The 117,864-nt window shown below is 33.0% G+C and overlaps 5 protein-coding genes and 1 non-coding gene across 7 annotated transcripts in view; 4 read left to right on the top strand and 2 right to left on the bottom strand.

Moving 5' to 3' along the window:
• Positions 1–256: 256 nt before the first annotated feature.
• On the top strand, positions 257–330 carry Trnat-agu (transfer RNA threonine (anticodon AGU)). The gene has a single exon. It is a non-coding gene; the product is annotated as a tRNA-Thr (tRNA).
• Positions 331–1,179: 849 nt separating this feature from the next.
• Positions 1,180–42,127, top strand: LOC134249772 (neurofilament medium polypeptide-like). Its single transcript, XM_062732117.1, is given in 29 exon segments — positions 1,180–1,544; positions 1,728–1,778; positions 1,980–2,036; positions 2,133–2,216; positions 2,376–2,396; positions 2,921–2,947; positions 3,094–3,137; positions 3,276–3,406; positions 4,124–4,150; positions 6,706–6,831; positions 7,278–7,350; positions 7,465–7,495; positions 11,025–11,129; positions 11,249–11,371; positions 11,882–11,983; positions 12,378–12,434; positions 13,437–13,567; positions 13,734–13,794; positions 13,939–14,127; positions 14,456–14,683; positions 14,962–15,051; positions 15,234–15,389; positions 16,260–16,331; positions 18,110–18,210; positions 18,857–18,932; positions 34,162–34,266; positions 34,586–34,781; positions 35,338–35,546; positions 41,830–42,127. Coding segments are annotated over 29 exon segments (3,012 nt in total). The 5' UTR covers positions 1,180–1,334; the 3' UTR covers positions 41,959–42,127.
• Positions 36,888–46,801, bottom strand: LOC134249771 (serine/threonine-protein phosphatase 6 regulatory ankyrin repeat subunit B-like). 2 transcript variants are annotated; one of them, XM_062732115.1, is made up of 2 exons: positions 46,780–46,801; positions 36,888–39,039 (listed from the first exon to the last, which is right to left on the bottom strand). In XM_062732115.1, exon 2 carries the CDS (start codon positions 39,037–39,039, stop codon positions 37,840–37,842), a length of 1,200 nt encoding a protein of 399 aa, XP_062588099.1. In that variant the 5' UTR covers positions 46,780–46,801; the 3' UTR covers positions 36,888–37,839. The 2 variants fall into 2 exon arrangements, with proteins under 2 accessions (XP_062588099.1, XP_062588100.1); XM_062732116.1 differs by having other exon boundaries at positions 46,771–46,799.
• Positions 46,802–46,869: 68 nt separating this feature from the next.
• On the top strand, positions 46,870–56,566 carry LOC134249770 (elongation factor G, mitochondrial-like). The gene is made up of 18 exons (XM_062732114.1): positions 46,870–46,997; positions 47,190–47,243; positions 47,521–47,981; positions 48,115–48,231; positions 48,558–48,631; positions 50,677–50,753; positions 51,033–51,187; positions 51,288–51,378; positions 51,555–51,692; positions 51,917–52,018; positions 52,353–52,547; positions 52,888–52,970; positions 53,264–53,333; positions 54,651–54,743; positions 54,834–54,909; positions 55,534–55,602; positions 55,794–55,951; positions 56,194–56,566. Exons 1-18 carry the CDS (start codon positions 46,929–46,931, stop codon positions 56,380–56,382), a joined length of 2,271 nt encoding a protein of 756 aa, XP_062588098.1. The 5' UTR covers positions 46,870–46,928; the 3' UTR covers positions 56,383–56,566.
• A 2,555-nt stretch (positions 56,567–59,121) lies between these two features.
• On the bottom strand, positions 59,122–60,262 carry LOC134249825 (tRNA (cytidine(32)/guanosine(34)-2'-O)-methyltransferase-like). Its single transcript, XM_062732196.1, has one exon. The coding sequence runs from the start codon at positions 60,193–60,195 to the stop codon at positions 59,155–59,157; it is 1,041 nt and encodes a 346-aa protein (XP_062588180.1). The 5' UTR covers positions 60,196–60,262; the 3' UTR covers positions 59,122–59,154.
• An 18,679-nt stretch (positions 60,263–78,941) lies between these two features.
• Positions 78,942–117,864, top strand: part of LOC134249846 (uncharacterized) — a 59,678-nt gene continuing 20,755 nt past the window's right edge. Inside the window, exons 1-18 of the mRNA XM_062732215.1 lie at positions 78,942–79,675; positions 82,647–82,836; positions 82,963–82,989; positions 83,434–83,537; positions 84,304–84,374; positions 84,541–86,669; positions 86,785–87,144; positions 87,898–88,218; positions 88,406–88,735; positions 88,996–89,409; positions 89,582–89,779; positions 89,951–89,992; positions 90,194–90,532; positions 91,821–92,147; positions 92,348–92,674; positions 92,783–93,154; positions 93,399–93,596; positions 93,810–93,857. Coding sequence (XP_062588199.1) covers positions 79,286–79,675; positions 82,647–82,836; positions 82,963–82,989; positions 83,434–83,537; positions 84,304–84,374; positions 84,541–86,669; positions 86,785–87,144; positions 87,898–88,218; positions 88,406–88,735; positions 88,996–89,409; positions 89,582–89,779; positions 89,951–89,992; positions 90,194–90,532; positions 91,821–92,147; positions 92,348–92,674; positions 92,783–93,154; positions 93,399–93,596; positions 93,810–93,857 — 6,187 coding nt within the window. The 5' untranslated portion in view covers positions 78,942–79,285. The remainder of the gene's footprint in view (positions 79,676–82,646; positions 82,837–82,962; positions 82,990–83,433; positions 83,538–84,303; positions 84,375–84,540; positions 86,670–86,784; positions 87,145–87,897; positions 88,219–88,405; positions 88,736–88,995; positions 89,410–89,581; positions 89,780–89,950; positions 89,993–90,193; positions 90,533–91,820; positions 92,148–92,347; positions 92,675–92,782; positions 93,155–93,398; positions 93,597–93,809; positions 93,858–117,864) is intronic.

Here is a 117,864-nt window from a genome sequence, read left to right as displayed (position 1 = left end):
ATTTTTGGACTCAAAAGGGGGGCCCGGGCCCCCTGGGCCCCCCTCTAAATCCGCCAGTGATTTTATCTGTGTGTGCATGTTGACATTATATGTTAAATATATGGGGGCATATCGAGAGAGCGAGAGAGAGAGAGAGAGAGAGAAAGAAAGAAAGAGAGAGAAAGAAAGAAAGAGAGAGAGAGAAATGGAGAGAGAATTGACCACCTGTTGCAAGCGGGAGATAACTCTTTAATATTGTTTTCGATGCAGTCCTAACGGCTCCATAGCTCAGTTGGTTAGAGCGCCAGTCTAGTAAACTGGAGGTCGAGGGTTCGACTCCCCCTGGAGCCTAGTTTTGGATGCTTATTATACATCACTCAGAGATTTTTTTCCTCATATTGACACCTGAGTGTTTCAATTTTAGACCCCTACCTGACACTAAGGTCTTGACGTTTGAACAGTGAGGGCCCTCGGTCTGAAGACGGTCTAATCCGTTGACTCGAGTAAGAACGAAGCATTTACACCTCATGTACCCCCACCCCACCCCAAATATGCATAACAAGTTCCAAGAGGAATATTTCATCGATATGGTGTAGGTAAGTTGTAATCACTTGTTTAAAGTCAAACTCTAATGTTAATTTACACGAAAAAGGTCACATTTGAAAAAAAAGGTATTAACCTAAATACATTATTTAAATAAAGTGTATCGGGTGTATAATTCTTTTTAAAACTTTAAAATAAAGTTTTTAAATCTGTCAACTTAAATGAAAAATAAAGAAAATCAACTTTATGGGGCCATAAAATTTAGACGAGCTAACATTTGATCTCAGTCTCACTTTTCAACTACACTGTATAATTATTTCTTTTGAAAAAGTGGGACTGGTATCAAAAATGAGTCTAAGTTTTATGACCTCAGAGGCAGATTGCCTTTAATCTCACTAATTCAGTAAATGCGACAATTTTATTATGCTAATTCTTAACTTCTTTATTGAATAGATTGAATATGGCCATTATCGGTATCCAGAATGCTTTTCATATGATTGCAAAGTGAACGCCGTGAAAGTTATATATTTTCTTCATAATATTTTTAAAAAGCCAAAAAAATCACAGAAATGATTGAATTGTGACGTCATAATAGATCTTATGCTGTTACTTCATTGACGTCACAATGCTGTCCTGTCATTGCTGACATCACAAAGGCCTTTATCACTTGTGCTTATCGTGGCTCCGGCAACTGAGCAATATGTAACATTTTTCCTAATTCAATTTTCAAATGGGATCTAATATTGGGTGGGAATAACATTAATTTATTGGGATTGGGTATTATTTTGTTTTAAAATTATTCGTGTAAGAAAATGATTAAAAAACCTGAAATCGCAAGCAAGAAAGGATCTTCCGACGTGAAAATGCAACCAGGTATTGTTTCATCGAGTAAAGAAAATCCATCATATCAGGAGACCTTCGATACGAGTCTACTGGTCGGACCGGTCTATGTAAGCAGTACCAATAGAAAGAAAGCGGTCATCAAACAGGAGTTATCGGACATCACCAAACGTCTTCATCAGGTATAAGAAAAAATATATACAGATAAATTATGTATAAGCAGGGGGTATGGAAGATCCCCTTCGACAATTTACAAGGAAAAAACCCAAAAAGCAAAATATTTTAAGGTGAATATTTATCTCTCTAAAATTCGTAAAGGAGAAATTGAAGATGTTTCTATACTAATCATCTCTATGTTTTTTCAGACTCTGTACACATACGACACATTAGATGAATATTCAGCGGAAGCTACCTCCGTGAGTCAGATGAATAATTTTCGAGTATCGTGACATGTATTTATAATTTTATATTGTACTTTAATACAATATTTACCAAGTTCAAGCAAAATACTAGTATATAACGACGTAAGAAATTCAAGAATTTCATGATAGTCAAAAATTTTTAAAATATATTTACTTCCTCAGTTAACAAATATGTATATATTCTGCTTGTAATAGAAAGATTCATACGTGTCCCAAGTACGAGAAAGGATTAACAGCCTTGAATCAGAAGAGGTTTGTTCAAGAATCATTAATTACGCTATACATTGTGTGACTCCCCCCCCTTCCTTAATTTTGAATTTTACACGAGTATTTAAATTTATTTTCCAGATGCGAGATCAACTTAATGTTTTCATTGGACGATACGAAGAAATGTCAACATCGGTTGCAACAGCGAACAAAGAACGAGACGATGTAGGTTTTTATAAAACTATCCTTTCATGATTTTGAACAGCATAAAGGTTTCAACTTTCAAGTTCAAAACTTTAACAATTATTATTTTTTTTTAGATCAGATTAAAAGTCGAATGTTAATGTTGCATTGTACTTAAAAAATTAAATTGACATTTTCCAGCTTCTTCTAGAGTTGGCAGATGTAAGTATAATGATGTAAAAGATTTTTTTTCAATTTGAATTACAAATATTCTTTGCATCTACGTGAAATGTCGGGAAAGGGTGGGAGTTAACTTAATAATATAAATTTTAAAATGAATTTAATAAATGCAGATTGATATATGTAACAAGACTCATTAGAATGTAGCTTCATCCCCCCATATATACATATATATGCGTATACATAAATACACTCGATCTCACTTGATTTGAATAATCACTATCAATAGATCCACAAGAAAATCAATATTAATTTAATTAAAGGGGCTGGGGGTGGCAGCCATTTTCAGACTATTTTGATCTCCTTTAAAAGAAGAGCTCCATATAAAGATATACAAAAATGATAAAATTTTAGAACTAAAATGTATGATTTTTTTCATTGCCAAATGATAGTTGACAGCTTAAGATACCGTATCTAGAAAAATAAGTTAAATCTGGTGGTTAATTTGTGGTTTATTTCTTGACCCCCCAGCCTCCTTAAGTACCATCTTTTTCTTTCCGTTTTAGTGGTTCACTACAGATCATTCTAGCATGGTAAGTGTGAAATAAAATAAGTTAAAGCTGAAAAAATTAGGCTAATACACAAATCAGAATATGTACAAATCATGTAAACTGAAATTATAACTCTTCAGAAATCGGTAAAATTTCGTATTTTTGAGAATATTTTCTTTTCTCTACAGGGAGACAGTTCTACAATAAGCGAGAAAGAGGAAATGGAACTCTCGTAATTATACTTGTTTTATTTCATTATATACGTTTAATGATCAATAGTGTAAACTGTAAAGTGTATGAAATAAATTGAAATTCACCATAATGTCAATTTCTTGTAATTTTTCTTTATCAAAACATTGCAACATTTCAGGAAAAGTTATGCAGAGACTGTGGCCACATTTGAAAAGCTGAAAAGAATCCAAGAACAAATGACTGCTGATCCCAGCAAGAAAAACAAAATATTAGCAGCGTAAGATTTTATTCCGGAAACTCATGTGTTTAGTAGTAGTTTGCGAATTGAATTTCCGGTGTAAATATGAAGCATGGCGGGAATGCACAGTACAGGAAGAGTTGTTTTACAAGAGAACATTTGTGTAATGTTTACTACTAAGGTCCCTAATTCTGTGCATTGTTCTTTTTAATACTGATAAGGAAAAAGCCAATTAGAATTCCAAAGAGTTGAAAAAAATATTTTGAATGATACTTCGATCGAGATCACAGGCACCTGAAGTATGGATATTAAATAACCCCCCCTTTTTTTTTAATGAAAAAATAAATATGAGTGTATAATACCTCGAAAATATAAAATTTCCCAGTCAAACACATCTATATGTCGTTATATGCAAGCAGATTGTACTTTTTCTTACGTTTAAAGAATGGCCCTATTCGGTATAATAAAAATACACAAGGTAAGAAACAAAAGTTGTAAACAAACAGGGGACCCCTACTTCGAGGCAGATTACCAAGGTAATAATTAGTGTTACCTATCATAATTTTGCAAGCACTCTGTCTGGGAGATGTCCTTTTACTAGTCTCTTTAACCTAAACCTCGCTATTAGCGTTTGATATGCCGTAATCGGACGATTTACTAATCGGATACATAAAATTTTCTCCATTGGCAGCATTGGAGGAGGTTTTGGAGCTGCTTTTCTGTTTCGCCTTAACTGATTGGTTAATTGTAAACTGTTTACAATTAACCAATCAGATAAGGCGAAACAGAAAAGCAGCTCCAAAACCTCCTCCAACGCTGCCAATGGAGAAAATTTTATGTATCCGATTAAAATCGTCCGATTACTGCATATCAAACGCTAATAGCGGGGTTTAGGTTAAAGAGACTAGTAAAAGAACATCTCCCAGACAGAGTGCTTGCAAAATTATGATAGGTAACACTAATTATTATCTTGGTAATCTGTCTCAAAGCAGAGGTCCCCCGTTTGTTTACAACTTTTGTTTCTTACCTTGTGTATTTTTATTATACCGAATAGGGCCATTCTTTAAACGTGAGAAAAAGTACATTCTGCTTGCATATAACGACATATAGATGTGTTTGACGGGTAAATTTTATATTTTCGAGGTATTATACACTCTTACATTTTTTTTTTATTAAAAGGGGGGGGGGGGGTATTATCCATACTTCAGGTGCCTATGATTTTAATGGATGGGAAGAAAAATATAATGGGCCAGACTGGAATTTAAATTTGAGCTCTCTGATTGTACCCACTGAGCTATCTGGCCATCAGCAAATTAACCTGTCTGACTGCCACATCCTCCCTCCTTAAAGGTCTTTGCTTTGGCTTTCATGAGATTTTAACCAAGGCTCTTCCCTGGCAGATCTTTCAACTGTCACTTTTTAAGGCATGACGCAGCATCCAATGAATGGGAGAGGAGAAAAATGTGATGGACCAGACCAAGTTTGATTTATGATCCAGCTACATATTTTCTCCTTTCTTGTTACATAATTTGGTGCTGTTGACCACCCCTGGACATATATGGCAAGAAATTGGACTTGCTGGTGAAAGTACTACAAGAGGCAATAATAACGTGATTTGTGTCCTAGTTGGCAAAGACAATTCAAGGAGGAAGGAATGTAATGTAAGAGCACCCAACTAGTGATGCAGGCCCTGGGATACAAGGATTTTTCTGATTCCTGGTCTCCAATCCTGTTACTGTACATTAGAAAATTTCCTTTTTATAATGAATTATTATAAATAAAATTTTCCAAAAATATACTAATTTACACTTTCAATCTGAATGTGATCAACAGTGATTTCCCAATTAAAACCCCCCCCCCCCCCCGGGCACACACACACACACACACACACATGTTATTACACAAAATTTGTCATACCGAAGATTTAAATCAATTCATTACATTTTGTTTGTGTCAACTGCTTAATAAATTACTCCACTTTACTTAAAATATCTCTCATCTGAAGTACAACACTGGAGGAATTTCGAACTAGATTGATGCAAAATACATCTAGTCTTTAAAATAATTCTTCTGCTGGAAAATATTTATTAAAACATATATTTATGTAACACCACAACACATTGTCTTTTAATCTTCACTGTTGCACAACATATTTTGTGGACCACACGTTTTTCCGTGAAAACGGACTTTTTTTGCTAGCGGTTGACCTTCCTTCTCCGAATCTTCTTTTTAGACCTGTGTAAAAGTAGTCATCTCACAAACCAGTGTGTTCTATTCTATTCATGAATTTCAATGTATTATCACCATTTTTCATGATAACATTATAATGTCATTTTAAAAAGCCAACATATTTATTATCAATGCTTTAAAATACATTTTCAGAAGTTTTTTGCTAAAAATAATCAAGATACAAAGAAAATGTATGCAATGTCATTTTTTAATAATTTATGCTATATGTTCAATATAATTGTGATATATCTTAAAATGAATATTTGTTGATTTTCAATCTCTATATAATTATTTTTTCATTAAAATTTTCATTTTAAAAACATTAAAAGTGTTTTAAATGAAATTAAAATAAGGACTAATTTTACACTATTTTTCTTAAAAAAAGATAATTTGTACGTTAACTTATTCTACTTGTTAAAATAGTAAATTAGAAAGATTTTAACAAAAGAATTAAGGCAAGGGAACAAGTTTCAATTATTAAAACTTCAATTTTAAAACACATACACGACTTATCAAGATGTATAACAAAATCAACAAAAATCGAATGAAGAGTTCTCATGAAGAAGGGAAAGAAGTGGATAAGCGAGTCAACACCACAAGAAATAATGGATCGGTTTGAGTGGAGTGACACAGATATTTTTAAAAAATTGAACTTTCAGACAGGAATAGCTATTATGAACATGACATGTATATACTTGTGTAATATGAAAGCCCCATCTTTTCTCTTTCAAAAGTTATGACCAATGGTAATTAATGTTAAAATTTTTGAAAAGTAGGTCAGACATCAAGTTCAAGGTCACAGTGGAAAGATCTTGTCATAAGTAATGTACATGTGAACTATGAAAGCTCCATCTGTTCTCATTCAAAAGTTATGACCAAGGATTAAGTTTTTGTGACAGACTGACAGATTGACAGAAGAATGAGATTTAATGTAGCTAGTAAGAAAGATGATGAAGATTGAAGGGCCATGGTCACTCAGGTGAGCTTTGTGGCCTATGGGACTCTTGTTCTTGGATCCCCAGCTATATAAATTATATGAATTTCTTATACGAATATAACAAATTACGGATATAGTGAAGTAATTTCATAGGTCCCAGTACTTTGTTATAACTGAGTTTTACTGTGTATGCTACAAATAAAGTTTTTTTTCCAGTCAGCATACAAACCATGAAGATTCCTGGAGACACCACTGATTTTTCTCCCTGGAAGGATGCCGCTGATGAAATCGTGGGAATGATGAAGAAAGTCCGAGAAGAGAGCTCGGAAGGTAGGCCTGCAGATATAACTTCATCCTGGATTAACAGCATAAACACAATGATTTTTCACCCTACTTATGCATCTGCCTAACAAATGACGTCGTTGTTCAAGTTACATTTGAAAACAAAGCCTGAACAGTGTAAGTGAGTAAATAAAGTACGTTTGCAGCATTACTATTTATCTTCAATATTTCTCAATTAAAATTCAGGGCAGTGTTATGTATAATTTTGCTGTATCAGAATTGCCATGTGTGTTTTAGTGTGACAATACAGTTACATTTAATTTTCTCATCAGAACGTGACCATAGGTTTTGAAGAGCTAATATCAAAGGAAAACTGTTTCAGATGTAAAAAATGACAGTTTTTATTACAGATACATGTATATGTGTACCGGTATGTATAATAGATGATAATATTGATGAAGGATGAGGATTGTGCTGTTAATTTTTTTTTACAGAAGCAAAAGCTCTCTCTGCCAAAGTATATCAGCTGCTGAGTGAATTAGAAAAGCAACAACAGATCGTTAAGAGGTAGTTATACTCGGATGTATATTTATTGTGATAAATTTATTTTTTGTGCCAAAATGTTATAATTTTCAAGCATAATCTTTGTTGTTGAATGACCCTCTTTTCATTAATGTTTAGACTGAATAAAGAAATAAAGAGGGAGAAAATTGTAAGTATTTCTTATTATTATGTATACCACATAAATAAACTATGAAAAAAAATTGTTCTAGGATTTGGCAACCTCTGAAAAAACTCACCAAAATTAATATGATGGATTTTAATGATTATGATTATGTGGAAAAAAGGTATTATAATTTTGAAAAATGTAGAAAATCCTAGCAGAATAAAAATCACAAGATTTTTCTTTAGTTATTTATCAGGTAATTCATGTATTGCTGGCTTAAATTAGTGGATTTTTCTTCTGTATATATATATAACTTTCTTTAAAGTCACTAAAACTGATATGTTGCATGGTATGTTTAAATATATACACATATTAACTAAATTGCAATTTTTGTAGGGCTGAAACGATACAACCCCTCCACGATACGATACGTATTGCAATACTTGTGTCACAATTCAATTATGTCATTTTGAAATTTTTCACAGAAAGATAATTTTTGCATAAGTATTCAAAAGGATGTTTTGACTTCTGTATTTTATATGTCACAAATATGGTGATATCAAGAGATTTTTCTAGGGATATGACAGCTTGTAATTCAAGTACTGCCCTCCCGCTATTGATTCAACAAAAGACCCAGTTAAAATGTTATAGCATATGTAAGGACATCAAAATTAAAATGAAACGTATCAAAAATTGAAAATAGTCTTACTAATCGTCATTCTTTTAAAAATCATTTTTTTTATTATCACTATTAAAATTAAATCATATGAAGAATCATTATGAAAGAAAATTTAAATTATCAAGAATTTTTTGCAGATTTTTAGCTAAAAATTTCTGGAGCAATTTTGCACAGAGGGCAACTTTTTGTGTGCAAAAATATACAGTTTTTTCTTTGGGTGACATTAAATCATTAAACACACTAGAAATATATTTTTCAGACCAGCAAAACACTGATCTTTCAGTTGATTAAGTAAACCAGATAATTTAATGAGATACATGTATCTTTTGTAGTCAAGAGTTTTAGCTTTGCAGCACAGTCTTGTGGTATATATTGAAAAAACGATCGTTTTTGGAAGTAAATAAGGTAAGTCTAAAAATAGAAATAACTTTTATTTGCAGATTTATTTTTCAGTACATTCTGTCATTGTGCAAAATATCCTCAATTTGAAAAAAAATCATATAAATTATTGTGTTTTTCAGTATTACATTCGTAGTTATAATTTCACTAGCTCCCTTTAAAATGCCAGTTATATATCTATCTCATGAAATTCAGGTGTCATTGATTAAAATTTATTTGTATAAATAATAGCAATGACAGTCTGCTCCTGAGAGGGAACTGAAACATTTTCCCTAGTGTGTCAAACTATGTTACAAAATCTTAACTCTAAGTACTTCATTTTTTTGAAATAGTTAAAAACCCGATTTAAAAAACGATGGAACCGAAAATCGAGATGGTAGAATTGTCTTTGTGCCTGCTGCACATATCGAAGGCAATATCGATATTTCGGCTGCTACCTTTGCATGCCCTAAATTTTTGATCTTTAAAATAAATCTTCATTAATCTTTCTCTTAATAGAAGACTTCTTTGAATTTATATTTCATGTTTTTTTTTTGAGTTTTTGTTTAACCCTTACCCACAAATTAACATCCTCATTGAATGTGTTTTACTTCAAGATGTTCTACTATGAAACATGACACAAATCTGAAAATTTTCAGTAATCCCAAATCATTTGAATAATGGCTCCACATAGATGAAAATAATTTTAAAATATTTATTTTTCTTCTGTTGTATTCTCCTTGGTTATGGTCTTTAAAAAATTAATTAGCCTTTAGAATTGCATCTTTAGAAAAGCTTTATCAAATCTATGCAGTGTTTGTTTTTATATTCTTTTGAATGTGACTGGTAAGAAGAGAAATTACAAATGTTGTGAATATTATTATACCCCCCGCAAACGAAGTTTGGGGGGGGGTATATAGGAATCACCTTGTCCGTCTGTCCGTCTATCCGCCCGTCCGTCTGTCTGTCCGTCTGTCCGTGCAAACGTGTCCGGTCCATATCAATCTTATGGAAGGACATTAGAATCTACTACTCCACACATAGATTGCCCATGACCTAAGGGTGTGCCATGACCTTGACTCAAGGTCATTTGGGGAAGTTCAAGGTCACTGGAAGAAAAAGTTCATAATTCGTGTCCGGTCCATATCTTTCTTATTGATAAACTTGGTAGGTTCTCATTTCACACAAAGATTGTCCATGACCCAAGGGTGTGACATGACCTTGACCCAGGGTCATTTGGGGAAGTTCAAGGTCACTGGAAGAAAAAGTTCATAATCATGTCCGGTCCATATTTTTCTTATGTATAAGCCTGGTAGGTTCTAATTTCATGCAAAGATTGCACATGACCTAAGGGTGTGTCATGACCTTGACCCAAGGTCATTTGGGGAAGTTCAAGGTCACTGGAAGAAAAAGTTCATAATTCGAGTCCGGTTTATATCTTTCTTATGGATAAACTTGGTAGGTTCTCATTTCAACCAAAGATTGCCCATGACCCAAGGGTGTGTCATGACCTTGACCCAAGGTCATTTGGGGAAGTTCAAGGTCACTGGAAGAAAAATTTCATATTTTGTGCCCGGTCCATATCTTTCTTATGGATTAACTTGGTAGGTTCTCATTTCACTCAAAGATTGTCCTTGACCCAAGGATGTGTCATGACCTTGAACCAAGGTCATTTGGGGAAGTTCAAGGTCACTGGAAGAAAAAGTTCATAATTCGTGTCCTGTCCATATCTTTCTTATGGATAAACATGCTAGGTTCTCATTTCACACAAAGATTGCCCATGACCCAAGGGTGTGTCATGACCTTGACCCAAGGTCATTCGGGGAAGTTTAAGGTCACTGGAAGAAAAAGTTCATAATTTGTGTCCGGTCCATATCTTTCTTATGGATAAACTTGGTAGGTTCTCATTTCACTCAAAGATTGCCCATGACCCAAGGGTGTGTCATGACCTTGACCCAAGGTCATTCGTGAAGTTCAAGAGCGCTGGAAGAAAAAGTTCATAATTCGTGTCCAGTCCACATCTTTCTTATGGATAATCTTGGTAGGTTCTCATTTCACGCAAAGATTGCCCATGACCCAAGGGTGTGTCATGACCTTGACCCAAGGTCCTTTGGGAAAGTTCAAGGTCACTGGAAGAAAAGTTCATAATACTTTCCGGTCCATATCTTTTTTATGGATAAACTTGGTAGGTTCTCATTTCACACAAAGATTGCCCATGACCCAAGGGTGTGTCATGACCTTGACCCAAGGTCATTCGGGAAGTTCAAGGTCACTGGAAGAAAAATTTCATAATTCATGTGTGATACATATCTTTATTATGGAAAAACTTACTTCTGAAAAAACCCAGCGGGGGGTATTTTGTCACGTTTGGACAGTTCTAGTTAGATTTGATGTAAATTGATTTAGAAAAATAATTTCTGTGAAAATCGCCATTATTTGTTATTGTCATGCATTAATTATTATGTCTTCTAACAATGTAACCATGATAATGATCCTAAATAATAATCTCCAATTCAGGTGAAAGGTCAGCTAGCTGATGACTGCACTGATCTTAAAGTCCAATTAGTAGAAGCCACAGAAACTGTTAAAAGATACAAAGAGGACTTAAAGAAAGCCAAAAAGGTAATATAAATTAAATTTTCTGACTTTCAGATAAACTATTTACTTAAAATGTTATATATACATACTCACCTTAGTTACCTATCAAAGCCATGTATTTTTAAAAATCACTTTGTTGATAGTTCATAGAGAAGCAGCTGAAAGAACTAGAGAGAAGAAAGAGGAAGGAGGAGAGCAATGAGGAGGAGGAAGAGAGTGAAGAAGAGGAGGAGACCAAACAGAAACTATCCAGTATAGTGGCACAGGTACATACTGTATACAGGGAAATTTTCGCCCCCATTTTATTTTCGCCCCTTTCGCCCTCTTCCTGATTGGGCGAATTTAAAACTGCGAATTCAAATTACACAGCATAATTTCTTAAACTAAACTATGACTGGGCGAATTTAAAACGGGGCAAAATAGTTCGCAACTGCAAAAGGGCGAAAATAAAACGGGGCGAAAATAACCCTGTATACAGTATATAGACAGGTAGACATAGTGACACAGGTAGACATAATTAGGCGTAATTACGTGGCTAGACGTAATGACAGGTAGATATAATAATACAGGTAGACATAATTTCTGAGTGTGTACTCCTATATTAATGAAAGAAAAATCTGATTTAATAGACACAATATAGAATTGTATTTTAATTGTCTGAAAATTGCAGAATATGTGACCTTTTGGTTAGTAATATTATAATACATTAACTATATATTTATGTAATTAATTACCGTCAGGTATTATAATTCATTTGAACATTAACTCAAACACAGCTGTCAGGGCGTGATGATGGTCCAAAAGAGATGCCCAGTGACCCCTTCATTCTGAGGACTCGAATAAGGCAGCAGGAAGACACCATTGAAGCTCTGAAAAAGGTAAAATGAACACGTACTAAAAGACGAACAGAGCAGTGTAGTGTAGTGTAGGTTTTGTCTGAATTATAGTATTTCTGAGAAAGTCAAACTTATCCTGGTATTAAGTTAAAGAAAAGTAAAGTCCTAAACCTGTCTCTCCATTTTTTCACCAGGAGAATTTGGATAAATGAATAAAAGAAAACATTTTAAAACATATGTGTAATTGTTTTCACTCTGGAATTATTTAAAGCAAATTATTACTAGTGAAAGTTATTTACCCCCAGTAATAACAGTATTTACATTTACTGGACTCGGTCACATTTATTTATAGATGCATTCAATTCATTGACAAGCACTTTTCAGTTTCATGCATATTTAACAGACTTTTTAAAAAAAATTTCTACGTGAACTTTAGGAACTCAAGGAAACAGATCTGAAAGTGAGGGAATTTGAACCTAGACTTGAAGCAAAGGTACAGTGACTGTGCATAAAATTCTATCTATTCAGATACTTTAATCGCATGCATTATATTTCAGTACATTGTATATAGTGAAGAGATTTGTTATGCTCCAAAGGGGAAACGATAATCAGTAATATAGGTCGAATTATAGATTAAAACTTCAACACCTTTTAACATGTCTGAGATAAAGACTAAAAGTAGGCTGTCAGTAAGTACCTCATTAACCCAGTTGTCATTGGAAGGTCAGATTACTGAATACTCAGTTACTAGGGACAAAAACAGAAATCTGTTTGGTTTGATACTGTTAATTTTCAATAATATTATGCATTTTAAAGGTAACAACCACATGAAGTGTTAAGTAGATATCATCAATTACAATACAGTTTTAGAATTTAGGCAATAGAAATTTTGTTTGTGCCCTGCAAGAATCTGCAAATTTATTATGCATTGTGCATCATTTTATTGATGTGCTCACATTTATAAACAAAAAAAAATTATAGATGACCTAGCTCCTGTACTGTTAGTCAAGGCAAGATATTTTTTCATTAAACATTTTATGCTGTCATGAATAGATTGGTGTCAGCCATTCAACTTCATGAACATTTTTTCCTTGAACCTTCCTTTGACCTTGACCACAATTTTCTTGTCTCCATTTTTATGCCCCCTTTAGAAGAAGGGAGTGCATATTGCTTTGCTGCTGTCTGTTTGCCCATCTGTCTGTTAGTCCACCAACAATTTCCCTTCCATTTCTTCGCAGAGGTTGCACATACTGAAATGAAATTTGGTATACAGATTTATCATAAGGATATCTAGGTCAGATTCTGTTCTGGGTACAAATGAGCAATTTTTGACAGAGTGTTGCAGTTTCAAAGCAGGATTATGAAAGATTCAATACTAGTGCAGTAGTATGTGTAATGATAGATTCTAAAAGAGTGTCTTTTAGCCACCATAAAAATCATACTTATTCATTGTGCACTTTAGATATGTTGATAATTTTAATGACTTTTACTTTAGGATGCAACTTTGACAGAGTTGGAAAATGAGAACAAAAGCTTGAGCACAAAAGTGGATGAATTAAATGCTGATTTACTGGCCAAGGAAAATGAGATAAAGAAATTAGCAGCTGCTGTCAAGAAGGCATCAAGGTGAGATCTTCCTTGAATTTTGGTGTTTCATTGGAAGAGTAACTTCTTTTTATGTGTATGTTTTAACATTAAAATAGAGTGCAAAGATATATGTCAAAATTAGGTTTTGGATAAGGAAGAGCATTGTATCAAAATAATGAACTAAATATTTGGATGTGTATTTCAGCAGGCCACCTCCTCCTTGTAAGAAATGCAGTAGAGCTAAACCTGCTGTAACTCCTGAAAAGGTTTCGTATTAATTGCTGCTCAATCAATAGTACCAGCACTACTAATTTTTAAAATATAATCAAAATTTCAATTCTTTTTCACTTTGTGAAAAAGCCCACCTCTGCTTTTCTTATATTTTTCTACTTTGAATTTACTGGCAGAAGGTCCCTGGTGATGAAATAAAGGACACAACTGACCAGTTAAAGGCTAAAGATGCTGAGATAGAGCAGCTTACCCATGTTGTCCAGCAATACAAGAAACTGTTGGCCGAGACAGAAATGAAATTAAGTGAGGCATTCCGAGAAATTTCGGACCTGAGATTGCTGCAGTCTGACCACATCTTTCCTGACCAGGTAACAAGAAAAAGAAAATATGGTATTAAACACATATAAAATGTATTGTTGTGGAAAATAAGGTACAGAGTGTAAATTCACCATTGCAGTATCATGTAGTGGGTTGAAGTGTTTGCAGAAATTTAAATATGAATTAAGTGATAAAAAACAATGTACATGTAATCCATTATCTTTTAACCTAAGTATATGTTTGAATTAAGAATTAAAATTATCATAATTATTGTCACCAGGACTTATTTCAAATTTTTAAAAATATTCTCCAATGAATACCCCAATTTAAAATGGTTGGAAGATTATTAAGGATTGAGTTACAATTATATTTTGACAGAAACTTCCTGAATTCGAGCCAAAACTGCCACCCTTTCAACAATCGGTAGTGCCTGAACCTAGAAAGGAAGTTGAAATGGAGGAAGGAGAAAGTGTTCAGGAAGTTCCCCCTGTACAGGAAGCTCCAATAGAACCAACAGAAATCCCAGCAGAGGAGGAAGAAACACCTGTAGAGCAGGAAGAGGAAAATACAGAGGTGGAAGATGTGGAGGAGGAGACTCAGGTGGAGGTTAGGGAAGAAGCATTATATACCCGCAAATAAAATGTGACATGGATTAAAATCTTATTATTGGGTATATTCTGCAAAGTTACAGATTCTTTCATGGATTCTGATATGATGGGGAAAATTGTCATCAATGAATATATATAAAAGAATCCATTTTTTTTTTTATCTAATTGTAAAATATATGTTTTGGTAATTATGATTTACAGGACATCTTTATGTGATATTAAAGTAATATGGTTTTTTCCTTGCTTTTTAAAAATAACTAACTTTTTTAAATACAGATAAAACGAGAAACTGTGAAAGCAGAAAAACCAATCAAACCTAAAACAGCTGTTTTGCCTGTAGAAAAACAAAAGACTCAGCCGAAACGGGTATTAAAATGTTAAAAATCTTACTCTTAGAAATAAAATAACTTATTATAATGTGAATTAGTAAATAGTTACTCTTCACTTAAATCCTGCTGGATGACAAGGAAAGATAATTCTTGTAGACAAATTATGAAATTATTTCTCAAAGGAGTTGTCTCTCTTTACGTACCTGCATCTCCTTCCAGCTCAGCAGAAAAGAGAAAACAAAACTGCCGTCTTTAGTTAGAGCCCCTACCAGGTTCTCCAGACAGGATCCCATCTCCACTGAGCAACCTGTGGATCACGAGGCAGCATCCCAGAGGGAGAAAGTCCTCGCCCAAGTCGGAGATTTACAGAGCAGGGTATGCATTACAAATTTACAAACATCAAGTTTTTGCAAAGAACCTGAAAAATAATTAAGAAGAAAAGAAAAGATTTCCAAGTCCAATACGCAAGTTTCGAGATTATCTCCCTTGGTGCGCTCTTTCGTTGAGGAGGGGAGTTTCGTTGCCGCGTAAACAGACAGGTGGGACAGATATTTATATATTGGATACATTGCATTATCGATATACTGGTTTATCATAACTAAATGATTGTCAGGGTGCACTCTACAACTCAAGAATAACTGAATTAATGTATAGAATCATTTTTAAAGCAAAAAATCGTAAAAAAAAAAGAAAATATCAGTTGATGTGAGACTTTTCAGACGAGGGAAGAGAATATGGACCTCTAATAAATATGTTACACATGCATCTGATCATTGCATGTCGGCAATCTAAATGACATTTTGATTCTTTCCCTTATTATAAGTTTGAAAAAAAAACACTAACTTTTTAGCAAATGTTTGTACAATTAAGAAAATAGGTTACTTTTTAAAAAGACCTCGACGTTTATTTCATATTCAAGTACCCTATAATTGAAAGTAGATTTGTAAATATGCAAAGTTTAGCTTGATAAAATCATCAAATGCATCACTGCTTAACATTATAATCTTTCTATAACATTTAATAAATTTAAAAGCCATAAATATTGTTCATTTATTTATGCATGTTTGTATACAGAAACAACCTGTCCCACCTCCATGCTGAGATGGATACTTTTTGCGCCTTTATCATAGGAGAGTTACAATCTTGAAACTCGCGTATTGTGTCCATGCTAATCATGTTTATAGGTATTTTATTGTGACTCTCAGGATGTATTGTTCAGAGTTGATTGCAATTTTTCCATTCCAGATGAATGTGATATTAAACATGGTTGCAGATTTTGTGTCTTCTGTGAGTGGCATGATATACAAAGAACCCAAGGTAATATCTACCTAGAAATTCTATGTTTCTGAAGGTAACATGAAGGTACATGCACATGTTCTTAAGTTAACTTGTAACTTTGTTACTAAAAATACTGTGTTGTTAGAAATGGTACTAACAAGTTTAAAAGTTGCATTGAATCTTCAGGTAAGTCATTATGCTGCAATGTGACTTAATTGAGGGCCTGCATATTTTCCTTTTACCACAATGTATTCTTGTGGTATGTGCCATTACTTTAAGAAATACAATATTTACATGTAGGTGCCCATTTCTTACACTGAAACAGAGAATGGGTTCTTGATACATGTAATTTAATGAGTAGAATCATTTAAAGATACTTCTATATATTGAAAAGTGCATTTGTTAGAAGTGATCAAATCAAGATGTTTAGAAATATAGTACACGTCTGTATGCAGTTTTTAATCCTTTAAGAAGACAATTATAATTAGAGTAACATGAAGTGTCTGACTGAATAGTTTCCACAATCTTCCTGATTTTCTATATATCTTCTGTTACATAACAGAGCATACATATACCAGCTAGTGTAAAGGCCTTAAAGGGTACTTTGTGGTTTTATAAGGCCATTAATGGCGTCTTATACCTTTTGAAAAACCCATGGTACAGCTGACAACAAATATAATACATGCTTTTCTGAGGAAAGAAATAAAACGGGCTTTGACTGACCACGTGTTGCTGGTGACTACAAAAACCGTACTGGTAAACAACCCTTCAGTGTGATTGGCCAGTATTATAAGGGTATTGTTGTATTCCTAGTTTCGTATGCAAATTAGTATTGATTTCATTGTCCACAACATTAAATCTAACCAGCACACAACATAGGTCATGCAAACTGTCACACTTGTAAAATGACAATAACAGCCAAGATTCATTGTTACAGGTCTGATGTTGGCTTAGGGAGTAGTTTTGGTGATTTCTTCATTGCTTAAAATTCAGAAATTGTTACAGGTGGCTGATTTTTTCCATAAAACTTCTTTGCTGTGCAAGAATTTTTTAAATGCTCTACCATAAATAAGCCCAGGCCCCATGACCATAAACTGATAATTGACTTAAGTCTTGATTTTTAATATCTTGAGTTTTATTTTTATTTACCATATTTGCTTAAAAATTTTCAATTTTGTATACATGTACCAGTAAAATTTAAACCTATGATGAAAATTTTATTTCATTATCAAAATTATTTTAAAGGTTAAATTGGTTTGAAATTTTGACTTAAGTCTGTCCTTAGTTTATAGTCTTGGGGCCTGGGCATTATATCTAGTGTCTGTATTATCTTTCTTCTATTTTTGTATGTTTCAGCTGACCTATTGCTATCTTTTTTGTCTGTAGACATGTGCTGTCCTTCACTCACTTGCTGTAAACTTTTAAACAATTTCAGCTTTCTCTCATGCACCACTGTACTATTTCAACTAAATTTGTTACAGAGCAAATATATGGCAAAGAATGAAAACAATTGTGATTGGGCACTGCCCCTTAGGGAATGTGGAATATAGGACCAAAAATCATAAAAACAACACTTAGACTATATTTGACCTCAAAATAAATGGCTCATTGACAATATAACCTTTGATGAGTGTGATTTATGTTAGGATCATCTAAGTTCAGATGAAATTGAAAGAAGTAACAGATAGAACAATAAGAATTTTGAAGCAATTGACTTTAGTCATGTTTTATTGTCACCTAAAATCATTATAGACGTAAAATGTAAGTATATACCGTAGGTACATGTAATTTATGTAGATATATTTGTACACCTACAGCACAATGACTTTGAGATGATCTACAGATCCTTCAAAAAGCACCAGAAGAAGAGGGCGATGGAACAAGCCATTATGTCTGGAAGTCTGCAGAAATACTATGGGTAAGGTTGATTGAATTACTTCCCTTTCATCCTGTATGTATCTACACCACCATTTGACCAGTTACTTTTCAACTTGCAATCCAGAAATTACTCACTCTGCCAGGACATAATATCCAATAGGAAAAAAAAATATTTATTACCACACTTAACGGAAAATCATGGAAATTTCTAAAAATCTGGTGAATGAGTATGATTTAATTATGCTTACTTGATATATCTTTTATGAAATGTATGGTAGTTTTAAACATATCACTAATATTCAAACCCCCTCTAAATGTGTTCAGAATAAGTATCATTTTGATATGAGTGATCTAAGTTGTAAAAAAAAAATATGGAGCCTCTGTACATAATTTTTTAATGTTGAAAAAACATAGTTTCTGGGTTAAAAATATCATTTGCTTGCAATATTGTCGATTGAAATGTTATTTAGATTCAAGATATTGTTTAAATCATCGATATTAAGACTGGGTAGGCCTCACAAGAGTTTCACATATTAATTTGATAAAAATGTCTTTAAAAAAAGACCAGAACTATTAACTCTCCAAACAAATACTGCATCTTATCCAGGTTACTGTAAAGGTCTCTGGAACTTCATAGTAGAAACCTGCAAAGAACTGAATTAAAAATATTCTGCTTTTTTTCACAGGTCTGGTGGCAGAAATACATCATATGATTACCACAGAATTCAGAGGGCAGGGTCCTCATTGAGTGGAGAAGATTTGGTAAGTAGCATACAAAGACACATGTCAATTTCAATAGTCCCCACTCACTGATGTCAGATATAAAGACAGCCGCATGAGATTTACATGTATATTAGGCCTCCTTAGCATTGACCTTTTGTTTGGCAAAATTTACATTCCGGTTGAATTTAAAAAAAAATCAAATCAATTGACTTTCAAAGAGTTATCATAGAGAAAACAGATAGAAATGGAAAAAATATTTGCATATCATTTATTGATGAATTTTATATGAAAGTTATCAACAGTTTTGAGTTTTGGTGATGGCAAACAATAACTTTTTTTCCAGTTTGCAAATTTTATAAAGTTGATACTTGTAAATAAAAAATTAGGAAATACATGTATTCTTTAAGAATCTGAAACTGTTTGGTGTATTCTCTGTATTTCTGTATAAGCCAACCCTTCCAGATGTCTTTCATTAAAATGTGAATCGGGCAGTTCTTTCCCAGCCCAGTTTGCTTTTTCAGTGGCCTGGGTGCTTAAATAGGCAAATGTTGTAACATGATTGTATATTTAAAATTTTGATTCTTTTTGGTTAATTGCACCAAAGTTAAAAGGCTATGACATATGCAAGTCTGATCAAATCAGAGATTTCTAAAGGAGATGACTTGCTAAATGAGAAATAAATTTGGTCCTTATCATTGAAAACAAAGCGTGCCAAGGATCTTTTGTGGAATCTGACAAAATGATGATTTTATGTGGCCCATAATTAATCACCACGCAAATTTCAGTATTGATATTTTGTTTAAATACAGTTCTCTGCAAACAATAGGGGATGTCAACTGTGTGATTTTAAATTTAGCCCGAGTGATGAGTTATTTAAATCTTGTCATTGGGAGCATTTCAATGTTAGTATTTTATTAAGAGTCAGAGACCACCACCATCATAATGGTGATTATATAGAATAGTGTGCTTTTGTCTTTGTGACAATATGGGAGGGAGAAGACCAAGCTATTGTCTCGGTTTATGTGTGCCATCTTCATTCTATTCCATTGCATATAGGGTCAAATTTTCATGGTTTGAGTAAATATTCATTGTTCTTGGGGATTTGAATTCGTGGATGAAGAGTTGTTGAGTAGTGATGAATGTAACTTTTTAGGTCACCTGAGTAAACTCAGGTGACCTATTGCTATCTGTTTTTGTCCGTCGTCGTCCGTCGTGCGTTAACATTTAAACATTTTCAGCTTCTTCTCTGAAACCACTGAACCAATTTCAACCTATTTTGGCATATAGCATCTATGGGTAAAGGGAAACAAAAATTGTGAATTTCATGGTCCCTGCCCCCCTGGGGCCTGGGGGGTGGGGCAAAAACCACTAAAATTAGTGCAACTTTAAAAATCTTCTTCTTTGCTCCTGGACATCAAGCAGTCAAACTGTTGGTATGATTGTAATCAGCATTGAGTCCTCTACAAAAATTGTGAAATTCATGGCCCCAGGGTCAGGGGTTCTGGTGTTAGGGCGGGGCTCTATTGATTACATAGTGAAAATGCATTAATTCTTTGAAAATTCTGGCTCCTGGGTATTATTTTAAAATGATGATCAAGAGTTCTACCAAAATTGTGAATTTTATGGCCACTGGTGTGGGGGGGGGGGGGGGGCCATTGAATATAGTGAAAATGCATTAAATGTAAAAACATTTCTCTGCTCCTAGGTATTAAATAAACTAACTAAGCACATAGTTATGATGAGCAAGAGTGCCTTTACCAAAATTGTAAATTTTATGGCACCAGGATCAGGGGTTCTGGTGTTAAGGCGGGGCTCTATTGATTATATAGTGAAAATGTATTTATTCTTTGAAAATCTTCTTCTCTGCTTGGGTATTAAATAAACTAATATATATGATGAAAATTCTTTAAAAATTTATGATTTTGTGAATTTATGATGTGAATTTTATGCCCCAGGGTAATGGTGTTAAGGTGTGGCTCTATAATGATTATATAGTGAAAATACATTAAATCTATAAAAAAAAATTTTCTCTACTCCTGGGTAATAAGTAGACAAACTGTTTATATGGTTATGATGTGCAAGGGCTTTTCTTCCAGATTGTGAATTTCAAGGCCCCTGGGTCAGGGATGCCAAGAATGATATACAAAAATGCCATTGTTTGAATCTGCTCCTATATATACATTTTTGATAAGCAAGTGTGTCTTTTCAAAAATTGTGCAATGTGTAGACCTAGGGTCAGGGGTTCATTTGTTGTAGGAGCACTCCTGCTTATTGCTGAATATTACTGATTAGTTGACATGCGTTTTTGTTCCCTTACCCTGTTTATGGGTATTAAGTAAACAAACTAAACATTTGCTAAGTGTATAGTTATGATTAGCAATGGTGCCTCTTTCAAAATTGTTACAGCATTTAGAAATATATACCAAATTTCATTTAAAAGTTGTTGCATGATGCTCAGGTGACCTATAACCCATGGGCCTCTTGTTAAGCCATAACTCAAAGCTCATATATATATTTTGTCCGAAGCATCCGTCTCAGGTAGAGTAAACTTTTCACATTTTGTTCTTCTCAAGAACCGCTGGGCCAATTTCAACCAAACTTGCCACAAAGTATCCTTGGGTGAAGGGGATTCAAGTTTGTTCAAATGAAGGGCCACGCCAAAGTTTTAATAAATGAAAATTTGGTGGCATATTTTAAAAATCTTCTTCTCAAGAACCACTGTGCCAGGGAAGATGAAACTTATGGAAAAACATTCTCAGGTAGTGTAGATTCAAATTTTTTCAAATCATGACCCCCGGGGGTAGGGCGGGGCCAAAATGGCCGACAAAGTTTTACATAGAAATATATAGGAAAATTCTTTAAAAATCATTTTCTAAAGAATAGCAAATCCATGATTGGTCATGGGACTACTTTTGGATTTAAACTTTACAATAAAAAACCAATTTCTTCTTTTTCCTACCCTTAGTGCTCAGGTGAGTGATGTGGCCCATGGGCCTCTTGTTACATTTCATGGTGGACATAAATTCGTGGGTCTCTTCATACCTCGAAAACATCAAAAATTAAACCCCCAAGAAAATTTGTGATTTCACACTATGTATAGGTTTAATTCAGTACATTTATACATAATATTTAAACAAACATGTAATTATGTAAATTTCAAAAATTAAAATGATATGAAAATGGTCAGTGCTAAACAGAGCATTAGAAAGATCATGAAAATGAAATTTTTAATTAGAATAATTTTTGTAATTCTTGTATGAATAGGAATAATTAAAATGATAATGCTGCAGTATAATGAGACTGAAAAATAAAGGCTGGTGAACATGGTATTGAAAAGCCTTTTTACAGGTATTAAAAAAGGAATAGTTCAATACATACATATTAAAAACAATTTAATTTTTAGCTTTTTGTACTGTTGAATAAGGAGAAAAAAGATTTTATCTTAAATGTAAACATTGTACACATTCTGGTAAAACAGTTATGTTAAACATGCAACAAATGTTAACTTCAAATCCAAAAAAAAATTCTGCCACAACACTTTAAATACCACTGTTTAATACTTTATTTGGACAACTTTGGCAACAAGTCTAACAACGCATTAATTTCTGATAACAGATCTGTCGTCCGCCACGATACTTGATACACGTATCCATTACACCTGTTGAATGCGTGTATCAGCAGTCAATTCAAATTTATGAAAATGCACTCGAACAAAACTAAAGATTTTTGTCTTGTCAGACCTTTGAAGAATTTTAAAGCATGATCTCTGATTGCACTGGAATTTATCATTTGGATGTTGATCACGAATGGATTAAAGTGTTATTAACGCAAAGCTGGTTGATTTTTTTGACTGCATTATGCATAAAGAATTGGGTTTCTAATGATATAGATAGTAAATGACCTTTAATAAAATATTCTGAATCAGATATCAAATGAATTTAAATACATGTTCTGGAATAGCATTAAATCTTTAAGTCTCTAAATGCTCTGTACAGATCATACTGTTCTGTTGTAATTTAACTATACCGATCATATATGTGTAATTGAACTATCTGTAGACAATATCCATATGCCTGATAATTTAAAATATTATATAAGAAGATTATTTTCGTAGTTTTCATTGGTTGAAAGAACGTCTCGTGATATTCCTCCTTTTGTGATGTCGACGCGGAAAATGATATCGCACGACACGCTGTTCGTTTGCACCAAAGTTACGTAGAATGTGACGTGGTATATCTCGTAAGAAGTGTGAATTTAACCATTAATTATGACGTAATGACAGCTGAGTCTGTTCAGTTAGGACTGTGTCAGCGCATTCACTTTGAGTGATTATATAATATAACTATTATGGACTTCAGTGAATGGTCAATATGTGGTTATAAGGACTCATGGCAATATTGATATTGACCTCAGACACAGAAAATGATAGCGACCTCACAGGCTCTGTCTCTATCACTTTCCTTGTCTTCGGTCAATATCAATTGCCATGAGTCCTTATAACTACATATCGACCTACACTGAAGTCCATAATTGTATAGTATAGAATGGGTTCTTAATATATTACCTTTCTTTAAAATTAGTTTATTAAAATTCTTCATTAGAAATTAGGGATGTCAACGAATATTCGAATATTCGAATATTCATTCGATGAGTTCATATTCGAATATAAATTCATGATTCGAATATTCGGATTTTAAGTATACAAGCATCAAAAAGAAAAAAAAATCTGGCAAAAACTGAAGTTTTATCAGAAATTGAATCAAATTCTCATCGTTGACCAATAATAAGATTTTATTTAAAACAAAATTAAAATACACCCCTCTTGGATTACCATAAAGGTGTGAAGAATGTGTCTATTAAAATGATATAATTATTCATTTGATCATTTAATTAGAGATATAACAGTGTCCAGTACTTATAATTAGTTTGTATTGTTGAAAGGACACATTTTTGTTTATGCATACATCATTTAAAATCATTTTCAGGAAATTAACTAGCTAAAAGTAATTGCTTTTAATGTTTCTCCATTAGATAATTGTGCTGTATGGTATAAATCTGTAGGGTTATCAGTGTACACTTTGGTAAGATGATTAATTAATCTGTAACTTATTAAAAGAATCTTTTGAATTTTCAGGGGAAAATTTTTTTTATTACATTTTGGATATAAACTCTTCATATATTCTGAAAAATATTTTAAGAATATAATTAAAGTGCATTTACAAAACTCTACATGAAATTTTATTCCAAAATAATGACATAAAACGTATATATTGCTTTACAAAAGAGTGAAGATATATACATATTATAATGAAAGATATATAAAATTTATTTTATCGAATATTCGAATATATTCGAATACTACTACCGAATATTCGAATATCAATTATTGACAATTTTGACATCCCTATTAGAAATATAAAAATTTTATGGAATAAAAAATTCAAAATTTATTTATAGCAAAAGTGAGTGATATGATAAAATTAACGTACGGGGAATGGGGTTACGAAAACAGGCCAACATTCATTCACAGCTAAGTGATTTTCATTCCCAGTGGTTTTAAAAGGTATTGTGGACTTCATAGATATAAAGGTTCAAATTACATTTAAAACATACGCGTAGCAGATTTTTTTGTCTGTAAAATTTTCCTATATTTGTGTTTTACTGTAGTTGGTGTTTGAGAATCCATGTTTTAGGAGAAGAGGTTTTTTAAAGAGCTGAATATGCAGTGGTTCCTTTATATTATTATGCTTATAAATTTATGATAAAAATCCATTGGAATGTTTTGGTTTTTTTTTTTCCATTAATTAACATCGTTTGAATTTGGTCAGTATTTCAGTTCATGACAATATATTAAAATTAACATTAAAAATAGATTTTTTTCTGTGATATCCAAGATCAAATATGATTTTACATGATTGGCTTTTTGGTCACCATTGGAGTCAAGCTTTTATTCACATATTTCTGTCAGAGGGTTAACTTTAGGTGCACCCTATAACCTAGATCAAGTAAAATGAAATCTAGATATAGAACTATAATTAATCCTATAGAGTGGAAAGTTCAGTCAGTAGCATCCATTTCCTCTCTATTTTACCTATATACAAAAAGTACAAAGAACCCAGTGGTTGTACTGACCAACTTTGTCCAAATCATGGTAAGCTTTTTTAGTGCTGTGTTCTACATTATTCATGTTCTTCATTGCAGTGTAATCTCTGTGGCTGATGTGTAATGACCAAACATTTAATTATGTGGAAGGTTCATTGGGTTCAAAAAAAGAATGATAACATAATCTGTATATGTGTTCGAATTTTTTTTTAGTTGGACTGAAACATTTGGACATGAAGTTTTTGGTCTGATGTTTGTCTGAGAAAAAATTCTAATTTTGAAGGGATGCAATGTAAAAATGGCAAATATGGAAAGATTCCATTTAGTTTATTTTGTCTCCCTTCATCAAAAGAAATTCCCCAAATCATTTCCACTATTACTCATTTGGTTATTACAAAGGTTGAAAAATAGAGGTCACATATTCACTTGTGGTATTGATTGATAGTTTATTTTTACAGTTTAAAAAAAAATTTTGGCCAAAATTTTTCTCCAGGATAAAAAATTTTTAGTGTTAATTACGGCTTAATATGATACTTCTAGCAAGAGGGTGCTCCCATTTCCAACTATAGGACCTTGATCTTTGCATTAATTTGAAATGTGCATTGATCATACTAATTTGTGTTGTAAAAATGCAAATATTAAGGTATAATTTGTGCAATAATTTTAATCAAAAAATTAAAATGAATAATTATAAATTTATGATTTTAACTTGAAATTCTTGATGTGAGATGATTGGCTTGAGTAATATTGAATATCGTTCAGCGTGAATTTTGAAATTGAGCTGACAGAAAGATTCCCCATGGTATTGAGCATATATCAATGGAAAAATTATAGATAAAAGAATTCACTACGATAAAATCTTTTAGGGTGACCCAACTAGCTCAGAAAAGTTCCTTTTGCATTTTTCTTTTATGAACTATATAATATAGACCCAATCTGCACAGAAGTAACTTGATATGGCATATTCCAATTAGAACTGTGTGCCCTAGAGATTATGAGATAAGTAAATAAACTCTACCTAATTAATAACTTAAAAAACTAAAGGGATTTATTTGAAGTTTTAAGTGCCTTATAATTATGTGCATTTAAACATTTATTTTAATCAATGAAATAATGGACGAGAATTCGGAATAAAATTGAAATTAATCTTCATGACGTAGTTGGAAAAAGTTCAGCACGGAGTCTCTCACACTTGCTTATAATCAGTGTTGGTCTTGGTGGCTTTGTAAGATTCAAAGATGTCTAGAAAAAAGAAAATGTAATTTCATTATACTTATTGACAAAATATTACAGCCCACAGAGTGGGCTATTCTCCAACTGATTTCAAGAGAGGATTAAAAACCACTGAGTATTCCCTCTGCATTGTGTGTATGTATGTGTTCCGTGGTACTGCATGAACTAACTGAGTCTTTATGGAGGGATTCTCTTTCCAGAATTGACAATGCTTGTTTTGAATCCAGGAACACATAATTAGGGATATATAAGATGTGTGGATTGTGTTTTTATTCAATTACTTGTATAGACTTTAAACATCCTATGCTGATTCCTTTAATAGCTGCTTTTATTGTGAGCATTAAAGTGTAAGCTCAGAATTGATCTTGAAGAGTGTATAGGGTTTCGGACTGCGTATTAACGGATGAGGAAAAAATTTTTAAAAATTAAATGGATAATTTTAGTTTGTTAAACTAATTATCACAAGGTAAGTAAAGTTTTAAAATCTCAACTTCTGTCTTCATGCAGACAAGTGTTCTAGTAAATATATATATATATATATATATATATATATATATATATATATATATATATATATATATATATATATATATATATATATATATATAATTTCTAAAATGTTAATAAAGGGATTAAATAAATTTGTCAATAAAGATATTGAGTTATTCAATACGTCATTACATTTTTTCAAAAATCAGTTATTTATGAAGATAAGGATATGATTATTGGTATTTATTTAAATCTCATGCATTATATCACAGGTCAACTTCAGAAAGAGCTTAAATGCCATAAACTAACTAGGATTTTAAACTTTCTTAGACAACTAGGGATTATCACAGCAAGTCATTGTTGAAATTGTCAACAATTTGTTTACTGTCTAAGGAGGTGTTATTTTAAAGAGGCATTATCTAAAGATTAATTCCACGCTTGGCATTGGCAGGATTATAAGACTAGAAAGAAAACGACAGCATGCTCCACATGCCAATTCTGCACAAGGGGTGCTGCACCCAAGTGCTGTCGCTAAGATAGAAACAAAACAATTCCCCCCTCTCTCCTTGAATCTTGGTCCTATATGACTTTGACAGTTGAAGCAATTGATGGCCAAGTAAATAGTTTTTATGGCCAAAATCAATACTGAGAACAAACTGCTTTACAAATAGAGAAAAATATGTTAAGAGGTCTATTGCAGTAAACCTCTGATATTTTATTGCTTGTGTGGTATTAAAGTATCAATTTATGGAAACAATCGGAAGTTATTGGCCCAAAAGAAAACGGTAATTGAGGTAAATGAGGAAAGATTATATGCTGGCAATTATCATAATTAGTCAAATGAACAGGATAAAATCTGTTATTTTTCTCATGGTGCAGTACCTTTGTAGATTGGAAACTAAGCAATGATGAAATAAAGAAAAAAAATGTTAGAGAGAATTAAACAATAATAATATTTGAAATTTATAGGTGAGAGAAGTAACATTTAAAGGAGTAGGACTAAAAAAAGTTCTGAAAAAACCATGCAAATTGGTTGAATAAACTTATACCTGAACTTATGCAATATTGATGAACTCTAGTTTTCTGAACTGGATTGCAAAAGGTATATTGTGATATTGATCAGGCAAACGGTACCTCATTAAACTTTGATAAGTCGAATCAGAAGGTATTATTCTGTGTTCTAGAAAGGGGCTTTAGTGACATCAAAGGCAAGGGAAACTCAGGTGCAAGGGAATTCTCATAAAAAGTATATGTGATATGCAAAAACTGTGAATCTTTATTGGTGTTTTTTTCCCTTGATGTTACTGATCTGAGATAGAAGTTAATGTATGCATTATCATTGTAGGACTGCAAATGGATTGAGAATATTTAAAAGTGCCAATTTGATTCTTCAATGAAAAGGATATGTCATAATAATGTGTTTTTGGATAGTATTTGATTTTCATCCAACAATTTATGAATTCCAGTGAAAATTACCAACATTGAAAAATTATTCTAATACTGATTTCCTAATTTGTGGATTAATTTTTGGTGAAAACTGTACAGCAGCATTGTATTTTTGTGAAATATGGAGGAGTCCAGAGCACCTACCAGAATTGAACTTCATGTAATTCCCATAAGTATACAGGGCATTTCAGAAGTTGAGGATTCGATCGACAGTTGCATGGAAACTAAAAGGAAGGCAATGGTGTCTCGAAACAAGAGTGCCGTGAGTGCTATAAGTTCAGCATGTCCAAATCGCAAAACTTTTGCCACTAGGCGTTGTTTTACGGCAGTTGAGAGACCAAAACGATCTCGGAAATTCTGTCAAGCATGTGCTTACCAAGATGTGAAACAAGTTGAACAAGACATTGAGGTAGCTATTTCTTGAAACTTTTAATTTTTTGGGGCAGTGGAACGAGAAAGTTACTAGAAAGAAAATACATGTAATTATAATTTCCTGCAGTTAATTTTATAATTACCATAAAATCTCTATTAACCACCCTTGCCCCTATAAATACCGCCTTTTCAATTGTTGGGAAATAAGATCCCCCCTTCTCCATACTGTGATAACAAATATTAAGAATTGTATTGAAAGGCCACCATCATTTGAAAAAAGTGAAAATGAAAGTCACTTATAGGGAAACTCTTTTGTAAAGTATTCCTAAAAGTAAAAAGATTCTTAGAACGACCTAATCTTTATGTATTTCTGACAGTGACAGTTACTGATGAAATTTGTTCCCCTTGTGTGGTTGTGAAGGTTCTGAGTTCGAATCTTAACAGCGACTGACTGCAGTCGATAAAAACAGGTAGCAATTGTTCCTTCCCCATGCTTTTGGCACCTTCAAGTGAAAGGCCCTGTGTCATGTTGGACGCTGGCACAATAGAAATTCTTCACTGCGCAGTGACGTTAAGTGCCAAGTAAGGTAAAAATTTGAAGCCCTCCACTTATATGGTGACATCTCTATATGAGTGAAATATTCTCAAATGGGATATAAAATATCACAATCAATCAATCTAAAAAAGATGTTAAGAAGGTGAACCAGCTGGGTTATTGGTGTCCTGATGAACTAGGCTCCACTGTTTATATATAGTGTATGGGTATTGACATTTTGAACTAACTTTACTTTTACATTTTGATTTAGACAGTAGAGTTGTACAAATATTAATACATCTTTTTTAAAGCATTAAAATTTTATGTCAGACTTTGTTTGCTTACTGCTTGAATTTAAACAAGTCATACAGAGCATATAAATTGAAATTTTAAATTTTGTTTAAAGAAATGAATATGTAATGACATTTCAGGATCTATTGTATTTTGAACAGGCTGATAGCATGCATTTAAATAGGGCCCCAAACAATCGGCAGTAAAAGGGACAACTCCCTCATCAACACCCTGGTCTGATTCAGTTTAATTTATTGACGTCACCATGTTAGTATAAAGTCCAAATAACAATTCAAATGATGGAGAACAGTATAAGGAAAAAATATTTTAACAAAGTACATGTAGCTACAGCATGCAGGACAATTTTACATTGTTCTTTATAGTCCATGGATTTGCTTTCTTGACCTGCACGAAGCATCTATTGAAATAGTTACATAAATGTTTTGTAGTATAAGCACATATGGTAAATATTTCCATTTCTAATTTTTTTCTAATGCGTCCGGCGTCCGTCCGTCTGTCTGTCTGTCTGTCCGTCTGTCTGTAAACAATTTTTCCAAACGCTACTTCTCCTACAGTTTTGGTCTGATTTCAATATAACTTGGCACACAAGTAGACTACACTAAGATACATAGAATAGTGCATCAGTTTTTAAATTCGATGAACGGTGTTGCCATGGTTACTAAAAATAGAATTTTCTGTGAAATTCCTTTAAAACGCTACTCATTCTACAGTTTTGGTCTGATTTCAATATAACTTGGCACACAAGTAGACTACACAAAGATACATATAATAGAGCATCGGTGTTAAACAGTGTTGCCATGGTTAATAAAAATAGAATTTTCTGTGAAATTCCTTTAAAACACTACTCCTTCTACAGTTTTGGTCTGATTTCAATATAACTTGGCACTCAAGTAGACTACACTAAGATACATAGAATAGTGCATTGGTTTTTGATTTCGATGAACGGTGTTGCCTTGGTTACTAAAAATAGAATTTTCTGTGAAATTCCTTTAAAACGCTACTCCTTCTACAGTTTTGGTCTGATTTCAATATTATAACTTGGCACACAAGTAGACTACACTAAGATACATAGAATAGTGCATCGGTTTTTGATTTCGATGAACGGTGTTGCCATGGATACTTAAAATAGAATTTTCTGTGAAATTCCTTTAAAACGCTACTCCTACAGTTTTGGTCTAATTTCAATATAACTTGGCACACAAGTAGACTACACTTGTGTTTTTGATTTAAATGTTGCCATGGTTACTAAATTTTTCTCTGAAATTCCTTTAAAACGCTACAGTTTTTTTGATTTCAAAATAAGTTGGCACACAAGTAGACTACACAAAGATACATAAAATAGTGCAATGGTTTTTGATAAGTACAAAGCAGTAGAGCTACAGTCTCGACAGAGACTTCTGGTTTTCTCTAAGATAAGTCTTTGAAAGTTAGCGGAGTTGATTTCTCGATAATTCAGACTACCGGAATGTAACTTAGGCAGGTCGATAGGTCAGGAGCTAAGGAGGCCTAATATGCATGCAAATCTCGTGCGCATCTGTCTCTGTGTCTGATGCTGAGGAGGCCAAATATGCATGTAAATTTCGTGCGACTGCCTTTGTGTTTGACGTCAGTGGGTGAGGACTATTGGAATTGGCATGAGAGTCCTTGTGTTATTTAAATCTATGTCTACATTTTTAGCTCACCTGAGCCGAAGGCTCAAGTGAGCTTTTCTGATCACATTTTGTCCGTCGTCCGTCCGTCTGTCCGTCCGTCTGTCTGTCTGTCCGTCTGTAAACTTTTCACATTTTTCTTCCCACTGGGCCAATTTTGACCAAACTTGGTACAAAGCATCCTTGGGTAAAGGGGAATTTAAATTGTTAAAATGAAGGGACATATCCCCTCGCAAGGGGAGATAATCAAGAAAAGACAAAAATAGGGTGGGGTCATTAAAAAATCTTCTTCTCAAGAACCACTGGGCCAGTAAAGCTGAAACTTATGTGGAAGCATCCTGGGGTAGTGTAGATTCTAAATTGTTCAAATCGTGACCCCCGGGGATGGGCGGGGCCACAATGGGGAATCAAAGTTTTATATAGAAATATATAGGAAAAATCTTTGAAAATCTTCTTCTCAAGAACCACTGGGCCAGAAAAGCTGAAACTTATGTGGAAGCATCCTGGTATAGTGTAGATTCTAAATTGTTCAAATCATGACCCCCGGGGGAAGGGCGGGGCCACAATGGGGAATCAAAGTTTTACATAGAAATATATAGGAAAAATCTTTGAAAATCTTCTTCTCAAGAACCACTGGACCAGAAAAGCTGAAACTTATGTGGAAGCATCCTGGTATACATGTAATGTAGATTCTAAATTGTTCAAATAATGACCCCCTGGGGATGGGTGGGGCAACAATGGGGAATCGAATTTTAATATAGAAATATATAGGAAAAATCTTTGAAAATCTTCTTCTCAAGAATCACTGGGCCAGTGTAAACTTATGTGGAAGCACCTTTGGCGGTAGTGTAGATTATAAAGTACAACGCATAAATGTCTTGCACATGCATATACTCAAAGTTTTACAAGAAATATATAGGAAAAATCTTTGAAAATCTTCTTCTCAATGGGCCAAGCTGAAACTTATGTGGAAGCATTCTGGTATAAATATGACCCCCAAATATAAAGTTTTACATAGAAATTGTAGGAAAAATCTTTGAATATCTTCTTCTCAAGAACCACTGGGCCAGAAAAGCTGAAACTTATGTGGAAGCATCCTTGGGTAGTGTAGATTCTAAATTGTTTTTTACGTTTTACATAGAAATATATAGGAAAAATCTTTGAAAATCTTCTTCTCAAGAACCACTGGGCCAATTTTTCATTCTGGTATTGTGTAGATTCTAAATTGTTCATGCCACCCACAATTATCAAAGTTTTACATAGAAATATATGTCTTTGAAAATCTTCTTCTCAAGAATCACTGGGCCAAATGAAACTTATGTGGAAGCATCTTGAGGTAGTGTAGATTCTAAATTGTTCAAATCGTATTGGGGCCACAATGGGGAATCAAAGTTTTATATAGAAATATATAGGAAAAATCTTTGAAAATCTTCTTCTCAAGAACCACTTGAAACTTATGTGGAAGCATCCTGGTAAGTGTAGATTCTTGTTCAAATGTGACCCCCAGGGGAAGGGCATCTTTTACATAGAAATATATAGGAAAAATCTTTGAAAATCTTCTTCTTTGGAACCACTGGGCCAGAAAAGCTTGGTTTATATGTGTAATTCTAAATTGTTCAAATAATGACCCCAGGGGGAAGGGCGGGGCCACAATCTTTTATATAGAAATATATAGGAAAAATCCTTCTCAAGAACATCTCACAGAAATGGGATCTTGAAAATCCTGCAATGTAAGGATGGAAGGCTCTTTGTACAAAATGTCTATGATCAGTGGGGTAGGGTGGGGATGCATTATGTATAACAAGGGTAAAATCTGGTAAAGAACAGAATGGTCAAAGCTTCTCAGGTGAGCGATGTGGCCCATGGGCCTCTTGTTAAAGTCTAAACCTACAATTTTATTTCACAATGAAATGGAAATATAAGGAATCACTGCCTAATAAGTATTGTATTTATGCATAATGGTCTTCACCCATTATGCAAATTATCCCATGTTTCCCACTATCGTTGATGCCCTGGCATACTATACTAACTAGACAGTGATTAAACAATAACTTTAATAGATATACAATGTTACTGTAAACGTATTACATTTGGCTGTGTATTCTTTTTAGCACCTTTGGCGGATAGAAACTTCTGCTTATTAAAGTACAACGCTAAATGTCTTGCACATGCATATACTCGTAAATAAGAACATTAAAGAATGTTCTAAATCAAATCTCTGCTAACTTGTTCAAAATCAATTTTCGCCAAATATTGTACACGCCAAATATAATACATTTACAGTATCTAGATATAGAAATGTTTATTTGTTTGTTTTTTAACGTCCCTCTTGAGAATTTTTCACTTATATGGAGATGCCACCACTTGCTGGTCAAGAGCTGCAAATTTGGACCTATATTACATTCAGGGCCATTGAGCAGTGAAGGATCTTTTTGTGCCAGCATCTTTTGCAACATGGGACCTTGGTTTATATGGTAATGTCTCCTCCACATCTCACAGTGGGATTTGAACCTGCAATGTAAGGATAGGCTCTTTACTTCATGACTCTAAAGCAGACATTTATGTACATGTTTATAAGAGTACATGTATATGCAGATAAAGCAGAAAGCTATGGATGCAAGCATTGAAAAACCTTCAAATTAGACCACCATTTTTTGGTCCCTCACTTCAAGTATTTTTTCTTTATGCATTCCTCTCTTTAAGACAGTTTGGAAGAGTGGAAATTCTGCATCCTGTTGAATGTTGAAATATTATTGGTACACTACAGACCAGTCCCCCTGCCTCTTTTATATTGTATTTTCTTTTGATTTTGAAGTTTAGAAACTATTAAAATCATGCATATTATCTCTTCAGTGAATTAGATTGCACAACCATTCACAGGACAACTCCATGCTGTGATGTTTGATTTTGGGATTAAATTCTGTTTGATATATTTATTCAAATTTACTGTTACAGCATATTTAGAAGTGATCTTGTTTATAATTTGTCATGCTATGGATAACTGCATTACTGTAAAATCTTGTTTCCAGGTTTGGATAAAACAAATGGGAATTTTATGTATAGTCTTCTTATATTTATATTTACATGCACATTGCAATAATTTAATTCAATATAATCATATTTTTTTCAGGGTCAGCAGAATGTTTTATTGTATGGTTTCCACAGGTCAAAGTCAGACTTAGATGTCCACAGCAATTTTTCATCAGAATCTTTAACTACACAATTTCTCAGGGAGGTATGCATATTTATAAAAAAAAATTCTCAATTTAATTAATATCCATAGATTTTTACAAATAAAGAATTTTTGTCTTAACTTTCTTAATGATAGCAAACACTATTTTCGTTCAATTTTAAGTGGTTTCCCATCGATGATGATGTATGAAATGATTATATAGTGATGTCATTTCATTGACAGAAATTCTAAAAAAAAACTGAGAAGGAACTAATTTAAAAAAATAGTTGTACATGCTACATATGAATCATGAAAATTAATGTAAATGTTGCATGATTAAAAAAAAAAAGAGATCTTATATTTTTATCCTTGTTCATCATAGAGATCTCAAGTGTTCCTTACCCACACCCCATCAGAGACACCCCAGGGGCGAAAAACTGCCCTGGGTCATCATCCGGTCAGTAGAGAGGAGGTCTCCATAGCCAAGACCACCGTGCCAAAGAAGGGGCTCATCAAACTGACCGCTCTGGATAATGAACGACAGAATCCCCTCCTCTTTGAGAAAAAAGAAAAGGAGGGTAGGTTAAATTAGTGTAATGTTTGAAGGCTGGGGTTTTGAATGTCAATTCTGTAGCTGCATATAGAAACTCAATTAAGGGGAAAAAAAAATCTTTGAACATCCAGTTGAGAATACCGGTAAGCATCAACGGATATGGTAAAGGTATGTCCACGAAAAAGGAACTGATCTGCCACAAATAGCTTAATATTTAGTTAGACGTCTATCTTGTCTATTATTGCTAAATTGGATATTTACAAACACATTAGAAATACTTTTCAACCTGATGAAAGAAGTATGTGTCATGTAGATTTTTAACATGTTTCATGAAGTTAGTGATGGTTTTTGGCTAACAAAAGCTGTCAAATATATATGAATGAATGCAACTATATGTATGTATGATACACTTTATGAAATAGAAAAATAATTGACCAATACAGTTTTCTAAAGACTTCAGATGTAAGTGGTACAAATACAATGCGATGCAATGAATTGTGCTAAAAAATATTAAAATATTTTTGTAGTATTACTGTTTGATTTATAGACAGTGTTTACAAATTGATGCTTTATATTTACAGTTTTACCGATGGAAGCTGTTCGAGAACAACAAAGGAAACAACAGAAGTATGAGAAGCAGAGAAAAATGTTGATCCGACGCAAAGACATAATGAACCAGGTCAACATAGGCAGTCTTCACTTGGCGGAGGAGAAAGAAAAACATGATCTGGAAATGCAGATAGAAAACTACACATTGGGAGATCTCCATCGTAACATTAATGAACTCACTGTATGTATAAACTACATAGGATCTCCATCGTAACATTAATGAACTCACTGTACGTATAAACTACATAGGATCTCCACCTCAATATTAATGAACTCACTGTACATATGAACTACATAAGATCTCCACCTCAATATTAATGAACTCACTGTACATATAAACTACATAGGATCTCCACCTCAATATTAATGAACTCACTGTACATATAAACTACATAGGATCTCCACCTCAATATTAATGAACTCACTGTACATATAAACTACATAGGATCTCCACCTCAATATTAATGAACTTAATGAACTCACTGTACTCACTGTACATATGAACTACATAGGATCTCCACCTCAATATTAATGAACTCACTATACATATAAACTACATAGGATCTCCACCTCAGAATTAATGAACTCACTGTACATATGAACTACATAGGGATCTCCACCTCAATATTAATGAACTCACTGTACGTATAAACTACATAGGATCTCCACCTCAATATTAATGAACTCACTGTACATATGAACTACATAGGGATCTCCACCTCAATATTAATGAACTCACTGTACATATAAACTACATAGGATCTCCACCTCAATATTAATGAACTCACTGTACATATAAACTACATAGGGATCTCCACCTCAATATTAATGAACTCACTGTACATATAAACTACATAGGGATCTCCACCTCAATATTAATGAACTCACTGTACATATAAACTACATAGGATCTCCACCTCAATATTAATGAACTCACTGTACATATGAACTACATAGGATCTCCACCTCAACATTAATGAACTCACTGTACGTATAAACTACATAGGGATCTCCACCTCAATATTAATGAACTCACTGTACATATAAACTACATAGGGATCTCCACCTCAATATTAATGAACTCACTGTACATATAAACTACATAGGAAATCCCAGAATTTTAAAGGTTCTCAACCCCCACCCACCCACCCCAAAAATTAGCCATTAAACTAAGCAACCTGATGGTCCTGGAGTATGAAACCCTTAGCTATGTGGGCCAGGTTAAATTTTACTGTTTTTGTGTCATGTACAGACTGACAAATTCATATCCTGAGACTTTGATGAATTGTAAAAAAAAAATTGCAGCCTTCAATATGCTTTATCTTCATACAGCTATAAAATAAAATCATTAGGGCCATATTTCTCCTCAAACCATTAATGTTTGATGTACAGTAAAGAAAAAGTTGAGTCTTAATTCAAGATGGTGGGGTGGGGGGTTAGAAATTACAATGTACACATACATATTTGAAATTCTCATTTTGTCTTCAAACGTATATAAGTCTGGAAGAGTAAAAACATTAGCTAGAATTGAAAACTTTATTTTAAAATATTGAAGATCAATTAACAACTGGACAACAAAATACAACATTCACAAACAATCGCCAGACTCAAGGGGAGTAACTCCCATAATTATTATTGCAAGCACTGAGTTGTACGTTCTATATATCCAACATTTAAAGCTGGTACAATGAGAAGGAAAACATCCTCTAAATTTACAACTTGTACAGCATCAATATACAATATTGAAGATAATATCTGTATATTAGTATTACAAATATTCAAATTAACACAATAAAATCTCCAGCATAGATTTCAACAAAGCCCCTGAACTGATAGGTATAGGAGTTAAGCTGATTTCTGTTCTAACAACTGCTTTGTTTTACACATGGAAATGGAGGAAAATAGGAAAGTGCATAGCACAGACACTATGAATTAAATGGTTATTTATTCACTTATTATTTTTTTTTATATAATCCTAGTTGCTAACTCTTATTTATTCATTTTTATATTAAATATTTTTTTTACACAGCTGTGACTGTCATTCTATTTACTTCCATTCACCTTTTCAACTCATAGCAGTAAACATCAAGCTCAGGGACTAATCAGCAGTAGAAAACTTATTTTTAATAAGTGACAGAATATTGTGTTGAAGACTCAAATGGATTTATTGCCTACATGATTTCAAGACAGAATTTCCCGACTTTATGCATGATTATAAACGGAATTAAAATCTTGTTGTATTAATTTTAATATTATTAATTATTACTACAGAATAACTTTGAATTTTAACATTGTGGCATTCTGTCCATTTATTACCAAGTTAGAGCCTGAATATAAATTCACTTTATATATGTGGATGAGCATTGCAAAGGGAGGTAATAATGATGTAAATTCTGAAGATTTTGGGTGAAAAAAGTTCATCCTGTTGTTTTGAGAAGGGTTTAAATTAGCTTTAATTTTTCATTGATTTTTTTTTATGTACCAGAAGCCAGTGTGAGCATGTCATTTGTATACTGGGGAAGTTGTAATCTATTGCACATATACAGAACATTTGTGTTTCCCTTTAACCAAAGTTCACGGCATCTATGAACACACACTGCCTGAAGGGACTCGGGAGAATTGATTTGTCTTTTTTCTTGGGTCACTTTTTCAACATACGAGATCAGCTGGCACAAGTCCGACAAAAGACTCATCAGCTCTTTGGAGTTGGAGTTTCCCTGGCCAAGAAAGTTAGATTCCAATCGCCTGAGTTTCTCTAGCACTGTGGGTTTTAATCTGAATCCGAATGCTCTCACTACCATCCTCATGCAAGTCAGACTGTTACTGGCTTGTTGGAGAATTTGTTCATTCAATGTAATAGATCGTATTCCTGTACTCCACACAATCTTTAGGCAGTAGTCCACATAGGAGGTGGAAAACGCCTCATTTTCCACAGATTTTCCACACATGATGAGTCTTTCTGTGGCCTTGACATTAAACTTGCATATGGCGACATGTAGGGGTGTGATGCCGTATTTGTCCATTGTGTTGATTTCGCAATTTTTCTTCAAGAGAAAATCAATGATTTCGGTATGATTTCCCACTATGGCATAATGAAGTGCTGATTTTCCAGAGGAGTTTGTTTGATTGATACTGGCACCATTTTGGACTAGTAATTCAAGCAGTTCTAAGTTTCCGTAGCTGCAGCAAATGATGACTGGGGAAAGTCCATTGGAGTCGCAAATGTTTACATCGGCATTTTGAGCAATGAGGACTTTTGCTAACTTATACCTGAAAGCTACAAGAGCTCCAATAAGGGGCGTTCTCCCCCAAACATTTTTCACATTGATATCAATTTTGTTTGCGAGTAGCACCTTGCAGCAGTCAATTGTATTGTTTGTAGTCTTAGAATTTGAACACAAATGTAACAAAGAGTCCCGGCTTCCATTTTCTTTGATATGTACGTTACAATTTTCCTCCTCGAGTAGAAACTTTAAAAATTTCACCCGCCCATACTGTATAATAAGCGAGATGAGACTGACTAACATTTCATTGTCCACATTTCGACTGTTGCGGTTATAAATGGCCTTGAACCAGTAAAAGTCGCCATTACGTATGGATTCCACTGCCTCATATTGTTCATTGCTCTCAGCTGGGTTTGCACTCGAGTTCATTGCCGAAAAAATGGCTCCCATCTAAAATGACAAGATTTTTATTTGAAGTTCATTTTGTAAAAAAAAAATTTTTGAGGCCTATACATATTTATGAAAATCATCTTGTTATTTTTGCATCCTAAATATTTACTTATTTAGGAGTACTGGTACATGTAGCTACTGACTGAAAGGTAAAATTTGCAAAATTTTTTAAGAAAAAGTAATAAATTTTGATCATGATAATACTCTGAAGATTGCTAGAAACCAGAAGATATGGTACAAGGTGGGGAAAAAAATTATATTAAACATAAAAAAAATAAAAAATAAAGACTTGATGAAGTGATATGTAAATTTGATATACCGGTACGGTAATTTACTGTTTCATTTCTTGCCTCACAACAATCAGATATATAATGCATTAATACATTCCATTTTTGATCCCTTTTTTGTCACAAACTACTTACATAATTAGAAATATCTGTTAACACTGTTACATTTTCTCCAGAGTTTTTGATGTCTTTAATTCCACAAAAATACTATACTGTGCATAAGAAAAAAAATTACTCCTCCTCAAAATTTATAGATATACCCAAACAACATCAGTAATTACCAATATCCTGTAAAGAACATAAAAGTTATGAGTTATTCATTCCAGTTGTATGAACTGTAGTGATTTCTCAGTTCTTGCATCTTATATAATTAATATCTGTCTCATTTAGAGATCATTGACATTGAAGAGGCGATTCTTTGTTTTCTAAAAACTTTTAAGTTCACTGGCCCCATAGGCCACAATGCTCATCTACATTTTTTTTTCAGAAAAAGAAATGTTTTCATTACCTGGTATTCATATGAAAAAGTTAGACAGACATGTTGGTCTCAACTTAGCCCCAAGGCAATTTAAATCAAACCGACTTCAATCCACCTGACTCCTACATGGCCTTATTGTTCAAGACAAGACTTCCAAGAACTTTTTTTCATATTCATGTTTTTGAGGTACGAAGAGAGCCACAAATTTTTGTCCACCACAAATATAATTTATCTACCATTAATACTCAACCATTTTTCATCCAAGGAATCAAACCCCCAGTCCTATGAACCAATATAATGTATTTTCCTCAATTAAACCAAAAAAATTTGACCCCTGGTAAATATGTACTATCATAGAAATTGAATCTTTCACATGGATTTCATCTTTTGTGGCCTAATTTTGTTTCAAAATTGTTTCTTGATTATCTCCTCTTCAAAAGGCAGTTATTCTTTTTGCCAATTTAAGATCAGTTAAAAATTGGTTCACTGATTCTGGAGAAAAAAAGGAGTAAAAATTGAAAATTAACAGATAGATGGATGGATGAGAAACTTTAATCAGAAACCAGAAGTCTCTGTCGAGACTGTAGCTCTACTGGTTTGTACTTATAACAAAGGAAGAGAAAAGTAACAGTTGAGACTTGAAACTTTACATCAGCAATAAATAGAATAATGATCCTTGATTAAGTATCTTTTTGTGGCAAGATTGCAATAAGACTACAACTATACGAGTAGCTTTTAATTAAAATGATGGTATCTCATTGTAGTCTATGTGCATGCCACATTAAATTATAATCAAATCAAAACTGTATTTGGAGAAATTTTATTTTAGTATTTCAAAGATATTTCTATTTTTTGTAACCAGGGCAACAACTTTCATCGAAATCAAAAACCGATATACAGAATTATGTATCTTAGTGTAGTCTACTTGTGTGCAAAGTTATATTAAAATCAGAACAAAACTGTAGGAGGAGTAGCATTTTGAAAGTATTTCACGGAAATTTATATCTTTAGTAACCATGGCAACACCGTTCATTGAAATTAAAAACCAATAAATATAATTATGTACCTTAGTATAGTCTACCTGTATGCCAAGTTATATTCAAATAAAAATAAAACTGTAGGAAGAGTAGCATTTTGAAATATTGTTTACAGACAGACAGACGGACGCATTACTATCATATAAGTTCTTCTGGTCTCTGACCAGTGGAGCTAAAAAATCACTTGGGCCTTTAATTGGCTCAGATGAGCTAAATATTATCAGTACATTATTGAAAAAACCAAGACAGCTAACCATGATCAAAGTGTTAATTACCTGATCATGATTATTATGTAAAAAAAAACTTGTGTGTTTGAAAGTACATGCATTGTTATATATATATATATATATATATATATATATATATATATATTTTTAAATTAAATTCTTGAATGCCAAATTCATGTACATGTAACACAAATTCATTGCAAGTCTAATGTACTTGAGGAATGTATTGGAAAGTTCAATCCTTGAATGCCAAATTAATGTAACACAAATTCACTGCAAGTCTAATGTTGAGGAATGGATTTGAAAGTTTAAATATATATCCTTAAATAATTGTTTTGAGAAAATCCTCAGCTGAATCCATGCAAACACTCGCTTCATAGCCATCAGAAAAGGGGGGGGGGGTGTTAGACTTTTTTTTGGCAAAGATAGACATTATATAAGCATCGAAAATTGGGGTTAACCTTTTTTTTTATGGTCTAGCCCTCCCACTTTCAATTAACACCCCCTCCCCCCCACTTTCAATTTGCTTCTGACACCTATGTGCTTAACACTACTCCTGGGCTACTTGAGCAGGATTTGAAAATTGAATATTCTGTTAAAATAAATTGTACTTGCATGAATGTGATGATTTACATGTACTTCTGATTGAAATATTATGTTGACAATGTGTTTCCTCTGCTTCTGTTTCAGAGACAGTGCCTTAGAGTTTAAATTTATATGTTTATCACGTATATAATCTCTTCATTTGTTTTTACTTGCAGAGCACAATAAGGCAACCATCTACAGATAATGTGAAGAGAGGGGGCAACAGAATGTCCAATACAAAGTCTCTTACCCCCCAGCCAAGAGGACTGGCCCTCCCGGCTATTAACACCATAAACCTGTTCTAGTGGGAGGTCCCATGGGAACAACCATGGCTTTCAAATGTGCAATTCACATATCTGATGACTAAATGGTCATTATTATTTTCTTTCACTTCAGTAATTGTAAATTGTATGTTATGTTTTCCCTCATTGTATATTGTGAATTTACTTTAATAAAATTCTATGCATTTGTAAATGTTTATTGTGTTGACACATTTTCATTTTTAGCTCACCATGACAAAGTTGAGATGAGCTTAATCTATATCCCTGCCTTGAGGTTAGGGTCCTAGTTAAAATTTAACAAGTCCTACTTGGATCAAACTTGCATGAATGAAATAACAATACTATGGGTATTATGTGCATTTGGATATTTCATGAAAGGAATATTTGGCAAGTACCTGGTACAAGTAATTTTTCTTATTTGTCCAATCCAAAGAGGAACAAAATATGTTTGTGAAACACTGGTGCCCCCAAATAGGAGCTTATGGCAAGGGTTGTAGTTTCTCAAATGCAAGTCAAACCCCAAGGTCAAAATTGTTGGTATTTAAAGGAAGGTCTTGTTACAAGGAATACACCTGTGAAATATGAAAGCCCTAGTACGAACAGTTCAAAATGTATAGTCAAGGTTTAAGTTTTTTAAAAGTGGGTCAAACTCTAAGGTCAAGGTAAAATATTTTATACCCATTGAAAATTCTTGTCACGATGAATATACATATGAAGTATGCAAGCCTTAGCACCAGCTATTCAAAAGTAAGTGCCAAGGTTAAAGTTCGAAACTTTTGGTAAAAGTGTGTCAAACCCCAAGGTCAAGGTCATGGGATCAATTTAAAAGTTATGGTAAAGGTTAAAGATTTTTAAAAAAGGGGTTAAACTCTAAAATCAAGGTCAAAAGGTCAATATTATACCCATTGAAATGTCTTGTCACTGTGAATATACATGTGAAGTATGAAAGTCCTAGCTGTTCAAAAGTTATGGTCAAGGTTGAAGGAAATTTTTGGGAAAAGTGGGTCAAACTCTAAGGTCATTAAAATTGATATGATACCCAAAGAAAGGTCTTGTCAAAAGGAATAAACCTATGAAATATAAAAGCCATAGCCCCACCCAATCAAGAGTTACATAAATTTTTTGCAGACAGGGTAAAACCTGTATATACCCCCTGAATATTATTTGATTAAAGGGGCAAAAAAATGGACAACAGCAGAAAATATTTCCCATTACAATATAATGATTTTGTTCCACAGCAGATTTAATTTTTAATAAGACAAGAAAACAGGATTAGAATTCTCAATAAGACCTTTCACACGAAGTTCCGGGGGTGATAATCGTTCTGTCTAGCCATCTGTTTTAACTTGCAAGCATATTCTCCGGTAGTGCAGAATAAAGTCGTTCAAACCATGCCCCTGATCTGTTAATGGCCCGAGTGCATCTCCACATTGTGGGAAGGTTTACATACATGCAGCGATGCTTATAGGCACAAGATAAACATATATTCTCCAGAATAGGCCAGGTATCAAAGCCATGTTTAAAATTAGTTAACAAATGTAAGGCCTTAAAAAAATTAATTTCTCAGACCCTCCCTCATCTGTTCCAAGGGTGCCTCATTCACCCTTTTTATTGCTAAATCAATAAAATAACCAGAAGTCTCTGTCGAGACTGAAGCTCTACTGTTTGAACTTATAGCAAAGGAAGAGAAAAGTACTTAAGCAGCTGGGATTTGAAACTTTACAACTTACAGCAAAAAATAGAATAATGATAGTTGATAAAGTCTCTTTATGTTCTTAGTGTAGTCTATTTGTGTGCCAAGTTATATTAAAATCAGACCAAAACTGTGGGAGGGGTAGCATTTTGAAACAATTTTACAGATATTTCTATTTTTAGTAACCACTGCAACACCGTTCATCGAAATCAAAAACCGATACACAGATTTATGTATCTTAGTGTAGTCTACTCGTGTGCCAAGTTATACTGAAATCAGACCTAAACTGTGGGAGGAGTAGCATTTTGAAAGAATTTCACAGAAATTTCTATTTTTAGTAACCACGGCAACACCGTTCATCGAAATCAAAAACCGATACACAGAATTATTTACTTAGTGTATTCTACTTGTGTGCCAAGATATACTGAAATCAGACCAAAACTGTAGGAGAAGTAGCATTTTGAAAGAATTTCATAGAAATTTCTATTTTTAGTAACCACGGCAACAACGTTCATCAAAATCAAAAACGGATACACAGAATTGTGTATCTTAGTGTATTCTACTTGTGTGTCAAGTTATACTGAAATTAGATTAAAACTGTAGGAGAAGTAGCATTTTGAAAGAATTTCACAGAAATTTCTATTTTTAGTAACCACGGCAACACCGTTCATCGAAATCAAAAACTGATATACAGAATTATGTATCTTAGTATATTCTACTTTTGTGCCAGGTTTTGTACAATTTAAAAAGCTGCCTCATCATGTTTTGGGAGCAATTAAAAAGTAAAAAAAAAAATGCCTCCCTCCCTCGTTATATTTCTTGAAAAAAGGCCTGAGAACCAAGGAATTCACTTTGCATGGCCTAATGGTTTGGGTCATGGATATCGGCCTGGATAATAGCTCAGTTGGTAAAGTATCCGACTGGAGATACAGGGGTCCTGCGTTCAATTCCCGGTCCAGCCATACATTTTCTCCCTTCCTGTTATACACATGTTTAAAAAATGCCATCCAGTTAGGAGACTATAGTAAGACTGGTATACATGTATAGTTACAGTATATCGGGTTCTGAGTTGCTCAGTGGATGAGAATCATTGTTTGCCCTTGGACCAGTCACTAGTCCGTCACAAGTTAAGTCCCATTACACCCACTGCATTTTTGAGACTGAGAAAATGCAGATTAAGTTCCTAAATTGTCTAATGAGATTATGACACTCATGACAATAAACACAAACATAAATTGTGCATAAAGTGGTGTCACTTGTTTGATGATAAAAAGACATTGGGAAAGCATGGGTACTGAATACATACTCAGGTGCGGATCCAGAATTTTTTCTAGGGGGGTCCACCCCAGTCCAAAAAAGGGGGGAGTCTATTAATTCTAGTGTTTCAAACCTTCTGCGTTTTCTGAGGGAGGTCCAAGGTAACTTTTTTCTTCCTTTAGTATATAAATTTAATAAACTTGCAAATTCCGGGGGGTCCTGACACCCCCTACCCTCTTCTAGATCCGCGCATGCATTCTATGTTGTTCTGAATCATAATAGATTTCTTTTTTTGATTATTATCATATATTGGGTTATTTTAGCGTGGTGCTAATTTTGGCTTACTGTAGAAGTACTTTTTTTCTGCTTGGTATTAATTTACGCTATGTATGCAGTCACAAATTTTCAGCGGAAATTTATTGTAAATGTAAATAAATGTAAGGCATATAGTGACAGTTTAGGAAATCTGCGTAATTATCTAAACACGGATTCAACAGAAATGAGATTCTGCAGAATTATAACCCCCTGGAAAAAAGTAGGTCTATAGTATTTTAGCTTTTGAAAGTAGCCCGCTAAAATTTTTAATGGCTAAAATATTTGCAACTCTTCTTAGTGTAAATCTGCAAAGAATTAAAACCCTGTGACCGTTAAAATAAATTACGCCAAAATTATTGGCATACCTTTGAGCAGGAAAAACGCCAAATTTGACACCCCCCAAGAAAACTCGCAATACAGTTTTCTTATGTACAAACATGTATTACGGGTCAGGAAGAAGGATAGGCCCAAATTCGAAATTGCACTTTATTTCCCCAAAAGTTAAGATTGTAATAGAAAGAAGGAAGATGCAACCAGACTAGGACTCACACCCCCAGAGTGCCCCCTGAATCTCCAGTCAGGACATAGGTGCTCTACCAAGTTAACTGGTCACCAAGATGAGCCATCTACCAGGTCCCGAAACAGCAACCAAGGCTCTTCTCTGGCACTTCTTTTAATTTGCCTCTCTCCCCTGATTCGCACTTGTGCATGAAGTTGACTCGCATCTGTGCCTACCCGGCCCCCCTCCCAACAGCAACCCCGTCTCATTTCTAGCACTAATTCTTTCTCCTCTTTCTTCAAAGATTTAAATTATACCCGTACACACTGAATCTTAGACTCTACCAACTGTAATCTCTGTGAGATTTATTAAGACCAAATTGTACCGACGTCTTTTCAGACCTAACTTCATGGCCACCTGTGAACAAATCCATCTGACCTGCACACAATTATAATGTCCCTCTCAATGTATTAGGTCTTCTATCAAGGTATGTAAACTGGTTAGTAGTATTTTCTTAGTTTTTTTAATCTTATGGTCAAAATGCGTGAAAATATTCTAGTATTATAATATTAAGCCATGAATGGGATAGAATACAGAAAGTTACAAAAATGAATTGTTAAGGTCTGATATATGTATAGTAAATTTATTAGAACAGGCACCTGAATTCCTAGTATTATCAATCAGTATGAGTATAGGTACAAGGGGAATCAGTACAGGGGATAGAATTTTTCGATATTTGACTTATTGAACTTCTTAGTTCAATAAGTCAAATATCGAAAAATTCTATCTCCTGTAATTGTATATTATAGCGGGGCATAATTTTTCGATATTTGGCTTACTGGGCGACTGGTTGATAAAAATTCTGGTGCCTGTGGTATTGGTCTTCACAAAATTCACAACTGACAGCTGCTTCACATGTGTATGTCACCAGAAAACTTGTCAATAACACTAACAGGTGTTACATGTATTCTCAAATAATTATGAAAATGGCAGTTCTTTAATGACTTTTAAAAAATCTGATAATATCAAAAATAAAACAAAGCAGTCTAAGATAATTAATTTAGTTTTTCACCTTGTTTACCTGTATGGCTTATGTTGTTCTCACCGTACACATGAAAATGAAAGTAGATTTAAACTTCCTGTTATGTATGCGCTTGCGCAGTAGAGAGTTTACATCACGCACATGGACCACCGGTGAATGTCAACTGCGGCAAAAGTCTTATATTTAAAATGACGATCCTTAAAAGATTTTCGAGTATTCTGTATCTTTCACTGAAAAATGGTATTCCGATGCAAAAGGTTTGTACCTTAGACTTGAATCTAAAATAATACAGTTGTTTCATTGTGAAAATGTATTTATGCAACTGTTTCACCAGAATTTCCTCTAAACTGTAATTTACGTAATTCGTTTACAGCTATAGAAATTAAGAGAAATATTGACTTGAAGATTATATGATTATATATTTTTATATCATTTGATATTTATTTTAGTTCACACCTTGCGTGGCATGTGCGGTTAGAAATTACTCTGCACGTAAAACGGGGGTAAGTTTAACAACTTCCATTTTACAACTGTACTTACACTTATCGTTAGGCTACGTCAAAAACTCTCTGCCAAAATAACAAAGTATTGTGCAGATGTTAGTTGACATTAATTGAATAAATTTATATAAGAGTATTTTGTAAAAACAAAGAAAATTAAAAAAAAGATGAAAAAAATATATTATCAGAATTCATAGATTATACACCCAGCCTTCATGTGGTATTCCATCATGACCTTCTTAGAAATATACAGCATATGAATATCATACTACATTTACAGGATGTGACATTAGACTCTTCAATGATAAGAAATATTGGAATCTCTGCTCACATAGACTCTGGCAAAACCACGCTCACAGAACGTCTTCTATATTACACTGGAAAACTGGCAGAAATGCACGAAGTGAGAGGAAGAGACAATGTTGGTGCAAAAATGGACTTTATGGAGCTGGAACGACAGCGCGGAATCACAATTCAATCAGCGGCAACATATGTCAACTGGAAAGGTACAAACATTAACATTATAGACACTCCGGGGCACGTAGATTTTACAGTGGAGGTGGAGCGTGCTTTACGTGTATTGGACGGTGCTGTGCTTGTGCTCTGTGCAGTGGGGGGAGTTCAGAGTCAGACCATTACCGTAAATAGACAGATGAAGAGATATAATGTACCATGTCTGGCTTTCATAAACAAGCTGGATAGATTGGGTTCCAATCCAGTTCGAGTTTTATCACAGCTGAAGTAAGTTTTCTTTTTTCAATTTTAAAAACCTTTCTTTTAATAAAGTCATTTCATCCCATTGCATGTAGTTTGAAAAATGTTGCAAAATTTTCACTGATAGGCCATTGTAATACCTCTTAATTTGTTTTTCTAGGTCCAAATTGAATCACAATGCAGAGTTTGTACAATTACCCATTGGACTGGAGAAAGACCAGGAGGGCATTGTAGATCTCATTGAAATGAAGGCCTTGTACTTTGGAGAGCCATGTGGGTTAGTAGTGTATTCTAATCAAAACTCTGCTCTCTTTCCTGAAATATTGAAATGCTGAAATATAGCATATGACTAACTGGGATCATAATATTACAAAATGCAATTTTTAATAGGTAGAGAGAGACTGTGTTTCAGTTCGAAAACAAAGTAATAAAACACTAGTCAATCAAATAGTTCAGTTCTATATTTTTGATCATGTTAGGTGGATGTAGGCTTGCTGACAATATTAAAGATAGAACTTTGGTTAAAATTAATCAAAATCTTAAAATTAGGCTTGAAAAATATCATTCAAATTGTATCCTGCATATGCTGTTTTTTTTTTGTAGTCTAAATATTATTGAAGATGAAATCCCAGCTCATCTGAGAACTGAGGCCAAAGAGAGAAGACAAAAGCTTATAGGTATGTGATAAATGTACATCCTGGTTTTTGATAAACAATAAACAGCCTGCTGAATAGGAATCATGTTTGGATTGATGATATTTTCTTACATGCAGAAAATGTTAACTTGCTTCCATAATGTGTTTGTCCCTTTTGAATGAAGATATTTAACCTGTAACAGACTTAGATATCCAGTTGAAAGCCCATTTAAGTCAAGTATTAAATATTAGAATTACAGTTAATTCTCGATAAACCGCCACCTTTTGTAATTTAGAAATCATGGCGGTATAACGAATTTGGCGATGAATTGAATTTCCCATCTTTTATAGGAAATAGGAAGTAGAGTTACCGTTCTTAGAAATACCATTTACATGTAGCGTTTCTATTCTTATTAACACATGTATATGTATATAAAAACATATTTCTAAATTTGAAAATACAGCCTACTCCGGATATATTGAAATTCAGGGGACCATGCAAATCATTTCAATATATCCGTAATTCAATATAAGCGAAATCGTGAAGCCGCCATTTTTCAAGTTCAATCCCGATCTAAAATAAAGAAGAACAAACCCGAATAAATTAATTTTGTCATCGTCTACAACAGTGAACAGATTACATGGAATATGAGTCCTTGAAAGTTTAAATATTTTTTTTATTTCTGTTTCATTGAAAAGACAATCTTGAACCTCATTAATTATTATTCCCCGATCACATTTATTTACCTGGTACGTTTTGGAAAAAATTCACCGAACTTAAACGGTTGAGTACTGCTGAACGCTGCTTGCATTTCATCGTAAGTGTACTCGGGCTAATCAATCTCTTAGTTATTTAGAATTTAGGCATATCAATAGCCACCAACAGTACGTATTCAATTTCAAAGTTATGTTTTTTTCCTAGATCTGTGGGAGTAACTATATTACGATTAGATGTTTAGTCGCGATATGTCCGTATCATATATGTGGACACAAAGAATTTAACAGTGAAAAATTTTATTTCGTAAGAGCATGCAGTGTGAAAAAACATAAGGTGAAAACTTAATTATTCACACCTTTGTATATCAACTGGTCAGTCAGGCATAATTTCTGTCACCAACCGTAACGACAGCCGCCAGGAAGTACTTCAATATAACCGTTATGAAAACAACTCATTATCACCTGTGGGGACCGATCAGTGGCTTCAATATAAGCGAAATTTCAATATATCCGATTTCAATATAACCGTTATTTTAATGCAAAGAATATGAGAGGCAAAAACTGAGGATTTATTTCTATTTCAAAATAAGCGGAATTTCAAAATAAGCGAGTTCAATATAAGTGGAGTAAGCTGTACTTCAAGTAATTTTTATATGTACAATTTCGCTAAAACAAAATGTGCAGTTATAAAATAATGATGATTACATGTGTATGCATGTAAATCTGCACATCTGATATCAATAAAAAACATGCTGGGTCGATCGTCATAACTAATATATAGCCGATAGTACATAAAATGAATTCTTGAAAAAATTCATTCTTTATGACATCATTGTTAATGAAAATTTCACAATTTTTACCGTATAATTATTTTTAAGCAAACTTTGCATTGTTTAAATCCGAGATCATCAGAATAATATCGTTATCAGTGTTCTTTAACAACGACCGCTTTCCTGGCGAAGCAGTGACTAAATGATTTTTATTAAACAGAAAACAAAATTATTATAACACTTTACGTTAAATTAATTCTTATTTAATTACTTAATTGCATATACCTCCTCTGGCTTTGCATGCTTTACAACATGGATAGTCTCAACCAATTAGCCGCGCTTCACTGACCACAAGCACCTGTGGCGGTATATCGAGATAATTGACACTTGAAAATGGACGTTTATTTTGAAAACAGGGAGGCAGATGGCGGTATGTGAATTTGGCGTTATAAAGAGAATTTTATATAGCAGGAAAAACGTTCTCGGGAAATCATGGCGGTATTGCAAAAATGGCGATGAATCGAATGGCGATAATTCGAGAATTGACTGTAGTTCTGTTTTAGTCGTGAACTGACAAACTGGATTAAATTTGTGATTACAGAAGCTGTTTCAAATGTTGATGATGAACTTGGAGAGATGTTTCTGGAAGAAAAAGAACCTACAAATGATGATATTAAGGTAGCTATATAACTTTGTAAGGATGCATAAACATATTTGATGCATATGACTTGTTTAGCTTTGAAAAATGTTATAAAGAAAACTTTTTCAATGTTTTGTAATGCTATTTAAAACATGTATCACATCATTGTTTTCATTGACCTCGTTAAGTTTTATGGACCATTCATCCATTCATAAGTAGTATATTGATGGATATGAATGGAAGTATATATATACGTGTATATATCAAAGTTGAATGAAATACTGTAAATTGATGCTTCAATTTTCTTCACTGATCAGGCAGCCATTAGAAGATCCTGCATTAAGCGGGCCTTTACACCTGTATTTATGGGGACAGCTCTGAAGAACAAAGGTGTACAGCCGTTACTAGATGCAGTGGTAGACTACCTCCCCAACCCGACAGAGGTCGAGAATATCTGTCTCAATAATGCAGAGTAAGTTCAGGCAAAAACAGTGGTAATGTAATTATAATTTAGTACAGAAGATAAAGGTATCATTTTTTACACAAATTTAATGACCTATTATATTTTGCAGGTTGGATGAAAACGGAAATCCAACTAAATTTCTGCTAAGCTCAGAGAGAACAACGGAGAACCCATTTGTTGGATTAGCTTTCAAGCTGGAGGTACAAGTTCAAGACATTATTGCTTTAAGCCATATGTCTTATTAGATACATGTAATATTCTTAAAAGGATTTAAAAACTAATAGTTTGTAGTCATATTTTAACATGTAAGTAATGTGGATTTTTTTAATCATTGTATTTTGCAAAACATTTTATGTCTAAAAAATTTATTTATCAGGCTGGAAAGTTTGGTCAGTTGACCTACATGAGAGTTTATCAAGGTGGAATGAAGAAAGGGGACACCATTATTAACACGAGGAACAACAAGAAAGTCCGCGTATCCAGACTGGTTCGGATGAATGCAGATGAAATGGAGGTGAGAGACTGCAGTGCACAAATTTTTGTGATCAGATTTAGATTTACTATAAATAGTTTGATTTTATTGGAAGGTTTGTTTGTGAAAACTGTTGACAGTTGTCATGTAGTTGCCTACTTAGAATGATTTCTGAAAACTATTGCGATTCATGTTGGGAAATGTGAAAATGCTGAAAGGGTACTGGTATACAAGGAGTTTATGTGACTTTTCTTTTTCTCCTGCAGGATATAGGGGAGGCTTACGCTGGAGACATCTGTGCTCTGTTTGGTGTGGACTGTGCTGGAGGAGACACATTTGTCAACAAGGGAAACACACAGCTCTCTCTGGTCTGTAGCAATTATCTACCGAGTGTTTTTTTTTTATACTGGTAAATTAAAATATGATTCAGTCTATATAATCAAGGCTATGATTAGTGCATCTAAAACATTAGGATTTTACATCAGGGTAAGGAATAAAAAGAAGTACTTGTATTAAATGAAAGTATATTTGCCTTTTACTATTAAGGATGATAATGTTACAAGTATATGATATATGAAAAAAGAAGGCAATTTTAATATAATAAAAGTACATGTAGAAATTATGATAATAGTTGAAGATAGTTTAAAATTTGTGTGTATGAAGTGTTTTATAACCCCTAATTTTAATTTTTTTTTTTTTTAGGAATCTATGTATGTGCCAGATCCTGTTATTTCCATGTCAATAAAACCAGTGGACAAGCAGAACCAGGAAAACTTTTCCAAAGGGATCTCAAGATTTACAAAGGAGGATCCAACATTTAAAGTGGCATTTGACCCAGAGTTAGGAGAAACCATTGCAACGGGAATGGGAGAATTACATCTGGAAATTTATGCTCAAGTACATATTTTTGCCCTTTTCCAATCCTACATATATATGTAAATGTACTTATCTAAATGAACTTAGAAAAGAACTTTGTCTATCAGTATCTAATCTTTCCTTGACATATGTACTGTGAAATCACTAATTTTCATGGGGATTAAGGGTCATTTCCTTGATTTTATGTTATGAAAATTCCCATGAATTCATATCCCCCATACTGCAATTAGATGTTTCTCTAACTAAGAAATCAGATACCCTAGAGCCAGTATTTTGTTCTTTTAACAATGAAAATGGTACAGCATGAAAATAAGTGATTTTACCATACTCCTATTTTAACCAAATCTCTCTTCTTTCACAGAGACTGGAAAGGGAATACAAAGCCAAGTGTATACTGGGAAAGCCAAAAGTTGCATTTAAAGAAACTCTTCTGGAACCCGTAGAGTAAGTGGCTTTATATTCACATGCTCATGGCAAATAAAATTAATTTTCTGAATGCATGTGTAAATTTACTGTAAAAGTTTTCATGAATTTCACATCTGTAATAATCTGCAAACTAAGTTTTGTTGATTGAAAATAATCATGGTTAAAAATCATTTTGGGGAAGGGATGTTCTAGTTTTGATACATTTTCAAAAGCATACTTAAATTTTCTAAAAGCCTCAATAATGAAGATAAGGTGCAGCATTATAATGAAATTGTAATTTATTGTCATTTAAAAATCCTATTTTATCCTAGGTTTGATTACTGGCACAAGAAACAGTCTGGTGGTAGAGGAGAATACGCTAGAGTTATAGGAACAGTAGAGGTAAGGAAATTCTGTGACTTTCCATTGGTTCTATATATGGGTGCAACCAGTGGTAAATTTTAAAGATTTTCTTGGATGGAGTGTAAATAATTGTAGTTCTTCCTCATAAAGAAACAACAAGGAGGGGTCTGTTGGATTTTGTTTTATGATATATTGAATTTAAGAGAAGTATTAAAATGGTAAATAGGCAGGCCTGAATTAAACAATTCAAAATTAAACAAACTTAAAATGTTCAGGATCTATTTAAAATAAAAAAAAAATCTCCATGGATTGTGATATGTTAGAGTATTGCCAAACTATAGTGCATTTTTGATGAATAATTTTAGACATTGGAAGCAGATACCTTGTACATGTATGTGCCATTGCTGCTAACAAATATGAATCTTTTCAGTCAGAGTTTAAGAATTCCATTTAACAAGCACTGAAATGTGATCTATTTCTATGATTAAAAGGAATGAATTAATAAAACTTTAGAAATATAATTTACAGTAAAATTTGGTTATAACAAGTCACTAGGACCTATGAAATTACTTGGCTATATCTGTAATTCATTATATCCATAATTCATTTTATCTGTATAAGGAAATCATTAAATTTATATGGCTGGGGATCCAAGATAATTTCAGTATATCTGTGAAATCGCAATATCCGTGTTAGTGCTAAACAAGTTTTACTGTATTTTAGTTCTTCACTTGATTTTATGGTTTGTTTTAAATAAGATGATTTACAAATACATTGTATTATACAATTATGGACTGTTTTGGTGTTGAATATGGTTTGTTATTCACTAGAAAAATATTCATTTTGACCAAGGCGAAGCGGAGGTCAATATGGATATTTTTTTTGTGAATAACAAACCATATTCAACACCAAAACAGTCCATAATTGTTTTATTATATAGTCTGAATTTGAATAAATAAGACACTGAGGGCTGAAAGACAACACCACTTTCATTTACGAACTTCCGTCATTGAAAAAAAATAATACCCAAATTGCACATGCAGTTTGTCACCTCTGTGTTTTCCTCTCCAAATTTCACTTTGTAAGACGTCCAAATGTTTAAGAATAACCCTGCAATTGGTTTGTATAATATTTGTCCTGCTCGAATACTTAGCTCACCGTGGCCGTTGCAACCATTGTTTACAATGCTGTTTGAGGTATCGATTGTGATGTCACAATGCCTCTGCATGCGCAATGACCCTTGGTGAATACGGCCTCAAATTCAGTGAATATGCAGTGTTATGAACTGTTTGCGCTTGTATAGATTATATAGGGAATATGAATAGACTATATAATAAAAATCATTATTCTCCACAGCCTTTACCACCAGAGGAAAACACAAAACTGATTTTCCAAGATCACACCCAAGGAACAAATATCCCTAAAAGCTACATCCCAGCTATTGAAAAGGTAAGTCATTTTAGTCAACACAAAAGATACGATTGTAATAGTCTTAGTAGCAGTGGCATGTATTCACACGTTAGTCATTTTCTGTTTTAGGGTTTCAGGAAGTGTTATGAAAAGGGACCAATAGCTGAACAGAGAGTATCAGGAGTTCTTATCAAGTTAAAAGATGGTAATTAAGAGAAATACTAGGGAACCTGCAAGACTCTGGCCTTGATAGCCATGCATCCACATTACTATGTAAAGTGGGGCTTAATTATTCTAGACACCTTTGTAACAAAAGAAATTACCTAGATAAATGAATTGTCCAGATAACTGATTCCTTTCTAGGAAAAATAACCCACTCAATACATGTAGACACTGTACAGCAGGAAATTTACTAGATGTTATTATCCAATATATTTGCAGAAAATTAAATGTAGCGAAATTATCATACAATGAATTATTCTTAAAAATTGTTAAGAAGTATGTAAATTGTCAGTATTAGAAATAAAATGTTCATATGTTTGATGAATTAGACTGAATAATGTAAAAAATCATTTAAAGAATATTCTCTGGAAAGTTCATTGTCCAGATTAATGGCACACAGATAAATGAGACTTTACTAGTTGATTTTGTTTATATGAGATGGGCTTTAACACCCAGGATTAGTTGTGTGGTGTTTGTTTTAACACCGTCAGCTGTGTTAGAGTTGACTGCTTGTGTAAACCCTGGGTTTAAGAAATTGTTCTGATTCTTATTGATTGATGTTGTAATTGTTATTGAATGGTGTTTTCAGAGTGTTAATGTTTTACAGGTGATGCTCATTCTGTAGACAGTAGTGACTGGGCATTTGAACAAGCTGCCTTCCAAGCAGGCCTTGACAGTAAGTCTACATTGACAGAATGCTCTCTTTACTAGGGACTGATAGGTGTACAAAACGGCTTAACATTGATTTTACTGTCCCAAGGACATGGTAGGAGGGAGAATATTAAGTAAATATCTGTTGTGCAAACTTTCAAAAATAGTGTTTATCAATGTTGATATGTCTGTAAGAGTTACTTCCCTTTTTTGCAGCCTACACTTACTCCTGGGCAATGTTGGAGCCCGTTATGACAGTAGAAGTTAACGCCCCCTTGGAATATCAAGGTGCTGTGTTAGCAGGACTGACCAAGAGGAATGCTATTTTTCTAGGAACAGATTCTAATGAGGGGTACTTCTCTTCATATTGCGAGGTAACACTATAGTTGGATTTGCAAGAATTGATTTTCATATAAAATTAATGAAGTATTAAAAAATATATGAAAAATACCTGTGTTCTTTATTCATCTAAGGCAATTTTTAAGATTTTCTTGTTCTGTAGTAAATAACTAAAGGATGTGTATTACAATACATAATGAATTTCAAAATACATGTACAGTGTATATAGACCACTATTGTGTTTGTGTTGACTTTGTATATTACTTAAAACTAATAGGTGCCACTTAACTTGATGTTTGGATATTCCACTGAATTAAGAACTCTAACACAAGGACAGGGAGAATTTACAATGGAGTACAGTAAATATTGTCCAGCAGCCGAAGACACTGTACGGAAACTGACAGAAAGCATGGAACAGGAGTCCGCCAAGAAAGGATCGCAGGAGAAAAAACAGAAGAGGAATTGACGACAGTTCTCTTAGTGTTAAAATATTTTTAATTTATAAAATAATTTAATCTTATAGAGAGATTTATTGACACTGATGTGAAAAATTGACATTTATCTTGTACATGTTCTCTTATGAAATTGATGTTGTTATATGTATGTTGAATGTGATATGTCTTGCAAAATGGTAAATAAAATGATACAGCAATTTCTTTGTTTCTCTGCAAACATCTAGGAATTTAAAATGACGGAAAAAAAACAACACATTTAAAAAATAGGATTTTTAGGATATTAAAAGTTCATTTTTATTAAGGCCCCTGGATCTTCTCTCCATATTTTATGCATTGGCGGATCCAGAGGGGGGAGGGTTCCAGGGGTTGGAACCCCCCTTTATTTTTTGCCTAGTGGAGAGAGAGAGGGGGGGTAATACGTTTTCTGAGATTATATATTTGTACGTCTTACTTATATATTGAATAGATAGGTTCTCACACATTTAGTTTCCTCCAGTCACCTTCTCTATTATACTTTTTAAAAGAGAATGGTAGAAAATATTCTACTTGTTCTTATATATCTTGTATATTATACCCTGGTATGTAATATGCGATGTTTCATTTGATATTGGATTCTCGTCATCTTTGGCTGTGTTGACTATGTTTGTACCGTTTTTATCAAATCTAGATCTAGATCTTTTGAAGGAACTAACATATCATATAACTCTTTATTTTAAAGCCCACCCGCATCCCACCCCCAAAAAAGTTATTCAAATTCTTAAAGAAAATTCTTTATACTCTTCGGAAATAATACAAATCCATTCAATTTTAAGGCTTCCGTAGTTATGAAATGTGTAGGTTTTTTTTGTGTGTGTGTTGTTTTGTTCGGACTGGGGGTAAACTTTTTTTTATATAAAGGACGTAAAATAAAGATAGTATTTACGATAACCTTAGATTTTTCAATACAAATCTGTGAATCTTTGCTTGAGAGTATGTATGGGGGGGGGGGGGGGGGGGGGGTAAGTGCTTGATCCGCCCGTTATGTATGCTTGTTTTGTACGCAACTATCTTTAAAATTGCGTAGAGATGAAACATTTAGTACCAAATCAACTAGCCTTGTTTCAACTTACTTACAAGGAAATCAAAATGTACAATTGGAAAAATATCTTTTGATTCTACGTACTAGTATTTCAAAGGAAAGTAATGTATCCAAAGAGTATAAATTTTCATTTAACAGTTTCATAAAGTTTTCACTTTTCAAGTACACCAGATTCCTGCCAATTGTCAATCAAACGCTCCCATTTCTTTGTAGTTCACCTAGACTGAAAGCTCATGTGATTCTGATTACAATCTGTCTGTAGTCCGTCTGTCTGTCCATCTAGCTGTCTTTTCATCTGGAAACTTAACATGTCCAAATTCTTCTCGAGAACCACTGGGCAAACAACCAAACTAGCCACAAAGCATCCTTGGGTAAAGGGGATTCAAGTTTGTTCAAATGAAGGGCTGGCCACATCCTCTTTCAAGGGGAGATAATTTAGAAATGGTGAAAATTTGTAGGCATGGTTTTAAAATCTTCTCAAGAACCACTGGGTCCGGAAAGATGAAACTAATGTGGAAGCATGCATCCTCAGGCAATGTAAATTCAATTTTATTTAAATCATGACTCAGGGGTAGGTTAGGGTCAAAATGAAATTTCAAACTTAGAGGGAAAAAAGCCACTGTAATTAAAGTCAAAGAGATATGTAAGCATTCTTCATTAGTGTAGATTCAAGTAAATTCAAATCATACCAGCCCCCCCCCCCCCCCTTTTAGAAGTAGGTCGGGACCACTTTTGCAAAGAAGCTTTTCAATACTGGATTGATTTTTGATTTTTTCCTAGCCACAGTGCTCAGGTGAGCGATGTGGCCCATGGACCTCTTGTTTAATCATGATTGAGAGGTTATTCACATATGGTTTAGAATCGTGATATAACAGATAGTTCACTTGAAAAGAAGAATTATGAAAAGGCATTTAATTTTACGAGAATACAAACATACGAAAAAACCTTTCGAAGGTTTCTATGGTCAGATCAACTTGTTCATAATAAAAATGACAATGGTTTGTGTTACGTGTAGTTTTACTCGGAATAAGTTGTAGTTTCAGAGTCAAGCACTATTTTGATTTCAAAATTTTGAAAGTGACAAATAATAGAATAGTTACATGTAGCAACAGCATACAATGATACATAGGCAAGCAAACAGATCCACTTTTCGAAGTTGTTGCACATTAAATGACTATTACAGTATAATATAACTATTAATGTGCATTCTACGAATCCTTTACAGGTTGTAAGGACCCTTGGACCTCTTGTTTCAATTTCTTTTTAAACTAGTCAGACTCTATCTGAGTGAGGTATCTTTTACTATTCAGGTCACAATTCATAAGATTTTTTTATTGAGGAGTGAAATGACATGTGTAATATTTAAATAAATCTACTGAATTGTAGTAAACATTATGTTTAACATACTCCGCACTTGCAGAGAAAAACACACTTATTTAATTTATTGTATATGTTTACTAACCAAATACTAGTAATCAGCTAAGGCAATACATGTAATAAAAAAAATTGTAGTAGAAACTTTTCATTTTGTCAGTTCTGAATGGCAATGACTTAAGCCCATAACCTTTACTTTAATAAGTTAAAGACATGTGCTTTAATTGGCATAAACTATAAAAGAGAAATCATTAATTTTACATATTTTTATTTTGAACACATGTATATATGCATTTCAACATGATAAACTAGTGAATGTATGCAATGTTATTTATCCAATTTGAAGTTCTGATAAATCTTCCATAACATCTTGTTCAGTGCGGTCAGTGTCAATGTCTTCATCAAAACAATCTGGAAGTGTATCTATTGGAGAAGGAATGGTATCTCCTGTTTTTTCTTTAGCCGCATTTGACGATTCCTTTTTAGGATCTGCTATTTTAGCTAGTTGATCTGTCTTTCTAAGTTGACAAGCCTCTTCATATGGGGGTCTAATTGGCTCTTGAGTTGGGGGATGGTATACATAATCCTTACCCTGTTCTAGATTCAGCGGATACGTTCTATCAGAATCAAATCCACTCAAATCTCCACAAGCAAGGAAGGGAACAATAACTCGGTTAGGCCCCTCAAGGTTGTTGTAATCTGTATCATACTTGTGATCGAGTAAGGGATTTGACATATTTGGAATATAGCCTTCTGGTGGTGAATAATTCTGACACACAACAAAAGCCTCAATACTAGAGTTCCTGCTACTGCGAGGTTTGAATATTGAAACAAGTGGGAAGAAAATGCGCAGCTGGGAATAGAGCAAAGTGACATCTTTTCCTCGAAATATTTTAGCAACAAATGTCCCACCAGTGCGGAGTACGTGCGTTGTTATGTTCAAAGCAGCAAGGAGAAGCTGAGCTTGAATGTATTCGTCAATATCATGAAGACCTGTTACATCAGGTGCCCCATCACAGACAACTAGATCCGCCTTTTCTCCCTCAAAGTGAGATATGATTTCTTGTGCCGTTGACTTCTTCGTTATGTCCCCCTGCAATTGGATAACACCAGGGATCGGGGCCATCGCTTGGAGATCAACAGCTACTATCTTGACATCTTCAGTTTTACAGTCTCCTCCTCTTAACTTCCTGGCTAACACTTGACTCCAACTACCTGGTGCTGCACACAAGTCTACAACCTTCTTCACTCCTTCAAACAAGTTAAAATCTTCGTTTATCTGTAAAAGTTTGAACGCACTTCTAGCCCTCCATCCTTCTTCTTTTGCCAGTCTGTAATATACATCACGTTTATCTTTACTTGACTTTCCCATGATATTTATTTAACGAAGAGAACTTGAATCCAATTAAACTGAAACTGAAAGCATTGTTTTTTTACAAATCAGTGTCGCCAAAAATATTTGTTAGTGAATAATTTAGGTCATTGAAATAAAACGCAGAAATGACCAAAAATGGTTTGTCTAATTACAGGAAACGAGACTCAAAAACCGTAACGTGAATGAAATCAGATCTACGAAAATACCTTTGCCATATGCATTTCATATATTATGTATTAACATATTTCAAGTATTAGAGAAAAAGCGACAAAATTACTGTGGTAAACTTTTAAAACATTTTCACATTTTTATTTAGCTGCAGTTCGTTAGGTAAAAAAAAAAAAAAAAAATTCGCGTTATAAACTTTCACGTTTTTTTACGCATAGCTTTGGCGTTAAAACGCAAGGAAAACAACCCGAATATCTCTATAAAGCGCAAATCAAATGATATTTATAATAATATTATGCACAACTCTTATTTTTTGTTTTTCTGTTATAAACGCCAATTTTGAATATTTTAAACCCCCCCCCCCCTTTATGTTTTTTTTAAATGAAATGAAAAAAAAAATTAACCAACGGAAAAGAACTTTAAAGCTGTAGATCGAGAGCGCAAATCATTAGTAACTATAATAAGCAAACCTCGAATTATTTCATGTTACATTATGTGTTCCCCTTGTCAGTTATCTTACTCCTCATTTCTAATTCAAATTAAATGACCAAAAGTCGAGCATTTACCTATTGATATCCTTAACTATGACCAGCTAGAGGCTTATCAAAAGATTACGTTTTGACATTAATTTTAACCTTAGTTTCTCTTCATAAAAAAATGAATAGTATGGATTTCCATAAACGACAGCCAGCTGCTATAGTTGCTCAGTGCTTATGAAAGATAATTGCATATATACATGTACATATCCTCTCCTTAAACATACTATTACATGTAGGTGCGTGGTTACAAGATGGTATAATTTATGTAATTTTTTTTCATGTATTATATTTTTTAATAGGTGTATCTGAATATATATCTATTGTATACTTTTTATATACAGTAGAGATGATATTTTTTTAAAACGTGTTAATTTCAGCGATTTTTAAAATTTTTATTTTAATGAGTATATTCAGATACACCTGGAGTAAAACATATAATACATAAAATCCTGTGACCAATTGCGACTATGCTTAAAAGAATTTATAGTAGCGTAGGAAAACCTATATTTTCAGATGAGTTCAAACTGATATATGAAAATCAAACAGGACTTAGAAAAGGATATGCAACAACACAATTAATAATCTCTTAAAATTCTCAAAACATATTTTATATTACCTCGTGAAAATCAAGAAGGAAAAAAATCGTATTACACCTAGATTCATTCATTCATTCTTTCTTTATTTCCTCCGAATCGGAGATTCCATATAACATGACAACATATATGAACAGAGAAACATATTTACAACATTGTAAGTGAAAATCAGTTAGATGAAAAACAACAAAAGATAGCTATAAATAATAATAGTAGATAAATAATTCGCGTGACATTGAAAGTTATGAGGAAGTAAGATTAGGGGGGAAAAAAACCACAAACACATATAGACCAGATTACATTGATTGCATTACTCTGTAGAAATGGGCTGCTGCGTCCCTAATGAATTTAAAGTTAAGTATGTGAAGATCAGGGTTGTCGAAAACGACGTTTCCAGTTGCGGAGATTCGAGATCCAAGGAGAAACAAGTAAAGATCTTGCTGGGAAAGTCCAGAGAGTTCGGCGCCAAGATTAATACTGAAGTCTTCGATGATTGTCTCCCACCAGGCATCTCTGTATGAAGATGTTCCAGAGCATGAAGTGGACAGATGTTCGAAAACATTCGTAAACGTTCTTTTACAAATAGGACAGCATTCTTCAGGTATATTCAAAAGGGTCCAGAGTTTAGCGATAAATTTACATAACTGAACTTCGTAGATATTTGAAGGGATAGACAAAATTTATTGTAGCCAGAGGGTTTTGGGCGATTTTCCAGAGCACACAATATTGAATTGCAAGAAATCAGAGTCATTATTCATCCGCTCCTGTCGAGATGATGAAACGTGAGCAAGAACAGAGGTTTTGACAGTTCTTTTCCATTCGGATTTTGAAGGGAAAGAGCCTTCACACAAGTACTTTTTAAGGAAGTGACAGAGGTTGTATTTGGACAGAATTGAGATTATATCCGGAATGAATCCATAACACACGATATTGTTGTTTTGTAGGAAGTCAAAAAGGCGATTCAGGAATAACTGTTTTGTGAGAAAACTGGGGTCTAGTTCGCAAAGACGGCCAAAGAATTGAAGTTTTTTTATGTCAATTTCTGCGGATATTGGGATAAGACCAAGAAGACTCTCACACATGTCGGATCTTGTTTGTTTAGGCAGAGACATGGTGTGTTTACAAGCGAAATGTTGAAACGTGCTGAGAAGTTTAATATCTTTTTGCCGGAGATCACACCAAAGTTCACTTCCATATAAGACGGCAGGGAGCACCACCTTCTTGTACAAGTTAGCAACAGAAATGGGATTTAAGTGTTCGCACGCCTTCAGAGCAAAATATGCTTGGCGTCCTTTCCTACAGGCATTGTGGGTTCTCTCGCTCGGATTCATCTTACAGTGTAGGAAGATCCCAAGATGGTTGTAGGTCTCCGATAGGTGAACAGGTTCTTCACCTAATCTCCAAGACAGAGAGGTACTAAGGCGGTTTCCGGCTCGGTTAAAGAGGAGAACACTTGACTTGCTGGCATTAAATTTGAATCGCCATCGCGTGGAATAACTGTACGCAGTGTCGAGCATATTCTGTAGTCCTACAGGGGAGAGAGCTATACAGGAAATGTCGTCAGCAAGAGTAGGGTTTGAACTGGCGATACTATATATCCCGGTGTTGTGACCTGTTCGTTGGAGTTCATTAAGTAGATCGTTGTTGAACACCAAGTACAAGAAAGTGGAGAGCACCCCTCCCTGTCGTACACCTTGGGTAACGGGAAACCATTCGGAGTTCGTTTGGTTTACGGCAACAGAGCAGGATGTGTCGGTGTGGCAGTCATCGATGAGAGACCATAAGTGGCCAGATATACCAAGCTGATGCAATTTAAACATTAGACCATGTCTCCAGACAGTGTCAAAGGCCTTCTGGGTGTCGAGAAAGGCAACAAAAACCGGACTTCCGTGTTCAATATTATGAAATATTGTCTCTTGTAGGTTGAAGGAAGCAGTAATACAACCTAACTTTTGTTGAAATCCTTGTTGTTGGAAATTAGGAAAGTGGATATTCGACAGATGAAATGTTTTTATTCTTGTTAACAGCAGTTTTTCAAATAATTTAAAAAGACAAGGCAGCAAGGCAATCGGCCTATAGCTGTCAGGAGATTTCCTTGGTTTATTGCTACCTTTGTAGATCGGAGTGATGAGATCGCGCTTCCATATTGTGGGCACCTTCCCTATCTTTACGATGGAGTTAAAAAGGTAAGCAATACATTTGGTTAGACCGATGCCTCCGTAAATAAGGTGTTCATTCTGAATGCGGTCGAGCCCTGGAGCCTTCCAGCGCTTTAGGGTCGTAATAATAGCAAGGATTTCCTCATGAGTTACTGCGTCTCCAGGCATCGACAGTCCCCTGTTGACGAGAATTGAACGTTTTATTTCCTCATATGAGCTTTCGATAGTGTTTTTGAAGGCTAAGTCGTAATGATCACAGTCATTGGAATTGTAAACATTTTCGAAATGTTGTGCAAAGCACATCGCAACTCCAGATGGGTCATCGTACGTTTCTCCATTCCGTTGAATTTCAGGGTAGATCTTACAGCTTTTGGGACGTCGACGATGGATTAGTTTCCAAAATAGGCGCACGTCACATTCAGAGGCTTCATCGATGTCATTGAAAACTTTAGTCATGTACCGATCGTGCTCTCTATTCAATTCATTTCGGAAGTTTCTTTTAGCGCGTTTGTAGTTTCTATAGGATTCATTGTGCATTCCGCGCGGAATCCAGTTTTGACGTTGGCGTTCCTGGGAATGGAGTACTTTCACGGTTGATGTCCACTCAGGTTTTAAATAAGGTTTGTATTTAGCAGTAGGTATGGACAGGGACGCAGAGTTATGCAGCACAGTATTTAAATCGTTACAAAATGAATGGACATTGTCAATACAATTAAGATCTCTTCCTAAAAACTGTACAGTTTGGTTTTCAACAGATGTTTCGTAATCTTTTAGTTTGCTACTCTCCGCTTTATGCCAAGCTGGGAGTGAGGCTAAAGATTCACATAATACATGACATTTTATATCAATATCAAGCTTCATCAATAATGGCAGATGATCCGATGTAAGACAAAAAGACCCTTCTTCAAACACATGGTATTGTTTTACATGTTTACATAGAACCTTACTACAAAATATATAGTCTAGAGAAGCTTGAGTCGGGATGAACGTATAATGAGATCCCGAACCAGAGAAGTCAATGCCAGGGCATCCAAAATCGTTTCGCTTTAAAAATTCTTTCAAAGACTTTGATTTATGTACATTTGATCGAACATTGTCAACATTTAGACAACTGGCATTGAAGTCTCCCCCTATAACAACATCACCTTGCAACGAAAAATGATTGATTAAAGAATCAAGGATGTTTAATTTCCATAAACGACAGCCAGCTGCTATAGTTGCTCAGTGCTTATAAAAGATAATTGCATATATACATGTACATATCCTCTCCTTAAACATACTATTACATGTAGGTGCGTGGTTACAAGATGGTATAATTTATGTAATTTTTTTTCATGTATTATATTTTTTAATAGGTGTATCTGAATATATATCTATTGTATACTTTTTATATACAGTAGAGATGATATTTTTTTAAAACGTGTTAATTTCAGCGATTTTTAAAATTTTTATTTTAATGAGTATATTCAGATACACCTGGAGTAAAACATATAATACATAAAATCCTGTGACCAATTGCGCCTATGCTTAAAAGAATTTATAGTAGCGTAGGAAAATCTATATTTTCAGATGAGTTCAAACTGATATATGAAAATCAAACAGGACTTAGAAAAGGATATGCAACAACACAATTAATAATCTCTTAAAATTCTCAAAACATATTTTATATTACCTCGTGAAAATCAAGAAGGAAAAAAATCGTATTACACCTAGATGTATACATGTATATGAAGAAAAGAAAAAAAGTTGATATCGTTAACAATGTTAACAATACACTTCCGCGTGTCATAATTTGATAAACGCCTTAATTATATATAAAGAGATTCATGCAGATAACATTATTCAGAATAAGTTCTTCACTGTGGAATTGAATGATCGTATTTCATCTTTTACAAAAAGCCACGAAAAAGAAATTGCTTTATAATATTGTAATATACGGTATGATAATAAGTTACACAGTGTGAATTCACAGATTAAGGTTAAATAAGGTTTGGATAATTTTTTAAGACATTGAAAAACCGATTCATGTTTTGTGTATGATTTTTCTTATTTCCAATGAAAAAAATGGTTCAAAACACGTTTTATTAGTCATCAAACAAGTCTCGCAAGTAGCATTTAAAAAAAAAAAATACAACAGTAGCAGACTTCTGTCGTAAAATTTATTATAGCGAATGTGTTTCTTAAGTTTGTTTATGTGGTTGACTTTGTTTTTGGAGACCAGGTCTTCCAACAATCTATTGCGCCCCGTTATTAGCAGACCTATTTATGTATTGAATATAAAGCAGAATTTGTGCAAAATCTTATGCGTGAAAAGAAGAAAACACTTGCTGTGGCCTTCAACTGGACATTTCGATATATCAACGAGGTATTGTCAATTAACAATTGTAATTTCCATTCTTATGTCGATACGATATATCCTGGGGAGCTTGAGATAAAAGATACCACAGAGTACTAGTCTGACACATCTGTTTCATATTTGGATATTTTACTTAAAAAAGACGTTAACTAATGGTAATCTAACCACCAAGCTCTATGATAAGCGTGATGACTTTAACTTTTCTATCGTCAACTTCCCTTACTTATGCAGCAATATACCTTCATCACCTGCATACGGAGTTTATGTATCTCAGTTAATTCGTTACGCATGAGCATGCTCTACGTATGAACAATTTCTAAAACGAGGTAAATTATTAACAAGTTGATGAAACAAGAATATCAGCAGTCTCGTTATACAATTTACCATTGAGTCAAATGCTGACTGACGTTTTTCATACTAATTGTTAGTCCATTATTTATACACTGAATTGACGACGGATTTTCCGTTATTTCCTGACCATGACAAGGAACACACGGCGGGTGTGACCAGTCGGAAGGGGATGCTCAATCCTCCATGGCATCTGATCGAACCTCTGATGTTTTGGAGGTCCGTGTTTGCTCTGCTCCTGTTTTGTATTGTTTTATGGACTTTTGATCTTGAATACTGTTCGATATACCCATGTGTTTCATTTAAATTTAGCTTTGTTGCATGTTGTGTTCATGTACTATCAAGGTACAAAGTTTATGTTTTTTTGGTTTAAAGTTAAATAACTTGAAAAAGAAATATTGACGAAACCAATTCTAGCAGGGAATAAAACAAGATTTCAAGTGATAAATGGACACCTTTTAAATCGGTTTAATCATTATATAACAAATTTATTCAACTTCGAAAAGAATTTTTTGGGCATATGTATGGCACGCCAAATTCACAAAAATGAGCAAAACATAGTTTCACAGTCGATAAACTAGGTTTATCGGTTGTAAACTATAGTTTACGGATTGTTAACTATAGTTAACAACGTTTATCTATATTTTACATCTGTAAGCCATAGTTAACGCGATAATCTATGTTTCATAACCGTAAACTATACTTAACACCAAAAACAATCATTTGCGATCGCAAAACGTAGATTATCTAATAAATACAGTTTCACGATTTGTAAACTATGGTTTACAACTCTTAACTATAGTTAACGATCGTAAATTATAGTTTACAGACGTGAATCTATGTTTATCAACAAAATCTATTGTTAACGTTTTATTACAGACAGACAAACTTAGATTATCATTCGTAAACTATGGGCGTTTTTATTGCAGCGAAACCAGTTTAGGTTTCAGTTCGGTTTTCCAAACTTTCTATTTATTTGCAAAACCTGTAACGAACTAGTTTCAAACCAAAACTAGTTTTTTCGTTTATCGGCTTTAAACTAAAACTAGTTTCCTGAAAACTTTAAACCACCTCCGGGTGTGGTTTTGACGGTTTTAATTCCTTTCAACATGGCGAATGCAGAATTTTTGGTGTTGCAATGCGACCAATGTGGGCAGCAATATGACAGAATCGACTAGTTTTCAGGGCACATATGCTGTGTAAAAAGTAATAATTGTTGTTTCACTTTAATTGTAAAAATTTTTTACCATGTTACACACATAAAGACATTATGTCTATGATAAAAGTAGATCCATTCTTGTTAGGTGAAGTTATGATTATCATGCATATATCATTGATGAAAATCTGTCACGGAAATCATCTATTCTATACAAGGGTAATATTGTTTCAACATAATAGTGACACGAGCCTTCCTTTGTCACCTCTTTTTTAAAAAGAAGGGTAGAACTCAGCATGGGTATTACAATTACACTATCATGTAATCAAAGATAAGTTTTAGAAATATCTTCTTCAGATTCTAAGAAAAAATCAAGTAGTCAGTTCTATGTCATACATCTTTGATGTTTGTGTGTGTGTGTGTTTTAACTGAAACTTTCCATTTAGTGCTACACCATTAAACCATAAAACCGATTTCAAAATTAACAAAAACTTTTTTCAAACCATAAACCTAAACTAAAACTAGTTTTTGATCAATAAATTCACCCTATAGTTAACAACCGTTAAATATAGTTTTACAGATGAAAACTATATACTTAACGTTTCGTTAACTATAGTTTACGGTTTGTAAACTATAGTTTACAGTCGATAAACCTAGTTTATCAATTGTGAAACTAGGTTTAGCTCATTTTTGTGAATTTGGCGTGCCATACATATGATTTTAGAAATACCTTTAGATGTCAACCATGAACCATGAATTGAAGAAAACTTAATTACAAACGTATTAAATTACAGCATGTGCACGGAAATTAGACCCTCATGCTGTGTCTTTTATTGCGCGCAAACAATTTATTTTGCTGAAAAAATATGTATGGTAAAGAAATGGCTATTCATTTAACAACTATTAAATCTCTTTTCTTGATATTACGCAATGAGTTTTTTCCAATGTCCAACACCTTGAAAGCAGATAACTGATCTTATTACACGTAAACACACTATAATTACACCGTTGCTTTATTTAATAGGTTATTCAGAAAAAATGTTTAAATTCTTCATTTAAAATATTAATTTAAAAAAGATTACAGTTTTACTCCTATTGGAATCACTCATAATGTCAAATGAAACATATGGAGATAACGAACAGTATTCAAGATCAAAAGTCCATAAAACAGTACAAAACAGGAGCAGAGCAAACATGGACCTGCAGATGTGTCAGACTGTGTGGTATCTTTTATCTCAAGCTCCCCAGGATATATCCTATCGACATAAGAATGGAAATTACCATTTTTAATTGACAGTACGTCGTCTATATATCGAAATGTCGAGTTGAAGGCCACAGCAAGTGTTTTCTTCTTTTCCCAAATTCTGCTTCATATGTATACAAAAATAGGTCTGCTAATAACGGAGCGCAATTGGTACCCATTAGCATTCCAATAAATTGTTGGAAGACCTGGTCTCCAAAAAGCACATAGATATTGTCAATCAGAAACTTAAGCATCTTTTTGATGTCAAATACAGAGTACTTGTGCCTGCGATCAGAATGTGTTTTAACAAATAATTTTGCAAATGACCAATGATCAGGTTAGTAAATTTACGAGTTCCTTTTTTTTCTTCTGAAAAAGCAGCTATCAATGTTATTAAAAAGGGATTCTTTGGGGTTCACAGATTAATTACATATTCGAGCAGCTGTGACAGATAGCTTGTTTATTTGTTAACAGGTCTACGATTTTTATCTTAAGTATATTTTGCAGTCAATCTTCCACAAAAAAATGATTAAAATTAATGATTTTTTTCATTTAACATATTTGCAAAGGACAAGGTATGGTAATAGCCGATTTGGCCTGTTATTTGATGCAAAAATCAAAGAACAGTTAAAATTGTGATAGTTTGCAGGTAAAATTTAAAACTTTGCTTGTTTTAAAATCAGCAATAATTTTAATTCAAATACTACAGGGAGGCCAAAAGAGGGCGCCAAATTTGGTCATTTTTCCGATTTTTTTTTTCAATTTGATGAAATTTTGTCAAATTTCAGGTACTTTACACTAAACATTGATCACAAGCTTGCCTATCGGAGATTTTTTTTTATACAATAGAAGCATTTGAAACTTGCACATGTAATGTATAAATATGGTACAGTAGATAGGCAAGCTTGTGCTCGGTGTTTTTCATAAATGAACTTTGAGCACATGTATACAAGTTTCCAGAAAGAAATTAAAACGAACATCTGTTAAAATGAAATTGTATTGTAAAACTTAGAAACAAAGAAGACATTGTAAATAGCCTTGTCTGCTGTATAGATTGTTCGCATATTGCTCAAAAGTCCATAAAACAATACAAAATAGGAGCAGAGCAAACACGGACCTCCAAAACATCAGCGGTGGGTTCAGGTGCCATGGAGGAGTGAGCATCCCCTGTCGACCCTTCACACCCGCCGTGTTCTACTTGTGCTAATTGGGAAGTAACGGAATTAAAGTCCGTCGTCAATTCATTGTGTAAATAATGGACTAACAATTGATATGAAAACGTCAGTCAGCATTGACTTAATGATACATTGTATTTGCTGACAGGGTCATTGTATAGAACATAGATAGAACTTACGAAGTGATGAATTTAGATAGAACTACTGATAAGCTTGATTCATCATCTTGTTTGTCAATAGTTTATTTCGTTTTAGAAATTGTTCATACGTATAGCATGCTCTTGCATACCAAATCAACTGGGAGATATAAACTTCGTGTGCAGTAGATGAAGGTATATTGCTGCATAAGTAAGGGAAGTTGATTATTGAAAAGTTCAAGTAATCTCGTTTATCTTAGATCTTTGTTGTTAGATTACCATTAATGTCTTTTTCAATTAAAATATTAAAATATGAAACAGATCTGTCAGACTTTGTGGTAACTTTATATCAATCTCACCGGGATATATCAAATCGACATAAGATTGGAAATTAATTCACATTTTTATTTGACAATACGTCATTGATATATCGAAATGTCGAGTTGAAGTACACAGCAAGTGTTTTCTTCTTTTCACGTATAAGATTTTGCACAAATTCTGCTTCATATGAATACAAAAATAGGTCTGCTAATAACGGGGCGCAATCGGCACCCATGTACTTGATGCATTTTAACAAAACAATTTTGCAAACGACCAATGACAGGTGGATAAGAGTATAAGATTTATCATAGTATAGCTATGATTTTCTATTCATATTGGGATTAATTGAGATATATTTCTTAAATATATATGTGCATTGTAACTATTATTTTATTTTGTACACTGCAATCACCCATATGAATTAGACTAAGAATGTGCCAACCGATCTTTAACAGGAAGTAAATATCAAGCATTTAAATGTCCTACTTTGTATACCCATGCATAAAAATAGATTTTTAATTCTATAGCTTGATTATTCTTTTCTTTACATTTGTTGTTCACGATATAGAAATGACATGATGCTATTCAGATTATTCTTACAAATATAATTAAACGATGCGCATTTACACGCATCATTTGACTTTTTGTATTAATACATGTATGTATACGTATGTCTTGGATCAATCCCTTGAAAAGATGTATAAAATCTTTTAATAATTACTTTTCAGAAAAAAAAAATTATACATGTATGTGCTTAAACATGTATACAGCTACTAAAATTAGACTTGAATAACTGCTTTATAAATTCATTGTTTTATGGAATTTAGATCTTGAATACTTTTCGTAATTATTTCCATATGTTTCATAGTAAACATACATATGTTTCATAGTAAAAATACATATGTATAATTAATATGTACATATTAATGTATTATTAAAATATTAACATTTTTAATATTATTAATATTACACTATTCACACCGGAAACTTTCTTTTAGAAATGTAGTTTTTGTTTACTTTAATATATATTGATGGATGAATTAAACAAACTCCTTTCAAGAGAAACTATGGTTCTTTTTAAATTTCATAAATATGTAAATGAAGTGGACAAATACCAGTAAACTATAAAATTATAATGTACTAACTTTAACCTTTATCAGGTATTAATTTCATAAGACTAATTATGTCTTTTTTAAATTCGACTAAAATGGTTTTGGTTTTGATTAGTCCTTCAGATTTAAATAAAATTTTTCTACATTGATAACTAGTACTTATTTGCCCGAAGAAGACAAGAAACAACAAGATATGTTTGTAAAACACTGATGATGAGCGAGGGTTGAAATATCTCAAATGCAAATCAAACTCCAAGGTCAAAATAATTTGTATTCAAGGGAGGGTCTTGTCACAAGGAATACACTTGTAAAATATGAAAGCTCTACTAACTGTTCAAAAGTTATGGTCAATGTTAAAGTTTTTAAAAAAGTGGACCAAACTCTACGGAGAAGGTCAACAATATTTATAACCATTGAATGATTTTGTCACAAGTAATACAAACATGAAAGCCCTTTGACTAACTGTTCAAAAGTTATGGCATTTAGGTTAACGTTTGGAAATTTTAGTAAAAGTAGATCACATTCCAATTCGAAGTCAAGGGGTCAAATTTTGTGGTACCCTAAGAAAGGTTTTATCACAAAGAATACACCTCTGAAATATGAAAGTCATTAATCTACCCACTCAAAAGTTATTGGCAAGGTTAAAGTTTTTGCGGACAGACAGACGGACGGACGGACATGGCAAAAACTATAAGCCCCCGAGTCTTTGAATTTGGTGGCATAAAAAATAATTTGAATTCATGTTTGAAGTGTGTTTTTAACTTCACAGTTGGTCTAAATTAAATGGCAGACAAGGACATGGAAATAAAGAAATATTTTAAAAGCATATTATTCTTATTAAATGCGCCGCTTACATACATTTATGTCCACCTTCAGAATAGCATTCATTTCTAGGTCCTTGACAACGTATTCATGTAAAGAAATAAAACTAAAATACCAGAGATTTCAAAACTTTTTTTGTTTGGTTATTCAAAGTAGGACATTCAGATTTCTGAAATGTATTTCCTCTTTGAGACTGATTAGTACATGCTTAGTCTTAGATATAGGTCAAAATTTTTCATCACCTAGATTTCTGGAAAAGAAACAAAAATAAAATCAAACTAAACTTTTATACTTACAATGACAATTCATATTGAAAATAAACGATTTTCATATTTGGTATGCATGTACATGTATTAGGACAGTAATCTGTCAATTATTTTCATTTTTTAAATTCAATTTTTAGCTACAAAATGATAATTATTTGAATACTTTTATATGATTTTAGCTTTACTTCTATATCAAAAGCTTTTTATAAGACGACATGGAATAATGAAATAAACAAGGTGCGTCTTACTAGATTGTTGCTTATTGGTTTTTACTTTTCTAAATAGTGTCCTTGCCTTGTGTTCGAGCCTCAATGTCAAAGTAAATAATTCTGCACGTACACATTTTTTAGGTTTTTAAAATACACCATATATATGAAAAGAAAAGTGATGAAAAGAAAAAAGAAAGTTACATTATATCTTTTTGCTTTCACTATACTAGTACAGCTTACTCCACTTATATTGAACTCGCTTATTTTGAAATTCCGCTTATTTTGAAATAGAAATAAATCCTCAGTTTTTGCCTCTCATATTCTTTGCATTAAAATAACGGTTATATTGAAATCGGATATATTGAAATTTCGCTTATATTGAAGCCACTGATCGGTCCCCACAGGTGATAATGAGTTGTTTTCATAACGGTTATATTGAAGTACTTCCTGGCGGCTGTCGTTACGGTTGGTGACAGAAATTATGCCTGACTGACCAGTTGATATACAAAGGTGTGAATAATTAAGTTTTCACCTTATGTTTTTTCACACTGCATGCTCTTACGAAATAAAATTTTTCACTGTTAAATTCTTTGTGTCCACGTATATGATACGGACATATCGAGACTAAACATCTAATCGTAATATAGTTACTCCCACAGATCTAGGAAAAAAACATAACTTTGAAATTGAATACGTACTGTTGGTGGCTATTGATATGCCTAAATTCTAAATAACTAAGAGATTGATTAGCCCGAGTACACTTACGATGAAATGCAAGCAGCGTTCAGCAGTACTCAACCGTTTAAGTTCGGTGAATTTTTTCCAAAACGTACCAGGTAACTAAAGTTATATAAATGTGATCGGGGAATAATAATTAATGAGGTTCAAGATTGTCTTTTCAATGAAACAGAAATAAAAAAAATATTTAAACTTTCAAGGACTCATATTCCATGTAATCTGTTCACTGTTGTAGACGATGACAAAATTAATTTATTCGGGTTTGTTCTTCTTTATTTTAGATCGGGATTGAACTTGAAAAATGGCGGCTTCACGATTTCGCTTATATTGAATTACGGATATATATTGAAATGATTTGCATGGTCCCCTGAATTTCAATATATCCGGAGTAGGCTGTATATTGACAAAACAAAATTTAATCTGCGCTAGGGTGAAACATTTCTAAGGGATATTTTTATACTAAAGGTTTTCGGGTGACAATAGCCCAGCAACGATTATAAAGCAAGTAAATAAGTTTTCAACAGCAAATTTTTTGTCCATGCTTATTACAAAAGCTTAGAGCGCTAGAGCACACAATTTATTCTTTTTACAATGAAAAACATAATACGGATTTGACAATTCGCTAAATATGTAAAGAAAACTACATTTTCATTATAGTAGGTCTCATTGCAGACATCAGGTATGTAAGGCTGAATATAAATTGGCAAACTTGTTCTTCAATATAGAAATATGTTTTGTTGTGAGTGCAAAATATAATTATAGAAATATATATACGTAGAAGACGTTATAAAAATAAGTTTTACCAGAATTCTTTTTCACAGAATATTATTGAGATACACAAGTAATTCTTGATTCTGATAACTTAACATTTTTTTTAGTATTTCGTTATCATATAGCTAAATGTGAAAGACGTATAATTTGATTCTTTTCTGTGAAATGTGAAATAAGGAACAGCTTAAAAATCCATTGAAACAATACAAATTGGGAGCAGAGGAAACTCGGACCTCTAAAACAACAGAGGTGGGAACAGTTGTCATAGAGGACTAAGCATCCCCTGTCGACAAGTTACACCCTCCATGTGTTCCGGGCAAACAGGAAAATTCATTGACAATTCTGTGGGTACATTATAATCAAAGAATTTGCTAGCTGCAGAAATGTACGGTAATGGTTTATATTTTTATCTCTGACTATAATGCCAGAGATCCTGTACTGCAAAAATGGTGCAATTTACGGCGTATTTCTTTATTTTCTAGCACTAGTCCAAAACTAGATTTTATTCCAAACTTCTAGACATGTTCTATGACCAACCCGTATGTTTTATCCACCTCTGAACCCTCTATAGTCGTCTCTACAAATCAAACCAACACACACCTTGTTTAAAATTTTTATGCTTAAACAAACCACAAAAAAGAATCTTTTATTTGTATATTACGGATAGGAAAATAGCAAGTAAAATAACAAAACAAATAAAGTTAACAGTATCAAAGTGGTCTTTAAAAAAAAAAACAACTAAAATGTACTGTATTCAGTATAATATGCCTATAACTGCAATTCACTTATTTTCGTGGGGTCAAATTTTCGTGGTTTTAAGAAAACCTGGTTAGAAGTTATTTTATTTCGTGGAGAAAGAATTTTTGGGCAGTGACTTATGTTACATTTTACATTTTGTTATGGGCATAAATTCGTGGGTTTCTTCAAACCTCGAAAACAACGTAAATAACCCCACCCCCACCCCCATCCCCACCAAAAGTTGTTATTTCACAGTATATCGGTATTGGTTTACTGACGATTAATACCACATACAGAATTTAGGCCTTTAAACTCTTCGATTATCACTTCCTCTTTCATGCAGAGATCATGAACACAAATAAAAAAAACATATCTAAACTTCATAAAAAAAAAAACAAAGTAAAACAATGGTTTTAAAGACATATCGTTATAAATCAAAAGATTTGTAGGGGGTAAATCATGACAGCTTTTGATTTATTAAATGCAAATAAGTACGGCTGACCTATTTTAAAGAAAAAACACAAGCGACTGGGACTATTATATTTAAAAGGAATACATTGATTTATTTCGATATTGTGGTTCTATAAAGACTGAATTTGTCTTGTTAGCCATATACTACTCAGAACTGTGTAAAATATAGCCGATCTATAGGTGCGTGTGGTAAATGTGAAAACTAAGAAGTCTTTTCTAATGTTTTTTTTGAAAAGCATTGAAACATATGGAGGTAACGAACAGTATTCAAGATCACAAGTCTATAAAACAATGCAAAATAGGAGCAGAGCAAACACGGACTTCCAAGACATCAGAGGTGTTAAAACGTAGAGGCTTGCCGTCTTTTTATACACTCAGAGATCATGATCAGAGAAAAAAAAAAACAGAACACGTTTTGAGGTTTTAATTTATTTCAAATTTGTCTCACATAGATAAAGACGAGGAGGTCAGGGTAAATAAATGAATATAACTTTAACAAATCATAAAGACAATGCAAATATTTGTAATTGTGAAAAAAAGCTTATCTTTTAAGATTTGAAAAATATTAAATTATTTCTTTATTTATTCATTTCCATAACATATATTTAATCAAATGAGAAATTACAGTGTATTACATAAATTAAAAGATGCTTAATTTTTTTCTACCATTCGTCGTTCTGTTTAAAACCAGTAATAATGACAATAGAAGAACTCGAGAAAAGGAAGATAAGATGACGAGATGCATAGATATGTCATGTGATATAAATGGTAAAAAAGTTGCTAAATGACACTATTTTGCAACCCGAAAAATTCAAATTAAGCAGAAAATACAGATATTTAATTAAAATAATTTACATTTTTAAAGGGCGTGTAAAGAGCTAATATTCCATGAAATCACAGAGCTAATAGTAGAATGAAGACTATTTTTAGTCAAAGGAAGAATTTGTTGAATATTTTCACTACATACATGTATAAAAAGATCCATCTTATTTTGTTATAGCTAAAATCACCATTTTTAATGTAGCTTGTGTAATATACTTTTAATAATTACACAATTTTCTTTTATATTTAAAACTCCGAAACGGGAATACGTAGTGGAATACAATCCAGTACACATTGTACACATGCAGCATCACAGTAATTCCAGACTCCCTGCTTTCAACCAAACCATTTAAATTGTTAGTATTCCGAACGTTGTACATGCTCATTATACAGTTTATATTACTTACATGTACGATGTCAGAGTTATCGAATAATTGCAATATCAATATCATATCACAAAAGAGTTAACCATTCCAGATTACTATGGTAAGATTTCTTTTAAGAAAAATAAACAGAACATATATAAATAAAAAAAAAAATGACTTTCAAATATATCAGTCAAATGTTTGATTTGTTGTATTATCTCTGCATTATTAAGTATTGTGTTGAAAGAAAAAAAAACAAAAAGAAGATAAAGACATATGTACTGACATTTTTGGTAAGTGTGTTTCTCGCATTTTCAAAGAAATAGGATCATTTATAGATATCCCTTTTTCCATCACAGCAAAAAAGCTATAACCAAATATGATGTCTACAGAAAAATCATTGATGGATAAATAAAGAAAAATGAAATTGTTTTCATTCAGGTTTAAACCATTATTTCGCTTTCATGTCAATTATCCAGCTAGTAACAATGTCTACATGTCTAAGATAAAAGGAAAAATTGATTTTAAAGACGTCGAAGGGTTAGCTTCACTGCCTCCTTTGCAGATTTTTGTTGCTGTTTTAGTTTTATAATTACAGTTTATTATAAAATTTGTTAAACTAAGATTAACTAGAGGTACTGTGAGCAATGAGCTCACTAAATGATACCCCCTGCCTTCCATGTGAATATAATGGCAGTGTTTTGTTCTGGAAAATCAAAAATATATGTCAGATCAAAAAGTAAAACAGAAGGTGCACAATGGCAATATGTAATTAAGAATCTGTTTTCATTAAATTTCCTTCAATGGTATGAGAGGAGTTGCGGATAAGAGATGGGAACCCCAAAGCGTAACAGACGGACGGACGTACAGACGTCTGTCCTTCCTTTCTGTTACGTTTTATCCACATTTCATATACGGAATGAAATTTGATGAAACTTTCACAGTTATTATATTATTGGATTTATTTAACTTTTTGATCCGACACATATATTGTGTTTCCCGGCCACAGCAAAACATGGACTTTGCAATTATAACTATATGGAAGCGGGGGGTATAGTTTAGTGAGCTCATCGCTCACAGTACCTCTAGTTTTATATTGTATAGCATTCAGTGACATCTTATCTAATTATTCATGAAAGTGATTTAATTCTGGAGTATCTGTGTATTATTATACCCCCCTGCTTGAAAAGTGGGAGGGTATATAGTAATCGGTATTTCCATCAGTACAGACGGACGGAATTAACGATTACTATATACCCTCCCGCTTTTCAAGCGGGGGTATAACAATACTAAGTATACTCGATCTTTTCAACTTTGCAATTATATATTTTTGCTGCTGTTCATAAATTTATTGACGAAGCATGCAGATTCTCTACTTGATATATTACATTATATTGTATTTAATTGTTTTTCTTGTATCAATTGTTTTATTTTTCTTCAATTTGCATTTCAAATTGTGAAAATAAGGAATGGGAATTTGTCAATTGTTTCCAATCCTTTAGATTTAATCAATAAAATATATTCAAAACAAACAACTTTGCAAGTATTATATGAATGACTTTGTTGTCTCTTAATGCATTAACAACTGATAAGATCTTGATCATATGATAAAGGATCCCATGTTATTAAATCAGTTTAAATCGCAATAATTATCTAACATGCATGGTGACTGCACTTGTATGTTTGAGTTTTACTTGAGCCGTTGCCATACAGTTTAAAGAGATACCAGGACAAAAGTTTGTTTTACCAGATACATTATTTACATTTGTTACGACAGAAGCTTGAGCAGGGAAAGGGTTAAATGTCAAGACAAGCATGACGCTAAAGTTTTTACCAATTTATATTTAAATTTTTCTTATTGTGCTGTATTTCACAAACCCCGAGTATGCATGGATTTTGGGTCGGTTTGCATATTTAGGAAACAATTATGACATTTTATGGTCGACAAATTGAATGAAGTATTCAAATTGGATCAAAAATATCTTTACAAATTGAATTTTAGTTTAAAAAACCTTCCAATATTTCAGTCTTATTTTAAAATCGTTTACAGATAGTATATCTATACCATGTAGTAAAGTTTTTGGTGTTATCGAGAAGAATGTATATTTGAAGAAATCATATATGTTTAGTTTAAACATTACAGCGTGATTATGTATTGCATTTACCTAAAAGTTTTTAAAAGTCTGTAAGCTCGGTACTACAGTTCAGAAGCAGTGAAGCATGAATAAGTGAATCAATAGTAGAAGACTGCATAGAATAGACTTGAAACCAGGAAGTCAAAATGAAGAATTTAAAAGGAGTGGAACCTCCATTGCATTGGTTTAAAAGAATTAATGCAGCTCTGAAGTCGCATTATTTAAAACAATTAGGCAGGATTTTTAAAGAGGTTGGATTGATTCCCAGTATTACTGTTTTGATTCTACCATGATAGTCAAAAAGTAGTCTCCTTTCAAGACCGTGACAACAAACTATCATGAAAAGATGTTAAATATTGGAATTGGTGCTTCATGAATATTTGATATAGTGGTGTAGTTTTCTAAACGGATCAAATTTCGGGCTGTCCAAAGATAAAGGAGATATGGAATATTTCGGAAAATCAAGAAATGGTGATTATCAAAGACATAGACCAAGTCAAGAATATTCCCCCGATAATCGAGAAAGAAGTGAACTTCAGAGTTCCAGAAAAACAACTCCCAGTAGTAACTTTGAAAATCTGAATGGGAACGGAGACAGAAATTCTCAAAGAACACGATCTATCGATGGTACGGCCAATGGAAGTGGCCCTAGACATCTGCCTCTTGGTGGTTCGAATGTATTTTATGGATATGGTGGTCCCTTCCGCCTTGATGACGACACCGATGGAAGCTCTGAAATGGATTCCAGCTTGGGTTTCAAAATTCAACCATGGATGGATAAAATTACAGGTGGAACATTCAAGAGGAACTACATAGATCGATATTCATTTCGGGTAAGAATGGAAGGATCTTGTTAGGGTTATTTAATGTTGATTTTTTAAAATGTATTTTTACTTAGACAAAAACATATAGAAATCCTAATTTACCGAACAGTTCTTCTGGTTAAAATTCGTTTCTGATGCTAACACATGTATTATGCATAGAAAAGTAATCCATGTTATGAACTTTAAAGAAAAAGAAAGTTAATAAATAATTGGGGAACGTTACAAGTATAAATCTTATATATAAACTGTATGACGTGGATGTTGAGTAAATAACTTTAAAATCTTTTGTCTTTGCATATATATTGCACTAGCAAGAGGGCTACGAAAGTCTACCAAGAAACCTTCAGATATTCAACCAAAGTCATTTTGAATCATAATCAGAAAACGGAATTTGTGTCGTCCGTTCTAATAATAGCTATTTGACTCGTTAATTGCTTCTTTCTAAGAAGACTTAAAATATCTTTTGGGCACACCCTAAGAAGTTGCGTAGTGAATTCACAATTACCTCAAAAGATTGTTTTAATAAGTCTCTAAAACGTGTGTTTATTCTAAATTCTTATTACATGTAGTAATAACACTATATTTAACAAAAAGATTTTATCTTTCTGACTCTGATTGTTCAACTGCAAAGAACATTCCTTTAAAATCTATAATGATACAAATAGAAAGAAACCCTATCTCAAAAAAGCTGTTTAGATGTTAAACTTTTTACGTTGTTACACTGAAATTTCCGAGAATCCTACTCAGTTAGCTGAATAATCAAACTTTAAAATCTAAAAACATTTCAAAGGAAATGCAGGTAGTTCCCTTCATTTTTCTAACATGAACATACGGCGGGTATACACAGAGGGATGTATGGGTCAGATAGTAATTTATACAATTGTCAGTTTACCACAACCAATCGATGTTTAATTGATTTACTTCATCTTTCTGATTAATATCTATAGATCTGTAGCTCATCATGTTTTTCTTTTCTTTTATTACACACTTAGTAATAAATACAGGTTTTTTGCATATGCGATATGGCTGACGTCACAATAGCCGTATCAACCCTGCAGGGCTGATATGGATTTGCGGGGCTGATATCCGTATCAGCCCTGCAAATCCATATCAGCCCTGCAGGGCTGATACGGCTATTGTGACGTCAATATCACACCCTTAGTAAATTAAACCACAACAACAATACTTGTGATCATACACAATTTTTGGTGGGTTCATATTCTCTTAATTTTAACTTTTTGAAAATAAGGTTAATCTTAATTTACAAATACATGTAATACTATAGAATATTTTCAAATTACGGATCAAGTGCATTGAAATAGAAGTAGAAACAAACCCAAATCTTAAGAGACATTAGACTATGTACATGTATGTAAGAAGTCCATGCATGATTATTTACTTATTTTCTTCTCAACTGAATGTGTTCTGTATTTTATTACTAAGTATGTAATAAATATAATAAAACATACCCTTTTCCATATCACATCCTGTATCAGCCCTCGACCAATATCAGCCCTCGGGCCTTCGGCCCTCTGGCTGATATTGGTGTCTCGGGCTGATACAGGATGTGATATGGAAAAAGGTATGTATTATTCTCTATATAAAGAATACATAAACGTGAAAAACGTGAACAATTGTGTCTTTCACTAATTAACAATTTTCAATTGCCAATGAGTACATGACTAATTCAATTAGTCATGTACTCATTGGCAATTGAAAATTGTCATGTACTCATTGGCAATTGAAAATTGTTAATTAGTGAAAGACAATTGTATTGTATGAATGAACTTTTGAGGTAATTACTGTTATTTCATTTTGCAACATATTACAAGATTTTAATATGGAATTTTTTTAGGGAATACTGAATTTTAAAGCTATTCGATATATTAAAAAAAAAATGACCATTTCTTGTTAACTTTCGGTAAAAAGGAACCGCGTACACTGCCTTGGTTCTGTCCGACCTATTGAAATATGAAGTACCGTTTTTTCCCCGGTACTTAAGCACCAGAAAGCTAACAATGGTATTAAAAGACAATAATTTTTGCAGATAAATGTGGAGAACAAGTGTCATGCATTATTTAATTTCAAAATTTTAAATCGTTTTATGCGTAGGTTGAAATTAAATTTTTCATTTTGCTATTACACTCAAAGAATTCTGAATTCAACCAATAATTTTTTTAAGAGTCTCGCCTTTATAGAACTAAACTCAATTTTGTTCTCATATTCCCAAAATAAACTCGTGTTTCAGATATTGGGGCATATGCATATTTTTTAAAAAGTTATTTAATAAATGTATATTCAGCAGAGTCTACTTCAAATCATACAAGGAATTTAATTTATACTATCAAAAACCCATTCTCTAAAAGTTCTTGTGACATTGTGGTTTTCAATCATCTTGCATGCAAAGTCACAGCTACACAAAATCAAAAGGGGTCTCGAGCCATATAATGATTTCATAAGAATATTTACAAGGTCTACATTCAATATTTAAAGACCACGAATAGACTGTTATTACGTAAACTCTTAAAACTGTAGAGGTATTACGCGAACATCAAATAAAAACTACAATAGTTAATGAAATCTCGAATAAAACAGAAAAAATGTTGAGAAGAGAAGGAGAGATTTTTTTCCCGCTAAGACCTACAGACTTTTCAAACGAGGAAAATGTTATGACCCACCGCTATATCATCAACAAATTAATTTAAAGTTTTCTGCTAGCCTCACCTCACTCCTTAAATATACCATCTGTATGATGAACGTTTACAGGGCCTTCATAAAACAGCTAATATTTTAACCCTATATATTGAATAAAAGTATAATTATTCAAATTTCAGTTGTAGATGCGATATATCATTTCTTTAATTATTCAAGCAATATTATTCCAAATTAATGCTATTTTTCAAAATTATTATTTTACTGCATGTCAAATATAATAAATAAATAAAATGATATATATATATATATATATATATTATTTAAGCCCTCACTCCACCATGACTCCCAAAACAGGATGGGTGATATTCCTCAGTTTCGAAGCAATGCAAGTTCGACTGAATCCTATACCAAGGGAAGTAAATCAAGAACTATAAAGACAATTTTGCTCATATTTTTGGGGATCATATTAATCGGAATCGTAGCTGGAGTAATCGCATATTTTCTCTCAAAGAAAGGTATTTATTCAATGTTTAATCCAAACTTTATGTTTTTCTTTTTATAAATATTTTCGTAAGCAGTTAATTTTTTACTGACGCATGAAAACGTTTTTTTTAAATTATATGAATGGTTTTTTTTTGTAGAAAGTGGAGATACAACAATAAAATATTGTAAGTATTAATATTTATTCAAGTTAAACAAATTTTAATTTTATGCACATGTACATTAATTATGAACACTGCTTCACTCCATGGGACCCACATGTAATACCACCTTTGAAGTTTTAGAGGTCCGTGTTTTCTATGCTCCAAAATGGCTTATAATGTACTTTTAATCTTGCATACTGTTCGTTATCTCAGTTTATTTTATACATGTGCTTGTTTTGCACGGTTAGTAAAATAATATTCACACTCTGAATCTTTGTTTTAGATATAATAATTAGACGTACAAAATATGCTATTTCTGTTTTAAAATGTATTTGATGAACATTTTTTGTGCCATAAATTTTAGAACAAGAAGAGTGAAGTATATTATTCATTAATAATTTCATGAGATACTTTTAAACATCATATGTTTCTAAATAAAAGTTGATAGTGAATTTATTTCATCAACAGATGTAGCATCCGGTGAGATAAGTCTAAATGAAATCTTCTATGAAGAGTTGTCAGATACATCTTCTGAAGAATTTAAAAATTTGAGCTCGGAATTCTGCGGTGCAGTAAGTATATCAAGAGTTCTGTTTACACTAAAATATTTATTGAAAACGATAGATATTTACTCTTTGGTAAAAGATAGATTGAAAGTTTTTCTTCACTATTTTATCTTGTATGCTTTATTAAACATAAAATCGATGCTTTAAGGTGTCCTTTCTCCTTTTTAAAGAAATGTTTAAAAGATATGTTAATATGATATTTCTGTAAAATTGTATAAAATGTTTAAACGATTGATAAGTGTGTTTTAAATGAAAAAAATTCTTGTACTTTATATTTATGTACCTTGTTTATATAATACGTTTCCTCGTCAGAATATAACCTGAAGAGCCAGATCAGAAATACTTGAATTAGTTGGTGAACACTGCATAGTTAATTTATTTTACATAACGTTATCTCATTCGCAAACGGAACGTTTACTGGTGTATGTTTGTCAACATCCATCTTTTATTATTCGCACAAAATGTAAACTTTAGACTACTTCGAGTCCCACGAAGGGTTTAGAGTACTGTAATTGTAACGAAATTGTAAAACACTCAAGTTATTTATATTATCTTAAGTTTGTTCGCTTCTAGAAAAAAAAGATGAAAAGCTATTAAAGGTATAAAGAAAGTTATTTCAATATTTTATCTACATATTATTTGATTGCATGCTTTGCATATTCAAAGAAATTTACATATGTAATAGTACATGTTATTGTAACGTTCGAATTAAAAAGTTGGGTTTCAATTCTTCCTTACTTTTCTAGTCGACATTAATATATTTTTTAAAAAGATTACAGAGGCGTTAAAAAACTCCACGGAAAACGGGGATAAATACAGACTGTGCGAAGTAATAGATTTTAGGTGAGCATCTTTTACAAAAATCTTAAGTTCAAGATAAAAGACAAGACAATTCGCCTAGCAGATTTATTCGAATTTGTAGTAGGATAAAGTGATATAATTTCAAATTTATGATTTATTTGAATATTAACATGTTGTTCATTAAACTGATTAAATAATATTATTTCAGAAATGGGAGCATAAAAGTTCGATTCAAAGTGTATTACGTTTACACAGCTACTTTCATAATCACCAACGAGACGGTCCAGAAAGATCTTAATAACTCTTTAACACCTCAAAATGCCGGTCTCGCACAACTTTCAACTTTAGTTATTATAAGAGTGTCGTTGAAAATCACCGTCGAAGTGGAGACTTTCCAAAAAGTAAACGATCCTGCCGCAACCAGTTTACTACCTTCTACCACCCCACCCACAACAACAGAGACAACTACTGTCCCGGCAGCCACCACGACAACATCGGTCACTACAACACCTACCACATTACCGACCAATGAAACAACAGAGACTACATTAGACGATACTTCAACTCCAACCACTTCTACAACTCCGATGAATACCACAACAGCAGATTATTCAACAACACCAGAAACTGAAACTGCAGAGACAACAGAGGAATACGATGCCACGACCGAGGAAACACAATTAAACATTACAATAACAACATTAACAGCGGAAAGCACAGCTGACACCAAACCAACACCAACTACAGAAAGTACCATACCAGAGACCACAGAAAGTAGTACTGAGAATACCATAGCAGTGAGCACTCAAACAGAAAGTACAACAGAAAATACAATACCAGTGACCACTCAAACAGAAAGTACAATATCAGTGAGTACTCAACAAGCAAGTACAATATCAGTGATCACTCGACCAGAAAGTACAATACCAGTGACCACTCAAACAGAAAGTACAATACCAGTGACCACTCAAACAGAAAGTACAATACCAGTGACCACTCAACCAGAAAGTACAATACCAGTGACCACTCAAAGAGAAAGTACAATACCAGTGACCACTCAATCAAAAAGTACAATACACGTGACCACTCAAACAGAAAGTACAATACCAGTGACCACTCAAACAGAAAGTACAATACCAGTGACCACTCAACCAGAAAGTACAATACCAGTGACCACTCAAACAGAAAGTACAATACCAGTGACCACACAATCAAAAAGTTCAATACATGTGACCACTCAACCAGAAAGTACAATACCAGTGACCACTCAAAGAGAAAGTACAATACCAGTGACCACTCAAACAGAAAGTACTATACCAGTGACCACTGTAGCCGAAAGTACAATACCAGTGACCACTCAAACCGAAAGTACAATACCAGTGACCACTCAATCAAAAAGTACAATATATGTGACCACTCAACCAGAAAGTACAATACCTGTGACCACTCAAACCGAAAGTACAATACCAGTGACCACTCAACCAGAAAGTACAATACCAGTGACCACTCAAACAGAAAGTACAAAACCAGTGACCACTCAACCAGAAAGTACAATACCAGTGACCACTCAAACAGAAAGTACAAAACCAGTGACCACTCAAACCGAAAGTACAATACCAGTGACCACTCAACCAGAAAGTACAATACCAGTGACCACTCAAACAGAAAGTACAATACCAGTGACCACTCAACCAGAAAGTACAATACATGTGACCACTCAACCAGAAAGTACAATACCAGTGACCACTCAAAGAGAAAGTACAAAACCAGTGACTACTCAACCAGAAAGTACAATACCAGTGACCACTCAAACAGAAAGTACAAAACCAGTGACCACTCAAACCGAAAGTACAATACCAGTGACCACTCAACCAGAAAGTACAATACCAGTGACCACTCAAACAGAAAGTACAATACCAGTGACCACTCAACCAGAAAGTACAATACATGTGACCACTCAACCAGAAAGTACAATACCAGTGACCACTCAAACAGAAAGTACAACTCAAACGACAATGAGCTCAACAGAGAATATTAAGCCTACGACCACGGCAGTAAAAGACATGACAGATATGTCATCCACCGACAGGACACCTTCGACAACAATGGCAACAGAAAGAACAACAGATACGAAGTCATCAGTCGAGATGACAACTACAACAGAAACAAAAAATACAGGAACTAATGCAACAACACAGACCATAATAACAACAACGAACATTATATCTATGGTACCATCAGTCTCTATAGTAGACACAACTTTAGATAGCACAGCAAACTTTACAATAAAAAGTACATTTGAAACTACGACTGCTGTAACCGTGGAACATACAGCAGGTTTGTTTTCAGAAAAAATATATAAATTCCTTAATCAAATATAATATAATGCAGTAAGCAATAGAAAATGACCTATTCTGAATTGTATTCACCATGTTGTTTTATATCTTCTCAGACATCCGAGCTTCCAGGATCACTGCAATCGTCGGTGAATCTACAACAACACAAGCATGCGTTATTATTCCAGATGGAGAATGGCTTCATGTAGAGCTATCAATCGACTATAACAGCTCATCACACGTAATTGCAAAGTTAGATCATAACAAAACATTCGAAAAACCAACCTCTTTAGACAGATTTAACGGTAGCATCAACATGGACGGGGAAGATATTGTTGTCAGATTAACTGTGGACTTAACATTACCGAAATCAGACTTCTGCACATGGGATGGCCGATACTTTACGAAATGCTCAGTAATTATGAACGATACCATGCAAACCAGCAAAAGCAATGGAAGTCAAATTTCAATTACAGGTAATAAATTCTTTCATGTGGTAAGGGATTATAAAGTTGTTGTTAACTTTAGACAAATATTGATTTTTTTCTTCTTAAATATTATGTTTTTTATTATTTTTATTTTATGTACATGTATAGTACTCATTGAAAGTAAAACATTAAGTCAAATACACTTCTACATACCATTAAACTATATAGCTACATTTTGTTAGAATTCTTACAAGTTTTCAAAATAGTATATACCGACAATCGAGTATTTTATACATACATATAGCGGAGTTTTGCGGACAGGACAATTTGAAAAAATGCAATTGCAAAATTTTTTTTCGATATTAATTAGATCTAATGTAAATGCACATTTCTTTCTCAATTTTGGAAAGTGAAGCTCAATTCATCGTTGTTAAAAGCTTGATATAACCTGTAATTGAATCTATTAGGTAACAAATGTATAAAATCTAAGGTAGAAACCCGTATAGTGGGGTTTGAAATATATTTTATTTATAAACATACGTATAGATTAAAATTTCTTTAGAATAATAATGAAATTATTAAGTTTTCTTCTTAAATTATGATTGGTAATATCTAGAAGTCATATCCCTTGCATGATGAATAGATTTTCTAACCTGGATGAGCCAAATAACTACATTTTCACTTGCAGAAAATACACTTTATACTGCAATTTTATCACTGTGAATGTGTACATTTTCCTTTCAAAGAGCATGTACTTTAAAAAAAAAAAAAGCATGATTCAATTTTCTTTAATACTTTCAGCCCCAATGGCAAAAGTCAACATAAACCCTGGAGTCGATTATACTGAAGGCGATCTGGTAACATTTAATTGTTACACTAATATAGACCCAAATTATAGTGAAGTAAGTCTTGAAATAAATTCTTTTGTGATGGACCAATTAATTATGTCACCCATTCCATCGGAAAGAAATTCTGACTGCTCCGTGAATGCTACGTGGTCTGCTAGGTCACCAAATCCTCTGACGACAAACGAAAATGGTGTTGTAATTCGATGCATTGTCAAAAACTCTTTGCTGGATAAAAGCGAGACAATAGAAAAGACACTAAATGTGTCTGCTGTAGGTAAGAAACTACTTTTAACATAAAATATTCAATATAACACGATATTTGATAATGAAGTTAACTTTTCAGGCAAGTTGACAGAAAGTTTTTTTTCGTTATACATAATGATTTTTTAAAAGAAAGAAATATGAAATATTTTCATTTTTGTCATGAATATTTTTCATTAAAATGTTTTGCTTATTTTCAGACGTCGCTTTTTCCAAATATTCTTATTCGACGCTGACAAAAGAAGTCCAAGTGATAGAATGCATAGCCCGCGGTGCATCCTCAATCTTGCAGAACATGACAATTATCAGAGATAGTGTTGACATTGTTACTTTGGACGGATCGGGTACACCTATGATTCTCACATCAGAAATTAGATACAATGTGACAAAGGAAATCGATGTTGATGATGTAAAGCTAATTTTAAGAATACAAACGGTTGACTGTGAAGACCAGGGTACATATAGATGCAATGTTTTAACAACAAAAAATGATTCCAGAAGTTCTCCGCGCATGACGTTCAATGTTATAGGTAATAACAAATCTGTGAATATACTTTTAGTTCACATACGTAATCACTAATTTATATAAAAATATATTTTTTAAAGAATTATTTCTTATATAGAACAATATAATTTCTATTGATAGCTTATTAGATGTAGATATATGCAGGCCCTGCCTATAATAAGCATTTGTATTGAGTATACGAGGTTTCAAATACAGTACCACTTTAACAAGTAAAATGTTATTTATCAAGGTTTTCTTACAATATGCTAAATTTATTTGTTTAAGGTGCCACACCTACCTTGACCCTGAATCCTGATATTTATGAAAGGTTTGCAAGGCCAGGCTTAAATCATATTTGCAGGACGACACACACTGGAGACATTCAAAGTGATAAATACCTAGAAATTCAAGTTTATCGTCCAAACGATACATCTGGATTTAGATACTCAAAGAAATTACCGGAATCAGAAAAGGAGTTTAATTCTAAAGACAACATAACATATATTAACATTGCTGGGACTACTGCCCGCTTTCTCCTTGTTTCTGATTTTTCTACGAACAATTCATGTAACAATACCCAAACCATTGCATTTTTATTGGATCGACCAATGGAGTTTGACAAAGGAATTGTTAAATGTGTTTTGAGAGATGATAGTTTTGAATATGCATCTGCAGCGGAAACCATAACTGTTATTCCAGGTAATTGTCAGTATATCTTCTGTTATAATAATCCTTTATGTGCTACCTGTGGAAAGACTGGACAAATAAATGATGGAGAAAACGGAGTGTATTTAATGAATTTGATTAATATTGTAAGAAATAATTAAAAATTTGTTAAACTAGAATTGAGCATTATCTTTTTTTCATGCAGACGAATATTGTTTTGGTTACGAAGATATACCAAAGCGAAATCATCCAAACAACGATTGTCATTACTTCGTGAATTGTGCAGAGGTCGGTGGTCGTATGTATGCAACGGGAGACAGCTGTAGACGTCCCGGTGAATGCATGGACTTCAGTCTTGATTATTGCGTCGACTGTGACGAAAATTTTACCTGTAAAAGTCCTGGTAAGAAAAAGATGTACAAATAACTTTAATAAAATAAAAGAAATCACTGCAATACAACACAAACGTGTTTTATGCATGTAAAAGCTTTTTAACTATTTATTAATAAATAGTAAATAAATTTTATCATTTATCCCTAATGTATATTTCTGATTTGCATAAATTTTATTACAGAACCAGTAACAACAACAACTACATTAGCTCCGGGAAAAACATGTAAGGATTCTTTAATCACCCCTTGTAAATATATTAGGCATTAGAAGAAGCAAAATGTCTTAGATGATTTCAAGAGCTTCTCTTACCTCTTTTTTATGGTCCTTATGTGTCCAGTTTACAATTTAATTAAATTCTTTTAAAATACATGTAGACTTCTGAGGATAATTGTTGTCCGCTACCTAATGATTTGAATCATTACAGATGTACAATGTGCTGATGTCTCCCAGAAAGAAGGTTCACCTATCACAATCAACTGCACAGTCCTCGATGACACATTTCAAAGCCTGAATGTAACTTTGACTTCATCTTCTAATTTAAATATTGAAGAAATTGTGGGCGTTATATTACCTGATGGAACAATTAAAAACCAAGCAAGATCATCCCCAGTTTTAAGTACAACATTCTCTGTGAGTTCTAAATATATTCATTTAATCATTGCTTCATCTTCATGTATGGAGGAAGGAAAATACCTCCTGACAGACACAAACGTCTCCATGGACACACAACCATCGATCTCAGATTTCTACTTTGATAACTTAGGTAAGCCTTACCCCTTTTTTGACACCGGTGAGCAGAGCGCACTTAGGGACCGCTTTACCCGGCGTCTGTCACATCTTGAACTAAAAGAAAAATGTATTTTATATTTTGCACATATATAGCTTGGCACTATGGTTTTTGTATTTTACCATGGTTGCCGACCTAGTTATCCTTTTGTTATAACTTTGACCTTAATTTTGAAAAAAAAATTGAGAAATGCAGATATACATTTATAACTTATTTTTGATATTTAAGGGATAAGATGTTAGTGTATGCTAATTAGAATGTACACGTTTGTAATAAAACATTTTGAAAATACCAGCTTTACAGTCCTTGACATTCGAACGACTTTGCGAAATATACTACACATTATGAAAATTAAACATGTCTTTTGAATTTAGAGAGACAAGGATTTGATAAGTAGCATTTATACAACGTTTATGAGCTCATGACAATGTACATCACACTGAAAATTTGAAATTCAATAACCACAAATTGAAGATGAAGTACTACTAAAGTACAAATATGGATTGGTGTAGACGTACAATTTCGATAAAGACAAAGTCAAGTCTCTTTCGAACGATTGTTTGAAATCACGTATTAATTGATTGATTGATAAATGATTTATTTATAATATGATTTGTATTTCTATTTGATTGCCCGATTCTAAGGTAGCCTTACTATCCTTAGATTTTTCCATGAACTAAATGCAACTGAGAAACATAAAAATAGTTGACGACTCTTACACTTAATTTCATCTTTAATGAAGCTAAAATCAGGCGACACATGTGTTCCTTGGAAGATTGTAGTTATCTTATGCATTTATTGTCTTATCAAACTATTATATAAGCATTTTGGTTTCTTATTGTTTTTGAATTGCTGAATCATTGAGGTAAATGCTTAAATTACCGAAATCTGTTCGAAGAAGCTAAAAACGCCCGAATCCTCTATTATGGGGGCGTAAAAAGTTTTCAAAAACAATCGATCGTTGTTCAATATGTTCATCTTTTTCTCAAGACTCCATTATATTGCGTGTTGTCGTTTTGATGTTCAAGTAATTGTATGATATTTCTTTGATACTCTAAACCAGAATGTATAAAATTTAGTGGTTTGGTATTTATATCTAACACATATAAAATTTAAACAATCAAGTAGATTTCATAACATTAAAGAAACAGCATTAAAGGAGTCGAATGAGATGCGAATCTTTTGATATAAATGAAACATATCCAGTGTTCAAGTCACACCATACTTAATATTATCTGTATGATTATATTTGGTTGCATTGCAGTTCCTGTGAAAGAGCTTACAATCAATAGTGAATCGATGTACAAGGAAGGGAAGCCATTAATGTTTAACTGCACGGCTACAGTTGATTCCGACCATACCGAACTTCTAGGATACTACAAGCTTCCAGCTGATAATTCATTTGTAAAAGTACAGGGAGAACAAACTATTTTACAAAAATTTACTCAAAACTGTACCAAATCAGTGATATCGATGTTTGATACGGGTTTGATAGTCTCGGCAAATCTAAACGGAACTAAGCTGAAATGTCTGTACAACGAAATTAGCCCAGAAGTCTCTGAAGAAAAAAATGTTAAGATACAGTCGGCAGGTAAATCTGAAACAGAATATATTTAATGTCAGTAGCTTTATTCTATAGATTTGGTTTATTGGTATGTTGGGACGTCGCATGGACAAAGAAGCATAAAACATTTAACTGTAATTAGTATATGAATATTTCCCCTTTATTTATAATTACATTAATATGAGATAAGTAGCGATATTTTGAAACTAACAGCATATTTTTTTCAGACGTTGCCTTTAATACGTATAAACTAAAAGCAGAATTACAAAGTAAAGCAAACTTTACCTGTCTCGTAAGGAGTACTGGGTCTTATAAAGCAATAAAGATCTTGAAAATAATCAACAGCACATCAATGATGGAAATGGCTTCATATACATCATCATCTGATTCAGTACAAAATATAGCCGGGGTTGATGCAAATTTCAGCAGCAATGCTCTAACCTTGATATTTGCCTCAGTAATGTGCTCTGACGAAGGGCAATATAATTGCACTGTGATCATGGATGATGATGCGGAACTTCAGCCCCCACTTTCCCTTGATGTTCAAGTAACAAGTATGTTGGGCTTATTTTATTTATTTTAATTTTCTTTTTACACGAATATTTAAAATCCAATTGCTTATACAGTTATTATTTTTATAATAACTCTGATAATTTTTAAAGCATCACCAGGCTTCTCAACGGTCGAATTGTTTGTGAACCCAGACATTGTTGAAAATAAGGATTCTGGAACTCATCATTGCCTTGGTCCTGTTGGGTACCCGGAAGTTGGAGGTCATTTAGAGATTACCTTTGTCCATCCTTTAATAAACTATAATATAACGCTTAATAAAAATAGCACAAGGACTATTTCCGGTAATGAAATAGAAATTAAAAGCACTTTGGAACCTTTTACTAAAGAAGATTGCAAAAATATGGAGAAGATTTCTTTCACAATAAATTCTTCAAAGAACTGGAACAAAGGAAAAATAATCTGTGAAGTTAAAAATGGAGAACATAAGGCAACCAAAGACGATATTTTCTTTGTTATTGATGGTAAAGATTGATACATTTTGTGGTTTAAAAACGGTTCGGTACGCTTGTCAGTATATAATCAAATCTTCATTGTATTGAACATGCAGTGAAGTAAGAAAAACTTTGAAAGATAATAGCAAGAGATATGATGTGAATATGAGTATGATTTGATAAGAAAATGCAAAGTATATAACATAATTTCAATCTTGCACATGTGTTACAAAAAGAGAAAAGTATTTGACTATTTATTCGAATATATTTTTAGGATCATTCTGCAATTCTACGAACAACCAAGAAATTTATTTTGACCATGAAAAAGAGGACTTTTGTAACACCTATATACAATGCAGTGGAGGGAAACCTTTTGGAAGATCTTGTAAGCCAAACCGGTGTGTGTACATTGGTAAAACGTATTGTGAAGACTGTTCCACTGCTGTATGTTCAGAAGGAGTTACAACTACAGGTAATATGTATTTCCACTTTTAAATACAGAGAAAAGTTAACGTATAGAAATACACTTTTTCGTTATTAAAATTATACACAGTAACACAATAACTATTAATTACATGTAACTTAACTTACTTCAGGGCTATTATTCTTGAATCAAAGACTTTTAGGCTTTCTTTATTCATTACAAGGCTATTTCTCATCACAGTTTGATTTTCCTATTATTTAGAAGTCACGTTATCAAGTTTTGAAACAACACCAGTACCTGTTCCTCGTTGTAAGTGTGTAGTTCTAATTATTTTTCTTAAAGATAAGAATTCATGTAGTGTATGCTTTAAAAGATTATATTACAAACATCAGATTGTTTTACTCATTCATATCAATGTCAGGATTTCTGGTTTTCTTAACGGTTTCTTATTTTTATTTATATTCATTTCTTTCCTCGCTTTAGACTGATAGTTTAAGTTAGAAATATACTTTGATAAATATAATTAAAGAGATTTGGAATTGTCGATAATTCAATGTATATTTTCTTTTGTAGCTCTTAATTGTACATCACCGTCTGTATATGAAGGAGAAAGAGCAACAATTCCATGTTCACTGAACGTTTCCTCCTTTGATTTCATATCTATATCTAATGACAAAGGAATGATAATGTCAATATTTGAAAATACAACAGTTATTTATTTCGGCGATTCTTCTTCTACATTTCAAGGTTCTTTAACTGGAAAAACTGTGATTTTTATTGTTAAAAACCTGAACTGTAATAACTCTTTAGATTATGTATTTAAACTTTACAACGGAGGAGAAGTTTCAAGTTCTGTTACAGCAAATCCTCTGATGAAAGGTTAGTTAACTCTTTCTCTCCCCCTCCCTTTTATATTCTTATTTGATTTATCATTCATTGTACAATTTGTTACTTTTTAGTTAAACCAATAACACCCGTCCTAAACATTGACTACAGGTTAGAGATGGGTAAAAACCAGAATTTTCACACTTGCAAAGGTTATGTTGGAAATCCTAAAGGATCCCTTGAGTTGGAGATAAGGAATGGTTCACTAGCAACATACAACAAATACATTCCCACCACTCAATCTTTCGACACGCCGGTTTATGAAAACTGCAATCATTATTTGACTCTAACGTTTTCCATAGACCTAACAAAAGACAATTTGACTGGTCAGCATATAAGATGTCTGGCTAAAAATATCGAGAGTTTGGAAAACACAGATCCTATTCCAACGTCAAATGAAGTTCTAATTATTCCTCTTCCAGGTAAATCTTATAACACTACAGTATATATTCTATAAAATGACAATGCATTCTATGAAAGGACTTTGAAATGAAAGTTAAACAATTAGAAATAATTATTTTTCAAGTATACTCCTTATAGATGATTTTACGTTTAATTTGTTGAATTGATTCCTTTTGATAATTCCACAAACAATCTAGATACTAAGAATGCCTTATACTCCTTAACATATCAAGATGTTTAGTTCTTTTTCATGAGTTCTCAATGTGATAGGGGATAGCAAGCAGAAATCTAATGTCATGTTCACCATATTTCTACCCAACTTTGATATTCTATGGATAGGAACAACCTTAGATGGGATTCGAATTCTGAAAATTAATGAATGTTTTAAAGTGTACAAATGTATATACATGTATATAGATTTTTTTTTTCATTTTAGCAAATCCTTGTAGCAAAGGTAATGGTGATTATCCACATCCAAGAGACTGTTATCATTATCTCCAATGTTCAAATAATATTGCATATACTCAGATCTGCCCTGGTGGGGGCTGTTTTAATGACACAGCTAAAGCTTGTTTATAAAATGTATGCCATAGAAAGTGTTTTTTTTCAGATTAAATTGCAAAATATTCAATTAAAAAAAGACATTATCAGTGTATTATGCTACTGTTAAAATAAAATTGAGAAATATCCCACACTCTTTTTGATTGCAAAGATTGTATAGTGTATAAAAGTGCAAGATAACAAACAGGAACAACCTTGAAAATCCAGTAAACAAACAAAAAATGACAAACAGGGATAAAATACGAAACCTTGTCCTGTCGACTGATCATTTCAGCCGTGAGCCCCCAGTATTGATCATATACTCAGTAGACGTATAGTTTGATTTTATTACATTTTGAACTGTGAAATACTGTAGTTTATTCATTGAGTAAAAATAATTATATTCTGTCACAGAGTGAAAGGATATCAAAATGATATCCTATCACAGTGTGACAAATATCAGAAGTACGGTATTACTTTTGATTTTCCTTCCCAGTAAGGGGGGGGTGTTGTAAAAATTATACCTTGGTCTGTTAAAAGAAAGATAAAACAAGTAAAGAAAACAAAGAATAAAACTTTCAAAGTTCCACAAATACTTTGCTAAAACCCTTGTTTACAATGCTTTCAATCTCACATCACTTAGCTATGACGTCTCAACCACTCAACTTTGACATCATGTAGCCCATGAATGTATAACAAAAAGACAAAGGCAAATGGAAAATCAAAGAATATGTAATAAACACAAAATACAATGTTTTGTCGTTGAATATGAAAGTTATTTCACGAGTGGGACAGGATTTTTTGATATTTTTACTCGTGCTTTGAACTCGTGAAAATATATTTTTAAAAAAATCCTGTCCCACTCGTGAAATAAATTCCATATTCAACATTGAATATCCTTTTAATATAATCCGAAGTCCAATTTCGTTTTAAAATAATGTCCTAACAAATGGATGGAAGCATGTCAGATAAAAACGACCAAACAATCTTGTATTTGCAAACACGTTATTTTAACTAACGTAAAAATTGCGAATTACAAAAAACTGATTTTGAACAGGGTTGCTGAAATCCCTGCAACAACATGCAACAGTCTGTAGACCGCCTCGACTGAAAATCATATTCAGAGCATATCGCTGTATGCAGAACCAGACGCACTAGCCTGGAGATCGACACAACCACCATAATTATGTATATGGTACTTTATAACCGTTACTTTCACAAAGGAAATCGACGATGGAAAGCCTGAAGTCATCCTGTCTGTTAAACAATGTAGTTATTTGTTGGCCCTTACTATCTATAGTGATTAAAACTTACATTTATGAAGCATATTTTACATGTTGCAAACTCCATAGTGTATTATTCGAGTTAAATGACATAAACCACATCGACGTATGGAAAAAAAACTAATGTTAATTGATGAAACGTCCTCAGTTTTTATGAATGTCAAATTAAGGCCAAACAAGTGTTTTTCTCGTGGAATTAATTGGTTAACACTGCAATTTTTGTTCTGATTTACATTAACGAGGCCCGATCTACTTGATCTGCGCATACGTTTTAACGCAGCGTCGACTCAGGCACGTCACAATACCCTTGACTGCCGTCACAATTGAACATAATAACGTCACAATTAAAATGACGTCAAATTGCGCTAAAATGTTTCGCTGATCTTACTTACCTGGTAGCTCTATAGACTATGCATTGAAAACTGACATTTCTATTATTTTTTTAAAAATATTTAATTTAATAAACAACTTTGGAACCTAATTTATTTTGAGGGATCAATTTTTTGGTACAGTTTCATTAATTTTATCCTGTTTTATTTCAATTTGTGAGTTAAAAAAAACAAACACTGCAACTAAAAGTAAACGATTTTAGTCTTTCTCTCTGAACATGTTGAAGTGTTCATACACACTCTTTTTTTTTGCGGACTTAAATATGAATGGATTATCTTCAGATTTAGAAAAATAAAATAAGTCTATAAATCATTTAAACTGAACCCCCGAAATATTTTATTTTTCTATATATTACATGATATTAGTGAAAATCGCAATTTTGTCGCCTCCCCCCCTCCTCCTCCCTCTACCCCTTTTTTCCACGTAAAACAACGCGTGTTGAGAGAAAAATAAAGCGTGGCGAGAAAATTATTTCATAATGTAGGAAATTTTTATTTTTTAGAAACTAATACAGTATCACAATCGTTTGTTGGTTTTATGTAAACCCATTGCGACATATAAAATACGTAGTTGGATAGAATAAATCCAAATTTTGTGTTTTGACATGCCCCCTTTTCACTGCAATAAAGGCTACCTCCAATTTTCTTTTCATTTTTTATAAGAAGAATGAAAATTGCATGATATATGTGAAAAACAAGGAATTTCATCATGTATTTTTTTTTATTTGTAAATTTCTTTGTTTATTGAAGAGTTTTAGTATGTAATTGTGTATAAAAACACGACAAATGGTCCATATCTTGACAGTGCCCCCATTTCACTACAATAAAGGCAAGGTAACAAAATTTCATTCTAATTTTTCTAAGCACAAAACATACAAGTATATTTCCAAGAATTAAAATTTTTTATCATTCCGTTTTCGTAATTTTCAACTAGATCGGGCCTCGTTAAGAGAAACTTTATCTACTCCAAATGCACAAAAAAGTTTAAAGATAATCTATATTTTTACTGAGAAAGGGTGTGAAACACTCCTGTATCCTCTTGTACCAAAAACAAAATCACGACTATTATAAAGACGGTCTACATTTTATGTCATTGCACATGGCAAATAAATTCTTTTGAACATAAATCACAAGGATAAGGATAAATAATGAATAATATCAGGTTGCGGTACACATTACTGGTTGAAACTTAAAAAATATTGAAGAATTAATCTCATTTTACTAATAAAAGTAACAAAGCTCAAAATTCAAATAAAGCTCTCAACTAGAATAATTAATTTGTTTACTATGATTTTTTTGTCTTTGTTTATGGCAACCGATGCTTGAAGTATCTTTTAGTCATGATAAATGTATTGGTCATCTGTCTTTTCACCGAGATATGGGGTAAAACAAACAGGTACCCCAATCGCAGTTTAATAGCTCAAGCCTTTTATGTCAACAAAAATATTTATAAATCAGCTAAAAAGTGAAATATTCTTTTTAAGAAAAATTTTATCCAAATTTGTACACCCTTTCCTAATCATAAACATAAATTTTATTCTCAATTTAATTCTGAATATTTTATATACAAGGGGGGAGCATGTCCACTACTAATGATGCGACTTCTCTGGATGCCTATTACTACTTACAAAAGATTATAAGCAAGATATACAATGTCTTGCAAGCAAAATTATGTCTAAAATTTCATATACAACATTAGTAGCATGTGTTGATTTTCTTTTTATTACAACTGAGTACCTTTATTCGTATGTAGAAAATTTGCCGTCAAAGCGAAATTAAGAAAATCCCATCTGCATAGCATATCAATTGTGCACAAATAAAAACAATGAACGAAAAGTATTTATTTAATGACATAAGAGCAAATTATTTGCTACGTTTTCTGTAAATAGGTATCAGAAATATTGGAGTTGTACCAATGCAGTCATAGACGTATAGTATCAATATAACCTCCTAGGTAAAATATTTCTGAAATGTCTGGCATTCGACCTCACACCTGTGTTTTAAATCGATTCAATTTTCTGCTACATACTGTATATATCTCAATCCTTGCACAAAAATATCATCTTTATACATCCTTTCTGTAGACATTATATTCTTGCTAATGTTAATTGTACCATAATTTTAAAACCGAAAACGGCTAAATCCGGCTTCCAGTTTACCACGAGTAGGCCCCTACTTTAATGTAGAAGCCTTTGAAAATAGTAGTCGCCCGCGTGGCGCAGTGGTTTGAGCGTCTGCTCTAGAGTCGCAAAGTTAGGAGTCAAACCTTATGTCGCGGGTTCGAATCCCACTGTGGGACGTGGAGACCGTATAAACCGAGGTCCCCTGTCGCAGTAGGTGCTGGCACGAAAAGGATCCCTCCCTGCTCAATGGCCCTGAGTGCCGAGCATAGGACAAAATTTGCAGCTCTCCACAGGCAAGTGGTGGCGTCTCCATATGAGTGAAAAATTCTCATGAGTGACGTTAAACAACATACATGTACAAGCAAGCAAGCAATCAATCAATCATCTTTGAAAATATTAAGGTTGTAATATTCCGCCACCTGCATGTAGGGTTTATATCTCAAATATCAATCGAATCGATATTCAAGTGTATTGTCTTTTTACACTAATTAAGGTAGGCTACTGACAGATGAGTTGATGTTACCGGGATTTCAACAACCAACCTCCTTTAAAGTCAGCATTTTGTAAATTCTATGGTCTTGTAATGAACTTGTTAGCACATATGTTCTATAACTATGTCGGATATTGGTTGAGGTTTTACATACCAATAGTTATGGCTTTGCTATTTACTAAATTTGATCAAGGAATATTCTGTCTACCTGTCGACAAAGGATGCTTATTCCTTCTAGGTTTATTATGTGTAAAAAGAAGAAAACACTTGTTGTCTGGCATTGTCAATTAACAATTGTAATTTCCATTCTGATCCTGAATAGCTTAAGATAAAAGATACCAAAGAGTCTGACACATCTGTTTCATATTTGGATATTTTATTTGGAAAAAACGTCAATGGTAATCAAACAACCAAGCTCTATGGTAAACGTGATGATTTTAATTTTTCTATCGTCATCTTCCCTTACTCATGCAGCAATATACCTATATCACCTGCATATATGGAGTTTATGTATCTCACTTGATTCGATACACAAGAGCATGCTCTACGTATGAACAATTTCTAAAACGAGGTAAATTATTGACAAAAATATTGATAAACCAAGAATATCAGCAGTCTCGTTTAAAGTCATTACTTCGTAGGTTCTATGCTCGATACAATGACATTGCCAGCAAATACAAATAATCATTGAGTCAAATGCTGACTGACGTTTTCATATTTATTGTCAGTCCATTATTTACACATTGAATTGACGACGAATTTCTCTGTTATTTCCCGATCATGACAAGGAGCACACCGCGGGTGTGACCCATCGACAGGGGATGCTCACTCCTCCATGGCATCTGATCCCACTTCTGATGTTTTGGAGGTCCACGTTTGCACTGCTCCTATTTGGTATTGTTTTATGGACTCTGATCTTGAATACTCTTCGTTATCTCCATAAGTTTCATTTCTTAAACCGACCCTTGCTCGTTATTGTCATCTTTTTCATTAACATCGGAATTCCAACAGCTTTGTCTCCAAAGACTTCAAAGATGTTGTCCCTGAATAAATTCAGCATCATTTTCATGTTTAGTAATCAACTTAAAAGTACTACATGTAGTAAAATCAAAATGATCTTTACCGAAGCTATTTCGTAGATGGCCAATCGTAAGATATGAAAATTTTGGTTTATTTACGAAGCAGTTGTCTGTGATTTCAAACTACCTGCTCATTTTGTGAATGATAAATGCGTAAGACGTAGAGAAGTCATAGATTGTGATACTATTAATGTTTGAAAGGTTTTGAGATTTCAAAATTTCAAACATTCTTTAGAATACTAGTAGAGTAGAATTTTTGATAGTATCTACGTTCCAATAACCCCACTACTTAATTTTACAGCACTTAATTTATATACACGTATTTTAGTCAGGACTTCAGATAGGGACTTGGTTGATTATATACAGGACCATGCTATAAGTATTTCTTTGTAAGGATTTTATGAAGTTTTGGGATGCAGTCTAGGTAAGGTACATCAAAATAAAAATTGACTGGAATGTTCAATTTTTTTAATAATTGAAGGTGATTTTGAATGGGTTTATCTTTTGAAATTTAAGTATGAGAATAATTAAGCTCAATTACTAGATGTGGAATAAAATCTTTCTTCTAATATGCAGGTGTAATAATGAAAATTACAAAGAAATACTTTTTAAAAAGCCTTTTGAACAGCTTAAACCAAATCATGTCTTTTCATATAGTTTTTCCAATATTTTCATAACTTCCCATCTACTGAAAACGGAAGGAAATATCTTCAATCAGGATTCATCCATTCTGAAAGAGTGTTACAATCTTCCCCGTAATATCAAGAACATCAGCATGCCCCAAGAATAACAGAAATGAAGACACGTCAACATTTGAAAAATCTGGAAAATATAAGAAACCTGAAAATTGAGGGTTTAATTCAGGTTGTAAATTACTATTCATATATGACTATGTTCTCTGACTTTGTTGTTAAATTCACTAATTAAAATTTTTGATATAAGGTTCAGAAGTTTGGTATATCCATACAATTATATTTTAGGCCTCTAATGGTTTTTTGTTTTAAATTATCATTTTTGGTTTATACAGTCTTTCGAATAAAAAAAAGATTTCCATCTACATTACTGTTCTATAAAAAAAGAACTGTATGTCCCACCCTAATGAATGCCCGAAAAATTACCTGTCCCATTATGCATTGCACCGGTCCCACCATGGTGATAACCACTAGCCTAGTCCATTAGGAGGATTTGATTAAGATAGTATTTACGTGCTGTAAAGTGTATCTGGAACTGAAAATTTTGGAGGCGCAGTTTATGGAATTTCTGTAGAAAACAAGGTATCCTCGCCAACTTAAAATGAAATATTTTATATTTAAGAATGTTGCTCAGCAAAACAAGACATTGCATTTTAAGAGTTTATGATTTTAACAAATAAAATATCCGATTGTATTATCTCAACCTAATAAACATTCAGCATAATGTACAATTACATTTCACAAAATTTGCCTCAAAAACGTGAAAAATTATACAGTATCCATTTCAAGTTTTTTCAAAAGAAGCTTGGTTAGATAATTGCATATATTAGAATAAAACATTTTATCGTCAGGTAACTTACTCGTATGTCCCAGAGGCAGACAACATGTACTGAAAGCGTATGTCTTGGATATAATCAAAAGGGTTTACCGGGAGTCATTTTTTCGCCGTTAAATAATGACGCCCTTCTATGGGGGTCATTATTCGTCTTTACATCGGTCGCAACGTCCCAAAATGGGATTTGTACCCGCGACGTTAGGATCAACTCCTTCGGAGACTGTAGAGCAGACACTCTAACAACTGCACCACCCGGGTGTAAATGTTCTTGTAAATAGGGCAATAGCTCTGTTATTGTTTATTTTTACGTTTTACCGAGTGTGTTCATGTTCAATTTGTTAAACCTCACTTAGCACACAATGGCAATACAGATTAGTGGGTTTGCTTTCTCACATTTCTGCTCTGAATGTTTAGATAATAGTTTTCATTGATACACAACAAACTTTTTTTTATTTCATAAATATTAAGGATAAATTTTAATCTGTGAAAGTCCAAGGATATGTCTATCAAACCTCCAGAAATTGAAGTTACAATAATATTGAATGAAATATGTTCAATTATATTTTCGGGTGAAATACTATTATAGCAATACATGTAATTATTAATATGATATTGTATTGAAAATTTTAGAGAATATTATCTTCAAATCTGTGCATGTCTAAGCTCTCTAACCAATTGTCCTAAATCATGTAAATAATTTAGTTGATCTTTACAGCAAGAAGGAAATTTTATTGCAGCGATAGACTTGTTGAACGCTGTTCTTAAGAGACAGACAAAAAAGATCGAAATGACCACACAACTATTTTACGGGAAGGGTATAGGTGTGATAGATGCTGATAATTCATGAAATAATGGATACCTCCTAATTTGTCTCCAGATTAAAATGATTTCAATAGTGAAAAATGTTGTGAACCCAAGAAACGTGATCAAGCGTTTTATAATTACCATTGCCTTTTATGTTCAAGATCAGATAACCGGTGTTAAATTACCCCCAAAATTAAGTTTGACAGAATGTAATGCGTTTTTTTTTTCATTGGAAAGTGTCCAACGTAATTTTTACCACGTTCTATTACCAATAAATTAGACATATCAATGTTTTGTCACGTTATTTCTGTAGTTGTATTGTACGTTCAATTCGATCACATCGAGACGACATTTGATCTTCTTAATCCTACTTGAACTGATTATTTGTACAGATAAATATAAAAAAAAAAAAGTTAGTACGTTGCAGCGATTGCAGAAAACATTTACTAGTAACCCGTTCACGCGGGGTATGTATTTTTTCCGCAACAGCTGCAAAAACCAGAGAAAGCAGTTTATTTATCGAAGAAAATACGTAGCTAGCGTTGAAATAAAAGGGTCTCAGACTAATTTCTATTGCTTTTATTCTGTCTTTTTTTATTCTTAAATCTTAACAATTGAGTACAATATGTTCTTGAAGTTTGCTAATATATGAAATTATGCTTTTAACTTTACACTAAAGATATTTATTTTATTCAGAAATGCATTTGTTGGACACACAAAAATGCGCTTGAAAATATCTTTTGTATCTTTGTCGTATATTTATCTTTTGTTCTCTCAATGCTTCTTTTGTTAACTTGTGTAAGCGTTAATATTTAAAATCAAACACATTTTATTTATGAATAGGGCAGTCCTCGTATTATTATTCAACTGATTCGTAATTTAAATCTTCGAAACGGCATTCATTCCTGTTGAAGCGATCATTTCTTTTCAGAGGTCAAAAATGTGTGTCTTAATGAAAATACATTTTTTATCTTCAAGAATGGTTTTGTTTGTTTTCGCTGTGGAATATTTTGAACAATAATATTCGACATGACTGAATCTCAACCCAGTGTGGCGAGAAACTATTTGTCAGTGGTAACAAATTCTTCGTCAACTGACATTCATCATTTTGCTGAGCATATACCATCTTTTTCAGAGAGTGAACATTATTCAAGAATCAGATATTCCTTAGATTACAACAAAAAATGTAATGATGATTACCTAGAACCGTCTGACGTATCGGCTACGTATTCAGAAATTCCTAGTCGTATAGAAGTTTTTGAGTATGAAAGTACTGGACCTTGCAACGATGACCATGCATACCAAAAGATCCCTCATAAGGTATGAAATGAAAAAGGCCAATTCTGCTAGAACTAAAGCATACAAATATTACTGGAGTTTGTTTGATATTTATAAAACTATGAAATCTTTTTGATTTTATTATACACTTTTCAGGTATTAGCTTCAAAATATTAAATAATCTGTTTTATAAATCGAAGAAACTATATAATTACCTAAAACTTTGGTGCCGACTCACATTTCATGTATAATTTATGTTCCTACTTGTATTTCGTTAGAAATATTTTGCAATAAGATAAAAAAAATACTTTTATTGTACAGTGCACAATACATATGCGGCAATAAAGTCTGATTTATACGAAAGCCCAGAAGGCTCATTCGAGATTCGAAATTCGAGATTCGAAATACGAGATTCGAAATTCGAGTTTCGAGATTCAAGATCCAAATTAACCAATCAAAAGGCAGGTTCAACTTTGATTACTCCCCTTTATTATGTTTTACTATCAAGAAATCGTTGAATATATTCATAACAAATGGGTCATTTGCTTAAATGATAATGCAAGAAAAAATGATATATGTATTAAAACGAAATAAAAAGGAATTTTGGGTTCCATTTTGGAAAATATATATAAATTCTTATTTTTCCTCATTAAACAAAACAATAGATACGTATATAGAATATTACATGGTCTTATCGTTGAATTGCGGAATAAGTAGGTCGACATTTTTTTTAAATAAGAACATAGATGAGGGAGAAAATTATTAATGAGGGTACATTTCCTTATATTGTGCCACCCCCCCCCCCCCACAATAATTTTGCCGATATGTGAAATACTATAGAAATCATAACTACTACATGCTTGTGCCCCCTCAATAAAAACATCTGATGACTTTTTTTGCTTTGTTTTTGGTTGTCAAGAAATTTTTGGTAGTTGAAAACTGCAAATGCGTGACTGTGCCCCCCTCCCCCCAATGAAATGAGCGTTATGGTTTTACTAGTATATTTGAGTCTTTGACCATAACACAATGGTCAGAGACTAAAATATAAAACAATAACGCCACAGGTCTGCAGCTTAGCTAGACTCATCTACTATTTGATATAAAATAAATTAAATTCCAGTCTGTATTGTATCTATGATTTTTAATTAATTAAAGTTATCAAAGCCTTAGACCAAGATAAGTAATTGAAAACTAAATTTTTATGTATTTCCTCTATTAGGAAACCTACAAAATATTTTTGTGCCCTGAAATAACGTAAATAAGAATATCAACAATTGATTAATAATGATGGCAAATATGTAAACTAACAACAAGAGATCTTGGAAGAAGTCAGAAAATTTTAGCAAATGACAATTGTGAAAGGTAGCTTAAGTTACTTTTATAGATATTGTTTAGTTTCTTTAGACCTAACAGAGATCTACTTGAAAATAAAGATCAAGAACTCGATGATCTTGAAGATGTATGAACTTGTGTATTGATTGGTTATGTATCTTGCGAGACCCGAGCGGTTTCCTTTTAAATAATTATCGAATATATATTTATTGTATCCATGCATCGCAAGATTGACAACGAATGTTGATAACCACACATTTGTCCCCCCCCCTTCCCACTTGGCCATTCCCGTAATATTTTTCCGATATAATATACTATAGAACAGTAACTTTATGCTTATGTCCATTCAAAAATAACTTCCAATTACTATGATAACCCCTATTCTTCGAGGTTGGGGTGGGAATAGGGGGATTAACAATGATTTTTTTTTTAATTTATTATTCCCTATGGGTCATTATCTTTATTAAGCATGCATGTTTCAGCCATCCGTATTTAAGGGGCTGTCATAAACTTGGTCATTGGCCATGCATTCTTTGACTATACTGCACCACTGTACCAAAACGTAGGGAGGGGGGGGGGGGCTTGGCAACCGAACATTTTCAATAGTGAAAAAATTATATTTGGAAAAAGGGGGGATGCATGTACAGTTAATCTAAGTATACTATTATGTCAACAACCCTGTATCCAAATTAGTTAACACGAAATATATTTATATTCTTTATATAAATCTCTTATGACATTTAAGAAGTTATTATAAATTAATTAAGCATATCTTGCAGACCAAAATCCAATATGTCTTTAAATTTCGTTTTGATAATACACATGTATATAAACCTTTTTCTTGCGTTGAAATTTAATCAAATGATCTTCTTGGTATTAAAATACTTAACGATTTCTTAATAGTAAAAAATAATAAAGGGGAATAATTGAATCTCAAATCGCCTTTTGATTGGTTAGTTTGGATCTTGAATCTCGAAACTCGAATTTCGAATCTCGAATTTCGAATCTCGTATTTTGAATCTCGAATCTCGTATTTTGAATCTCGAATCTCGAATGAGCCTTCTGGGCTTTCGTAGATTTAAGTAACAAGTTTCACGTTTTTTCAAATCATTGAATTTCATGAAATCAACAATGAAATGATATCTAAACATAATAACTACGTAAGTTAACATAATCAACATTTATTTGGAAATACCGGCAGGTGTTTTAATCTTGTCGTTTGACGCTCAGGAATAAATTCTGCTCAGTAGGAATGTAAAAGCGGTAGGTTTATAACGAAGCATAGTTAGTGCCAATGGGTATTCCAACAATTAAGGACATACACAAGGTACCTTACCTACTGATAATTTTTTAAGTTATTCTACTTTAAGATTATAGTGCCATCAGATGTTCATAGACAAAAAATCAGCATGCATTACCAGGGATTTTTGAAAGATAACAAATTCTGAAAAGTTTTTCATTATTCAAAGAAAAATATTCAAAATTAAATTACAAAACATTATTTCAAGATTTTTTTCCATCAAAATTTGTTTTAGATGAAGTGTACAAATCCATATATAGAAAGTAAAAGTGCTGCACACGGGTTCTTTATTAAGTGGAACTCTTCAACTCCAAGGAAGAACCCAATATAAAGTTCAAACTACGCTGCGTATGACCTTGAACATTAGGGCTCCGAATTTTGTTAAATCATCTTTAAATACATATCAGTATATTGCAGAATTTTCGTTTGAAAATGTACAAAATCATAAATTGCTGAAATAAAAGTTTGCATAAATTTGTAAATGTAAATAAATGTTACCAGCAGGTCCACATAATCAGTTGTGGAGTCTGTGTGTTAGCATGAGGGCATTATGAACTGTTGAAAATGTGGAAAGTGGCCAGTCATGCTAACATAGGAACATATTGTATTCTTTATAATGCCATTATACATGTATTTATCACATTTGTTATACATGTAACTTCTATTTATTATTATCATCATTATTAGTATAAATATCATTTTTATAATTGTCTCAAATTGATCATACCTCTTCTTTTTCTTTTCCTTTGTCTATGTAAAAATAATCATCAAATCTCAATGTGTGATGTAGTTTATCTGTATGTTACTTATATCATTGTTTGTTTGATATCAGTAAGAAAAAATGCAGAGCAAACACTGATCTCCTGAACATCAGATGTTGGATCAGGTGCCATGGAGGAGTAAATCAGACCCAAATACTGTATACAGGGAAATTTTCGCCCCTATTTTATTTTCATTCCTTTCGTTCTACTTTCAATTTGGCGAATTTAAAACGAGACGAATTCAAATTATGCAGTATGCTTTCTTAAATAAAACCATGACTGGGCGAATATAAAACGGGACAAAATCGCCAGCAAGTCTGAAAGGGAAAAAAAAAGAAAACAAAAAACGAAAACAAAAAATACGGGGCAAAACCCAAACTTTTATACAGTACTTAAAAATTCTCGGACAATCTGAAATCACGAGATTTTACCAAAATCAACAGCATTAAAAGCATACGACTTTTCACCTTTATACACAATCCTAAAATAAATTAAAGTCCAGACTTTTTTATATCATTGACAGCTTTTCCAATTATTTTGTTAAAAAACATTCTGATTGTATATACAAGTTGACATCAAAAATATGCTTAAATTCTGATTGACAATATCTATGTTGTTTTGGGAGACCAGGTCTCCCAACAATCTATTGGAATTCCCATGGGTAGCCATTGCGCTCCGTTTTTAGCAGACTTATTTTTGTGTTTGAAGTAGAATTTGTGCAAAATCTTATGCATGAAAAGAAGAAAACACTTGCTGTGGCCTTAAACTCGACATTTAGATATATCGACGAGTTGTCAATTAACAATGGTATTTTCCATTCCTATGTCAATACGCTATATCCTGGTGAGCTTGAGATAGAAGATACAACAGAGTCTGACACATCTGTTTCATACTTGGATATTTTACTTGAAAAAGACTTATATGGCAATCTAACAACAAAGCTATATGATAAACGTGATGACTTTAACTTTTCTATCGTCAACTTCCCTTACTTATGCAGCAATATACATCACCTTAGTTTCAATGTGAGATGTAATTAAAACGTAAACATTCTCTGTTTCTTTATATATCGTGTTTAATGAAAATCGATGAATATAATATTTTCTCAAATATGTACTACTCCTTAATAATTCTGAAGAGGGAATATCATTTTTAAAAAATTAAGGTAAAAACAACAATAGCATAAACAAAACATTTCTCTGTAGACTGTGTGCAGCTCTACAAGAAGGAAATGCTTCTTCAAGTTTGGAATTGTTGCAATTATTTTTGTTGTGATTGCTGCATCGATTGGAATAACCGTTATATTCTTAGATAAAGATATAAATGGTATGTAATCAATTACAAGTAAGTGATCGTCGTCGCTTATTGCATTGCACATGTCTTAACAAAAAAATTAATTAGTAATTTGATTCAAGTGCACAAATCATGAAGAATTATTCAAATATAGACTTGATCTTATATATATGCAACAGATAGTCATGTAAGATTCCTTCTATTTTTTCTCTGTGTGTAGAATATGAAAACACAGTTAGATATTGTGAGTATTTTGTTTCATTATTTCCAAATAAAAGATTCGAAATGTTGTTTCAATGAAATAAAGGCAACATTAATGTATCTGTATTGATCTTGCTTGGCATTCCATTTAAGATATATCATTTGGGAGATTTACAATTTTCAATTCCTCCCTGGAGATGTCTAATGGTGTTTTTGATGCAAATAATTTTTGCTCTACGGTATTTATTTTTTTTTTTTTTTTTCTCTCTTATGTTTATATGAGGTTAATTAAAAAATATCCAGTTTCTAAACTGTCTGGTATTTATTGTTACAACTACTGTAGAAAATCAAGATCTATACATTTAATTTTTTCTTAAAAAATAAGGTTCAAACCTAACCTGAGAATAGAGTAGACCATATATCTGAAGTAAAAGGAATAAATTCAAACAAAAGTATTCATTTAAACACCTATCAAAAGAATAGTTACTTAATTTGTTCATCAATGTCATTTTTTTGCTAGTTGGGATCGTTTATAGTCAATTGTAGCAGATTTCGAGATAACTACAGATTTTGCCGTATTCAGGACTTTCGGTATGTTAAATGTTTACTGCATGATATCAGTATTAATTCATCTTATTGTTATTTTTCATGCACATTATATACATTTTTTGCTTTATTTTTTTTTTTCGAAAGAAATGAACAATTCTAAAGCAGGAAGTTTTAATTTTCTAATCTATCGTATTTATTTTTTAAGAAAAGGAACTTATTAAAAAGATCTTCCAAAGTTAATCTGAAGCTCTTTTGATAAAATCTTGACAAGAATCAGTAAATTAGAAATGTAAAGATGTTGCTTAAGAATTGTAAACTCTATCCATTACATCATTAGAGCATCCGAGAGCATTGTCGTGGAATCACAATTATACTTTGACCCGGATATAGTAGTAAAGAATGAAGAACTTACACAAGATATCAAAAATTGCAACAAAGACGGGCTGGGCAATATACGAATGGGATCTTTCATCATTGAAGGAAACAGTTTGACGCTTAATACACTGCTTGCTGTATTTGAAAAAGATCCCTTGTCCTTTGAAAGTCATGAAAAATCATCCGAAATGACTCAGAGTTCAACACAATCAACTTTATTCCATACATCTGACGTATCAAGATTTGTTGATGAAGCAGGTAGTTATTCAATTATCTGATAATTATTTTTAAAACGTTAACAATAAATAAGTTATAAATAAATAGATGCACGTATTTAAACATTTCATTCGCATGGTACTAGAAGGATGTCTTCGTCAAATTAGCAAAGATATCTACTTTCTTTTCATTTCATTTTTTTCATTGAATACAAAAGGATAAAAATTAAAATAATAGTCTGAAATTAATTCAAAATAAAAACTAGATGCTGTCATGAGACAGTAATACCCGCAGTAATGTGTTTGCCTCTAAATACACGCTCCTACATATTGGGCGGCTTTCCAAGGAAAAAGTCAAAATAATTCTATAATTTACATGTATTCATCAAATTGAGTATGAAATTCTCAGACCCTGTGACCTATAACTCAGAACATCTTATATTTATTTTACATGCTTAATTCATTATATACCAGTTTGAATTCTATAAATGATGTAAATTAGATTTTGATAAATGTTTTGCTCATAATAGGACCTTTTTAAATTTAATAATCCCCCCCCCCCTCGACACCACAATCACACAGCACATACTTTTTGGAATAGGCCATAGGCACCTGGGGGTATGGATCCTCCCCCCTTTTCCATTTTTTTTCTTTTTAAATCTGGGTTCGAGTCACCTTTTCCCTATTTTTCTATTCTGATATACACTATATGTTATCAAAAATGCAACTCTTTTGTCTCTACAAGCTGTTTTTAAAAATGCCGTTTTCCACTGATACATATGGAAAAAAAAATGGAAAAGGGGGGGGGGGTCCATAACCCAAGTGCCTATGCAAAAAGGGTCAAAGATCATCGCATGCCACACTAGACGAATTTCATATTGTGAAGTTATCTCCCGTTGTCTATGTGACATTCAGTTACTGCCAATACTGGTGTGGATCCAGAATTTTTTTTCGGGAGTAGGGAGGGGGTTCACATCTCAGTCAAAACATTCCAGCCCAGAATTTCCTGACAAGCAGGAGAAAAAAAAATGAATACAAATAAACAAAATAAAAACAATGATAGTGGGGTCAATGTTTTCTACGTTAGGGGGAGGAAGTCCAAAGTCATTTTTATTTGCTTCAGTATATAGTCTTGTTTAAATAACAAAGCAAATTCCAGGGGGGGGGTCCAATCTCCCTACCCATTCCCTGTCCCTGAAATAAGAATCTATTTTGTGATTCCAATTAAATAGTATATTTTTTCCATTTGACTAATTAGGTCTTTCCACCTTCCTGTGGAAAGACCTCTTGAAATGCTTATGTTTATTATTATTCTTCTTCTTCTTCCCGGACTTTTGAAACCGCAAGACTTATCGAAAAACTTTATAGTTCATGAAACTGGATATCAAAAGTTATTCTGAAAAACGACAGCCCTTGTTTGAACTTTGACCCCTTTCGAAGTTATTTCCCTTTACGCAAGAAATGCTTGTTATCGCTACTCCTCCGAAACCGTAGACCGTATAGACACCAAACCTTCACTAAAGTCTTCGACTAATTGAGAGGACTCTGGAATCTATTCATTGCGAAAGTATTCCGTGACTCCTTCTAGTGGAGCGGATAGTGGGGAAAATATTTCACTTGCGGATACAAGCACCAAATTTTGCATGAAGGTTCTTTGACTATTACTGAAATAAGAAATGTCGTTGGCCATTCAAGTTTCGGCCATTTCAAGATGGCCCCACTTATTTCAAAATGGCGCCGTTTTTCATAATTTTTCCTTATATTTTTATCCTTCCTTGGTAATACTTTTATTTTTTTTAAATAATAAAAGGGAACTTGGTATATGATATAATTTGAGCTCCATTTTATTTATACATACACTGCGCATGCGCTTAAATACAAACAAAAGCTGTTTTAATGACATAACTGAATTAATCTTCTGAAACGTGTATAGCTGCGCATGCATAAAGCAATGCAAGGTAATCCGGACCTGAAGCAGTTGAAGTTATATTACACCCATATTTTAGTACTTCTTGACATGATGCAGCAATGGCAGTGTGGGACACAAAATCCACGTTTTGTTTACTCAAACCTAACTGAAAGGTGAAGGTAAAGTTAGCCACTTGCATACTAGTAGTGACTGACCCCATAAATGACCAACATGCAACCAAGAGCAGCTCTTTAGGGAGGGGATACAGGCAAGCGTCATTAACGCTATTCGCATTACTGATTGTACATGATGACAAAAAATTCTTCCGCTGCATTGATTAGAAGTTTGACAAATTGTTACAAGGGGTGCTTCAGAATTGGATTGGAATATATTTTTGCGTTCTCAAACATATCCATGACCTGTCATGCTGGGTTTTTTTTTACCTTTCCAAACAAAGGCCGACCTGTATCACAACCCGAGAATGCATGAAAGAATGGTAATGCATTTGATATGGTTTCAGTGATTTAACATCATAAATTTTATTCATCTCAAACCCTTGCCCTTTCAAAATACCACCCATTACTGATCCACATCTAATTCATCAGAAAGAGTTACATTAATAACAACAAGGTCTGTATCCGAACTAACCATGTAGATTGATCTGCGCTGCTACCACCCGGTGCTGCATGTTTAGAATGAAAGAACATACGGGTGTCAGCTTCATCATGTTTGCAAAGCGGTATAAACTTGGTATCCATAGCTTTGCTTATACTGACTTTTTTCCCCTTATTACAATGATAGTTGCCTCTGTAATCGCGAATATAATTGTGTCTGCTACATGTAACATCTCCAAAATTCAGTTTTGTTCTTGTCACACTGAAGGAAAGTGTTCCATGAATTTGGTGGTCTAGTGTTCCCAGTAACTTTTCGTCTAGACCCATGTCACATTTCTTTACAGTTTCTACCTTAAAACCATCCTCTCTCTGAACAAGGAAGATAGTGTCTACCCTCAAATTACCTTTTACTAGAGAATTAATGTGCAGAAGGATAATGACATTGGCATATTAGTTAAAATTTCAGGTTGTTTTGAATTGACTAATGTCGCACTGTCAATTACAAATGCAGTTTCAATGATATAACTGTCAGTACATTATTTGGCAACTCTTTACCTACTTTCAAAATAGGCATCGAGATTTTTTAAAAAAAAAAATGTGAAAGAGAGAGAGAGAGAGAGAGAGAGAGAGAGAGGGGGGGAGAAAGAGAGAGAGAGGTATCCTGGTTTTCATGATCAGAAAATTCTTGTACATCGCATTGCCTACTGTGACAGAAAATAAATAACATTGGAAAACTACGATAGTAAGAATCAGAATTTTGTTTGGGATTAAATATGAGAAATTTATCCTTCTGAACAAGTTCATAAGACCTTGATTATCACCTTCACATACTCTTAAAAGGAATACCCAATAAGGTTCTTTCCTAATGTATCCCTTTTAAAATATTTCATCCCAGAGTTTCAGTTTCGATAAGAACTATAAAGATCCATTAACTCTTCCTCAAATGGATTACCCATTTCCAAAAATATACATGTAGACATAGCCCGATTTACTCGTGAAAAAACATTCTTGAGCAGCTTGACTTTCTTCGTGATGTTTTTCTTCTTCTCGTGAACATTTCAACATATTCATGTGAACTCTTTAGTAAGTTACAATAGCATTGTTCTGCTTGACCAATGGCAAAGTTTGAAAACTTATTTTTTCTAAGTAAAGATTCCTTTTCTCATTTATCACTAAGCATATGTCCGGGTGCTCTGACATTGCACCTAAAAGGTGAAATGGTACCCATCGAACATATTTGATGTGACTAGCGGCAATTACTTGGTAAAGCCTTAAATCTGATTCTCTGCAAGACCTTACAAAAGAAAGACAACGAATTCCAACAGAATGTTTACCAAAATTTAACAAAATTTTACTTGTGAAATCTTTTTTTTTGTTCTGAATTCCAAGAAAAATAGATCATCTATTTCAATTTCATCCCAATTATTGAGTTCCTTTGCATTTTGGTCTGCCTTTTTTTGAAGACCGTACAGGCAGCAGGCAGTTATTTGACTGTCTTGTCTTATTTTAGCAAGATCAAAAAATGGTAGAAAAGACTCAGCAGTTCAAGAATATGCAACTTCTGCTTGAATTAATGCTGTCATCCAGCCGCTTCTTTTCAACAAATCACCAAGCAGTTTTTAAGCTGCAATTTCAATAATCAACCCATTGAACATATTGACAACATATCTATCTTCACCATAAATTTCTAGTCATTCTCATCGCATCTGTTCGTTAGAAGCTATCACAGGCGATTGTTTTGAATTTTAAAAGGATGGTGCTGACTTCACAGTCCTTGGCATTCTTCATTGTGGATAGCGAATGGTTACCTGTTGTTTTATGTCATAAATACAGCATTGATTCATTATCTTTTTTAATGTTCCTTAAAGGATTATTTCACTCATTAAAATTAAAGGTTGCTTGAAAGAATATTTCATTCAGTGTTATTTTATGTTCTCTGAAGGATTATTTCATTTATTGAGATTTCACGTGCGTTTGGAGGAGAGTTTCACTCCATAATATTTTATGTTTCTTGAGGAATTATTTTACTTATTAAGAATTTTCAAGTACAAAATTTTACTTGGTTTTAAGGCCCACCTTATAGTGAGGGAGCGCCTGCAAGGCTTTTTGTAAAACATCTGTTACAAGTTTTTAAACAATGGCTTCTTGTTACTGTGATAATATCGTTAATTTCTACAATAGGGAGCGATATTTAGCGTTATAAGAAAATCGTATTGTCTTTATATTTATAGTATTTCAGTTAGAATATGATTTTATAGTCTTTATAAAATATTTAAAAATATTTAAGTGGCCAATGTATAATTAATTTGGTTGTAAAAGAATTTATGTGAGGCCAAACTACCTGAAAATGTCGCCATTTTGTTTTAGTGGCGGCCATCCTGAAAATGGTGGAAATCGCGGTGGCCAACGATGTTTTTAGATTTAGTAGTATCAGATAGACATTTGTACCAAATTTCATGCTTGTATCCACAAGTGAACTATTTTGCTGAAATTTTGATCTAAGCCGCTACACTATTCAATGAGTTATTGCCCCTGAAACTTTTTGAATTTTAGAAATTATTAAAAATTTTCAAAACGAGAAGTGATAGAGACATGGGACCAACTGCATAAGATTCATTGAGCTTTGAGCTTAAAATTCATGTAAAGGTCAAAGGTCAAGGTCATTCCAAAATTGAGAAATTGAGCTCTTTTTATATCTTTTTTGTCTCTTAACATATACAAACTGACTTAGCATCGTTAATATGTACTCTTAAAACTATTTTAAAGATTCAATTTGTATTCCGTAAGATTGACTCTATTAAAAGTTATCGCCCTTTGTGCGGAAAACCTTGTTATCGCTACTACTGCGAAACCATAAACCGTACAAATATGAAACCTTCACTAAAGTCTTCGACTAATTGAGAGAATTCTGGAATCTATTCATTGCAAAAGTCTTCGTTGACTTCTTCAATGGGTTATTGCCCCTGAAACTTTTTGAATTTTAGAAATAATTAAAAATTTTCAAAACGAGAAGTGATAAAGACATGGGACCAACTGCATATGATTCATTGAGCGTTGAGCTTAAAATTCATGTAAAGGTCAAAGGTCAAGGTCATTCCAAAATGGAGAAATTAAGCTCTTTTTACATCTTTTTTGTCTCTTAACATATACAAACTGGCTTAGCATCATTAATATGTACTCTTAAAACTATTTAAAAGATTCAATTCGTATTCCGTAAGATTGACTCTATTAAAAGTTATCGCCCTTTGTGCGGAAAACCTTGTTATCGCTACTACTGCGAAACCATAAACCGTACAAATATGAAACCTTCACTAAAGTCTTCGACTAATTGAGAGGACTCTGGAATCTATTCATTGCGAAAGTATTCGGTGACTCCTTCAATGAGTTATTGCCCCTGAAACTTTTTGAATTTTACAAAAAATTAAATTTTTTAAAAACGAAAAGTTGTAGAGATATGGGACCAACTGCATAAGATTCATTGACCTTTGATCTAAATTTTGATGCAAAGGTCAAAGGTCAAGGTCATTCAGAAAATGAGAAATTAAGCTTTTTCTATATCTCTTTTGTCTTTCAATATATACTTAATGTCTTTGCATCATTAATATGTACTCTTAAAACTCTTTCAAATATTTTATTCTTGTCCCCAAAGATTAACCCTTTAAAAAGTTATTGCCCCTTGTGCAAGAAACCTTGTTATCGCTACTTCTCCGAAACCGTAGACCGTATAGACACTAAACCTTCACTAATGTCTTAAGGGTCTTAAGGCCTAACTTCACTATATAAGTGCAAAAGGATCTGATGACCGCTTATATGAGTTATTGCCCTTTAACTTCTTTGTACTTCCTATTTAAGCTTATCACTTGAAAACTATAAGTCGTAGAAGCATGTGGTCAATTGCATTGTGACCCTTGACCTTTGACCTTGAATATTTTTTAAAGGTCAAAGGTCAAGGTCATTTCAATTTTTTTTTTAATTTTTGCTATCCTTTAAGACAATTTTGGTTTCTTATTCATGGAATTAAATCTAAAAACAAAATTGAAATTCAAAGAAGGTGGAAAGACCTCTTATTGTTCTTTGAACAATAAGTCTACTAGTTATACATATTTTGTTTCTTGTGTTTATATTATGTCTGTCTATTTGTCTGCAGAAATTATAACCTTGCCCATAAGTTTTAAGTGGGATGGGCTATACAAATGGCTTCCACATTTTATAGGTTTATTTCTTGTGACAATTTAGACCTATTATTTGGGTACCATTAATTTTTACCTCTGTCAGATCGCTTGACCTAGGATACATATTTTTACAAGGAAAATACCAAACTTTAAACTTGGCCTAAATTTTGATCAGTAGGTGCTAGGGCTTTCATGCTTAACATGTGTATTCATTGTGAACTGTCAACAGGTATAAATATGTTTGACCTTGACCCTAGAGTTTGAACCACTTAAAAAAAATTAACCTTGGCAATTAACTTTTGAACAGGAAGTACTAGGGATTACTTATTTCACATGTGCATTCCTTGTGACAAGACTTTCTTCTGATACCAACAATTTGAACCCTTTGACTTTGACCTTTGAGTTTGACATATATTTGAGAAACTTCAACCTTCGCCATAGGCTTCCATACAGGGACATCAGTGTTTCACAAACACATCTTGTCTTCATTATTATTTGGTGGTGTCTCCATATGAGGGAAAAATTCCCGAGAGAGATGTTTTCACAACAAACAAACAAATTACTAAAGAATATATCGAACATGAATATGTCAGTCATGCATATCTCTACATGAAAAAAAACAGCTTTTCAAATACTGCAACCATATTGTAACCCTTTCAAAACACTCATTTGAGCTTTTCTGGTTTCCTTATCATATAACGTCTGTCGTGACGTGTCGTCCATCTGTTTGTCTGAATTTTTTGTTTACATTTTTAACTTCTCTAGAACCACTGGGCCAATTTTACCAAATTCATA

The sequence above is a fragment of the Saccostrea cucullata genome, unplaced genomic scaffold, assembly GCF_032062105.1.
Source record: "Saccostrea cucullata isolate Sc308-1 unplaced genomic scaffold, CSIRO_AGI_Scuc_v1 ctg160, whole genome shotgun sequence".
Classification (NCBI taxonomy): Eukaryota; Metazoa; Mollusca; class Bivalvia; order Ostreida; family Ostreidae; genus Saccostrea; species Saccostrea cuccullata.
The sequence above is the reverse complement of the archived record's forward strand: the minus strand, read 5'-3'. Positions and strand labels throughout refer to the sequence as shown.

What these genes read in the sequence shown, in the direction of transcription:
- LOC134249770 (XM_062732114.1), top strand. Translation starts at nt 46,929, where the DNA reads ATGACGATCCTTAAAAGATTTTCGAGTATTCTGTATCTTTCACTGAAA. An exon ending in ATGGTATTCCGATGCAAAAG is followed by an intron (nt 46,998 to 47,189) that starts GTTTGTACCTTA and finishes TATTTATTTTAG; the next exon opens with TTCACACCTTGCGTGGCATG. An exon ending in TGAATGCAGATGAAATGGAG is followed by an intron (nt 51,693 to 51,916) that starts GTGAGAGACTGC and finishes TTTCTCCTGCAG; the next exon opens with GATATAGGGGAGGCTTACGC.
- LOC134249771 (XM_062732115.1), bottom strand. Translation starts at nt 39,039, where the DNA reads ATGGGAGCCATTTTTTCGGCAATGAACTCGAGTGCAAACCCAGCTGAG.
- LOC134249825 (XM_062732196.1), bottom strand. Translation starts at nt 60,195, where the DNA reads ATGGGAAAGTCAAGTAAAGATAAACGTGATGTATATTACAGACTGGCA.